The sequence below is a fragment of the Amphiura filiformis genome, chromosome 5 (genome assembly GCF_039555335.1).
Source record: "Amphiura filiformis chromosome 5, Afil_fr2py, whole genome shotgun sequence".
NCBI lineage: Eukaryota > Metazoa > Echinodermata > Ophiuroidea > Amphilepidida > Amphiuridae > Amphiura > Amphiura filiformis.
Window position 1 is genome coordinate 9,733,638 of NC_092632.1, and position 137,352 is coordinate 9,870,989.

General features: G+C 35.4%; 4 protein-coding genes and 1 long non-coding RNA gene across 5 annotated transcripts in view; 2 read left to right on the forward strand and 3 right to left on the reverse strand.

The window, feature by feature from the left end:
* Window positions 1-12,397, forward strand: part of LOC140151804 (uncharacterized) — a 15,376-nt gene extending 2,979 nt beyond the window's left edge. The window contains exon 3 of the long non-coding RNA XR_011858958.1: window positions 11,928-12,397. This is a non-coding gene — a long non-coding RNA (uncharacterized lncRNA). The remainder of the gene's footprint in view (window positions 1-11,927) is intronic.
* A 7,476-nt stretch (window positions 12,398-19,873) lies between these two features.
* Window positions 19,874-74,557, forward strand: LOC140151993 (autophagy-related protein 2 homolog A-like). Its single transcript, XM_072174295.1, has 42 exons — window positions 19,874-20,134; window positions 31,537-31,708; window positions 32,880-33,047; window positions 37,000-37,102; window positions 37,854-38,262; window positions 39,863-39,959; window positions 41,076-41,273; window positions 42,084-42,215; window positions 42,765-42,878; window positions 43,184-43,496; window positions 45,549-45,738; window positions 46,223-46,321; window positions 46,634-46,822; window positions 49,007-49,113; window positions 51,778-51,941; window positions 52,569-52,671; window positions 53,604-53,775; window positions 54,512-54,654; window positions 55,200-55,357; window positions 58,763-58,935; window positions 59,278-59,428; window positions 60,490-60,689; window positions 60,978-61,058; window positions 61,771-61,970; window positions 62,436-62,506; window positions 62,750-62,817; window positions 63,238-63,402; window positions 63,981-64,170; window positions 64,504-64,811; window positions 65,179-65,394; window positions 66,277-66,329; window positions 67,367-67,496; window positions 67,798-67,965; window positions 68,149-68,250; window positions 68,508-68,580; window positions 68,930-69,218; window positions 69,632-69,701; window positions 71,104-71,186; window positions 71,432-71,553; window positions 72,187-72,341; window positions 73,120-73,272; window positions 73,660-74,557. Exons 1-42 carry the CDS (start codon window positions 19,967-19,969, stop codon window positions 73,888-73,890), a joined length of 6,651 nt encoding a protein of 2,216 aa, XP_072030396.1. The 5' UTR covers window positions 19,874-19,966; the 3' UTR covers window positions 73,891-74,557.
* A 4,773-nt stretch (window positions 74,558-79,330) lies between these two features.
* On the reverse strand, window positions 79,331-79,900 carry LOC140151994 (uncharacterized). The gene has a single exon (XM_072174296.1). It carries the CDS (start codon window positions 79,898-79,900, stop codon window positions 79,331-79,333), a length of 570 nt encoding a protein of 189 aa, XP_072030397.1.
* An 89-nt stretch (window positions 79,901-79,989) lies between these two features.
* Window positions 79,990-81,317, reverse strand: LOC140151995 (uncharacterized). Its single transcript, XM_072174297.1, has 2 exons — window positions 81,092-81,317; window positions 79,990-80,966 (listed from the first exon to the last, which is right to left on the reverse strand). The coding sequence occupies exons 1-2, from the start codon at window positions 81,315-81,317 to the stop codon at window positions 79,990-79,992; spliced, it is 1,203 nt and encodes a 400-aa protein (XP_072030398.1).
* Window positions 81,318-83,872: 2,555 nt separating this feature from the next.
* Window positions 83,873-121,133, reverse strand: LOC140152589 (ribosome quality control complex subunit NEMF-like). The gene is given in 36 exon segments (XM_072174985.1): window positions 83,873-84,089; window positions 85,736-85,815; window positions 86,912-86,955; window positions 87,459-87,565; window positions 89,047-89,094; window positions 89,431-89,516; window positions 89,951-90,179; window positions 90,825-90,902; window positions 91,497-91,538; window positions 91,776-91,998; window positions 92,723-92,751; window positions 93,523-93,667; window positions 93,956-94,151; window positions 95,491-95,584; window positions 96,258-96,316; window positions 96,820-96,877; window positions 97,138-97,250; window positions 97,744-97,806; window positions 98,275-98,378; window positions 101,649-101,737; window positions 102,434-102,497; window positions 103,023-103,169; window positions 110,950-111,110; window positions 111,476-111,504; window positions 111,507-111,522; window positions 112,067-112,144; window positions 112,456-112,518; window positions 113,461-113,536; window positions 114,231-114,301; window positions 114,802-114,875; window positions 115,377-115,466; window positions 115,881-115,948; window positions 116,512-116,657; window positions 117,397-117,625; window positions 118,174-118,242; window positions 120,962-121,133. Coding segments are annotated over 36 exon segments (3,408 nt in total). The 5' UTR covers window positions 121,024-121,133; the 3' UTR covers window positions 83,873-84,011.
* Window positions 121,134-137,352: the final 16,219 nt, after the last annotated feature.

Sequence of the window (137,352 nt, forward strand, 5' to 3'; positions counted from 1 at the left end):
GACAATTGAATCAAATTCAGTATACCCAATTAAAAAAAAAAAAAAAAAATAAGCTGGTTGTCAACTTTTACGCAAACTTGCTGGTTGGAACACGGTCTAGTAGGCCAATCAAATTAAGATGAGTAAGGGGTTAACCCATCACTAATTGCAACAGAATCCATTTCATCACCATTCATTTCAAAAAACATTATTATTAAAGAAGTCCCCGAAAATCCAAGTAGTGGAACAGTACCTAATTTGCATAAATCCAAAATGGCTGCTTATACAGGGGTGGAATTTCAAAGTTGATCAAATCCTGTTACTTGCTGTTAAAGTAAATTCACACCAAACCTCAATCCTTTGTGCATCCTTTTAAGGTTGGTCTGAACCCTGGAATTATGGAAACTTTTGGGCCTCATAACAGGGCTGTCAACTTTTTGGAATTGCTTGGCGTGAGACAGAGACGCACCGGGATTTGGCGACTCTCATGTTCATTTTGACCCATGATTATTTGAGCCTAGTACACTACCCAACAAACACACTTTTACAAAAAACGTTAAAATGTCCGGTTTTATAAAGGGTATAAAATCGTTTAAATAACACTCAAAACATTTTTGAAAACTTGATGCAAACATTCTAAACAAAATACTATTTTAAAGTGTCGTATTTCAGTTTCATATATCATGATATGCCTACATATTGAGGTTGTATATTCCATTATCAAGTTATGTTAGGTTCATTAATGTTTTTTTTCTAATGATTTAGTAATGTCCACATCTCACTTTGTATTACATTTTCATGTCATAATTTGTATTATTATATATTATATCATATTATATTATATTATATTATATTATATTATATTATATTATATTATATTATATTATATTGTATTATATATTATATTATATTATATTATATTATATATTATATTATATTATATATTATATTATATTATATTATATTATATTATCTTAATACTAATTACGGCGTGTCCGTCCGTCCGTCCTCTGTCCGCGCGCTATCGCGTTCGCGTCTGCGCGTTTCGCGTTCACGCGGTGCACTATCGCGTGCTCGCAGTGCGCTATCGCGGAGTATCAACGGGAGTGTGCGCGGAGTACAGTGCGCGCATCGGAAAAACATTACAGTGTGACTAACAGGTGCATCTCATCGGACCAATAATTATAGGCCTTTATTTTCAACATATATTTCAATACCGAACACGTGCACACACCAAACACGTGCTTATAGGCCTATTTCAGCAGAACATGACTATTTCCGGAAGGCATATGAACCGTTTTTGCGTTCACGTTTCTCGCCATTGATTAAGTTGGGTCTTGATCATTGAGAGACGCATTTCATAGTTTAAAAAATCAGGGCAGGTATATGGGTTTGGGTAATTAGAAATAGGCCGATCACGAGAAGCGCCCGACCCGAGAACCGCGAAATCTATAGTATTATATAGTATACAAATATTGACTGCTATGAGGGGCACAGTTAAAATTATAGGCCCGAGGTGATGTCAAAACCATGACTATGCCCGAAGCGAAGCTGAGGGCATAGTCATGGTTTTGACATCACCGAGGGCCTATAATTTTAAACTGTGCCCTGAATATTAAGCAGTCAATATTTGTTTTATATACCGAATAATATAGATTCTTCTCATTTGATTGGTTAAAAGATTTCCTGACTGACAAGGCCTACAAGCTTTGTAACTGCATAGGCCTTAGGCTTAAATGCACACAGTGCATGCAAGAACAAGGGTGCAGAATTTGGACCGATATCTACCGATTTCATATCTAAAACAACCCTACCGTTTCTGTGCTAACATCACACACTGCCGAGTCTCCAGGTCGTAGTAATTTGTCTAAAAAGTGACATTTGGCAGGTATAAATCCTTGACATGTAACAGAATGTAAACAATCACTGCAGTCACGGCGGCCGGTGAAAGATCGTTGTCAAGGAGAGGTCAAATTCATTGCGAACTGTGACCGCGATAGTCTCAACACTCGTAATCAACGCCGGCCGTATAGTGGGTGCGCAATGTATACGAGCGATCTGTGTATTCGGGGTTGCGAATATCCAATTATTTTCCGGGCATAGAATCAACTGTGCCCGGGGCACAGTTGTTGTATGACGTCATCTTGATAGAAAAAGGGGGCACAGCTATTTTAATGACTCCACTTTTAACCAATCAGATGAGAGGAATCTATATATGAGGTATATAATATTATATAGTACTAGATTTCGCGGTTCTCGGGTCGGGCGCTTCTCGTGATAGGCCTATTTCTAATTACCCAAACCCGTTACCCATATACCTGCCCTGACTTTTTAAACTACTTAGAAATGCGTCTCTCAATGATCAAGACCCAACTTGACACAACTTAATCAACTCTGTTTGTTTTATAGGTGCGATGCTTATTTCGGTAGTTCGGTAGGCCTACCCATAATCTGGACACCCATCATTCGCCTCTTCCAAGCCCTGCCCTGTTACCATATTTTGAGAAACCGAAATAAGTATCTGGACGTGGATATAGGCCGTTACTAAAGTAATGAAATCAATCGCGAGGAACGTGAATGCAAAAACGGTTATAGGCCTTGGTCCGATGAGATGCACCTGTTAGTCACACTGTAATGCTTTTCCGATGCGCGCACTGTACTCCGCGCACACTCCCGTTGATACTCCGCGATAGCGAACCGCGGACACGCGATAGTGCACCGCGTGAACGTGAACCGCGCGGACGCGAACGCGATAGCGCGCGGACAGAGGGACGGACGGACACGCCGTAATTAGTATTAAGATTATAATTATTCTTATTATATGTCTATTATAGCATATGGAGGATAAAGTGGTCGGTGGTCACAATCAAGAAAGTGTGACGTGATTCAGTATGCAAATTTTATATAAACAATAGCAACAATCATTCATTCTGTTAACACTAGAGGTAGTGTAAATGGCGATTTATATGTTCCAAAGTGCAATACAAATTATGGTAAAAGCTCTTTCCAATACAAAGGTAGCTTATTATGGAATGCTATTTCGAAAGATATTCGTCAAGTCAACTCACTAATGCAATTCAAAAAGAAACTCAAAGAAGACCTGAAATTGTAACACAACTAATTCTGCAGCTCATACATGTCAAATGTTTTTAAATACTTCGTGTTTCTCTTTCAATTATTGTTAATTACAAAAACTTGGTTTTCATGCTGTATATAATATTTATATAAGGTATTTTAATGCTGTGTTATGTTTATGTAAGCTCAATTTCTTATGGTTTTTAATAATGTATATTCTACGTGTATTTAATGCTTTTATATGTTTGTCTCAGGGCCCTACTGAAAATCAACATTGTAATATTTGTTGAGTAGGTTACCCTGCTTAAATATGGTTAATAAATAAATAAATAAATAAACAATAGGAGGATATAATTCGATTATCAATAATATATATTGTTTGGTTCATATCTACTGATATAAGAGCTTTTAACTATAGAGTATCATGCATGATTTGAAGTGGTCGGAAACCAGGAAATTTGATCAACTTGACCAAGGTAATCAGCTCATATGCAAATGCCGCACTTTATTATGCATAAACAATAGCAACAATAGCGGGGGTATAATTCTATTATCAATAATATTCAATAATATTGTTTGGTTCATATCTACTGAAATAAGAACTTATGACTAAATAATAGAGGATAATTATTTGAAGTGGTCGGAATCCAGGAAGTATGATCAACTTGACCAATGTGATCGGCTCATATGCAAATGTCCTATTGTACACGCAAACAATGGGAACAATTGGGGGATATAATTCTATGTTATTCACTATACTACTTGATACTATACTACTGCTAAAATATAATATTTGTTTGCTTAAAATTGTATTATGGTAAATTAAGATGGGTTCTTTGTTTATTTATTTATGTTTATGTGTATATTCGTTGTTTTGATTAAATTATAATTATTTGTTAATTAAAAGGTGGTACATCGTTATCAGTCCTCGGCTTTGTGATGTACCTACCTTCATCAAATCTTGTTAATACACAATAATTGTATATAATAATGCTATAATGTTTGTATGAGATTGATGAAAATAAAGATTGATTGATTGATGAAGATAATTAGGCCTATATGATATGATAATATGCAAAATATAGGATAGGCTTTTACGACATCTAATTATTAAAATATGCACTGCATACATAATAATACTGGAACTAAAATTTGCAACTCGCTTTGCTACGTTGCTTCCGATCTGATGCCTGATGAAATCCGAAGTTTTCGGACGCAACACGAGCAAAGTGAGTTGCAAATTTTATAGTTCCAGTATGGCAGTATTAGATTGAATTTATAAAATAATGATTTACAATCTTATAAAGATTATAAGATTTAATGAATGAAGGAGTGAATGAATGAATTGTTGAATGAATGAATCTGAGACGAATATATGAATGAATGTATTGTTGAACGAGCGGATGGATGAATGAATGAATGAACTTATAGGCCTATATGAATGATAGACTATCACCACACCACCACCCCAAAAAATCCAAACACCCCCCCCCCACACACACACCACCACCACCACCAAACACTAACAACATTATAAACAGCAATGATAAAATATAATGTATAATTATCATCGCACAAAACAGTAGTTTCGAGGATTCGAATAGTGCAACCAGCATTACGATTTTCAACAAGCGTTTCAAAGCGACTGGATTGATAGACTACCGTGGTTACTTTTACAAAAATAGGGAAGTCACCATGTCTACTTTTACCAAAATGACAAAGTCGCCATGGGTGTAAAATAATGTAAAGTGAGCTCAAACTCTATTTTTCTGAATTCTGCGCTCAAAATCAAAAGCTATAAATTAGGCCCTATACATTGAAGATATAGTTGATGAACGTGGGGTCTGCAGGTATACAAGTGTGGGGTGTGTGGGTTTTTGTTGTTAGTGTGAATACGCCGCATTACATGCTTACTCCAAAAAAGTTGAGACCATTGTATACCGTACCACCAGAAACCCTCATCGGTGCTATCTACTGTAGATAGCAAGCTACACAATCTTACATGTGCTATCTCAGTAGAGATGGTATTAATTATGTATCATGCTGTGTTCCATATACACCTATCCGACTTCGCCATTACTGCGGTGTCCCCGATGTAAAACTGCGGTGTCCCGAGGTCGGGGGTTCCATCCATTATTTATTGTGTGCTATACAGAATTGTACCCGGGAATTGTACACAACAGTGATATTCAATACACAATCATGAGTATTGAATTACGAATTAAATCTCCCGCTCTGGTACATCTGTGTTGCCGTCAATAGAGGGCCAAATACAGTAAACGCTTCTCGGATTGGTGTATAGGCGTATATAGAAAATTATAATATATACGAGTGTGTATAATTATGCCCTTATAGTCCCAGTATCTACAGCATGCAGTTCAATTGCGGTACCTCTTCAGGTTCGTATATAATTTATAGGTCTTTTGGTGCCAAGTTGATCGCTAATCTTAAGGGGCACTTCGTATAATCAACATCATCATCCCCCATCATCATCTTGCTCCAAGGTCATAAGATGGTTGAGCCAGTTTTAATTATGTATGACATGGTATGTACTATCATGCTTTTTAATATAGAAAATTAGGCTATAATATGCGAGTGTATAGGCCCTAGACCCAGCAGTGTTCACGTCACAGCATGCATTTTAAGTGTTCAATTGCGGTATAGGCCTACCACTCTAGTCTAAGTTCACTATATGATTTATAGGTCTTTTGGTGTCAAGTTAATAGCCAATCTTAAAGGAGCACTTCGTAATCACTGGCATCACCCCCCCCCCCCACCCGTCCTGCTCCACAAAACTTATAATATTATACCATCAGAAATCTGGGAGTCATAGTTTTGTGCATGGGCTCGTTTAGCATAGTCATGACAATACTTTGAGTACAACTTTGTAAACAAGCGATCTGCTAGACACTAGGCATACAGTCATGATAATACGATGCTATCAACTGCATGCGGTATGATAATATTAATCATTAGGCCTACAAAGCGGTTTAATAGCCATATTTGGCGGTTCTCGGCCGGGCGCGATTACCTGGCTGATGGTGACTGTACCCAATATGACAGTTTTTACTAATTTGACCTCAGAGACCCCTGGTGACCCCAAAATGACCTTCCAGAAATTTGGCTCTAAATGTTGACTGTAGGGCCTACCCGGCACCAAGTTCCATGCCCATACGACAGTTTTTATTAATTTGACCTCAGATGACCCCTGGGTGACCTTCCAAAAAATGAGCTTTAAATGTTGACTGTAGTATACCGGGTACCTACCAAGTTTCGTATCCACAGGACACTTTTAGTAATTTGACCTGAGATGACCACTGGGAGGTGGCCCGGGGTCAGATGACTTAGTGAACATAAACTTCTTCTTGCCAGTACAGAACTACGACTTAACGAACATAAACTTCTTCTTGCCAGGACAGAACTACACCACCCAAAAAATCTAAATGATTTGATCATAAGGCTCTTCGTATTCAGAATGCAATTTGGTGTGTCTGATGGCTCCACAAAAACACCATACAAACGTTGTTGTCCAATTAGCTCCAATTCCTTAAGCCTATTTCAATATTATATAGGCCATATATATGGCCCTACTTTATACTGAGTCGGTTTATACTTTTTTATTATCTTGTCATTGTCATGCTCATGATATATCACGCATCTTACGTAGGCCTATAATATTAGGCGTATTATAGCACTAACCGATTCGTCACGAAGACAAAGCATGAGGGTAATTATAATTAAGTATAGGCCTATCATTTATATTGTGTGCAATGTAAACGAGAGGAGGATAAAATTCGATTGTAAATATAATATATATTGTTCGCTTCATATCTACTCAAATAAGAGTAGGCCTATATCCCTTTCAAGTTGAAAAATGTTGCCAATATTAACACATTAAGTCCCTTCAGTTTATACATGAATTAACTTAACAATTTTTGTCAATTATGTGTTACTATATATCTTCAGGCCCGGCTTATCTACGGCCCTGCTTCAGACAATTTTTTTAATAACACATTATTTTCTTGAATGTTGAAGACTATAATGAGCAACCAGTATTAATACGATTTTAATACGTTTTAAGCGACTGGGTCAATAGACTACCGTGTCTACTTTTACAAAAATGACAAAGTCACCACGGCGTAAAATAAAATGGACTTGTTATACCGCCCTCATACACGTGATCACTCTCGTGGCGACTTAGCTATTTCTGTAGGAGTTTCCATGGCGTCTTTGCCATTTCTGTTCTATATTCCGTGGAAGCTTTTATGGAGACTATGTCATTTTAGTTAAATTTACTACCTGAATATAGGCCTACCTAAAATTATGGGAGCACGGTGGTACACTGACTCATAATTGAAAGGTTGCAGGTTTGAGTCCCGGTGATGCCATCTTGGTGTGCGCTTGATTAAGGCACTTTATACCGTTTACTCCTCTCTACTCAGGTGTTTAAAATGGGTACCGGCATTCTTAAATGCTGTGAAGGTAACAGATTCGCTGTAGAGGAGGTGTAGCGATCCCCCTATAGCAACATTACACTTTTTCCTTTTCACCAGGCCCAAGTACAGGTGAATAAAAATGGGAAAAAAACATTACAGGAGTCTCCTTTACCTTTACCTTTTGTTACCTAAAATGTTAATCCAATAATTGAGGCCAAATAAAAATAAACACGTGTTTGTCGTCCGGATTTGTAAAAATTAGGAGGATGAGGGGCTTTTTATTTTTTATTGGAAAGGATGCTAAATACCTGTATTTAGCACCATATTGTGGGTATTTGACATACAGATATCTGAGAAGAAAGGAGGAGGCCCTTTTTATTTTATTGTTTTGAGAGGTAGGCCCCTGTAGAGATCTCAAAACTCTTCTTAAATGATGTATTATGCATTTACAAAGCCGTAAAATAAGTCTGAACTTCTGAAACATCTTTTGCAAAAAGTTATAACTGAAAGTTTACAAATTGAAAAGAAATGTGAAAAATCTTCAAAAAAGGAGGAGGGCGCGGACGAGAAACATTTTTCTTTTGTATTCGGCCTTAAAATTAGGGCAATCATTTAAACCCCAAGATAGTGATGTCGACATGATCATAGTGTTTCACAAGGGTGGGGTGGGGGGGGGGGGTAACATTTGTTTTAGAAACGGCCTGGGCAGGAAAATATTTGTTAGAGTACATTCCATACACCGGTATAAAATCAGGGCAATCGTTTAGCCCCAAAAGTGATGTGGACATGAGCATAGTGTTTAGAGGGGCCCCAAGTGTGGGGGTGTGTGTGTGTGTGGGGGGGGGGTGAAATGGATATATAAATTTCTGTCAGAGGTTGCCAGGGAGCGAGGGGGCAAGGGAATATTGTTATTATTAAGCCTACATGTACATTACATAACCCGCATTATTTAACTTGTCAAATGTTGGACATGTACACAATAGGCCTATTAAACATGATAAAAATAACTGTTTGCACATAACGGGAGGGTCACATATAATGTGCGGTCGCAACTTTCAAAATGGGGGCCTGGGAATTGAGGGAATATCCTGAAAAAAGTTCGTTGGGGGAAGAATATCAAGTCTAAAAATGTGCAGGTAACATTTATGACATAATCATTATAATCACCGTTTACCATAACCAGTAGGGAAAGGGAGAAATGGGAAGCAATGTATTAACCTGCATGTGCGTTCAGTCCCAGAAGACATGAAACGCGTTAGGATATAGGATAGGATAGGAAAAGGATAGGATAGGAGGCTTTATTTCACCACGGAGGCTTAAATCAACAAAGTTGTTCTTCCTTGGGGCCCTGGAAGATTTCATTCATAAATGTAAGGTTTTTTTTGACACTGGACACGTTTGCAATTCTTTAGAGAAGACTAATGTGAACACCTGAGACGTGTTCATTATAAGATAAAGTTGAATTCACATGACACATGTGTAATAGGTCTAAGTGTATTAAAAAATTGCAGGACATCAGTGTTCAAACTACAAGAACACGAATATTCAAAAGTCATAGGACAACCCAGCAAACACAAAAACGTTTTAAAAACGTGTTAAAAAAGTTATATTTTGGCTTTTGGTTTAGGTGAAAACGTTTTAATAACATTAAAATGTCGGGTTATTAAAGGTCATGATAACGTTTTAAAACGTTTTGTATGAAAACCACACTACAACAATATTTTTTAATGTTTGCAAAAAATGTTATTGTAAACTATTATATTTGCCAAATATTGTGTCAATACTTAAATAACATGATGTTAAAATATTGGAAACCAGCAAACACAGAAATGTTCTTAAAATGTTTTTTCCAAAACCTTTTAATAACATTTAAATGTTGGGTTATAAAAAGGTCATGAGAACGTTTGTAAAACGTTATTGAAAATATTTTGGGCAAACATTTTTCGCAAAATATGTTTAAAACGTTAAAATAACATTCTGTGTAGAATGTTTTGTATCAAGTTTTCAAGAATGTTTTTGGAATGTTATTAAAACGTTTTTATACCCTTTATATAACGCGACATTTAAACGTTTTCTGTAAAACATTTATGTTTGCTGAGCAGTAGATTATCAAAAAATGTTTTTTAAGGTTATGAAAACGTTTTATACTCTTAATTTACCCTTTATATAACCTGACATTTAAACGTTTTTTGACAACCTTTTATAACCTTTTGCGAATGATGTCGAAAACGTTTTGTGTTTGCTGGGAAATCACTTGTGTCAAGAGTTCCTAGACTTTAACAATGTATAAGGATAAGAAAAGTATTACATTAAACAACAAATCTGACACAAGTCGAGTCAAAATTATGGTATTTATGTGGCTATAGACGGTACATGCAAAAAATGAAACTAGAAATAAAATCTAAGTTATTATTTATTTCGAATCTATAGTTTTGATAGGCATTCTAATTGACTGATAAAATTTAGTTGGATCTGAAACGCATAAACATGAAGTTATCATAAAATCGGATTGTTATTCTCACAATTTTATAAGATTATATTTGCAAATATTGAACAGATTAGCTGGATTTAATAACCATGGGAAAATAATATTGCATGACATACCGTGAATGGACGCAAAAACTGGTAGTAAAAAGGCACTTTTGAAACTCCAAAACTGGATATTTTTTGATAATAAAAGAAGCCGCATACGTGAATTGGCGATAAGATAATCAATAATAAAAGAAGTAGCTTGAAATTTCTAGAGTGATTATTAGTACAAAAAAGACTCCGATGTACAACTGCAATGGTTGTTGACGCGATAGATCAAAGGAGGTATTAAAAGACATGATAATAAAATGCGGGCTATTGTTTCGTGAAATAATAACATTGATGGAATAAGTAGATAGCGATTAAGAACGCCCCTTCCCTTATATAGAAAACATGTTCGTGACTGCTCTTCATATTTCATAAGAAGATACCACTTAAGTTAAAATCATTCGATATTCATTCATTCGAAGGAGACAATCACATCGACACACATTATACGTCAAAATGGAACTCAACATGGAAGCACACGAAGTAGATAGGATAGCTGATGATTTATTAAGGTTTGGAGAAATTGAAGAGGTAGCCGCAAGGAGATATGATATGACCCAACTGTTCGACGGGGATGTGTTTTTTCCAATTAACCAATGGCCATCATCATACTATACGCTATTCATGAATACGCCGCTTCGTGACATAGACTGTTTTAGATTGTTTTTATTTTTTGTGGGCAATGGCTGTAGCCCACATTTGATTACCGAGTGGTTGCTGTCTTCACTATTTTGGTCGACGGACAGAAATGCTTTCATAAAAAGAGCAAACCAAATCAAACATATGATAAGGAACATAGACGACAGGACAAGTGATTGGTTTTACTTTGATATTGAGCATCATAGATTATTGTTTCTCAATGGAAACAGGAAATAAGAAGAAAAAAGGAATAAATTGTAATTGATTATAGCACTATGAAACATTAATATGGAGATCAAAAAGATAATTGATGCATGGTATTGATTATCGTAATTGTTGGCTCAATTTATTTAACCTGGTGAAATAATTGTAAAAGCACAAGTGCACAATTGTAAAATATAGGAATTAAAATAAATTTAAGGTCAAACATGGGTAGGCTCATAATATGTTGTGAATGATGAAACAGAAAGTTTTAACTTAGAACATAGAATCAATTGGAAGGATTAAGCATAATATTTACGAGTGTAAAAATGTGGTGCTGGACGATTATTGAATACTTTGAAATGATGTATATTGTGCACGTAGAAAAGTTTCAGATAAATCTAATGCGGCAATCCATTGCAGGAGTCCACGAATTGCGTAAAATTGAAACAGTGTGTATATCATGTGAAGGAAAAATAAGGAATCATATTCTAGTTGTTTACCTTCAGCGAGTGAAAACATGAATACTAGTTTATTATCGGGTTATAATAATAGGCATTAAATTGAACACAAAGCGTTCGCAAAGGTGATCTCGCGCCGTGTTTCCTTGGATTTAGCATGTGAAAGTAACGTACAAAAGTGAAAGGTTTCATTTAGTTTCTTATAATCCCAGCTCTTTGCTCCATTGTACGTGTAAAGCAGACACATATGTTGTGTGTATTTAACCAGAGAAGATATGATTTAATCAGTTGAGCTGTTTTCAATGAGTGTTATCTTGGTTTAATAGCTTTTACTGGGGTTTAAGTCCTGCAAAGGTCGAATTGAATTCTACTGTAGACATGACTGTATCATGGTTAATGATTTATCAAGGAGTGTAATACCATGTTAATGATGTTATTGTTAATCAAACAGGTATGAAAAAGAATATATGGGGAACCATTTGGTTTAAAGAGCTATTCTTGTTTGAGTCTGACTGCATAACATTAATTTTGATGATCGAATTTGTGTATCCAATTACAGGTATTACCAGGATCATAAAGTGGACAAATTCGCCTAAACACACCTGATGCGGAGCATGGGACGACATCTACGCTGCAAATAATGTTGGTCAAAAATGAAAAACTGTTTGGTCTTTATAAATTCGCCTAAACACACCTGATGCGGAGCATGGGACGACATCTACACGGCAAATAATGTTGGTCAAAAAAGGAAAAACTGTTTGGTCTTTATACAACACATGAAACAGGTGGTCAAAATTTGACCAACAAGAGTTGTACAAAAATTATGACCAACAGTTGGTTAACAAAAACTTGCTTAAATATTGGCCAACAATATAGGGCCTAGTTGGGTAAATATTTTGTAGCAATTGTTCAAAGTTTGATCAAAATGTTGAGCATTTTACACGGTATTGGTTCATATGTTGGTTTATTTTTGGCATAACTGTTAAGCAAAATAGTTGACCAACATAGTTGGGTAAATAATTTGCAAAAATTGTTGGGCAATATTTGATAAAACTGTTGTGACAAATAACTAATTAAGTTGATTGTACCATCGAGATAAAGGATGATTGTACCAATTGTTGGACAAAATTTGATTAAACCGTTGGACATTTTACACATTTTTTACCAATTGTTCAAAATTTGATGAAACTGTTGAGCATTTTACACGGTATTGGTTAATATGTTGGTTTATTTTTAGCATAACTGTTAAGCAAAATAGTTGACCAACATAACGTCAATGTGTGAAAAATAACCGGCCAATATTAAAAGTACTCTCAAAAACTCCTAGCAAATATATGTCTCTAACATGACATAAAATTACAGCTAGGTTATATGATCAGAAAGTTGGTAGTTTGGTAAAATAGTGAGTGAGGGCAAGGCATAGCTAGACAACTCCCGTGTTAATTGAATGCAAATTTGACAGAAAATTTTTGTAAACGGACCGCTCACTTCTGAAGAATGCCACACGAAAACGGTACAATCATCATCATCATCACTTTCTACATTTTTTCTAAACAATATACTGTTGTAATAAGATTTTTTTCTTAAAATGCATGTATGTAACTATAATTATTGTTTAGAGCGTGTTGAAATAACACATCACGATTGGTTAGAATGATTTGTACAAAGTTTACAAAAAATGTTTTTGTAATGTTATAAGAACGTAAAACATTGTAATAACATTTCAATGTCGCATTATATAAAGGTCGTGAAAACATTATAAAAACGTAATTGTAAATACTTGGACAAACATTGTTTTCAAAATAACATCCTGTTGAGAATGATTTGTAACAAGTTTTCAAAAATGTTTTTGGAATGTACCAAGTTTTCAATAATGTTGGACAAACATTTTCTTCAAAATATTTTTGCAAACTCCAAACATTTTCTTCAAAATATTTTTGCAAACTCCAAAATAACATTCAGTTTAGAATGATTTGTACCAAGTTTTCAATAATGTTTTAGGAATGTTATAAAAACGTTTTTACATGTATACCAATGATATAACTCGCATTTATCTATTTTCTGTCAAACATTGTTGCTTGTTGTGCAGTAATTACAGTAGCGTAGCCAGGGGGGCCAAACTGCCCCCCCGATAAAATGAAAGAAAGAAGGGTCCCTGACCAAAGGGCAAAGGGGAAAAAAGGGTAAGGTGCCCATTTGTCATCAAAACTCAGCCCGATCATGGGCCAAAATAGTGTCAAATACAAAAAAATTTTGGACATTGTCACAATAAAGCAATTTTCGTATCGATAACGGGCAAAAATAGCGTCAAATGCAATTTTTTTTGCGCGATACGCCCGCATATGACCCCAATAAAGCCTTTTGGAAGTTCCAAAACATGTATACAGTCTCTCTAAAAACAAAAATTTCATGTTGCAACTGCAATTTTTTTTCAACTGTGCCATTTAATTTTTGTTGCCCCCCCCTGACCAAGAAAGCTGGCTACGCCCCTGAATAATTACCATCATCAAAAGTTATGAAATGTTAAAAACCCCTAGCAAATATATTTCTCTAACATGACATAAAATTACAGCTAGGTTATATGATCAGAAAGTTGTTAGTTTGGTAAAATAGTGAGTGAGGGCAAGGCATAGCTAGACAACTCCCGTGTTAATTGAATGCAAATTTGACAGAAAATGTTTGTAAAAGGACCGCTCACTTCTGAAGAATGCCACACGAAAACGGTACAATCATCATCATCATCATCACTTTCTACATTTTTTCTAAACAATATACTGTTGTAGTAAGATGTTTTTCTTAAAATGCATGTATTTAAATATAATTATTGTTTAGAGCGTGATGAAATAAAACATCACGATTGGTTAGAATGATTTGTACAAAGTTTTTGTAATGGTATAAGAACGTAAAACATTGTAATAACATTTCAATGTCGCATTATATAAAGGTCGTGAAAACATTATAAAAACGTAATTGTAAATACTTGGACAAACATTGTTTGCAAAATATTTTTTCAACTCCAAAATAACATCCTGTTGAGAATGACTTGTACCAAGTTTTCAAAAATGTTTTTGGAATGTTATAAAAACGTTTTTACATGTATAGCAATGATATAACTCGCATTTATCTATTTTCTGTCAAACATTGTTGCTTGTTGTGCAGTAATTACAGTAGCGTAGCCAGGGGGGAGGGACCCCAATGAAGCCTTTTTTGGAAGTTCCAAAACATGTACAGTCTCTCTAAAAACAAAAATTTTATGTTGCAACTGCAATTTTTTGTCAACTGTGGCATTGAATTTTGTTGCCCCCCCCCCCCCCTGACCAAGAAAGCTGGCTACGCCCCTGATTAATTACCATCATCAAAAGTTATGAAATGTTATGAAAACGTTTTATACCATTAATGAACGCATTATAGAACCCCACATTAAACGTTTTCTGACAACCTTTTATAACCTTTTGCAAAGGATGTTGAAAACGTTTATGGTTTGCTGGCTAAGGTATTACTGTGTTCAATGACTATGTTTTAGCAGTAGACCTTACAAAAATGTATATGCCTGGTATTGGATGCCCTGAAACTTTGTCCAAGTGTTTATAATATGTTCTAATGTATTATAGAGTGAAGCCGCCCTCAAATTTGCATATTTGCATAATTAATGAGCTAATTTGCATAAATGCTACTTAATTATGGAAATATGCAAATTAGGGATTTAATAAACTTTTTCAAACGATGTTGAAAACGTGTTTTGTTTGCAAATTAGGGGGTGGCTTCACTATATAATACATTAAAACATATTAGAAACTCTTTGACCAAGTTTCAGGGCAAATTTATGCAAAATAAAAGTACCCCGAACATTTATGCATGCATTTTTAGCAAAATATTGGCAAAAATTATATGTTATAAGCTTCTCCAGTCATTCTAGCTTATTGACTTGATTGATTAATGATAAAAACAATACGATACAAAGAAAATATAAATTGATGTATTTTGAAAACCGTAGGCCTATGTCCGATTGATTCCAAAGAAAGACATATTGATCAGTGTACTTTGGTCTACTCAATTAATCTGTTTAGAGCACTTTTATAATGCCTGAATAACCACCTTAAACAGCTCAAGACAAAAAATGTTAGGCAGTATATATATTAATTTCTTCATGTATTAATTTGTAAGTATTTAGTGGTGGAGGGTTTTATGTAATGTTATTCTTGTATTTTGTACAGAGCGCAGTAAACATACGAACATATTTAAGGAAGCCCCATCATGCACTGTAAAAGTGTTATCAGTAGAGTTTCAACTGCCACTATATTTTTCAAATCCCATTGAACTCTGTGCAAAAGATGTTGTTTAAGAATTGCCCGTGTGTCATTATTACTTGGTCGATTTCAGATGTAAAGTGATGTATGCACGAAGGATAAATCACACCTTCTGTAGATAAGATAACATATAAAATGTGAAATCGACCAACTTTTTGAAGGTGTTTTTATTGTAATATATCTGTCCAAATTCAAATTTAACCATGCACGTGTACGTGTGTATGCAGTGGGCGGGCAGTGGTGTCATGTTCACCCCACAGCTATGCTAACCGCAAGACTTGCTGGGAAGTGCTTAAATCATCCTCTGGTACCAGCCGTGGGGCGTGCAATACAGCCTCCCCGTTTTGGGCCCGTGCTCCATAGCCAAAATTATCAAAAAAGTATCATTATCACCTTCAAAACATGCGGAATCTTCAATTACATGCTTATGAAGCTTGCATATTTTCAAAAGAAAACACAGTTAACATGAATGACACATAGCCATGCTTACCATTATCAACTCTATTGTACACCTGTCTGTATTTCTTAATAAGGCAAACAAATTCGTGTACATTCTAATCTTGTTATAACTGTATGACTACAAGCATCTCACTTATATTTGTATACAATTTTGTAAGTATATTTTGTTATTACTATCAATAAACCATCAAGAATTAAACAATAATTGTGTATATCTCTGTCTTTGAGTCACATTTGTATACCATATCCAACTTGGACCTCGGGGACAGGGGGGCACTCAACTTTGGAAGTGACGGGTATGTGCCTACCGGAGTGGCGAAGTAGGGGCCTATCGGGTACAAATCTTTATTTTTAAAACTAAAGGGGTCATTGGGTACAAACAAAATAAAAAAAGGGGGTCATCGAATATAAGATTTAAAGAAAGGGTCATCGGGTAGAAAATTGTGAGAAAATGTAGCGAAATGTTGAAACTTTCGGCATAATTTTGGGCAAATGAAGCAAAATTGGACAGTTTCGGCATTTTTTAGTTGCATTTTGATATGCTATTTAATATAGAAAAAAGGGGGTTATGGGTAGCCGCAACCAAAGACAGGGTAGCTGCAACTAAAAAAAAAAAGGGGGGGGGGGTCATGGGGTATGGATTGTAAAGTCCATTTTATCACGTTAAAATTGGGAAAATAGTAGAATCCAAATTATATGACTTTGGTCTTGTTGCGATGCATTGCACTATTACATATTTTCTTATACCAACAAACAGCAAAATACATAAAAATTAATGAGACTGATTGAGACTCTTTTATGGTTTTACAACTCAATTAAAATTTGATACGATTGATTCGAAATATACTAAAAAAATAAGGTCTCTCGTCCCAACGCGCAGTCGGGCTTTCTTGTTAGAACGAGCCATTCCCTCATACATTATGTTTAGTCGTGCTTTGTGTTTAAGAAAGGAACACTGCGAGTTCTCAACTATGAGGTCTATACCTACACGCAAGTGTGTCCATTAATTACGGAACACTGCGAATTCTCATCTATGTCCACGCCGACTGCGCCAACATAAAACCAAGACCTATAAGCCCTCTATATATCGAATTCAGAACTACCGTCTGCGCCGACTGCGCCAACATAAAACCAAGACCTACACGCAAGTGTGTCTATGTCCTGCGCCAACATAAAACCAAGAATAAGCCCTCTATTGAATTCAGAACTACGTCTGCGCCAACTGCGCCAACATAAAACCAAGAATTGCGTGCATATCCTATTTGGACATGGACGCACTTGGTTAATGGCCCATGGTGTGGAACCTTGGACGTACTCAAATAATGACTTTTCAACTGCGTCTACACCGACCAACACCGTCGGGCTGTTTTCAACCAACACGCCCTCTCTGTCTGAAATTATTTGTCCAAATACCAGAATCCAAAAAGCCATGTCGTGACTGTAGGGGGATTATTTGTCCAACTACTAGATAGATGGCGCTTCGTTGAAGACACTGCGTCTACGCCGACCAACACCGTCGGGCTGTTTTCAACCAACACGCCCTCTCTGTCTGAAATTATTTGTCCAAATACCAGAATCCAAAAAGCCATGTCGTGACTCTAGGGGGATTATTTGTGCAACTACTAGATAGATGGCGCTTCGTTGAAGACATTTGTCCAAGAACCAAAATGTAAAAGAAATTATGATGTGACTATAGGGGATTATTTGTCAAAATACAAGAAAATATCAAATTGAGGGGGCTATTCCCTTCGAAGCAGCTCAGGGCTGTGCCCATGGTGTGGTGGGTATTGTGTAGTTATGCCGTGTTTTCTATGGGTAACTTACGTTACTAAGGGAAGCATATACGTTACCATTAGATTGAAAAGAGTAGGCCTACTGCTCTTTTGTTGACAGTGCAAAAACTAATCGTTTTGGCCATAGGCGTAGATCGGGGGGGGATGGGGATAAATCCCCCAATATTTTGTTAGGGGGATGCTCCATACAATCATCCCCCACTGTTGATGCCTGTATGTGGGTTTCTGACCAAATTAACCTTATATTTGGCCATGTTAGTCCCAAAAGTGCACATTTTTGTGCGCTTCGCGCGAATTTATTCCACCTTTGCAGATACTTTATCAATTTAGTTTCATAATGGCAAACTTTTTCGCGAGTTTCGGGCGCATTTGTACAGTAAACTTATTCTGTCGCCAAAAAGTGCTGGATTTACTATACTTCAAGAAAAATTTCCAACCATCCCCCCCAATGTCAAAAAGAAATCTACGCCACTGGTTTTGGCATAAAACAATGCACAGTCGCCTTTAAGTTCAAAAAGAGATTTTTGTTAAAGGGGAATTGAATGCCTCAAAAAGAGTTGAAAAAGAATTGAAAATTCAGATGAAACTTACAATTAGGATACTTTCACTGAACCTATTTTTTGTAATGCCCAAGTATACTTATAATGCATGGTAGCGTTATAAGAAAACAATACATATATTAGACTTTATTTCAACACGGAAAGCCCAAATCAACAAAAGTTGTTCTTCCTTGGGGCCGTGCATTACACGGGTAATCGGACGCGGTTTTAGTAAATTTTAATAGTTTTTAACAAAAAAATTAATGTTAACATATGGTTTTGTCACGTAGGTTACATTTTAATTTCAAAATGCCCGACAAGTATGTTGGAAATGCGTTAATGAAATAATCATTAATAAAGTTGATAGTACACTTTTGACCCGCGGCTATAATTTGCTCCATCTGTCCACATAGAAGTGCAAAGTAAATAGACCTCGGAAATTGGAGGTATGAGAATAAACATTTCAGTGCAATGCATAAATGCTTCTTTGGCGCACCAACTGCTGCACGATTTGTACTATCGGTACCGTAAAATGGGGTAACTTTGGGCACTTTTAACAGTTTTTAAACCACTGCTTCCAAACAAAACCAGTTCTATTTATAATTATATCTTTTTTATGATATTAGGGTTCCCTCCTACCTTGAAGTTGAAATTTTTTTAAAAATAATTTTGTTACTGCCCTAGGGGTTAAAAATAGCCTGACCAAAATTACCCCGCATTTTGGGGCAACTTTGGTCATAGTATTACATTCCATGAAGATGAAGGAAAAAAAATCAAAAAAATTGATCTTCGCTGTCAAGATGGGCAAGTTATTATTTTTTGTGACATTTAACCCCTTGAAAAATTAATCAAGCACACATCCATGCTCATAAATATCGATTTTTATTTTTTCTGAAAAAAATGTAAAAAAATGCTCATTTTTGGTCAAAAATTCTGATTTTTTTCGTAAATTTCCAGGAAATTGGACATGAGCGACTATTATTTCTTCCAAATACATTTCTTAACAAACTGACACCAAACATGACTAAAAACAATATTGCTGTATGAAAATATGATAAATTAAAAAAAAGTTACCCCGCTGACCGAAGTTACCCCATTTCACGGTATGTTACATTTACTCCCCCCCCCACCTTAACTGCACCACCACCACCACCGCCCTCTTAATTTCACCCTGGCTTATAGTTTTCCCCATTTTACTTTCCAAATATCCCAGCTTATTCATATTAATTGTTGTATAAACTGTTGAATAAAATTCCTCATAAATCGGAGTATGTTCCTTTAATTTTCTCGTGAGTGAGCCCTCATTTTTCTGATTTTTGCAAACGTTTTAAATACCTTATCAATATTCATAACCTTGTGATGACGTAGCATATTGTTTTGATTTTGCTAAAATTCAAGATGGCCGCCTCCTGCGAATGGTGTAATTTTCTAAGAAGTGACATAATTTTGCAAATATTTTACTTTATTTAGAATAAAACGTGGTGTGTTTAGAATCCAACCATGCCTTGGTGTTTCCCGTGGCCAGATTACATTAAAAAGAAAGCCTGCAGGTATCTTTTGCAGCACTATGTGGGAAATTTTCTCGAGGAGAAATTGACTCTCGATCAGCTGAGTGTAGATTTGTACAGTGGGACTGGAACAGTCAAAGATGTGAAATTGGACGTTTGGGTATGTAGTATTTTTATAAAAGATTATCATGCTGACGGTTTAAATTAGGTATAAATGGCGAAATCAAATGGGTCATCAAACCATATTTCATATATCAAATTCAACTTTAATTTGATAAAAACTATAAATAAAATAAAGCCCTGAAAGAAAGCCAAACTGAATTTTTTGTTTATATAGCACTTTCCATCATGCATGCATGTCCATAAACATACCAAAGTTACATCTTCAGTGGTCCTGTCAAAGATTGACTTTCATCTAAAACATTCAGCCAACATTTTTTTATTTTGATGATTCAATTGCAAAACAAAATGGCATAGTTTCATGATAGAGCAGCTTTTCAATACATTTATTTGTAATATGGAACTGCTATTAAAATCCCTCTAAAATTCAATATTTACAGGTTCATTCATAGAATTGAGGGCATGATCGATTGTTTAACAATGATCATGCCCTAAATTCTATGAATAAACCCTGTTCATACATTCCCAAACATTCAGTGATTGTTTTTCATCGAATAATAACAAAATATAAGAAGTAAGATTCTTTTTTAAGATGCGTTTTTTCTATACCAAAATCGTCACGCTGAAATAGCCGGGCATGAACGTTGTGTATGCCCGGCTCTTGCACAAATGTATGCACATGAATATCTCATGTATCTCAAATGAATATCTCAAATGTACCGGTATATAATATCTCATCACAAAAATAAATTATATTTGGGTCAAGTGTATGTCTACTTGTATTAGGGGTGTCTACAAAAATGTAGGCCTACGTTTAAACGTTTCACGTGTAACTGCCCGTTAAATGTATACGTCGAACAACTGAATACAAGCACAACGTATGGGCCAATATATTTTTGTAAACATTTTAGGCCTATAACAAAATGTATATTTCGTACAAATTGTACAACTATAGTTTCTACCTATGACCTATAAAAGTTACCTGTTATCAAAGTGAACGCAAAAAAATGGTCATCGCAAGTATCTTTGATGCTGAAAACTAAGGATATTCACGCAGGGACAGGCCAAAAACCTTACCTCGATCGTAAAATCCAGCCGATGCATGTCATAAATAATTCATTATTCCATTGTGTAAATGTCACTGATTGTGTCCATATATTGTTATTGCACCTGCGATCTCGCGCGAGAGCAGTTGTCAACCTTAATTTATACTCGATCGCTGGATCACCATGTGAATTCGCCTCTCGAAAACCTCTACGAGGTTGTTGCATCGAGCACGCTGACTGGCTTAGCAATTATCAAAGTAGTTTTGTAAACCAATCAGGTTAGACGTACTTTACTGGTGAGTCACATTAATTAATACCGTAAAAGGCCGTCGCGTTCATTGATTGGCTTACGATTTCAAAGAATGGCTTTTGCAACCAATCAATACGGGTTATATGGCGCCCGTCGGAAATTTTGCATCGTCCACGATGATGTCATGCCCCAGGGCCACGAGGCTGTGATTTAATGGAGCACATTCACAGCGCATTTGACAGATAAAAATGAAATTGGCAATTCTGAGCAACGGGATTCCATGAAATGGACGATTATGTAAGTTATTCTACAGGATCGGTAATAATTAACAGCTGGTCTGCTGTATTTGAAGTGCATATTGAAGTTTGTAAGTTTGTGACTTCGTATGTTATGTGCAATTGATATTATAGGGAGCTTAAATTGGCAGGCTCTCATGCAATGTATCCGTCTCTTCCGAACATATATGGACGTTCAGGGCAAGTCATACTGAAGTATGACTTGCCCAGTACTAAATTTTGGCCAAGTTCTTAAATCAAATCTATGCTTTTCTCTGGCATTTAAGAACAAATAATAAAAAATATCAGTTGATAATTAACATTCCACACTTAGAATTTTAAGAAATTGACATAGATGATAGAAATTACTGGTACATTGGGCATATACAAATGGGGATGATTTTTCTTATTTCTAAATTCAAGTACTAGCCCCTCCCCGGTTATAAGCCCACCCCATTTTTGAAGTGAAATCTGCCATCTAGGGGGGTGGGCTTATACCCAAGTTATAATAGATCATATTTTTCTCATTACCATCCTGAAATTTGACCCTCCAAATCGATGTATTTCCGACAAAATTGTGAAAAAAAAACCCAATTTGTGGTTACCTATTTAGCACTTCCCACGCTGTCACTCAGTGCATTGTGGTATAGGTCCAAGAATTTCACTATATACCTTCGCTGTTTGCAATATCAGGACCACAATGCAATTTGTGTGTACCAAAAAAATATTCTCATTTTTTACATGGATGCATAGCTGGGACGATATTTGACATTGCACATGTACTTATTGTACGTAAGGTAATCTATATTCGAAACCAATAGGATTACCCCTACATTGTAGCTCTTAAGGGATCTAGAATGAGCGTTTATGGCATTTCGACAGTATTTTTTGTGGGACATGAGAGCACCTCAGACGTATCGAATTGCATTCTGAATATGAAGCATGTCTTTCTGATATCAAATAATTTTCATTTTTTAAATTCACGATATAATACAAATTTTATGACAAATTATTAAAATTTGATATTTTCAAATTTTGATATATAACAGTCCTCGAAATAAATTTTTATAAATCTAATGATATGTTCTTAAAGTGTATGTAGCTGGGAGGAAAAGCCAACGATCAATTGAAAATTTTGAACTTTTATTTTGAAGATATGGATTTTTTCCCAAAAAGACCTATTTTTTTTTTTGGTGTTTTGGGAAAAAATCCATATCTTCAATCTGAAAGGTCAAAATTTTCAATTGATCGTAAACTTTTTCATCCCACCTACATACACTTTAAGTATAAATCATCAGATTGATAAAGTTTACTTCAAGTACTGTTAAATATAAAAAATATCAATTTTTAATGATTTGCCATAAAAAATGTGTATTACATTGCTAATTTCAAAAATCTAAATTATTTGATATCAGAAGGACATTCTTCAGTATTCAGAATGCAATTCGATATGTCTGATGTGCTCAAATGTTGCACAATAAATACTGTCCAAACATTCATACCCCTTCCCTTAAGGGTTTGGTACATGTAAGAATGAACTGTTTACCAACCTATAGTGTTGCAATTAAACATGACAACAGATAAACACAAATCCCAACCGGCACACAACCCAACTTGAAAAAAAAAGCAAGGGAATGTGCCGGCATGGGAATCAATCGAACCCACGACCTTCCGAAACCTAACATTTCTAGGTTATGTATGAATTTGAGATACACATGTGCACAGTCGCTGTGCTTATATTATGGTTTGGATTTACTGCCTAATTTGGAATGGACATTACATATTTGAGTGGAATTCTTATTCTTGAACAGCTTGTGAATTTCTGTGGGAAGGGTTTCAGAAAAGATGGCTAACTCCCTGGAAATGAGGCCTGTGATTGGTTCCAGCATGTGACCCCCTCACATTTGGCTATGCCTATTTATTGCCCTAGAATGGCCTGAAAACAGAGGGAAAGCCATAATTGTTTTTGCACAATTATGTGTATGCTACACATAAAAATGTTAGTGAGTTTTCAAGTGAAATTCCTATGGAAACAGAGGAAAAGAATGTTTCCTGTTATTTGTACAAATGTAATATTTTTAAAACATCAGAGCATAATTAAGGCTCTAAATAAGTATCAATCTGTCCTAGTGCATTGAAAGAATTAGTTTTTTTTGCCTTCACAATATACATAGATGAGATAAAGTGCTGGTGATGCTATGCGTGTAAACAATAACAAGCGCCTAAATGCTAAAGTGCAACAACCTTGGTTTGACAGCGAGTGTAAAACTTGAAGGCCAAAAGATCATGGCTCTGCGTCTTTTCAGAAATTCTGCATGAGTTGATCACTTGAATTTGTACATTATTTGCAAGAAATCGTTTAAACAGATGTGTAAAATAAAGAAATATCAGTACCAAAAGGCTCTTAGAAATAAACTTATTAATGATTGCAAAGATCAAAAATCATTTTGGGCTGTTGTGAAATATCTGAGAAAGGACGCCCGTACTGAGCCGTGTATTTCTATGCAAAGATGGTATGATTATTTTAAAAGTGTATTTCAATGTAATATTGATATGAACATGTTCTCATTTGATGATAACGTAACTGAATTATTTAAAGATATTGATGTTTCTGCACAAGGTCTTAATTGTGATATATTAAATAACGATATAACAGAGGATGAGGTTAAGTATATGGTTGGTAGTTTGAAAAGTAATAAAGCATGCGGTATTGATGGTATTCCCTCTGAGTTTTTAAACATTCTATTGATGCTACTTTTCCTGTCATAACCAGATTATTTAATTCAATCTTATCTTCTGGCTATTTTCCAAAAGCATGGTCAACAGGTATGATTATTCCATTGCACAAAAAGGGCCTACATCTGATCCAGGAAATTACAGAGGTATATCTTTGTTAAATGTATTTAGTAAGATATTTACAGGTATTTTAAACAAAAGGTTAACTGAATGGTGTGATGTAAACAATAAAATCCCGAGTGTCAAGCAGGTTTTAAGTAAAGGATATTCCACCATTGATAATTGTTTTGTGCTTCACAGTATTATTCAAAAGTGTTTCAGTAAAAAACGGGGTAAATGTTACTGCTTATTTGTTGATTTTTCAAAAGCTTTTGATTCTGTTCCAAGAGATAAACTTTTCTTCAAACTTTTTTCTATTGGTATTCGTGGAAATTTTTTAAATATAATCAAAAGCATGTTTAAGATGGTCTGTGCGTGCGTAAAGTCATGTAATTGTATTAGTAAAATGTTTGTTAGTCCTGTGGGTGTTCGACAAGGTTGTATGTGTAGCCCATTACAATTTTCTATTTTTATTTCATTGTTGAAAGATATAGTTTTCCAGTATAGAGGTAAAGGAGTTAAACTGTCTGCTGATGAAGAAATTAAAATTCTCATGTTCGCCGATGATGTTGTTTTATTGTCAGATGATCCCAGTGGGTTGAGACAACACATATACATGTATGCACTTTCAACATTTTGTAAAGAGTGGGGAATGTCTGTAAATATGGATAAGACAAAGGTTATTGTTTTTCGCAAAGGAGGCGTTTGAGGCGTGATGAAAAATGGTTTTGAATGGTAATGAGATTGAATGTGTTAGTTCATATAAGTATCTTGGTATAACCTTTTCCACAGGTAATTCATGGCGTAAAGCAACTTCAATTTTAGCCCAGCAAGGTGAGAAAACACTTGCTGCAATCAGAGGATTTCATATAAAGTTGGTGGTCTGCCTTTTATTCCTTATTTTAAGATAATTGATTCGTCTTTATTGCCCGTTCTTCTTTATGGATCAGAATTATGGGGCTACAAGTCTTACATGTATACGCATCTCGAGAGGGTTCATGTAAAGGCTTGTAAGAAATATCTGGGTGTCGGCAGCAAGACAACAACTGTTGCTGTTTTAGGAGAATGTGGCAGATTTCCACTCTTTGTAATGAATGCCTACCGTTGTATTAATTATTGGTGTAAACTATTATGTATGTCAAATCACCGTTACCCATACAAATGTTACAAAATGTTGTATGCACTTGATAACCAGGGTCATATTACTTGGGTTACTCAAATTAAAAATTTACTTTTTAATTATGGGTTTGGTATTGTCTGGATTACTCAAGATATTGGTTCTGTTGAAAACTTTTTAATATCCTTTTCCACCAGGTTAAGAGACACAGCCAGGCAAGAGTGGTTCGCCGATGTTTGCACACTTGATAAATTATGTACATACCGAGAATTCAAAACTCTCCTTAATCCTGAAATATATTTGTTTTCTGTTGAAATTTCATCTCATAGAAAAGCCCTTCGCCGGTTGAGGTGTTCGAGTCACTCATTATTTATTGAGACGGGTAGAATTCAAAATATTGATAGAGAATGTCGCATTTGTGTCCTTTGTGAAACAGGGGATATCGAGGACTAATTCCATTTTGTTCTCATTTGCAATTTTTTCACCAGCTTGCGTTTAAGATACCTGCCTGTTTGGGTTTTGACTCGTCCAACTCGTCAAAAGTTTTATTCTTTAATAAATACTCAAGATTCGAACACTTTGGCAAGCTTAGCTGCATTTGTTTATCATGCATTCAGTCTAAGAAATAGTGTAGTTAAAACTTAATCATGTTAATGGTAATACTTTACATGTAAAAATTATTCATCAGTATACTGTTTTTCTCATACAAGTTATATAATTATTTAAAATAATTTGTGGTGTTGTTTGTGTATTTGTGATGCTTTATAATGCAAAATATTTTGTAATACTATGGGCCAAAGGCCTGATTGTATTTAATAAAATTGAACTTGAACTTGAACTTGAGATAACCCATATATATTTTGCTTGAACATCAACAAGGAATAAATACTTATAAATTTTAAGGGGGTACTACACCCCTGTCCAATTTTGTGCCTATTTTTGCATTTTTCTCAAAACTTATAGCGCATTAGTGACAAGTAAGATATGTATATTTTAGGGGCAAGGACTACAACTACTGCACTGAAAATTTAGCAACTCAAGGCAATTGATTTATTGATCAAATATTGGTTTTCCCTCATTTTTGACTGTAACTCCACAACTGTTGTCTGTGCTGAAATAAAATTTCCAGTGCAGTAGTTGTAGTCCTTGCCCCTATAATATACGATCCTGTGTAATATACTGGGGTACCCAAAAAGGTGGTTTTGTTACATTTTGATGTGCAGCTTGGATTTCAAAACACTGTCTCTTGAGTATTCCTTCACTTAGAAGATTCAATTAGGTTTTAAATTGAGGCTAATTTATTCTATATTACTCATGTTTTTAACCTGTTTTAAAATTTTCTTATGACGTTTGGTATGAAATGTGCCAAGGGTGGTTGAGGATTAGGAGGAGGGATTTGTATCGTAAATTTGATCTAAAACCCCCATTAAAAATTTGAATCTAGTAAAAAAATGTCTAAATGAACTCCAAGACATCCAAACCAAGTAAATAAATACAGAAGGTTATTTTAAAGACACATACTTGCTCAGAATGATTGTAAATGTGGAAAAAAGAGGTGGGGTTAAATCCCGCCTACTTTGTGATTGTTTTTGCCCGCACTCTCTCATTTTTTAATCGATTTCCATACAAAAGGTGTCAAAATGCTCAGGAGGATGAACCACTTCAAATGAGACGTGTAGGTAAAATGTTTGAAATATTTCATTTTTTTACTATGTAACACAAAGGTACCCCAGGTTGTGACACAGGACCATACATATCTTACTTGTCACCCAGAGCCTGCTTGTCACCAATGCGCTATAAGTTTTGAGAAAAATTCAAAAATAGACACAAAATTTTGCAGGGGTGTAGTACCCCCTTAAGTCATCTGGATCCTCTTAGTAATGATACTAAGTTGTGCTTAGCGTACATTTCAGCTCAATACTAAAACTGTCTTTCATTTTAGCGCAAATTATATCATGCTGATTATTGTTTTTAAAACCTTCCCAAAGTAAATGTTTGCATCACAAACTTGGCCCTGTCTTATCATACCTTCACAGCTACATTATTAGTGACCAGATCAGTTGACCAACCTTCTCACTTCTCAATTGTCCATAAATGGGAATGTTGAAATTTTGTGATTGTGCTACATTTTTAGCAGAGTTCTTCTTTGGCACTTTTTTTGCCAACATTAGTGTGTGTACTGGTGTGTTTACACTTGAGTATCTCGTTTGGTGTATCAAAAACAGCAAAAATGGGAAAAAAGAGTACCTTAATTTTAAGCCGTGGGGATAATTAGGTCAAATACTCAACATTACCAATAGTGAATATACCGAGGGCACAGTGGCACAGCAGTACAGGCTCTACCTCGCAATCGGAGGGTTGTGAGTTCGAGCCCCGGCAGTGCCATCGTGTTGTGCACTTGGGCAAGGTGTTTTACCTCAATTGCCTCTCTCTACCCAGGGGTGAAATGGGGAGCTGTTAGGAATAATGTCCATTGAGCGCCGCCCAAAGGTATGAGCATGCCTTGGGCATTGTATGGCAGCTAACATATTCAACATTTATTTATTTATTTATAAAATGAATATTCAAATAAATATTGTACGTTTCTAAATGAATGAATAAATAATGAATTATAAGGGGTGGTGCAATAATTATGTGTACCCTGGGGGGTGTGAATTATAGGGGGGGCAAAGATTTTTTGGCAGGCCAGAAGGGGGGAAGCATTTTTTTGGCAGGTCAAAAGGGGGGGGGTCAATTTTTGCAGACCATTTTGAGAATTCACCCCCCAGGGTACACATAATTATTGCACCACCCTAAATGTAAATGATGTGATACGGTAACTGATTTATCAAATAATTTGAAATAATAAAATTTGATACTAGAAATAAAAATTTAAGTGAACAAATGAATGAATAAATGAATGCATTTGTGAATGAATGAATACATGTACGGTAAATGAATGAATGAATGAATGAATAAGCTATATAATGAAATAATATGTAAGTTGTAACATTAAATAATTTGAAATGAATGTGGTGAAATAACAGTTAAATTTAACAAATGATGATTATAAAGAAATTTAACAAATGATGATTATAAAGAAATGGTGAAATGAAAGTTATTTTGGGCTATGGCCCTGAAATAACATGGATATTTACCATAGATGTTGAAGAATAGAAAATATGGGTGATATTTCACCTGTAATAACAAGCAGATAGACCAATCTGATTACCAAGAGTATACTGGGAATGTGTTTGAACTCACCATAAAATGATACCAGAACAATCATGAGTTGCTGTGATGCTTCCTTACATGTATGTTGCAGACGACTGATGAGCTAGCTGTTTTAAATGTTAATGTTTCATGAAGCAAGAAAATGTTACAAAAGCTCTCCATTTATTTTTTTAGAAGGATGTTATTTTCACAAATTTATTTTTAATTCAGGAAACTAATGTTTTCATAATATGTGTTTCCTTTATATACTTAATAGGACCCAGTGGCAATTAATACCTACATATTATCACATGTATATTATTATTGCCACATGTACTTGTATGTGAATTTTTTCGGTATGTTAAATATTCTCTGCCACAAAATTGTAATAACATAATAAATGTAATACACCCAAATAATTTATACCAATTAAATTTCACCCTTGATTCATTGGCAAAAGCTAAGATTGAGTAACCAAAATGCATATGTCATTTATGAAGTTAATCTATGTAGTACATATTGATGTAAAACTTTTCCATTTAAAATAAAGTGTTTTAAATTTATTTTTAACAATTCACTAAAATAAAAAAAATAAAAATTTGTTGCAACACAACAGAGTTGTCAAAATAATGTAATCAAGGTAAAAGAACAATACAGTGATTTGGTGAACCTTGAAAACATTGCAGGTTTCTTTGTCCTCTATTAAATTTCATAAGATGCATTGTGTTGCTCTGATTTGAGGAAAGTAATAAAACAGACTTTACAACTGCTGATGACACTGAATGGTTCATTTACTTCATTACCATTTTGTTAGAAAGTACAATGTACCAACATTTTGATTTCATATTGTGAAAGCAATATATTCTGTACATTGTCCCATACAATGTTATATAAGCTAATCAAATAACATTTTTTGCTTGACAAAACCAGTAAGGTTTTACTTCCTAATATTTCTTCCAACTCATCGGAGGATTTCATCAGATCTGAACATCTGATTCACTTTCCCGGGAAACTGACTTCTAGTTGTGTGTAGTCTCTTTTCCAGAAGTGGGTCATATATGTAACTTAGGAAATAAGTGTCTTCCTCTGTATTCATGGTCTTCCTCTCCCTCTTTCTGATCTTATTTTGCTGATGTTTTCAAAAAAAGCCCCCTCATACACACACCAAAACAACTTAAAAGTAAAACAACCCAGTTAGTTCAAATTGAAACCTTGAATAGCAGCCTAACATATGAAAGGATATTTTGAAGAAGAAAAGTCAATATTACCTACCATTTATGTCATATGGATGATGTTCCAAGAGAAGATACAGTACCCGTACAGTATTTCCCACAATTCATTCACACTAGTACTGGTGTAGTAGTATTTCCACGTCTTACGTCAAACAGTAGGTACAGACCTATAGGGTGATATCAAGTCAACTCTCTGTCTCTGAACTCAACACCTTACACTTGTTGCCCGCCAGCCAGAAGTTGATCATGATCTCTGTGAAAGTGATAAGTTTGAGGTCACTGTCACTTGCTAACTTTTATGCCAAGAAAAAGTGCTGTTTAGTGATGTAAAATATTCAGTTCATACTGTTTATAAATGCTGCACTGCATAATTTTAAGAGACAAGGGCAAATTAGACCCCAGACCCATGTCCCCACCCCCAATTATACAAAATAGAGAAAGACCAAATTTTATCTCCCTGTAGACACTGTTCGAAAGCCCCGTCCTGATGCCCTCTAGAAAAATGAAAAAGTTTGGTGTAAACTATGAATAATATTGTAATGGCCCTGTATGTAGTGATGCTCACGTTCATACACACATCCTTTGAATAGTGATGACTTCCCAATTTAATGATCTTGTTCCTGTATTGCATCCATTTCAACTGTAAATTGTAGTGTATCATGTCAAATTGATTTTGTACTTTAGTGGAAACGTCATAATACAGCACACCAAGCTTGACATTATGACATACACACATTTGTACAAGGAATGTCATATTAAAAAAAAGTGAGCCTTATAATTCCCACTTGTGATTGTTAAGATAAGATTAGAACAGTACCAAAATGAATGATCAAAGCTAAAGCAATTCTACAAATTTATCTGATTTAATCATTATTGTCAAAGTGTTTCTTGATCCAGCACCAAGAGGAAATAATTTCAAATTGTGCTTGAATAAGTATTCCTATCTATTGTAGGTGTATTGTTGGGGTTTCCGTATTTGAATGCTTTTGTTTGGTGTGTTTTACCATATCCCTGGTTTTACATGTGTTACTGAAGATCATATTGTCCCATTTCATGTAATTTCTCCACTTTCCATCATAGCAAAGTTGGCACAAGCCATACACTTATCATGTCAATTGGCTTTTTCATTTGAAATCTGCGAACCCTCTATAGTCACCCACACACAGGGGGAATAGATTTCAAATGGAGTTGCCCATTCATGTAACCCAATTTGAAATTCACACTCCCTGTGTGGAAGATTAAGGGCATATCTTCTATAGGGGTGTATGGATTTCAGCTGGAATAGCCCAATGTGATCAATCTAAATCTAACATGGGAAAGGAGGTCTGTGTCAAGATAATTTATCTCCACCCAGATCCTCACTCACATTTTGATTTTTCAGGCTAGAGAATTTTCATTCATAGTTAATTTAGTCATATTTGCTTGTTTGTGATTTATACTGTTCAATTAAAAAAAGTAAATATTAATGTTTCCTGTTTTTTGTCCATTTCAACAGAACCTGAATGAGGTACTGGAAAGTTTTGGTGCCCCAGTGGAAATTCGTGATGGGTCTGTCAACAGCATATCTGTTGAGATCCCATGGTCCTCGCTGCTCACAGCCAACAGCAAAGTGGAAATCAAAGGCTTGGAAATCACTATACAACCTAAGTATAGATTGGATACACCAGGTAAGCCAGACACTAGTTTGGATACTCTCAATGGAGGTTTGCTTGTCACTTTTTTTTCCTGTTGTTACTATATGCAGTGAGCAGGTAGATTTCTGCAGGCAATTTGTAATTAAAGTCTTATTTTTAGATATAGTAACTTAGAAGTTTATTACAATATGGATGGAAATTCTTCAAATGCAATACTTTGGATAAAGTTTCTCTTTGAGCCCAACTTCATTTCACACAGATCAGAAAACAGGAATATATTCTGAATTAATAACACAATGAAAAATAATAGCAACAATGTTTAATGAGTTAATGATACAATGACAAATGATAGTTTGATGCACTTGAAAAGATTTTGAATTTAAAGTAAGCATATGAGGAATATATATCCAGACATAAAGACAGTCTTCAAATTGTCAATGTTGCAATTGCAAGGACATCAATTTCTATGTGTACATTATTGTATTACTAAAATTGTCAGTAAAATATGCAAAGCCCTCAGAAAATGAGGAAGAAGAACAAAAAAAAAATTTAAATTTGGCCAGTATGTATGATCACATCTGGATTATATTGTTTTGGAGTATTTTACCAAATGCAAAAATGAATGCATTTTTTCAAGTTGTATGAAATTTAAAAAAGATCAAATTTGAATGAAATTAATGACATAGTAGAGGATACCTTTAGGTTTGATTTGATTTGATTTGTTCGGGTTTGACAACTCTGGATAACTCAAGAAAGCTTTTATGAAGCTTATTTCATTTGCATAACCAGGACAGGTTGGGATAGTCAGGGGTGAACACCTTACTCTTCTTGACTTGAAACTTAACATCTTTAACATCCCCTCTGAAGGACAGAAATCTCTCATGGTTCGTTCATAATACCCAAATCTAAATACACTGTGGGGGAGTGGAAATTTTTATTAAATCTATGGATGTTGCCAATTAGATTTTGACTTTTTTTCCAAGTCAATATCCCATCAAGTTTTCCACCGGTGGGAATCGAACTTGGGATGTTATGTACCAGAAGTGAGAAACTCTAACCAGTGAGTCACGCTCACCCTCACCCATATTTTTGCCCCTTTTTTGCACCTGCCAGATTTGTACTAGGGCTTTTTTGATCGATATATTTGATTTGCTGTTGTAAAACATAATTAAGCAAAATATCATTTAAATATCTTCAACACTAGGAGCTGGCACTACTATGGGTGACTCTATGTGGAGTAGTATGAGTATGACGAGTTCCATGCAACTAGCCCAGGAATGCCTCAAACAAGATGCAGAAGAAGAACAAACAGAGGCATCTAATACTACACCATATGAAGGACCAGAACTGCTTGCACAGACTATAGAATCTGGTAAGAAACTTAATTACTTCTACTATGAGCCTCTTAATATCTCAAAAACAGTTTTGATGGAGTTGGGCCCTTCTTCCACTCAGGTATTCAATTGATTACTGCACAAAAGGTTCACTACACAATTTTTTTTTGATTATTTAAACTTTCTTTTAAAAAAAATTCCAGGGAACTTCATTAACAAACTTTCAAATATCATTTATACAAAATTGTGTAGAGGGTTGTGTTGATCCTTTGAATGATTGAGGAGCTTTAATGTGTCATCTTCATAAGAAAAAATTGTAGGTCCCTTGTTTTTTTACTTGTTCTGAGGTTACATGTAGGTAGAATATGGGGAAATCACCTGAATCGGGGGGAAATCACCTGTACATTATATGTCTAGCATTCAAGGAGAAGATACATGGATGAGGCCTGGGAACAGGGTATGGTACTCAGGAATGACAATTAATCAAAGTTAGTATGCTATATTAATAAAAATATGGATACAGCAATATCGTACTCAGTGCAAACTCATGTGGCATGTGATACAGCCCAACAGCTAATAGGAGCTTGCTTCACTCACTAGCTGCTTCATGGAGAGGTGGCATAATTTGTGAATGGGGCTATGTCTAGTGCAATTCATTGTTATCATTGTGCATCCAAACCCTGATCAGTTTTTGCTGTGGGTGAAACGTTTAAACGTGACAACCGGTAAAATGAAATATGTGGAGGAATGAATAGCTAGTGTCCTTGGACAACTTCATCCCAGCAATATGCATGTCAATAGACACTAGGTTTTTAACTACTATTAAATACAAGAATAAATACTATGCTTGAGTAGTCAGTCAGGGTCCTATGATTTCTACTTTATTAAATGATGTTACAACCTAATGTGCAATTTTGTATTCCAGACTCCAGAGGTTCAAAGACCTTATAGTTACTTGGACCATTCTGTAGTCAGTTTTATCTATGAAAAAAGTTGGCAGTTTCAGATTAAGAAGATTTTAATTTGAGGTACAAAGGCGATGAAACTAGTAATAAGGAAACTGTTTGCATGTAGAGCAAATAAACAGTGCAATCAAGAATTCAGAAATGGTTAATTTCATTTTGCTCAGTAAATTCATTTTTGAGTTGGTCATTGGGGTTAATCCTGTCACAAATGCTGCAGGGTTTGTGTGTGATCTACCTGTTACATATATTTCTAAGAAATTAAAATAAAATTTTTCAATGCTTCAGTACACTTGATTTCACAATACTCAACTCTGCAGTACTGGCCCAAACAAAATTAAAGAGTGGCTCCTCACCTCTCATTACTTTATACTATTTATAGCTAGAGTATGTCCTTGATAGATGAATCAGAAGGAGGATGATTATTTGCATGGGAGGTTTATTTATTTTTACATAATTTTGCAATAAAGCCTCAATCAGTATTCTGTAAAACTTCATCAATTTTGTTGTTCTGAATTAGGCATTCTAATAAAATTAACTAGTAGATTTATAGTAAGTGGTGTGTAAAATGTGTACCTGCCAGAAGGGCAGTTCTCAAACCACAATGCTGGGTACAAATTGACATCCGGCAGAGAAACCTAAAGGTGCGTATTGAAGTCAACTTCTCTCGGTGTAAAAAGGTTCATATATTCTATATGTCATATATTTTGTTGCACTTAAGGGAAGGGGTATGAACGTTTGGACAGTATTTATTGTGGGACATTAGAGCACATCAGACATATCGAATTGCATTCTGAATACGAAGAATGTCCTTCTGGTATCAAATAATTTTGATTTTTGAAATTCGCAATGTAATACACATTTTATGGCAAATCATCAAAATTGATATTTTGATATTTAACAGTACTTGAAGTAAACTTTATAAATCTGATGATTTATACTTAAAGTGTATGTAGGTGGGATGAAAAATTTGACCTTTCGTATTGAAGATATGGATTTTTTCCCCAAACACCAAAAAAATAGGTCTTTTTGGGACAAAAATCCATATCTTCACCATAAAAGGTCAACATTTTCAATTGATCGTCGGCTTTTCCTCCCAGCTACATACACTTTTAGAATATATCATTAGATTTATTTCGAGGACTGTTATATATCAAAAATTTGAAAAATATCAAATTTTAATAATTTGTCATAAAATTTGTATTATATCGTGAATTTCAAAAATGAAAATTATTTGATATCAAAAAGACATGCTTCATATTCAGAATGCAATTCGATATGTCTGAGGTGCTCTCATGTCCCACAAAAATACTGTCGAAACGCCATAAACGCTCATTCTAGATCCCTTAAATAATTTTAAAATTGACATCAATTCACCTTTTAGCTGCATGCAACTGTGTTTTTAATAAACCGTGAATAATAATAAACCAAGAATAATAAAAATCAAATCAAGGGAAATGAGTTGGATGTCGCTAATATTAATTTTGAGATAATGGCAAAGAAAGTGTTCAAATTCTTTTGTTTTATATTGTTTTCAGTGATTGATAAATTAACATAACTTCGCAAAGAAAAGTTGTATCAACATGCAGTTTTCAGTGTCTGAAAGCTCTAAATGTCCTCTTTCAACCAGGTATGACCCATTCCCCTTGATCATGTCACATGATACAGCAGGTATTCAAGGCTAAAGCAAGGTCTGGTTGACTTGTTTATTCCTTTACATCCTTGCCCTACAAAACATGCCATGCGTCCTAATTTACCTGGTGGTAAGTTCATTTAGGGTCAGGATCTGGATCTGGATTATGGTTATAAGTGGGCAGTGTTGCCAACTTTGGTGAAATTAAGGTCTAGGTCAAATGTGCGGTGCCAATATGTATTGTTGTTGTGAGAGTGTGAGAATAATGTGGGTCATGTTGGTACATTTATGGATGGACAGGAAATGTAGGTGTGACATGCTGCAGAGAATAAGAAAATTGACTTCTGTAGTATTAATTAAAGTATGAAGTGAGCCTCCTGTCAAAAACCCTGCAACCAACCCAACTTCTATGGTTAGGAACTTATAAGATTAGTGGCCTGATCTACTTAGGCCAAAAAAAAAATGTATGCTTGTTCATAGATCACTTTCTGAAGTTAAGTCGGTTGGTCGGGAAAAGTCTTTTTTTTTTTGTTCTTTTTTTTTTTATCTTTTTTTTTTCAAATACCAAAAGTATAATGTGAAGTACTTCTTTGTGTGAAAAACACTCATTGACTACAGAATTTTAGCAAAGACAAATTCAAAAACCCTACTTTTATTTGACACATGTACATGTCTGGCACTCAGACTTGAAATACTGCATTTTTCAGTTCAACAAGTTTTACTTGTGTAAACACCAATGATGATAATACAAAATATCTGAACCCTCAGCCAGATATGACTGGACAGGGAAACATGCAGGAAATGGTATTTTACAACATGTCTTTTTTATTTTCAGTCTTTCAGATGAAAAGTTTATGACATTTTTTTTTGAAAATTGTAAAAACAAAAAAGTTTTACGGTTGGTTGAACGAGGACAACTGGACAAGCAAACAACTTTTTCTTATTTACCTTATTGGGCATGCGGTCAGTTACTTACCAGTTGGGTGAGATGTAATAATACTTACATTTTTGTACAAAGGGTGGGGGAATAGGCCATCAGCCTCTTAAACTCCAGGAGGACCTTCTTGTGGGTTGTCTTGGGATATCCTTCCCTTCAGAAGATGGTCAGTTTTCCAGCCTTTAATGTTATTCTGACACATGGAATCCATTTGTCTCTCTCAGATAACTAAAGATTAAAGGATTAAAACAGTATTTTGCATCCATATGGAGGCCTGTGAGGTCAAATATGTAAATATTCTTGGATTTTCTTGAAACCTAGTGGAAATGTTAACCTTTGGGTATAACACCATGGCCAGGAGGACCTTGCGGTTATGAATCGCTGTATTTTCCCGAATATTTTCTTCCCAGGATGACATTTGACATTTTGTTCATATGGATTTGTTGTTGTTGTTTCAGTGTTGACAAGGGTTGAGCTTACCCTAATTGATACCCTCATACGCCTAGAGCATGTGCCCCAGGGATCCACTTCTGGTGTGGCACTGGAGGTTCACATAGAAAGGTAACAATACATTGTATATATCATAATTTAACTTTCAGTTTTTATACCTTTTTTTGTTTAATGCCATACAACGTTAAAACCCATTCACTCACTCACTTCATTCAGTTCTTCCTTCATGTAAGTATTTACTATTACACATAATTAACCTATTGTCTTCATTGAGGGATATCAAAACAGCTTTATTCAGTAAGGTTGTATATCCTTCACTTCAATGAAATCTTGACCTGGAGTATTGACAACACCAGGCTAACTCTGTGTAATACCATAGAAGACCATCTTCTCCAGTATTGCATGATGCATGCACCCTTCATTCATTCACTCATTCAGTTCCCTCCCTATATCCCACTCATTGTGGCCCTAAATGTACAGACACCACAGTGGGTGCACAGCGTGCCGTGGTTCGGAGAGTCACATAAAATGGTGGTCCCGTGTACCAGACAAGCAATATCTGGACATGTAAAAGTTGCAAGCCTTTTTGTAAAGAGCAGGGGATCAGCCCGGGCCTGTTGTCTGTCAACCCGTGGCGTGCTTTGAGGGATGATAATCCAGAAAGCGTGGATAAATGCCGTTTTATTATTATTATTATATCATCTCACTAATCTTAATCCTTTTCATTATATTTATTACTGAATCTCTGACTTACTTATTCTATTGCTTGCTTACTTCGTTTGCTCACTATCTCATTTTTTCTCATCTCATTCACTCATTTGAGATGAAAATTTGAGACCATATACTGTCGTCATTTTGATAGGTTGCGGTTCTTTGATGAAGTAGCCAGAGATACACTAATGGATCTTGGCAGTAGTGTAGACAAAGACCATCTACAAAATTTTACTCCAGCTGCTATTGCGCACAAGAATCTCCAAATGATGGGAGTCACTATCCACTGTGAAGAGTTTCCAGAAGAGCAGCGTCTCAGCTCATCCACATCACCAGAATCAGATCGCTGGGGTAAAGAAGGGGGTGCTAATGCCTTTGATGCCATGGCAAGCTCTCCAGATATGCCTCCACAGCATCATGAGGTTGGGGCCAAGACAACTAGGAAATTATCAACAAGGGAAAAACAGGAGCTTTTAGAATCTTGTATCATTGGAGAATGCACGGGCAAACAGGAGATCAAACTGAAAATCAAACAAAATGAACAGATTAGTGGACCAAAGGTAATTATTATGCAATATTTAGCTAGTCTCAACCTTTTCTTGTGAATTGATAAATGTGACACGATCTGGTCCATGGGGGGGGGGGGGGCCAAAGGAGGCATTTTTGAAAATTGAGTTACAGTAATTATTATATTACACATACAATAGGCTGTCATTTACTGAAAACACTAAAGGTCTAGCATACTTGGTTCTAAAGTTCTAAAGTTTTTGATGTCTATTTTCTTATGTATTTTATTGTTTTTTTTACTCCATATTTTACCAAATCTCAGTTTCAAATTTGCCGCCTTTGGCCCCCGTGGACCAGATCGTGTCACAAATGTAGTACGGATAACCCAAGTTCATTATTTTATTATTGATTTTGTACTTATTGCTTTATGTGTGTTTGGAAGTTTGAAAATCATTTTACTATTGCGATAGACGCATTACTTACAGAAACCCTGTATTGAACATCAAGATAGTTAAACATTACATTAACAGAAAAGGGCATGTAGTATGCAAGGAATCTTGTGCAGTAAGATGACATATCCAGGCTAGCATCCAGGGCTGCAAGTTTTATTGAAGCCTTGAAGAGTTAATATTAGCATTAATTGTAACCTGTTCAGATGTTAGAGCTGCAGGGAAAAATCAATCACTGACAAAAGTAGCTTTTCCAACCATAGAGTTTCAAAGAATTATCAGGTCTTTGCAAAGGGTATCAGCTTTAAGACCCCTGAAGCAAATTATGTAAGTAACATATAGTTTTTTGGCAATTTGCTGCAATATTTTGTTTGCGCATCCCTATCTTGTAAGCAATAATGTTCTTTTAAAGTTGTAAATAAGAAAAAGGACTTGAAATAAAGGAGGGGATAGGAAAATGAAAGCAGTACTCATCTTGTCCATATTGTATTATGCAAAGTTTATTGATGAAAATGTTGGTGATAAAAAGAATTCTATTTCAGCAGGTTTCAGCACTCTTTTCCAGGTTTGTTTGACACCAAAGCCGCTTGGTAAGGGTGATCAAATTTTGAGACAGGCTATAAAAGACTGCAATAATTATGCCCCGGCCTGTGCAATAATTAAAAAAATTCCAAACGGCATTCCACAAATGTGTGCCCCCTCCTGCTGGCCTGTAAAACAAATTGCTGCCCTCCCTCTCTACTACCACGTGCCAAATTTTTGATAACCTAATTTGCAAACCATTAAAAAAAAAATTTATAAATGATGTGCCAAGATATGTTTGCCCACCTTCTCGGTGTGCCGAAAAATGCTCCTGCCCTTTTGATGTGCCAAATTTTGGAATCTAATTTGAAAAGTTTTTGTTGTCCAATTTGTATACCGGGGGTCAATGACATGCCAAGAAATGCTTATCCCCTCCTTTCGGTTAAAAAAAAAAAAATCTTGTCTTGTTACTTTCTGGAAAACCACAGGTGTATCAATCTGGAGAACAATTGTGTTCCTTCCTTCCTACCTAAAAAGGCACCACTTAACTACAATATCAATTTTAGCCATATCCATACATGTATATGCTTCTGAGTAATACCAGGCTTAAGTGTTATTAATAGCCTCACTAATTCAGCACCTGGTGAGGATTGTTGGCTAACTTTTATTTCTATTCTTGCAGGCAGAGGTTGAGACATACTTAGGTTCCATCAATCTATTCTTCTCACCAAGACAGGTGCATCTGCTATTAGAACTCATCAATGGTTTCCTCTCCCCAGGTAAGATAGACGCCGTACCAGTCAGTGGATGGATCCAGGGGTTGTAGCTATGTTTAGCTGTAGCTATTCTGAGAATAAGATATATATTGATAGCTGTAGGTGAATCACCTGTGTCTTGTTTTACCTTGCCATTGTACAGAATAAGAATTACAAAATGGTCTTTGAAAGAAATCACACATTGGGTAGTTCGTTAAAAAAATAAATTTAATAATAGGTTGTTTATGATTATAGATTCATATTCTCTTAAAACTACATAGCTAAATAGAAAAGCCATTAGAAAAATAGGTGTAATACATAAAATATTGTTTAATTGCACATTTTCGCATACTATGCGCTGTGCATTCGCATCTTGCAGGATTGATTGATTTTTCTTGAAGGTGGGTACATTGATTATGATATTGGTCAAATTATCCGACATTTTTAGTATTTTGTTTGTTGTAAAAAATAGCAGAAATTGCAGAAATTCTTGTTGTGTTTGAAATAGGTTAATAATACAGATCCCTTGGTGCTTGAGAAATTTGACTCAATAATGCACTTGCTCCGAACGTTGATGCGTCCGATGCACTGCTAACTGTAAGGCTTGTACATTGAATGCACTGAACATTTCAGCATGCATGCAATGGTGAGTCCAATTCTCTCTCAACAAGTGATACACATTTATTAATGGCAATGAGATGGCTTGACAAGAAGGTATTTTAATAATTGATAGGTTGATTTCAAAGTTGCTTTTAATTTTTTGTGATATGGTAAATGTTTGTACTTGTTCTAATTAACCCCAAGATTCATAACAATTAGTGGGTTTTTTTAGCGGGTTCGCCGTCGGACAAGTTTAGAACTGTCAAGCTTTCGTCAGGAGTAGCTCTGACTTCTTCAGGACAAAAGTACCTAAGATTGAGACATGTAGACCGCCCCTTGTCTACTGATGACTCTGAAAAGAGTCGTTCACTGAAGACTGCCCCTTGCCAAGATTCATGACAACCATACAAAGTCACGAGCTGTGTGCCCATCTCCTGTAGCATGGTACTGAGAGTGGTAGGGCCATTTCACCCAATATATATACTATTTCCATATATTGAAAAAGTTATAATTAAATATGCATCAAATTTGAATCCCCAGCTACATCAGACACAGCCAGTGTACGTGGCAAGCAACCTAACAAGCCAATGAAAACTGAGGATTATCAGCGTATCGAGAGCGACTTACAGGAGAGATTCCTACAGCAACAGAAGCAAGAAGACTTGCTTAGGAGACAGTCATGGGGATTACATGGAGATGAAGAAGACATACTAGAGCCTGTCATGGGCGATTCTATAGGTAGGTAATATACTAGAGCCTGTCATGGGCGATTCTATAGGTGGGTAACATACTTTAGCTGCCTTCTGCTACTTGACAATTTTTATTACAGAGGACTCACGTGTGCATGGTTGCCGATCCATGATCATCCTCGCCAGTTTTCCCCAGGGTACTCCGGTTTTCCTCCTGCATTCTAAAATCAGATCTCTTCCTATCCCATCTTATCTGGCTCGCCTTGTTGTTTTATAGCATGCATTTAATTTGAAGGCACATTGTGAACCATTGATGTATATAAGTTACTTGTTATAAATCCCTGTATTTTTATTTCTTTTTATTACATGACCAAGATACAAGAGCATAGGAAGTAGCTTTTGAGATTAATGCAAAGTGATTGGTTTTAGCTGATAAACTGTTTCAATTGTATTGTAAGCATTTTGGCAGGTTTCTGACATATTTCTGGTTTGAAATTGATATCATTTTATACAAGGCTGCCTCAAAATGTAAATATTAAAAATGAAAATCTCTCTTTCTAGTTTCCATTAGAATGCAATAGCTGTCAGTTATGGTTTTTACTATTAATATTATTTTAGCTTTTATTTGAGGAATATTGTATGGTTTGATAGTCACTGATGCAGATCTTCTGCATGCGCACATTTAATTTGACTTATCAAAAGGATGTACCAGTCAGAATTAGCACTTCTAAAATTGACAGTGATTTAATTCAGGGGAAAACCAAGTAAAATGCAGTGTGCACTCATTGACATGGTTACATACAACATTTGACATTAGAGGCGATGATTGAGTACAATGATGTTGTTTTTGTGATTTCAGATGATTCGGATTTGTTCTTTTCCATGACTGGTAGTATGATGTCAATGTCAGCACCAAGTCACTATGCAGATGATATGGAGTCATCTATTAGTAGCAGTATAAGTGATTGCTCTACAGACACAAGTCGCACAGGTATAACCAATGGTGTAGATGTGGGTCTATTTTAATAGCTGTCTTAAATCTTAGAATAAAATGAGGATCAATCCATAGAAATACTTGGGAATACTGCAGTACTGGATACACTAATGTAATGCAAATACTTGATAGTGTAGCTAGTTATCATAGACAATATGTAAACCGTAGTATTGTATTTTAATTTTAAAAAGTGATATAATATAAATGAATCACAGCAGGTGAGAGTATAAATGGGTGAAGTCTTTTAGTTGTGTTACAATTTTGAGAAGAAGACCATAACCCAACAAAGTTTTCTTTTGAGTGGAAAATTACAAAAATTGCAACCATACATTGAATGGAAATACACATATTTATATTGTCCCTTTGAAAACTGGTTCCTTGTTAAATAAACTGCACACATTTAAAACCAGCATTCAACACATTTAAAAAATAATGTTTTAGTACAATTTGTTTTGCAGTTTGAGAGAGCCCCTTACAAAAATGTCTCCAAAGGCTTCTATGCTGAAACCTGTTACAGCTCATGTAATTGTATGAATTGCATTTCAGGAAGCAGTATGAGTAGATTGGGATATGGAACTCCATATTACAGAGGTGTAAACAGCTCTCCATTTGCCAGCACTATACCTAAAGGTGCTGCCAAGAAGAGCAAGTCAAAAAGAGGTAAGACAAGAGGCAGGTTGTCCGTTCACTAACTTATCTTTTCACAAATATGATCAAACTAACTAGAAAAAAAGTTTAAAAAATTGTACGCCTCATATACTTTATTGATCTAGGATGTCACCACATAAGTAACAATTTATTTTATTAACAAAGTCATCATTTCTATATAAATTTTCTTTTCAAGTCCAAAAATTATTTTGGTAGTCACTCATCAATATATGGATTCCTGTCTGGAATTCTTGTGGTGTGGTGTTCCTAGAGATGTTTTTTTGAATCATCAATTTTATTTTTATTTTGATCATCAGCTCTTTCAGATCATTTGGATGACCCTACAGCAGAAGTGACTCGATACAAAGTTCGCTTCAGTAGTATGTCTGTTACTATCCTCCATGAGGATCCACCACACATGCCTATAGCGGCTGGTTCTACTCCAGGTGACAGCAATGGTGATTTCGCACCATCAACAAGAATAGCACCACCTGGTAAGACAGCTAGTCAGATGTTGCAAGAGAGAGCAGATAATTTCTTTTTGGTGCTTGGAAGACAAGGATATGGTATGAAGAACCAGGGTGAATGGAAGGATAGATTTGCTAGAGCATGCCCATATGATCATTTGAGGTAAGCTGAGGATTGGTTTTTATTCCATTCTCTGTGTGAGAGCAATAATTTAACAAGTATGTATTGCTTGCAACACAAAGTTATAATGTTACTCAATACTCAGACTTAACTGATACAACAAGGTCAAGATGTGACATTAAGTTTGAAGTATTGTTAGTTGTTATTTCATATGACTAGTCCAATAAAATATCCACTTACTTGCAGACGTTTCGGAAACTCAGTTTCTTTTTCCGATGCTATTGTTGTAATGATGATCTGCATACAGCTGATGTTGACTGCTGCTTAACAACTGAGTTGCCAGTTGATTTTTTGTCAGTTATCAGATCATCAAAAAATTGACACAGAATAATTTTGTTGTATTGCCTCTCGTCTCTGTTCATGGTGTTGCCCCGCTTTCTGATGGTGATTGCTTCTTTGATCCATCTTTTATATCTATTGCTCTCTTTGCCCACAATCTTAGCCTCATCCCAGTCGATTACATGATTGTTTTCAACCACATGATCTGTAATAGCTGACTTATGAATAACAGACTGTGATTATAACAATAGCATCGAAAAAGGAAACTGACAGTTTCCTAAACGTCTGCAAGTAAGTGGATATTTTATTGGGCTAGTCGTATGAAATCACAACTAACAATAATTATTCTACTATGAACAAAGTCCTGATGAATTTGTTCAAGAACATAAGTTTGTAGTAGTTTGTTGGTAGATTGGTCATTATACCTGGCAAAAAACACACAGTGATTTCAGAATTTTCTGTGATGATATGTACCACAGTTTGCACCACAAACACTAGTATCCATTTCTCAAAATTCAGTTTATACTAATACTCTGCTTTTCAGTTACAATTTAAATGTCATTAAATTGTATAAAATGCACAAATTTAAGTCATATAAAGAGTGTTTGCATCTTGAGTCACACATGTGGACCTATCTGAAAACATACAGTGACCTGAACACCTAAAATGCCAATAGAGGCATTACATGTGACCCACAATCATGACCGAATGTTCAAGTCTGTCCAGCAGAAGCATACCAAGATTTCTAACATACACATCAGATACCATTATATTCCACAGAATTTCACCATGGCAGTAGTGGACAAATTTGAATCTATGTTTGAAGTAAAACGATAATAGCATGCATGGTCTAGTATAGCTGAATACTTGGTGACAAAAAATGATGTAGTAACATTTGGAACATGGCAGGCATATTTTCATTGCAGTGCACTGACATAATGATTAAGTTGCTTTCAGTATAGTTGTATCCCAGTACACTACATTGTATGCATGTCGCATTCAAACTTGCATAAATATAGGAGAAACGATTGCATTTTTATACCATTTTTCACCATTATGTGGCAGTGATGTCAGTGCGCATTTCATTGGGTGTAGCCTCAAATCGCTAGTGCACGTGCAGAGTGCTGGTGCACATATGCTTACACACGCCACATAGATGCGCAAGCAAAACAGCTGCTTTGTCGCGTTGACATCATCACTACATTAGGGTGAAAATGGTATAATTAAGAAATAAAGGGTAATGTATTATCCTTTACACCCAAATAATGTGTCCGAGGCAGTTTAAGCGTAAATAATGGGTGAGGCGCAGCCGAACCCATTATTTAAACGCTTTTTACTGCCGAGGACATTATTATGCGATGTAAAGGATAATGCTGCACCTTTATTTCTATTCTATTACCAGAAAATAGTGCGATTTAAAGAGAAAATATCATTTTTGGCACAAATATTTTAAGTTGTTTACTTCAAGGTGGAGCGGACGCTGGCGTAAGTGACAGCGCGTTTGGCGGAAATATTGCACGCAGTAACCAAAGCGTAATGCTGTGCATAGAATGTGTTATGGCGCTTGACCCATTATTGCAGAATAATGGGCTCTCATGTGACGCGTTTTAACGAATCACAGTGCGCGATTTTGAATAATGGGTCGTGGAGGTAATAGAATAAAGTACATCTCTTGTGGTTAGCTTTGCATATACTATTTAAAGTTTTCTTTTTTGTCAAGATAATATATTAACAAAATGGTTTTGTTTCTCATAGATTTGTTGCAGCGCCTGTAACTTACGAGTGTGAGAAAAAATACAATGCTATTGTATCCTATGTGAGCCTTGATGTATCCATGGGCACTGTGGAGCTTCTTGAGTGTCTATTTGAAAGGCATAACTCAGAACTGTTAATGTCTGTAGCTGGTACACCAGATCCAAGGCCTCCAACTCCTAATCACATAGAGGTAGGTGAAGCTAATGATAAATGTACAGTGTATACACCCAGGCCACCAAGTGGGGAAGAATGCTTTGAAATGACAAAGGCTTGAGCACAAAGGACTTGTTCTCAGTAGTCCCCACTAATTTTGAGACTTGGCATAATTCAGAGCTATTAATTATTCATGTCTGCAGCTAGTATACCTTACACAAAGCCTCCTAAAACAAGCCTCATAGTGGTGAGCTCCATTGCTGAGTTTACTTAAAACTTGACTAAATGATGAGTAGTTCAAAGAACAAGAATCAAGTTAGTCTGCTGTTATGGGTAAGGGTAATAATTCTAGTCCTTGTTTGACAGTAATTACCCATGCGCACACACCACTATCAAACAAGGGCGCTGGGTAAAATCCCTTACACAGAGGACGTAACCTACACTATGCGAAAGTGTACATACTGAGTTAAACTCTATCAGTAATTCATTGACTATTTGAGTAATTTGTGTATCCCAAACAGATCCTATCCTTTGCAGAGGAAAGAAGTGGTAATGTGAGTGATACACTCAAGTCCTGTATCCATGTCAGACTCAAACATATGGAGAAAAATCTATCCCAGGTGAGAATTGATACACATTATTGGGATATATCAATAGGTTTTCATGTGTAGTTTACCTATTGTATATTTATTGTGCATGAATATGATTGTCATCAGTGTTCCTGGTGAGGCTTGAAGGCATTCAATCAATTTATTTTTATTTTTTTATCCATACACCATGCAACAATTTAAAATGATCAGTAATGAAAATAGCAAAAATTATATTATTATATACAATTTATTTTTATGAAAAACGTTAACAAGCATGATGATGGATGAGGACACTGCTAAATTGTTTATAATTGAGCTGCATTGTCTTTGTTCTTCTTGTAGGGTGGTCATCATCGCAATCTACAGAGTAAGCCCAAGACAGAGTTGACTGTTGAGTTGGGAGCATTACGATGTGAAGTGGATATATCTATTGTGGATAGACTGTATACTCTATTACATCCACAACCTGTGGGACAGTATAGAGACAGTACTAATGGCAGATATACAAGTCTTTCTGCTCATGGAGGCATGGTAAGTTCAATCCAACCCAGGGGTTTACATTAATAATAACACATTGTTTGCTCTATTTAGATTAATCGTGGAAAACTAATGTTCGTTTCTTGGGAAGATTTTGAGTTTGATATTTTCCTCATGTTTTGTCTTATGATGACCCTACATATATTTCAATGGTTTTAGAAATCTCACTCACATGTCACATGGATCATTTTGTCATTAGTTGCCTTAAGACCCATTATAGTTTTCAGCGGTCTGCCAATTTGGCACAGTTTATAGCGTATACGAAAGTGTGCTTCTGATTGGCTAATTGAATCACGTCATCATCACATCGGCACCTCATTCGCTGGTCAAGCTGTGTAGCAACGCGTGACCTAGTTCTTTTTACCCGATAATCAGACAGAGCAGACGAACACCGCTGAAGTAAATTGTTGAATGGTATAGTAGGCCTTCTATACCTCTTATCAGGGTTGTAACTTATATAATTACACTATTATTTTATCTACTATCAGAATGATCTGACAAAAACACAATTTTCACAGAAAACAGTCCAGATCCCATCACAGATCACTATATACCTACAGATTTGAGTAGCATCTAAGAGCTGATCAAAAATCATTGGATCCGATAATTTTCACATAAGATGATGTTTTGTCAAAATAAAATAAACATGTTGCTTTCATTTGGAAATTTCATATTAAATAATGGATTTATCACATTGTTAAACCAAAATAAGAACATTTTACTACCCACAGAATCTTCAAATGTGTCTTTAGTGCATTATGAACTGATTAAGGGATGTGGTCATGAAGGGACTCAACTGATTTTGTTATCTACTAAAAACCGATATGTTCTGTCACTTCAGTAAAAAAAGCAGTATCCACTTGATTTTTAAAAATGAAAATCTAGATTTTGAAGGAAATTTGAGCATAAACAATATTTTAGTCCTGTCATTTGAAACTTATCCTCCCCATCAATATTATCAGCTCCTACAATATGTCTACAATGATGTAGGATCGTCTATGGCCTGATAGACGACACCCAAAATCATGTGATAGTCCAAAAGGTTTTGTGTTTACAAGCTTGTCCACACCCACTGAATAAGAAGATGAAATAAAAGATGTAATAACAAAACCTGTACTTTTATAAATTGCCGTTGACTTGGGCAATTCCATTTAAATTCCACACACCCCCTGTGGAAGATGTCACTGCCATCTCAATTCCAGTTGGAAATTTTGCAAAAATGTAATGTTAATGCTCTGCGTGCTATCCATGCGCTTCAATGGAAAAAGTTAAAGTTTTGAAATATTTTCTCAAAATATCAAGAGCTATCTTAAGAACTACTGAATCAATACTAGGCTTGTTTGTACTCATTTTAATGCATTTTTCATGCCAATTCCAAATATGGTCATGAAAATTTACAATTCTGAAATTTTTGAATTTTTTTTAAACTTGTCGTCTGCAGTCGACACCCGTGTGAAGAGAGTTAAATTCCAGTTGAATATTTTGCATAATTTGGTCTAAAATTGCTAATTTTTTTGTCTAAAATATTCCACATCTTTGCCACTGTGTTGTAGATGAAAATGTTTTGATCTGCAATAATTTAAACTAATGAATTTGGTTGGAATGTTAAAATCTTCCACAAGGGGGTGTGTTTTTGAATGTAATAGCCCTTTGATTTTCAAACTTAACAGTGAACGTGACTAAGACAAGGGATTGGAATGTCCTGGGGACTTCTGGTTATTTTTCTGTATGCTTGACCTGTAACTCAACTCTAATAGTTTTTAACTTTAGATATATTACTTTGTTCAGAATTATTAAATACTATATTTTGATGATGCTGATTTTTCATTTTTTTGGCATAAAACTGTGGTGATTCAAGCAGTTTTGGTAGAAAATAATATTAAAATAAAAAAACATATAAGAGAAATTGTTCTGGAATGGTTTATATCATTTATTGAAGTTGTCATTTGTAGTCAATTTTGGCAGAGTTAGATATATTACTTTTCTCAAGATGAAAAACAGACAGAAATAGGCAAGAATTGTAATTTTCATATACAGGTCCAAACCATCTTTACCAATACTTTTTAAAATTGGTAAAATTTACTTAATAAAGATTGTTGATTATACAGAATATTGTAACGGAACAAGTATTTGGTTATGCTAGGTTTAATTAATTCATGTGTTTAATGTTAATTTCAGCAGAACAAGCAAGCATTGTTTGCAGAGACACTAGAAGAATCCTCTTCAGTCACCAATCACCTGCTGTCTATCTCAGTATCATGTGCTAAAGCTCACATTGCATTCAGGTAAGTTAACTAATGCTGCTCATCCGCTAGCCACCTTGAGATTAGAATTAGGGATAGATTTTAGGGTTAGGAATTTTGGAGTATGACTGGAGATGGTGACTAATTAATCTTCCAAAGTTGCTTCAGAGTATGATATGATATTTGTTGTACATTGAGACTAGTAATGACCAACTGAATTTGGCAAATGAATTAGATTATTTTTTTACTAAGCTACAATAAATGATCCAGCTGATAGGTTTCAATGCAATAACCTCGATTTCTGGCGTCCCATAAATTTGTGATTGACTCTGTATCGCATCATGTGGTGGACAGGTGGAGATTTAGGGTATACTGGTAAGATCCAAGCTACTGCGATATCCATCATTTGTAGTTAGTGGCTTGAGTATAGATTAGCCGCAACATGGTTAACATAACAATTAGTGGGGTTTTAAGCAAGTTCGCATGGTTAACATAGTTGGATCCTTTAGCTTCATAACACAAAAGTTGATGTCTGAAAATACAGCTAAAAAAGTGGCGTGATAAATATGAATAGAAATTAACCAACAAAAATAAGTGAATCACCTAAGTTTTTGTATGACTTGTCGTTGTTTCAAGCATCTGTCTGTAATATTTATTGCAAAAGTGATCAATGTCAAATTCAGCAGAAAAACAGCAGTTGCATTTGTAGGGAAGAGAGGAAAATGTGAAATATTTTGAAGTGAAGCTATTGTTGTATATCTGTATTACTGTGAGATAAGTATGTAAAGTGCCATTAGTCAAAACTGTGGAAACTGTCATTCACCTTGTACATTTGTCTTGTTGCTTGTGTAAATAATGAACACAAAAGAAAAGGAACTGAGTTTGAAAACATTTGTAATGAACTGCAGAAAGAGTAAGGCAAAGGTGAAACGTGAAGTAATTCTCAGCCAGGAATGTTAGTTGTAGCTACATGGACCGTTCATGAAATACAAAGTGGAAATTGTACACAATCAATAAAATTGTATAAATTAAAGTTAAATACTTGTTTGTTAAGTCAATGAGGTTTTACTTTTGATCAATTAAGTTAACTGATTATGAGCAAAAGTAGCAAGCAATAATAATTATAACAACAACAATAATAGCAAACAAACAAAAAAACAACAAAATTTTATTTCAATATACATACATACTGACACTTTTACTTGGACATTCCCTACCATAATCTGTTTGGATGAGCAGGTGTAACATAAATGAAAACTAAGATAGTAAATAAGTCATTTCTAACATCTGCAGGTACAAAGTAAAAAAAAAATATTGAAATAATAATCAGTTTCAAATCATACTTATTTACCGGTCTTACAGTGACATGGCAAAATGATGACCACCCAACCATGTTTAAATTTAGAACAAAGGAGCTGGGAAGTTGTGATGACAAAAGCATTGGGTGTAATTTGTGTTGTTGAACTTAGTGGGTTCACTGGATTTAGGGCACAGGCATGGCAATTGAAGGTCATGTGGTACATAGGAAGGACAAGGTTTTTTTATTCCAATTATACAAGCAGTATCAAAATGATGGCTGCCCAGCAGTTTTGATGTTTATTGAAAACCTGCTTCTTCCAAATTCAACATTGGTTCTCTTGAAATGACTTGTATTTATAGTTTTATGACATTTCATATCAATTAGCATTCATCTACAAATTACTAGGTGGATGTTTGTTGTATTGTGTCTTGTTCATAATCACTGGAACTGGCTGGGTACTGTTTATATGATTTATTTATTGCAAAATATTTCTGATTAATATTTAGAGTTTATTTAATTTTGCTGTTAATTTGCTATCTGTTTGTTATTTCTAATTTAAGTTTACTTACCATCAACTAATATGTACCTTTTGGCCCAGTGATCATAAAGATAAATGCCTTCTTTCTACATGTATAGTAAGAATTTCAAATGAATGTACACAGTGTGTTATTGTAGATTCATGCACAATTACATGTGTCCACTACGTTCAGTAACCTCACTGTGGGCATAATGTCATTTTGAAATTATTACTGTATCACCTTGTTTCCCATACTACAGATTTGTCAGACTTTTAAGTTATGTCATATGATTGAGTTTCTCCACGCAAGATAAATTAAGCCCTGTAATTAATAGAATTGGAGAATACCTGGCTTATCTATATTTAAACCAAACGGTAGAAACAACAGTGTAATGACCTTGACTTTAATTTGTTCATTCTATTCATTGCATTGTTCACATTTGTGTACATAACTTCATATGGCATGACTCAATAATAGGAATGGTTTCATTCATGCGTAATGATAATGGATGCTTGCGTGTGTGTGGGTGGATGTTTGTGGGTGTTTGCTGTAAATTGTGGGTGTTCATATGAAAAACACCTCCAAGCGTGAACGCACATGGAGCTGCAGATAGTCTTCAGTTGCAAACTTATGCAATAGACTAGAAGCACTTTAAGATTTGGAAATTTCTTTTCCCCTTATGGAAACCAAAGGTTTTTGTGTCAAAAGCAAAACAGAACATAAATATTATAAAAAAACACCCAACAACAACAACTGTTTCTTATGGTTATAAATTGTTCTATATAGAACAATTGTCCTGTGTAGGATATCAAATTTGTAATTTATCTTTTATTATTGCCGTGATTTTGGATTCCAAACCATAGATACCATTGCTTGCTATAATTGCAGATTTCCAATACCAGATTTACGAGAGATGAATAATATAGCATGGTGGAAGAGGTCATTGAGAGATGAAGTCTTGTATCTAGAACTACAAGAAATGTATTTCAAAACCAGACTGGGTGAAGAGTCTACACACCAGACAATGCTACTAGAATGCAAGGAAATACACTGTGAGTACATTAGTGAAATTAAAGCCATAAGATTTCCATCCAATTTTAATTTTGTTATTCTTTACTCAAAATTCTGAATAATATTAGTAATAACTGTGTCAGGCAAGAATTCTATCCATTTTAAGCCGAAATAACAAGCAATGAAATAATTCAGCCATGCGCAAGTTTGACTAATCTTTCTAATTTAAAAAGATGTTGCATGATTTTATTAAAATCCTCATATTTTATCACAAGTACAGCACCTAAGGCCTTGATTTTTGCAGGGTATGTTAGCTCATAAAAGTACATTACAAACGTGTGAAAATCAGAATTTTGGAAGAAAAAAAATGATGATGTCCTCCTCAGCAAATGTTGCAATGTTGCATTTGAAGCAAATAAAATCTCTTGAAACAATCAGACATTAGTGTCACTTCCCTATTTCAATATAAGTTTTTAAAGAAGTAATAGTCCAAAATAGCTGTGGAGATTACACTGCTTGCTGGTTTTGGTCTTCAATGTGGAAAACACTATGGAATATTTACACTAGATTACAACAAAAATATAGACACTTATCATAAGTCAGTGCAGGACAGTTTATATCATTGTATTAAATACAAGATTTTGTTATTTTGTTACTGAATTCTGCAGGTTCTCTTCAGATGAGCCCACAAGAACTTCCTGTATCCTTTATTAGAATCAACCCTGGACAAGGAGAAGGCATGGGAGAAAGTGGCAGGTTTTACTGGCCAAGGTAATGTTATGTTTTCTTCTTCTCTCAAATTATTATGTTTCTCCTGACCTGGGGTGTGTTTCACAAAATATTTAATACATTGTAATATAAGTAACTGGTTGTTAAGTTACGAGTACTTTGACGCTTCATAACTTTGTGTGATTTGTTCCTGCAGTAAATCCCTTTTACTATGAGGTGGAAGTTATGATACAATCTGATGTACGATTGATTTTGAGACTTACGATGTGTTATAAGTGTTAGTAAAACACACCTTTGTTCTTCGCACAAGAGTTCTTTAAAATAAATAAAACAAATTAAAACAAATTACTACCTATTCCAGCTTCAATGACACCTCTGTCACTTTCAAAGAGGTATTAGACTTGATGAGACAGGTGCTGTGTCCAATTCTCAAGGCTGTATTGATTGCAGCTTTATTTGCTCCATTGCATTCACACACACACACACACCCCCACACCCACACCCACCCCCACACACACCCCCTCCCTCCCCCACACACACAAACCTCCTCTGACAATGAATGGAATTTGTTCAACCTGACATCACATTGTTTGGCTGTAGCTGGAACATAAGATAAATAATTTGAAAAAAAGAATTTCCAAGCCCATCATTACCTTTGTGTTGACTTTGAATATATCATTAGATTTATAAAATATACTTTGAGGACTGTTATATATCAAAAATGTGAAAAATATCCAATTTTAATAATTTGTCATGAAATTTGTATTATATCGTGAATTTCAAAAAATTAAAATTATTTGATATCAGAAAGACATTCTTCGTATTCAGAATGCAATTCGATATGTCCGATGTGCTCTCATGTCCCACAAAAAATACTGTCGAAATGCTCAAAACGCTCATTCCAGATCCCTTAAGACTTCGAATGATAAAACTTACTTATCATTAATATTTTTCTTTTGCCTTTGTTAATATAGGTTAGTTGTAAAACTCTTCCCAGCCAAACAAACATCTGTATTAGAAGAGGAATCTGAGATGGGTGACTCCATGCTTCCTACTCCTCAAAACTCATGGGAGGAAATATGCAAATTTGACGAGATGGAACCATCACCGTTTTCATCTAAGAAAGTCATGTATGAAAGTGAACAGGTGAGAAATACTGTCAAAGTGGTAATTTTCTTGTGTGTTATTTTTTGGGATTTACTAATTTCACTTGTTTTTAAATGGATGATTTTGAGTTACTGTATAGACCTATGCATAGAAGAATATATTCACAAATTTATATTTCTGCAGTAACTGTGTTAAGAAGTAGGGCTTGAATTTGTCAATTGATATTACATAAGGCAAGTTGTGATATGGCTGTTACTTGCCTGCCTGGCTGGCCTGCTCAAATATTAAAACCTTGCAAGTAAAATGTCACCTAAGGCGACGGAAAAATACCATATTCTGTCGGCGGACAGACTTGCCAAGTAGAGCCTGTAATTAAGGATTTTTTTCTTAGAAGAAGCTAAACAACCCTAAAAAGCACAGAAAGCTTGACAAATTTGTAAATATTTTGCAAGCATAGTTTGAAAATTTTCTGAATGTTTTTTCAATAAATTTCATTCAAAATCAATCCAAACACTTGTTTTTAATTTCATACAGTGAAAAAACAAATCCCCAAAATGTGGAATCTGGGTTGGTCAGGCTGGTAGAACAGTTTTTTGTTGTTGTATAAAGGTACTTATTTAACATGTGAAAAATTCTTGGAAAATGTATGCCAAGTAATAGAAAGGTGTATCAAGTACCATTGCTAGAATATTTTCACTGGAGAAGGATTTTCAAAAAAATGTACCAAGATGTATCCATACTTATTATACAAGTGATTTATGCTTTCTATTTTTAGATGGTAATGCCAGGAGATGCAGGTGAGATGAAGGAATTCATGCAGCATTGTATAACTGATGCAAGAGTTACATTGGACATCAATATACCCAGAGTCAATATATTACTCCCTAGTAAAGAGTTCATGGAAACACTGTACAACAGGTAAAACTATTAGACATCAATATACATAGGATTTATGTGCAAGAGTAACATTAGATATCAAGGTGCCTTGAATCAATATATAACTCCCTTTACTTTGGTTCACTTCATGTGAATGTTTTTTTGCAGTTGAGCTGCAAATGTACTGACAAATTTCCCTTGTACATGTGCGTGCATGCTCTGTGCAATTGACTTTATGCACCTACATCACTACCGAACTTAGGCAAATCAAAGTTTAGTAAAGATTTATGGAAACGCTGTATAATATGTTGTAAAAGATACATTAGACATCAATGTTCTTAGAATCAATATATGACTCCCCAGTAAAGAGTTCATGGAATCACTGAGTTCAACAAATTTAATTTAAATTTACTTGAAGTATTTGGCAGAGAAATTTCATTGTCTTACCATTATTTACCAAATCTTCCGATACAAATGCAATTTAGAATATGATGATCCTTAGCATGTAGGCCCTACTTAAAATAGATAATATGTTTTGAAAGTGAGTTCATCAACCTTTAAAATTGCATATTTATTATTAATTTCAGGTTTGGTAATGATCTGTTACTATGGGAACCAGCTGCTCCCACACCACGAGACCATGCTGATAGCTTCATGTCATATGGGTTACCAGGAGGCCTGGACATGACACAGATTATTGGTGCTAATGATAAGTTTACTATGTGTAGATCTGCTGCAGCATTTGGTAAGCCATTAGTATTTTGTTAGTGTGATTTATGAATGCATCAATACCAGTATCCTTTGCCTTAACTGTCTGTTCTGTGCAGAAACATACTCTGCTTATATGTGACAACTAGATTCAGGTATGTCATTCCAACCAGGTTTACTTCATTATAAGCACATATTAAAAGATGTACAGATAGTACCCCAACAGGCAATATGCAATAAGAATTCTCTCATATTCACGAGAGCTGATCATTCTATCGCTTAAGATTGTTAAAATGTGCGTTTATGTGACTGTACTTTAAAAATTATGCTGTAACAGGTGCAGAGTAGACATTCTCATCGTGCACACTTCATTGAAGGACTGGCCCTTATTAACAGATGATGCAAGACTTTGCTAGTTGGTGCACCATCTTTTTGATATTAATCTATTATTATAAGCCTATGTATGCATGCTAGTCTAGGAGAGAAAGAAGCAGAATTGGGCGCATCCAGATATTTTTGGCCCACCCCCTAAAGAAGACATGGGAAAATCTTAATCTTTTTAAGATCTGACCTCGTAAACAATGAGGTCAGATCATATAGCCAGCAGTAGTGCATAGAGTATCATGCCCACGGATTTCATCACAGATCTTACCTTAGCACGCTGGTAAGCAGCGTTTGAGATGGTGTTAATCGATAGTCGATAACCGATAATCAATCAGCTATGAATATTTAATTGGATTCTAAAAATAATGATCACGGACTCTCATGTTCAAATGCGCAGGTGTGGGTTTGGGGGTGTATACCCCCTCGCATGTTGATGCTCAATAATTGCTGAGGATTTGACTTTTTACCCTAAAGAAGACATGGGAAAACGCATAAACTTATTGGGAATCCCATGTCTTCTTTAGGGTAGGTGCCGTTAATTTCTGGAATAGCCCACGGTCTGCCCCCCCCCCCCCAAGTTCATAATCAGAAGCTGTTCCCACCACGCTAGTAGATGCCACTGTAAAGTAGTGCTAGAGTTGGTGCGGTGGGGGAGAATATATAATTACAGATAGTCGATAACCGATAATCAATGATCAATCAGTTATAAACGTTCAGTAAACCCAAACACGCAAATGATGATCAAGGAATCGCTAAGGATGATTTGTTTCTGGGTAGGGGGGGGGGGGGGTGGGTGAGGCGGAATCGATAGTCGATAATTGATTATTGACTATCGATTATCGATGATTAATTATCCATAATCAATCATTAGTTTATCCATATTCATTGTTGAAAATGTATAGGCCTCCGCAACCGACAAAACTAGGAATCGCTAAGGATGATCTCCTTCTGGGCATGGGGGGGTGAGGGGAATTGATATTTGATTATTGATTATCGATTATCGATAATCAATTATCATTTATCGATAATCAATCATTAATTTATCCATATTCATTGTTGAAAAATGTATAGGCCTCCGCAACCGACAAAACTAGGAATCGCTAAGGATGATCTCCTTCTGGGCATGGGGGGGGTGAGGGGAATTGATAATCGATAATTGATTATTGATTATCGATTATCGATAACCAATTATCATTTATCGATAATCAATCATTAATTTATCCATATTCATTGTTGAAAAATGTATAGGCCTCCGCAACCGACAAAACTAGGAATTGCTAAGGATGATCTCCTGGGGGGTGAGGGGAATTGATAATCGATAATTGATTATCGATAATCGATAATCAATAATCAATTATCGATTATTGATAATCAATAATTAGTTTATCCATATTCAATGTTTGAAAATGTATAGGCCTACACAAACGCCAAAACGGGATATCTGCATTAATTTGAAAAATGATTTTCTCCAAAGTGCTATAAAAGCACACTCTTTGATCATTTCTATGCACATCGTATCTCTTGCAACCTGAAGGAACGAAATTTGTTTCCGTTTTGAATTTCAACAACTTAAAAATGACATTTTTCGTAAAATGAGGCTCAAATATTTTGTTCTGAATTGGAAAATCTCTCTTGGTATAAAATGAAAACTATTACGGATTTTGATGGTAAATTTCAAACTTTTTATATCAATCATCATATCCGTAAGCACGTGGTACTGTATTTTGAAAGCCATCCGAGTTTCCATTTTGACAAACGGATAACAGCAAAAATAGTTTTAACATTGTCATCTATGGAAGAAAAATCACAAAACTGCCTTTTTCTCAAGAAAAAATTGGGACTCGAAAATAAATTTTCTTCAAAATCGTTTTATAAGATCTTTATATATGCTTAATAACTTAAAAAAAAAAAAAAAAAACGAAAACAAATTCTAAGCTGATACTTCATGTAAATGATTTCCCGAACCCAAACCCTAACCCTAATGCTACTCATAACCCTAATCCTAACCCTGACCCTAATTTCGTGTACAAGTAGGCCTACATGATAAAGAAATAAACAAACTATATTGGAATATTGGACACTAAGACAATAATAGCCTCATACGCCCAACTCCGCCTGCTGCTTTCACTTCACTCTTTAATCCCTGTTATGGAACTGTGACAGAAGATTGATATACAGCCTCTCAGAGCGTCCGAACTTTTGTGTCACGTGACCCTGCCTTATATGGGCGCATCCAGATATTTTTGGCCCACCCCTAAAGAAGACATGGGAAAATCTTAATCTTTTTAAGATCTGACCTCGTAAACAATGAGGTCAGATCATATAGCCAGCAGTAGTGCATAGAGTATCATGCCTCACGGATTTCATCACAGTCTTACCTTAGCACGCTGGTAAGCAGCGTTTGAGATGGTGTTAATCGATAGTCGATAACCGATAATCAATGATCAATCAGCTATGAATATTTAATTGGATTCTAAAAATAATGATCACGGACTCTCATGTTCAAATGCGTGTGTGTGGGTTTGGGGGGTGTATACCCCTCGCATGTTGATGCTCATAATTGCTGAGGACTTTTTACCCTAAAGAAGACATGGGAAAACATAAACTTATTGGGAATCCCATGTCTTCTTTAGGGTAGGTGCCGTTAATTTCTGGAATAGCCCATTAGAGCAATCAAAGATGTGCACACAAATGAAGTTAATCTTGTGTCAAGAGAAAGTAGTTCCTTTATCAAATCTCAATTGCCACAGAGATATTCACAGTTACTTGCAGTTAACAAGTCTAGGATGTACATTTATAGTGCGTGTATCTTCATTTTTTTTCAAACTTCTTAAGCTGCGCCAAAATTGGGAGCAGTAGGTTAAGTATGACTTGGTGTCACTCAATTGCCAGTTTCAGAATGGCTAAGGATCTAGTTACCAAATCTTGGCTTCTAAATATCATTGCCTTTGTTTCTTGCATTTATTAAGTCCCAGGCTTTAAGATACCAAGTGTTACCAGAATACAGAGTAGCATACAATAATCTACTGGTTAATATCATGCAATGCTACTTTTACAGATTCCGATTCTGATGAGGATGATGATAGTGGGCGATTCTTAACAGTAGATGAGAAAGAGGGTATACAATGGAGAAAACGAAACTCACAACAAAAAGCATCCAACCAGCAGCACTTACTAGCATTAACACTCAACATTAACCATGGCAAGCTGACTGTATGGGGAGCTGTAAAGGTCAGTCAATAGCACATTTCACAACTTGCCCAAACTCTCTATAACTGTTCATAGGATTTAGAGGTGTATGGTGGTTTTTTTATGGGGGGGGGGCATTGAAAATATTTTTTTGCTGCAAGAACCACAATGTTACGAAAGAAATCTTTACCATTTAAATGTTGTGCTCTCTTGATTATAATTGCAATTGCAGTAGCAATTGAATTCATGTTGCCCTTTGTTCTGCAGTTTAGAGTCAATATTTTAAGTTAGGGCTCAGTTGGCCAAGTAGACTGAATTGTCTTGCAATTACTTACAAGATATATAATTGTAACAAGTTGTTTGTTTTTCATCTTATTTTTGCAGGGAACGGATGGTGCCATTAGTCCTTGTACACATGGAGAAACTATGTTAGAATTGGAAGATGGTCAACTGTTTACTGTAGCCAAATATAAAGGCGATGCCAACCTGAGTCACTTATGTATGCAAGCCAACAGATTTGCCATCTATCATTGTGGTAAGCATAGTAGCATTTCATAAGGGACAGTATGTAATTCAATGTTTTTATGCCTCCAATGAAGGTATTTTGTTTCCTGGTAAAAAATTGTTGTTGTTTTGGGGTTTCTTGGGTGGGGGGGGGGAATAGGCAGTCAAGTTAGCTTAATCGATAAGGCGTCCTACTATGGTGCAAGAGGTCGCGGGTTTGAACCCAGTGGTGGTTTAGTACGCTCTCGTGGAAAATTGAGTTAGCATGAAATTCCCCCGGACAAGGAACTTACTGCTAATTTCCTCATTGTAACCCATACGAAACTCGGGAGCTGATCCTGATTGCGATGGTCATTTGTGGAATGTCTAGGGTGTGTGCTCTTGAAGCTTCAAAGTCCCGGTGTTGTTGTTGAATGGTTTATGGAATGATGTGGGGTTGTAGGGGTCAGCGACAACCTGTAAAGTGTGCTGAGGTTTGTGGATCAACGTCTAGGTGTTGTGTCTGTGCGTAGTGCACTATAAATCACTGTGCTTTTTTATTAAATTAAAAGGGCATTTCGTGATCCACATCATCATCCCCCCCACTTTTCTCCAAAAAAAGTTGAGATTTTTATATGGCTACATAATGTTTATGTACATAATATTTCTTGCAGATTAATTCGTTTAGCAAAGATATCGTGAAATTTGAATTTCGTTCTGGTATACCAGAACGAAATTACAACACATTGTCTATGGAACAGTGTAATGCACATAATCATGCATAACTCGTAAACACAAAATCGAAATCAGCTGAAAATTTGGGAATAAGCTTTTTTCGAGGATGCTAGGATCACGAAATACTCCTTTCAATAAATTATTCTGCAATTAAAATATCCCTTGGTAAAATAATGCTCATCGCAGTGATGGTAATGTAGTTGGTGCTTTGCATTGAGAGTGGTAAAATGTCTAGTTTTGTGCTGCAACATGGACCTGTCATCAAATTATTACACAGAAAGTTAACCCCAATGTTATTAATAAGTTCAAAAGATGTGGCTGCTGTGAGATGCTTTGTTCATGATGTGACCTCCCGTTGACTCGTATTTTAATTTCCAGGTGAAGTGGACACACCCTTGAGACCAGATCCAATCCCTCCTGCTAATTGGAAACATGCTGATTATCTGCAGTGTTGTGTGTATCTATCTGATGAGGGGGTACCTACCAAGTGTAATGATATCATAGGCAAAGGAGAAGACAGCCAAAAGATGTTTGCATTAGCTATGAGGATGCTGTTTGATCCACAGAAGAATGTCAAGGTCAGTTGTAAGGGGGAACTTCATGGCCTGTTAGTAATTGTCATAGAACATCCTTTAAGTTTTCTTCAAGAGTTGTAGAAGTGACTCTACATGACCATGAGAAGAAGATGTTTGTAGCTCCTTTGAGGGAATGAGAGTGATCCCTAAAATGGCAAGACTTGTATTTAGCAAAAGTGAGATTTGTAAGCCTTTTGTGGGACATGTACTAGTGAAATTTCAGTGGATATGATAATTATTTAAGACCCATTTATGATGAAATATTGTGTTCTTCTGTGTGTTGCTATACAGACCATGGAGTGTGCACTTGGTATCCGAGGGACAACAATACAACATTACTCCTGCAAATCAGAGCACAGCTGGATGGTTCAGGTAAGGGTACAATGGACTCAGTTTAACCAGTAATTGATCAAGTTTGATACAATAAAACATGCCATCTAAGTAGGAGAGTGAAAAATATGAAACTTCAAACTTAGAGCTGAATGTGATAAGAATGGGAACTAACACCTACATGGTCTAATCGTACATTTATGATGGATCAGTGGCAAGAGCACAAAGCTGGGTTACATCAAACCCAAGATAATTGATACCATTTTCCTTTGCCATCACAAGAAAATTAAAAGTGATGTAGATGAGATACATATTTTCTTTCTCCCACTTATGGTTGTATTATTCAATTTATGAAGTAGGACAGATTCAGTTGTTTGTATTCAAGGATTCTTGTATCTTTCTTTTTTATATTGACATTGGCTATACCATTTGAAAACCACCCCCCCCATGAAGAAGAAGCCAACAAGTTTCATCCAAAAACAGTAGAAAAGGAGTGGAAGATATGGAAACTCTTAAAAATAATTCCCCCAAATAGGTCCAAATCCAACTAGATTTTTCATCATTTTCCGGTTTTCAACTGGATTTTAACGTAAAATGTACAAAAATTTGCTTCTGATTTGATTACTGAGTGTGGATTTCAAATGGAATAGCTCATTGTCATAACCTTTGACCTTCCTTGAACCTTGACATTGTGTGATTACGTTTTGAAAATATTTAACAATATATGTGTTGGTTGTGCTTTTCTTCTTCACAGCTAGGAGACTTCTTTGATGTCCTAGATGAGCCTATATTGGGTTATGATATGCCTAGGGTTGTCACTGAGCTACATGCTCATTTCTGGGGCTGTGGAATAGACTACAGGCCATTGTACTTGCCACTTAGGACATTTGTTGCCGTGGAAACACTCAGTATTTCTAGTAATTTGGTGTATGAATCCAAAGAGTCACTACTGAGGTGAGGAATTATATTATTAATAGATTTCTGCACTAAAATTATGTTGTCTTCAGGCTGTAGGACAATTAAAAAAAATAGTTGGATCAGAAATCTGTTTGCAGCTATTTGAAATTAGATCTGCATTGTAGTCTTAAACAGTTCGACAGTTTTAGGCATTTGTGCCGTAGTTAGAAAAATGACAAATTTGGCCACAAGGTGGCAGAAAAATCATTTGTGTGTGCATATGTGTGTGGGATGGGGGACAAAACAGATATGCAAAATATATTTTTACATATTCGTTACTGATCTTAGTGTTAGTTGTAATTTATTATTTGTTTTGATAAATTGTTTTTTCTATATTTTCTTTCTTTCTTAAAATATGTTTTTCATGCAAGGTGAATAGTGGCTTTGTGATGAAATAAGAGATGCCAACATTGGCTTGTGATGTAACAATTTTACAGTTATTTCTACAACTCATTTTCACAGGTTTCTCATAGACGATGCTGCCTTATATCTGTCAGACAAGTGCAATGAGAAGAATGTAGATCTACGCAGAAGTAAGTGAAATAGTCTAAATGATGTAAATTAATGATGTAAATTTATGTAAATACAAGATTAAACTGCTACATTTTGTACATGCGATCAAGGGAAATCAATTGTATGTTGAGTTTATCCAATTTTTGCTTAGGAATTCTTCAAGAAATGCATAAGTTCAACCGTTGATGTGTGTTTCACTCATTTGTGCTGTCTAATGGTCAACTTGTTAAATTAATTCATAACTTCCCTGTGTTTCTTTACAGATTATGTGTGTGTTTTGGATGTAGGCCTTCTAGAGTTGGCATTACGGCTTAGTACAGATAAGAATAAGGTAACTTTTTTAGCTTTACAGCATATACACTTAAAAGTTAAGACATTGTAAGTTATAGTATATTAATGTTTCATCTACATATGTGCTTAAAACATTGTTGATTAGCATGGTAAGGAACATTTAAATAGTCATTGACAGGAAGGAAACTTGAAGTTGATACATCCACTTGTCTTCAATAACTTTGTCATAAAGCTCTGAAATAATATACAGATTGGCACAAAATGAGATAAATTTATTAAATGAACCAGGCTATGGTAAATGATGATTCATTTCAAAGTATATGGAATTGGTATGACACAGTATTGGAACGTGTAGAATATAATCTTTCCCTAGATAAATTGTGCTCTTGTTTACTGACTTGGAGTACTAAGTAGTTGCAAATTACATCACTTGAAAAACATTATGTGTTTTTTTATGAAGAATCCCAAGCTAGACCTGAAGGTAACCAACAATGTAGTTCACATCCGCACATGTGCTGATGCTTGCAGCGCCCTCACAAAGCTGATTCTGTATCTCGCAAATGATGGGGACATGAAGGGACCACCAGAATATGTAGATGAGCAACCAGAAGAAGTCGTATCTCAAGTAAGTCATTAGTTTCGTCGTATCATGTTAAGGCTGTGTTTCATTCAAGTTTCTTGTTTGATGTTAGGCAAATTGGTAACATAAATAATATTGGTGGTAAATATTTGGTTGGCAGAATACATTGTGATAAATTGTGATGCCAATGCTTGAAGAAATTGTTATCCCAGATGAAATAGGTGTGTTTCCTTTCTATGACACTGGATACACAAACTTACTACTTGCTAGTTCACTGAGTTGTGAAGAGTTTGATACATTTTTGCTTCATTATATTATTTGCTAGCTACTCAATGCCCACCCAGTGGTGGTGCTACATTGTAGGATGGTATGGGTATGTGCCGCCAGTGAGGTCATTCTTTTCAGGCACCTTTGATTTTGTGCTCGTAATGCTCCTGTTTTCAGCCCCTCCATTTTGTAATTTGGCAAAGTTTCAGCTCTAAAGGCGCCATTTTGTTTTCGTTTGTTTGTTTTATTGTTTTTGGGTTTTTTGGGGGGGGGATTTAGTTCTCAAGAATTACTTTTGAAAACCTAAAAACAACCTTTGCGACTCAACATAATCTGTTGTTTCTATCACTATACAGCATCAGCAGCAGCATGTGACAGAACCAGTGAGTATGAGCAAACCAATTGTGAAGACACCTGCCACAGTCAAACCAAGTCCTGATAGTCCTGTAAGAACTGGCCATATGGAGCAAATGAATCTATTGATGGAAGAAGCAATGAAAGAACTCAACCATAATGACTCGCCTACTGATGATGGTATTGGTGAAGGTTGGTAAACAACATTTCATTTTGTTGTTTTTTGTGTTTTTGTGTCTAGTACTGAACTGAAGTTGAAGGATTGCTGTCTTAGGCGTGAGCTTGCCTTCCTCTGCTAATCCACCCATCCTACCTGACCTTTGGGCATCATCTGCTCTTATTTATCTTACATGATTTCTGGGATTCACTTACATTGTGTGATGATGCAACATTCCTTGATGATGATGCATGAGGTTAGGTGAAAGCACTCCTAGTACTGTAAAAGTTTAAATTGCTTACAATTTTACAAAATACTGCTATTATAGTAGAAGTTAAACGTTTATTTTCTTACTTATTTAATTTCAGGTCCAGTGTTACATCTTCCATGTACCTTGAAACATTCCCCCAACTCTGAAGTCTTCTTATTCCCTGATGAAGATGTAGAGGATGCATTCCAGGATCTGGATTCTGGTCTGTCCACTCAGCATCACCAGCAGCCACCTGCCAAATCAATGCAGCAACAAGCCTCCCAGCCACCCGCATTCCCTAATATGGTAACACAGCACTTTGATAGTGCAGGTGTAGGAATTGGTGAGGATGAGCAAAGTGATGGGTCAGATTTGTTTGATGATGATGATTTCTGTGTACTAGATGATCCAGGAATGGGAGTTATGGTAAGAATTACTAGCCTTCAACCTATTTTATTATGCACCCACCCAGTAAGTGACCACATTTGTTTCTTACATTTCATTCAATGAGGGAGTTACTTGTGCAAAGGGGAATATGTATCTTGTGGCAGCTGACCCTGATTGTAGTTTAACTCGGGTTGCACTTTTAGCAAAGGCAAAAATAAAGCAGTGCGATGTTGTTATTAATATTTTAGACTGCTCTAAAATTGGTGATCATATAGGCGTTGAACCCATGACCTGTGATCTCATGACCAGTGTATTACTAAATGAGCTAACACACAACTGTGATACGTTTTCCCTCAAACAAGTCTAGAACCATATGGAATTGATGCATTGTTGACTTTATCTCCAGCCTCGAGATGGACAACCAGAAGTTAAGAGCCTAGATGAGACACCTATTCAAATCAAGGAGGACCATTTCAACAAGCCTCTAGGTCGTGGGGACCAGCTAAATGCGCCAGTAGATTTCCCTACCCCAGTGATGAGGTATACACTGCAGGAGATGACACTAGTATGGCATATGTATGGAGGAAATGATCTGGGACCAGCAAAGAAGGTTAAAAACCTGGTATGTAATAGATGATGAGAGAAAGTAAAAATTATGTGGGAAATTGATTATAAGAAATGTTTTTTAACACAAGTCTCCAATATGGTGGTCAGTGAATTTTCTAAACTTGTAAACCTCTTTCCAAGCTTCTAGTAGTCAAGTTAGCTCAATCGTTAAGGCATTCGACTATGGTGCGGGAGGTGGCAGGTTCGAACCCTGGTGGTGCCTAGTACGCTCTTGTGGAAAAATTGAGTCCACTTGAAATTTCCCTGGACAAGGAACTCACTGCTAATTTGTCTTGTTGTAACCCGTACGAAACTCGGGGAGCTGATCCTGGTTGCGATGGTTATTTGTGGAATGTCTAGGGTGTGCGCTCTTGAAGAAGCAAAATCCCTGAATTGTTGTTTAATGGTTTATGGATGATGTAGGGCCGTAGTGGTCAGCGACAACCTGTAAAGTATGCTGAGGCTTGTGAATCAACGTCTAGGTGTTGTGACTGTGGGTAACGCATTATAAATCACTACGCTTTTTTTTTGGATGAGAAGATGACAGAGGGCAGGTGTTGAAATGAAGACCTATAGATCATAACATCACTGCTTGTTCACATCTGACTCATTAGCCCAGTTTGTAGAGCACCTGAGGTTATCTGATTGTTTGATTTTTATGAAACTTAGTATTGAAATTTGAATACATAATGCAATTATTTCTAGGTAGTTGTAAGTTCATCAGTGGTCATTTGAGGTCAAATAAGTAAATATTGTTTGATTTTCATGAAACTTTGCCTTACAATGTTCCAGTTGATCGCAAAAGCAGGCGAGACTCATGGTTCAAGAACCACCTTGTTGTCTAAAATTTTGACTACGTTTTTTAATGTTGCTATATGTATTATTCCTTTTTACAGAGTCAAGAACGTCCAGTCCAGCCCATGTGACAGTTGGAACGCCAGAGAGAAAAAGGTAAAACATTTTCTGCTTTGTCAAGATATAAAGGCAAAGTAGATGTGAAGAACTAATCTCAGAGTTCATGTGCAGGGGTGTGTGTGACAGGGTTGCATGGTTGTATATCCCCTCAAATGAGGACCGGTGTGTGTGTATATCTGTAAGTGCCCGCAAATGAAGACATTCATATGATATTTTATTCAAAACTTTGAACCCACCACACTGACAACATGCACAGTTCCCTAATCAATGGAAGAGGTCACAAATACACAGTGCTACACATTCAAACAGCTGGCAACTTATGGGCAATCTTCAGGGCTTGTTCTTTAAAATCTTGATTCACATAAGAGCAATAGGGCTATTAGTAAAGTGGTCATATAACCTCAAGCATGTCAAAGGACTAGTTCCTAAACTGTGGCAATAAATACTGTAATAGGGCCGTGACATTCTCATTTACTCCCTGTACAAGTGGGGAAGTCACTTCATTTGCTTTATAGATAAGTGGGGAGTTTTAGCCTAAAATGTATGTATGTGTGCAGACGTGTACAATGCTTGTGTATTGCTCTAAAAGTAAGACTGATTTGCCCATACATTTTGGTCCCCACACATATGTGGGGCTTATGTTATCATCTAAATGGTTGTTTGCCTGGTTGTTTGTTTGGCTGTCCGGTTCTTTGTTTGTTTGTTTGTCTGTCCGGGCAGAAGCAAATTCATTAATCCACTGTACATCTCCAACGCAATAACCGATCAACTTCAAACTTTGTATGGTGAGAGGATATGGTTGCCTGATGTGCTGTACATTTATATGTTTTAAGGCAGAAATACCTTTTCCATCAACTTTTGTTTCAATAGGGAAAATATTAGACCCACAGGCCTGTTCACGAGATCTGCGACTGATATCGCTTTGTGCAAATGAGTGTCTTATCCTGTAATATAATAGAACTCAAAATCCTTGACTGTAGTCATCTCATCTAAAAACAAGTCCAATCTTACTCTGGTTGGCCTTGTCAAGAGGCCCCACACTACATAAACTATGTCTTCTTCCTCTATTCTAGTGATTCACAAAGTAGTCCGTCCAAGAAGAAGATGCAACATCGCACCGTCAACCCAAACCTGCTCAGTTTTCAAGAGAGAGGAGGTCCAGGCAGAGAACATAATGTACTTATGGAATTGCAGTTAAACAAAGTAAGGACTTAACAAAATGAACCTATTTCTTATTACCTAATCCAAGGTTCATTATGTTACAAGTACTTTTGACATGATTAGATGACTGTTTGAAGTGGCATTGAAATTAATTAATTTTACAGTATACATGGATGATGTATAAATTTATTTATATTGTATTATAGATTTATTTCTTAGGTAAATTTTAGGCAAATTGTCAGAAATTTCGGCAACATAACTCTTTTTATTTGTGGTTGACATCAAGTATGTGTAGAGGCTTTGCAGATATGTCATCTTTGACACACAATTTGTTTTACTGTAGGTTCGTTTCAGACATGAAGTCTACCCAGATGATAAAGAACAAGCCTCAAGGCAGATTCTAGTCATCAGTGACATTGAGATCCGGGATCGACTAGCACAGTCTCAGATCAACAAATTCCTGTATCTCTATTCATCAGAAGCACGGCCAAAAAGAACTCATGCAAATATGGTAAGCTCTAATTTTGTGACACGTTTTTGTTAATAATGACTTTTTTACTTTTATGTCTCTGTGTGTTCCTTTTCATTCTTTCAGTTTTCATTTTGTTTTGGTGAGATATCTGAGACCTGCATATAATATTGATTTATTTATGGTGTGAAGTAAGATTTTGACTCTTTGTATTGTTTTTATCAGGTGCTGGTGAAAGCTTTGCATATACGACCGGATCCTAATCTGTCAGCGGAGGAGTGTTGTCTACGAATTTCATTACAGCCTATTAGGCTTAATATTGATCAGGTAAGTAATGAAGGATTGAGTGATTGATTAGGGATGATCATAAATCTTTCACCAGAGATGTGTATGAGTTACATTATGACTTTAAATAGATAATATTTAGGTAATAGCAGGGAGTAGTTTCAGTCACATCAGTGTCTGTAAAATCTAAAGACATTTGAGGATGAAAATTTGTGAGATGCCCTTACACCTGTGACATTCAGGAGTCAGTAATTTATGATTTTTTTTCATTTTTCTGTTTTTTCCCATACAATCTACAGGATGCCTTGTTTTTCCTACGTGATTTCTTCACAGAGGTTTCATTAGAAGCAACTACAATGCCTACTTATCCAGGTAAGAACTTAAAAGATAGATTTATAAAAAAACACAATTTGATCGTATCTACTTGGATTGGAAATCCGAAGATTTATCTAAATATGAAGAGCATTCTGACTTTGAAGCTTTTATGTGAATCTTGGCTGTTTATCTTAGGATCAGATTATTCATTGAATCAAGTGAGGAGAGAAAGAATTACTTCAATAATATGGCCTGACACCTGAATGCAGCATTTTGTGTTAAAGAAAAGTCAAGTTAGTGAGAGTGACTTAGTTTATTGTGGTCATTGCAGGATATGAAGATGTAAATCAGATCTAAAAAAGTTCAATTAAATACAACTGACCATATTTATCTGAATTGTTTACAGAGGTGAGAAGAGACAGTCTTCCTCCGTCCAGAGGATCCAGCAGTGGCCAACCATCTTTATCTTCCCAACATAGCTCCATAGCAACAACTCAAACTTCCTTAGCAACTCAAAACTCTTTACAATTTGAAGAAGACAGTACCACGTTATCATCACCATTAATAGACTTTGGTCCTACAAGTACACGTACATTACTAGCTGATAGCAATATACAGCATAGTACTAGTCCCAGTGTGCAATCTACTGATAGTTCAATCAGTATAGTTGCAGCTGCTCCACCAGTGTTTTTCAGGTGAGACACTTTTATAACTTTTGTTTGCTTTCATTTGCTGACCTTTGGTTTTGTGTAGTTGAATAGTTTTGTAGACCTTCCAATTGTTCAATCCTCAATCTGAGAACAATCTTGTGAACAAAACCAGAAATTACCTCAACATAATCACTTTCAAAGCACTACCTTTATCTGACACAGTTTTATATTTTTTTACTGTTTTTTTGTGTCATTTTGATACTTTTTATTTTAGTGTTTACTTTTTGTGTATGTTTTTTCTATTTTTTCCTCACAATATTCCTTTTTCTTTTAAAAATCTTTATCAATTTTGTGCAAGACACTGTACAAATATTGATAGTATTGAAAGAGTCCAGTGAGTAACCTTATTTACAGCTACATATATTTATAAAATCTGCATGTTTATTTTTGCCTTGCAGATCGTTTGTCTTCTCACCAGAAGTTCCAATCAAATTGGATTATGAAGGAAAAAGAGTAGATATGGAGCAGGTGAGAGAAATTATGTGTTTTATCAGTTCAGTTCAGTTTTATTTTATCCAAAATACAAACATCATACTAGTATACAACATAAATAATTAATAGATATGTAAGATATATGGTCAGAGTTTACATGAGAAAATACATACCATCGATGAGATGATGGATAGACACTGCTTAATGATAAAATAATAACAATATGAAATTAAGCACCATGCTACCGGTACATACAGGTGCCAAATTATCTCAAGAATAACCTCCTAATTAGGACCCTTCCCTATAATTAGCAGTTTTTAGCATTCCTTGTTGAATTTTGTAACTTCAGTCCGGATTTATTGATTTGATTTATTACAATACAATGCAGAAAGAGAATCTCAAATAGAAAACTAATTTTAAAGAGTTTTCTTACCTTACAACCACATTAAAACTATCATATTCAAAGTACATAAAAATACAATTAAATAAAAGTAAATGGCATATTGCACAAGCAAAATCACACATTCAATTTAAATAAAATCATTCCTGCTGCTTGTACTATATATTTTATATTCATTATGGTTTGCTTTTTAGAGTATCTCTTGTATAAAGGGAGAGCGTGGGCGCAATGGTTAGGGTACTTGCCTTTAGTGCATGAGGTCCCGGTTCGATTCAGCGGTGGCGATTTGCTGGGATATTGACTTGGAAAAAAAAGTCTGAAATTAGTTGGCAACTTCTGTAGATTAAATTCAGACTTCCACTCTCCCCATGGTTCATTTAGAATTGGGTAAATGAATCATGAAAGTACTCCAAATCCTTCGGAGGGGACGTTAAGCCGTCGGTCCCTGTACAGAGAGCCATACCTGTACATGTATCTCGCAGCCAGTTTCGAAAAGAGTAGGGTGTTAACCCCTGACTGTTCCCAACCCATCCCGGTGTTCAAATGGACCCCAATGGAAATAAGCTTCAATAGAGGCTTTCTTGGGTTATCCAGGGTTGTCAAAACCCAAACAAATCAAATCAAAATAACATGTTCATAATGTTGGCATGTTTCTTTTTATGTTTGTAAATATTTGATTATTATGTTTATCTCCTGAGTGACCAGTATTTTTGTATTGAAGGAATTACCTGAATAAATAACTAACTGTGTATTTCTGATATCAATACCTATGTATGGACTGTATGATGCCAACTTGGTTAATATATACAACCAATAACATTATTTTTGTAAATTAAATCTAATACTGGAACTAAAATTTGCAACTCACTTTGCTATGTTACGTCCGATAACTTCGGACTTCATCAGGCATCTGATTGATGATGTTGTAATGACGTCAGGTGTTGTGACGTCAGACAGCGTCATAATGTTTTGAACTTCTGGATGAATAATCAACACCAAGATACAACCAATAACCTTCTCATGTATGTTTGTATCCAGGGCACACTGATTGGTCTACTAATAGGTCTAGGACAGCTCAATAAGTCAGAACTGACTCTAAAAAGATTACTTAACAGGCATGGGTAAGTGTGGGATCATCTTATCTTTTTATCTGTCTGAGATTGTCATGACATGTAAAAATGTGGTTTCTTGAATATAAAAAATGTGTGTTTATAACCATATCAAAAAATCAATTTGGCTGACATGTGCTCACTTCGCTGATCAAGTTGCATATTCCTTTCAAGTAAATATGGGTTTTTTTTCTGCCATGTTAATGTGATACCAGTAATTTTCTTTTCTTTGTTTTATCTTTTCTTATTTTTTGCAGCTTACTTGGAGTAGATAAGTTACTTGTGTATGCTGTGAATGAGTGGGCACAGGATATCAAGAGTAGACAGCTACCAGGCATTCTGGGTGGGGTTGGACCTATGCATTCATTTGTACAGCTGGGTGAGTCACAGTTTTGAATATTATTACCATATATGCAAATTACAAAGAAAGAGGAATGAACAGTAACATATAGGCTACTGCATACTATGTAAATAAAATGCATTTACCTTTTTTTTTTTAAAACAGTCATTTCAAAATGTGCATTTGTACTGGTGCCATTCAGTCACAAACTTGTTGACAGAATATGAGAATTGCCAAAGTAGTTAATGTATTTGAAAGTTTTATACCATTTTGCACATAGTTATTAGGTAGTAGTGAGTTCAGTACAACCTCTTATCCGCCATGATGGGACCAAGCATTGGCCAGATAAGTGAAAAATCTGGATAAGTGAATTATATGTAATTCTACATTAAATGTATGATGTGCAATTGGGACAACAGAAGATTACACTGTATGGGGGTAATAACTCTGAAGGGTGGTTTGAGTGCCTTTTGAATGTCTTTCTCACAGCTTCAGAGCATGAAATGAAGGTATAAATACATTTAAAACCGGTTTTGCTTAGAAGATTACACGGCCTTCAGATAAGGGAGCTTGTACTGTATATCAACTATTTTCAAGTTTTACTCGGCAAACATACATACACATTCATTTTAACACTTTATTAAGAATTAATTTTGTGTGAATTGATTTCAGTTCAAGGTATGGTTGACTTATTCCGGCTGCCTATTGAACAATATCAGAAGGATGGTAGATTGATGAGGGGTATTCAACGAGGGGCTAATTCATTTGGCACATCTACAGCAATGGCTTGTGTAGAACTCACTAACAGGGCTGTCAGAATGCTACAGGTAAGCTACAACCTATACTTGAGCAAATTGTGCATTTGTAACCACATCCAAATGGGATGCAAGTTTGATACCCTGCATTCTAACCGGGAACCCCTCCGGAGACCATACCTGTTTTATAAATATGTGTAATGGTCAGCAAATAATGGAAATAAAAAATGAGAGTGCATCCCCTATTGGTGATCAAAAAATATGTCCCGGGTTGATAGGTTAAATGTCATAAACATTGTGTATAATTTGTGTAACATCATCACTTAACTGGTGAGAGTTGGGAGTTAATGTCCGTGTTTGCATAGTCCCAAACAGCGTCCCATTTGAGGGTTAATTTCACGTCGAGGTGTGTTTGTTGGCATGGTTTGTACCTTGTAGATCAAAATTGTGGGGCAATATCATCAGTAGATGTTCAGGTATTATAGATGAGAGTTTGATTGCAGATGACAGTTTGATTAACCCTAACACCAGTAAAAACCACAAAATACCACAATGAAAAATTCTGATCATGCATGCATCCCAGGGTCTGCGATGACGCAATCACCCTAAGTGTGATATGCTCACGGAATTGCTGGCGGCAGCAATAACCCGATCCAGCTACCGGTCCGCGATCGTGTGCTTGGCATGCGGGGGGTCAAAGGTTCGAATCCCGGGGGTGCCAAGTCAAATTATTCTTCTTCTTGAAAAATTCGGATCTTCTTTGACTTCCGATATCAAAAAGCATGGGTCAGTGTTAAGGTTAACAGAATTGATCCTGGTCATTATTTATATTGTATCTTTATCAACCCAGACTGCTGCAGAGACAGCCTATGACATAGTATCTCCAGGTCCGAGTGTTAATCAACGAGCTATCACATATGGGCCATTTGGTCAGCAGAGACTAGCTAGACAACCTACAGACTTCAGAGAAGGCATGGCTAATGCTATCACGGTTGTCAGAGAGGTAAGGGACAATTAAAATAACAAAACATTAACAACAAAATCAATAAGAAGTTTACTAAAACATGGAATAAGGTCTTATTATTGTAACTAAATTATTTGTCTCAAAGTCTACACACATGTTAAGAAATTCATGCGCGTTATACTTACCTGAAAAGGTAATAAAAAAGTCTCATATACACCAATATTTGTTGCCAATGTACATCACAAGAAAGATGTAATATTTTATCTAATTAGATATCAGAGGTGGAGTTTTTATATTTAATTTTAAGTTTAATTCCATCATATGCTGTGCCTAATGATGACAACCTTGATGAACAATGGGCTACATGTAACATGATCCGTTCAATTTCTGCAGATTGCAATAACATGGTTTTTGCTCCTTTCCTAGGGACTTGGTGACACTGCTAATGCTATTGTGCAAGTAGCTGTAGAAGAACATGAACACAAAGGAGTATCAGGAGCAGTGGGTGGTATCCTGAGGCAAATCCCACCAAGCGTTATCAAACCACTCATCCTAGCAACAGAAGCGACCTCTAGTGTGCTGGGTGGGATGCGTAATCAGATGTTACCTGATGCAAGGAAGGAGGATGCTGACAAATGGAGATCAGAAAAAACATGAAATTTGAATTAAATGTTTGGACTTCTTATACTACGAACCCAATGAAGCTGTTTTGTTTGTTTGAACGACATTTCCATCACTTGTCATGGTATTAATACAAATAATGTACTACTACCTGTAACTTATCGTAGTATAAGAAATGTGACCTGAAGTGGTTTCACTGCTTTTAAATGAATGCCCATGAATGCAGAACACTGAGAGTTTTGGAGAAGTGTATGTGATTGTAAAGAAATGATATGACAATATGATTTGTAATATTTGCAAAATGTTGCTTATTGGTTGATTGGTGATTTACAACATGGCTATCTTTACATCTTGTACTGTGAAATACTTGCTACCTTTTTTAATCAATACAAACGCTGACTGTTTAGGAGCAAAACTTCTCTTCAAATTAAAATCAAATGCCTTTAATGTACTGTATTACAAACTGAACAGTAATTTTATGAACTGCTACACTCTTGACAAAAGAGCAATTAAAAGGCGCATCAAAATCTTTGTTTTTACAGTGTATGAAATTCTGTCGTCAGTACCTTGAAATGTTTATGTTTTATTATATATGAATGATATGAAGGTGTTAGAAATTGTGTGGAAAGTTGTAGCATTTTGTTTCTTTGGATCAAGTGAGTGAGAAAATGTTTAGATGCCTATTGTGAAAGGAAAATAAAATGAGAACCGGTACAAGTGGTGCAATATAATATGATATAATGTGCTAATATGAAAAAGAACATGGGGTATTCCAATTGAAATCAGTACACTCCTTATGGAAGACATGACCATAATCTTCCACCTGAATGTGTGACTCCATTTGAAATCTTAACAGGTTGTGTGGGAGACAAAGGTCATGACTGCCATAGAGATGCATGGATTTCAAATGGAATAGTCCATTGAGATAAGATTTGTGCAATTATGGGATATGGGTATGTGTGGTAGGTGGTGGATCAGAAGAAAGATATTTCTACTGCTCAATGGGCATGTTAATGTGGTAGGTGGTGACTTATGAATCAGGTGGAAGATATTACTATTGCTGAATGGGCATGTTATTGTGGTAGGTGGTACCTTAAAGGGTGCGGGAAAGACTCCGGAAATAGGCTGTTGAAATTGAGATTAATACTGCAGAATGGGCATGTTAATTATGTGGACTAAAAGTCATGTATATGTTGTCTTTATCATAATAATTAAAAGATGTATTAATGTCTTGCATTTTAAGTACTGAAAGAAAGATACCCTTGCAGTTATTGCATGGATATATCAATATACCTCAATGAACATGCATTGATTCATTTAAGTAATACGCTGTTTTAAAACCATGAATAATTACTTTGGAACTGCCAAATATTCTGAATCAATATTGCAATTTTGTTGCATTCCTCAGAAAATGTCTCTCAAGATATACATACAGTGTATGTGCAAGCTCCAAAACAACTGATCCTGGTGGAATATACATGTAGTACCCCAGGAGTGTCATTTGCTTGTGTGTGCCACAGCTTTTAATATGTCAGAAAGCTTTTAATTATACTCACAAAAATTGAAGGATTAGTCTGATTTGCATTATTTATCATGGTGCATAATGTATTTCGGCACTTATAGTGCAAGTGAAAGGACATTCATCTGATTTACAGTATTAATGTTGTTTAAAAAATGCTAAGGAATTAGCCTGATCCATCAATTTTTTGTTTTGAGTAATGTATGTTTATAGTACTGGAAGTCTATAAAATATTCCTACTGTGTGATCATCTTCATCTTTGTTATGTGATGACAGATCAAAGTACTTCATGTAGAGCCACAGTAACCATATCATATATGTATCTTTAATAAAGCAATATAATATGCACACACAAGAACATGCATGTAGATTATCTGAACTGTGCTTGTAGCACTGAATTGTAGCAAGGTATCAGCAGTAATATTAATAACTATAATACTAAAGCTGCCTCCTCAATGCAAATGTAATCCAGTTATTCCAACATACATGTAAGATTGATGTTATTTGGAGTGTATAATGGGTTATTCCAGGTGAAATCCATACATCCCGTATGGAAGACATGATCTTAAGGGGGGGGGGTGTAGATTTCAAGTCGCCCATTCAGGTAACCCCATTTCTGGAGGTTAAGGTCATTTCTTCCATAGAGGATGTATGGATTTCAACTGGATTAGCCCAATACGAGATGTGTATTTTATTCCAAAATGATTAGCAAAATGATAGTTATTATGGCCTTTTGCATAATAATATGTTTATATGAAGGTTGGCATGAAATTAAAATACCAATTGCTATGGTTTGAAAGTATGGAAGTATTCAAATGTTTAGTTAAATTCTTGGAAACAGATGCTGTTGTTAATTGTAGTCCCCTCCCTAAATGTTTGTGTCTTCACAGCTTTGTCAGTACCAATTTCTTCCTGAGTGTGGGCATTAACCTTTACCGGTTTGTGAAGTTGTTTGTGGACTGTGTTATGTTACATGCCCGAATAAACCCTTGCCATCAATGTTAAATTACAAGTATATTACTCATGTAGATAGTAAAATGTGTTAACGGATGTTTTTCTTTATTAATTTTACACATTTAAGGTAATTTGGATGGTTTGATGTGTACTGTTCTTATCTGAATTGGGTTCAAACCCTCCAAATGACCTTAAAGTGAATACATGATGTGACATTATCCTTTAATACTCAAGAAAACATGTGCCAAAGGTTAGTTAGAATGCTGCAATAGTTGTATGTATATGTGTGATTTAACTGTATCTTTCATGTTCAAACTATGTTGTACAGTTAAGTTTATAGATCAGGGCATCTTTGTTTTGTTGTCTCAATTAATTACAAGCATCTTGTATTTCAATCAATTGATTTCTTGTTTCATTAATAAAAATGTGGTTCATATTTATCTATTTAATGGACCACATGCAGCAGCCTGGTTACGTTATTTAGAATTTGGTAACTTGACAAATCAAGGATACAGTATGGGATGGAGGGTTCTAAACAGAAAAGAATATTGGCGAGTAAAAGAGTATGCCTGTGGTAGAAATATATTCCGAAGGAGAATTACATTTCAATTCTCAAACTTAGAGTTGTTGGTTCTGAATTCTCCCCATACAATTAGTATCAACAGAAAATAAGCAAAACTGAAGTTTTAAAACTGGTCAGCAACACTAACATTTTTGATCCGTCAAACCATTCTCCTTCATCAGCGGTATGTAATGCTGTTGACCGATGACCATGACTGACCGATGAAACTCTTCTTCCTCCGGACTTTGGTGGTGTCATTATACAGGAGAATAGTTTCTCTGAAATATCTAGATAAATAATGCGATGTTTTTACCAGTTTAAGTTTCCTTTTGATATCTACTACCAACACACGTAAATCGCTTCATTCATGTGATTTTCTGTAGATATAATTCCGGATTTGTTTGTGAAAATGATAGCTCCTGTTTCAATGTCCGAGTGGCAAGTCATAAAAAGTTGTATATTTATTTCCCCTTTTCATAATTGATACCATTTACAGATGTAAGTTGGGAGCTGTTTGAATTCAACTAGTGTTTGCTGTTGTAATTGTATGCAAGAGGAAAAGTGTCATGTTTGACCAGAAACATGGCACAATGCTACTTTCTGAGATAAATCTGCAAAGATCACATAATCGGCATGAAAGTGTGTGCATCTTTTTGTGCTATGTATAATTTGAAGATATGGTACAATTGTCTACAGTTCTTTAGTGTCATATTGTCAATGCAGTTTGTGAGGAATAAAGCACTGAATTTGTGCAGTTACATGTAAAACACAAAACTATTCCAGAAATTTGACATTTTATTAAGTACCCGTTGTGAATACAGCATACATATAAACTGTCCAAATAGCAATTTTTGTGTGACAAGTCTACTCTAATATTTTGTCCATCTCATCAGAGGATTTCATCGGATCTTAGTATCTGTTTTAAAATATATACCATGCTTGATTGTTTTCACCTGTTTCAAATTCAAAGGTTTCATTTTATTATTTTTTGCAAGTATAAATATTGGCATACCATGTTATTTTATCAGTGCCTGCCAGTAAAATTATGCAAATAAGTTAATGTGTGTATTGTGCTTACTGCATGGCAGGCATGCAGACATTTCTGTATATATTTAATGTATTATATATAGACAGTATTGTAAATTATAATGATTTGTAAACAACAGACAAGTAAAATTTACTCAAGTGCTAACAAGTTTGAATTGATTATTGCATTTTTATTTCCAGTACCTTCTCTTTTAAAATTATACAAATTTTCATACGGTGAAATATGGACTGTTCCATTCAACGATGCTTTTGCCGAGTTGAATGGAACAGTTCATATTTCACCGAATGAAAACATTGAATATTGAGCGAATAAAAACATTATAACTCATATGTATACAAATTCCTTTTCTTCCACTTAATTTTTTTAAACACCAGGAAAACCGTAGTTGCCGTGAGCGCTATACGTTTGTCAGCGTTGCCATGCTAGGTGTGTGTGAGTGCATTTAAAAATGAACTATTATAGTCTTTTTGCTAAAAATAGCAAAAATAATCAATAGTAATTGGACAATGAAAATGACAACAATCTGTGCACGAGTTATATTAATGACATTTTGCAAATTTTCTCCTGCAGAAAATTAAAAATGTTGCAATTGATTTGAAAAAAATAATAGGTAGAATGTCAGAGAATAAACTATATAGTATATAAACTAATAAAATACATGAAACAGCATATAAATTATGTTATAACAGCATGATTTATTACTTGGAGTTTCATGCCTAAAACGGCGATCATCAGATAAATAATTACTAGAGTTCTCATAACAAATCCAGGTACTCACAATTAGTAGTGACGTTTCGCAACCTTACTGGCTGGTTGCTTCTTCTTGACTGAGCTGTATCCAATGCTAGCACTTGCTGTCTTAGCTGTAGTGTTGCCAGTTGATTTTTCTTGGATAAGCTGATTGTAAGCATGACTGAGAAAATAAGCTGCGCCCCCCTCATTGTTCATAGCTTTCGTTCGCCTCCTGATCCAGATTGACTCTCTTATCCATCTTGGGAACTTATCGCTTTCTCGATGAAGAATTTTGGCCCCCTCCCAGTCTATGATGTGGTTGTGCTCTGCGACGTGATCTGAAATGGCAGACTTGTGTTGTTCTGAAACCGATGATAACCGGCGGCTCTGGTACACGTCCTTTGGCTGATTTTATCTGATTCTTTCTGATGTTCTTTCATTCTTGTTCCAAACTGTCTTCCTGTTTCCCCAACATAAGTGTGGGTGCAGTTGCGACAAGGAATTTCATACACACACCCTGATGTTTCACTTATGTCCCTTTTATCTTTAGGGTGAACTAACATGTTCCTCAGTGTGGTGTGTGGCTTCACTGCTGCAGAGACACTGTGTTTCTTCAGGATCCGCTGAACTTTCTCTGAGACACCCTGCACATATGGTATAACTACCATACCCGAGATTTTGTATCGTCCGAGTTCTTCTTAGGTTTGGACTTAACGGTTTTGTTGGTTCGCTGCTGTTTGACTCGCTCAAACGACCAGTCTGGATAACCACATTTGCTGAGTGCCTGCTTGATGTGTTCCTCCTCTTTATCTCTGTCTTCTTGCTCGGTAACAATGCGATCTGCTCTGTCCAAAAGGGTTCTGATGACCCCTAGCTTATGATGAAGTGGGTGATGGGATTGAAAATTGAGGTATTGATCGGTGTGTGTTTTCTTTCTGTACACCAACAGTTTGACCGATCCATCTGCTTTTCTTATGATAAGAGTATCTAAAAATGGAATCTTCCCCTCTTCCTCTGTTTCATAAGTGAACTTTATATTTCCTGTGCTATCAACCTGATTTAGATGGTCTGTGAGCTTGTCTGCACTTCCTTTATGGATGATCTCCAAAATGTCATCTACGTATCGTTTCCAAAGGCTAGGCTGGCATTCAATGGGAGCGGTGGCAATGGCTGATTGTTCAAGAAATTCCATAAAGAAATTGGCCACTATTGGAGACACAGGGCTTCCCATCGCTGCTCCAAAAAGTTGCTTGTATATTTGCCCTTTGAAAGTGAAATACGTCGTTGTTAAAATGAATTTCAAGAGTTCCATGATGTCATCTACGCTGAGAAGTGTCCGCTTTTTAAAGTCTTGTCACCTGCAAGTCGGTCTTTGATGACTTCAAGTGCTTTGTCTATGGGCGTGTTTGTAAATAATGAAACTACATCGTGCGAGATGAACATGTTGTCTTCCTCAATCATGACTTCTGACAGATCTTCCGCCAGCTGAGCAGAATTGTTCACATGATGTTCAGTGTTTCCTATCAGTGGTCCTAAAATATCTGCTAATGATCTAGATGTGGCATACCCTATGGACCCGGTATAGTCCACGATGGGTCTTAAGGGAGTTCCTGGCTTGTGGATTTTTGGGGTACAATAAATCCGTGGAATACTTTCAGAAGTCGGATAAAGGTACTGATAGTCTGTCTGCGTGATCTTGTTTTCTTGTTTAAGTCTGGTGAGGATACGCACAAGTTCAGATTTGTATTTAGCAGTGGGATCTTTGTTTAGTTTTGCATAGGTCTTATCATCATCCAACATTGCGTGCACTTTACTTTCATAGTCAGATTTATCCATGACCACACTGCATCTGCCTTTGTCACTAGGAAGGATGAGTATTGACTTCTCAGCTTTGAGGTCTCGGAGTGCCTGTTGCTCATCTTTGCTGAGGTTACTTTTGGGTAGCTTAGAGGACTTGAGACTGCCTACAACTTCAGCTCTGAGTTGGGCAGCTTCTGGTTTAGGTAAGCGTGTGCATGCTCTCTCTGTAGCTTCGATAAAATCATCCACAGGGATATGCGATGGAGTAGGAGCAAAATTCAGCCCCTTTGCCAGAATACTGGTTTGAGCTGTACTAAGTTTGTACTTGGGTAGGTTGATGACCCATTTCTTGAGATGAGATCCACCCAAGTCCACATCTTCAGCTGTGTTGTGATGGGAAGTAGTAGTGGCACTTAATTGGGATTTTTCTGCCAACCTCTCTAGTTTCTTTATCTGTCTGCATTTAGCAGCTTTGAATGTTTTCTCACTTGATTTCTCTACATGTGTTTTGACATGTTGTTGAATATTAGAAGGTAACAATGACTCAATATTATTCACACTTTCTTGCTTATCTGATTTGAGCTGATTGATTTTATTGTTGATGACGCTTGGATTCTTTCACGGAGCAAATCCTTTTGAGCCTTGTTGATTATGTCCCTGGCTTTTGTAGTATTGATTGGACACCTAAGTTTCAGACTGGGAGGTATGAGGCCTTCATCCTTACATCTCAAGGAAAACACAAGATGATTCTTATGGCGAGCTAGCTTATTTTCAATGTTCTCATAGTCACGTATTTTCTTCACTGTGCTTTGTCCATATAGTTGTCTTACATCATTGAAGAGATTCATCAGGATTGTCTATATAAATTATTACTAGAGTTCTCATAACAAATCCAGGTACTCACAATTAGTAGTGACGTTTACAACCTTACTGGCTGGAAAAATCAACTTGACTACAGCTGTACAGCAAGTGCTAGCACTTGATACAGCTGTCAAGAAGTTGCAACCAGTTGGTTTTTCTTGGATAAGCTGATTGTGAGCTACCTGGATTTGTTATGAGAACTCTAGTAATAATTTATATAGACAATCCTGATGAATCTCTTCAATGATCAGATAAATAGTTGAACACTGAACTGTAACTCCAAAACAAATAAATTCACAGCGTTGAAAGCATACACATCTTCACTAGGAAAGCATGACAGCTCGCATGTTTAAAAACGAATGACACAGTATATACGCACGCATGTTTAGCGAAAAACGCGATTGGCGCAGCAACTACGCATGCAATGGAGTGCGTAATTATTTCTTTTCATACACGCACACACACAATTTTGAAATGCGAAAAACAAATGCACGCATGTTTAGCGAAAAGCGCAATAGGCGCAGCATATACGCATGTAATGAAATGCGCAAATTATTTCTAATTATTTTTTTAAATTATTTTTAATTATTTCTAATTATTTTAAAATTATTTAATTATTTCTAAATTATTTCATTAAATCATGCTGTTATAACATGATTACGCTGTTTTATGTATTTTATTACACGCTCTACTATCTAATAGTATCGAGCACTATCTTCAGCTGTTTTGATTAACTATATATTATAGTATATAAACTATATAGTAAGGGATAGTACCATATTTACTCATATTAAACACCCCCCATAAATTTTCCAGCAATCCTGCAATTTCCATGCTATTGTTCACACGGTCCACACACAATCGGTAATTGCCATGATTGCCCCCTATTTCGAAAATGTCACGCCCTGGAACGTTTAAGGGAAGGTGTATGAACGTTTGGACAGTATTTATTGTGGGACATTAGAGCACATCAGACATATTGAATTGCATTCTGAATACGAAATATCAAATAATTTTGATTTTTTGAAATTCGCAATGTAATACCCATTTTATGGCAAATCAGTAAAATTGATATTTTGATATTTAACAGTACTTGAAGTAAACTTTATAAATCTGATGATTTATACTTAAAGTGTATGTAGGTGGGATGAAAAGCCGACGATCAATTGAAAATTTTGACCTTTCAGTATTGAAGATATGGATTTTTTCCCAAAACACCAAAAAAAAAAAAAAAGGTCTTTTTGGGAAAGAAATCCATATCTTCAATATAAAAGGTCAAAATTATCAATTGATCATTGGCTTTTCCTCCCAGCTACATACACTTTAAGAATATATCATTAGATTTATAAAATTTATTTCAAGGACTGTTATATATCAAAAAAAAATTTGAAAAATATCAAATTTTAATAATTTGTCATAAAATTTGTACTATATCGTAAATTTCAAAAATGAAAATTATTTGATATCAGAAAGACATGCTTCAGTATTCAGAATGCAATTCGACACGTCTGAGGTGCTCTCATGTCCCTAAAAAATACTGTCGAAATGCCATATACGCTCATTCTAGATCCCTTAAGGAATAGTGAAAATGTAATTTTTTCCCAAAAAAGGCATAAAATTTATAGGTGTTTTTGGGAAAAAATGTATATCTTCATTACTAAAGGTTAACATTTTCAAATGATGGATGGCTTTTCCTCCCAGCTACATACACTTAAGTTCATATTAGATTGATAAAGTTTACTATGAGGACTGTTAAATATCGAAAATATCATTTTTAATTTGCCATAAAAAGAATTTAAATTTGTATTATATCGCAAATTTTAAAAAAATCAAAATTATTTGATATCAGAAGGACATTCCTTATAGTCAGGATTCGATTTGATGTGTCTGATGTGCTCTCATGTTCCACAAAAAAATACTGTGCAAACATTGCTATCCGAACCCTAATAGAGTCAATACGGTATATAATTTGATGTTTTGTGTGCATTTTCCTTTCTGGCACACACATGCAAAAATTACAATTTTTAATTAATTTGAAGGTAATGACTAATTAGGTTGCATACGGTATTTGATGATCTATAATTAACCATGGCTTTTTCCATACTGCCAAAGCCATAGTTAATCGCATAAGTAGGCAGTTGCAAAAGCAGACAAGCCTTGTGGTTTGAGAACCACCTTGTGGAATACACACTCACAGCTCTTATGAAAGGTTCATTAGGCACACATAATTGCAAAATATAAATGATACATGATTTGTAGTAAATCAAAAATAAATAATCTCTCTGATTTCTGATGAAGAGGTCACCATTACAAGAACACATATCAACCATCTTTAGTGGAATACCCCAGCAGTACAATATCTCCACCTGTAGCACTAGGGGTGTCACTAACTTTTATACATCATAGTGTTACAAGTCCCATTTACTTGCAATGTGTATCAATCTCCTTAGTGGAATGGAATTTGCGATCCATCGTAGCTTACAAACGATTTTGAAACTTGTGACGTGTCATAAATGTTAGTGAAAACACACCCCTGGTTAATACTCCACAGATAGAAAAATGCATGCCCATATGAATGTATCAACACATTTTGAATGACATATATGCAAATGTGATAAGGCTGGCATCCTCTATTAGTGAATCTGTTGCTTGGTTCTCACACTATCAGCTAGATACCATCTTCACCTCTTGTGCTTCTTCTGTAAGTTTGGTGCTGATACTTTGACTTTTCCTGGTAGGTTTCTTGATAAATCGTTATCCTGCATATAAAAACAATAAATCAAGCAATACTTAACAAAAAGTCGTCTATCATATCTTTGTATACGGTTTTCTCATAACTGGGGGAATCATGAGCAGTTCATCTATAGAGGCCCTGTATGAAATTATCGATTGGCTCCAAACAAAGGATTTGAGCCGGTGTCCTTCACCGTAGTTATGGCGGAGTGCAGTCCATTCAATCAAATGTTGTCATCAACCTATTTGATCGTAGAGCAGGGTTATGTGTGTGAGACGAACTGTCACGGTAGATTGCAATCATGCTTTTGTTGAATGCATTTGAGTAGTCCGCCATATTTACGGGATGATACGTCACATGCAAGGCCTCTATTGAAAGCCCCTAGCCCACATCACACCGGGGTAATATACAATCACCCATACCACTTAATCAGTATGTGAAGTGGCTTCCACCACTACCCATTTAATATAACAATTGTGCAAAATTGGTACAATATTAGCAATTTCAGTGTTGAAAATCTTGTTTTGCTAGAACCTGTGACTGTAATCTCAACCAATTTTAAAAGAAAACACAAAAATGTGAGTGATGTTTATTACGTATGCATGACTAAATTTTAAAACGGCATTAACACATGAAAAGTAGGCCTACAAACATATCGCTAATTTTCTCAAGTAGATGCAAAATGTGGAGTCATTTTTGTATAATTATGTTATACAAGACTAATTAAAATTTATTAAAAATGTACATAAAAAAGAGGAAACTTGACTTATTGGTTGGAAACATGACCTCTATTTTGCATGTAATGTCTGTGGAAAGCTACTTTATGGTAAAAACTTTTGTATCATGCATTGTTTCCTTAAAAGAATCGGGCGATAAGGTCATCTTAATTAAATCCTGAGTCACAAAGCTGCCATGCACATAGTCCTCTTTGAAAGTCAAGAAATTCATTTTTTTTAAAGGGCGAAAAATACACTCCTATTTGATTTGATTCATTCAGCATTAGGTTTTCAATTTCTCACAAGCTTTAAGATTCAGAATTTAATTAATTTGGTCTAACATCCTGGAGTGGCATACCGTATTGTGCTCCCACATACTATGAGACATGGGAATTTATCTTTCACTTTTGTAGTCCCCTCTTGGGCAGAACATGAAAACATAACAAATCAAGAGTAAAGGTATGTCTGAATTAATATCCAAAAAGTTCCCACGTTTTACTTGGCACATTTAGGAGTTATTTAGGGTTAAAAATATGTTTTTCGTGATTTTTTTCTATTTTTGCCCAAAAATATCAAATATTAAAATAGCTGTAACTTAAAAAATAAACTGAGTAGAAGTTTCATTTCTATTGTAGATGTTACATGTCACATGCATTTCCAACACTGGTGAATAAATATGTCACAGCACAACACTAAAATATAAAAAAATGGCAAAAATCACATTTTAACCCTAAATAACTCCTAAATGTGCCAAGTAAAATGTGGGAACTTTTTGGATATTAATTCAGACATATCTTTACTCTTGATTTGTTGTGTTTTCATGTTCTGCCCAAGAGGGGACTACAAAAGTGGAAAACCAAGGGCCGTAGAGATGCATGCCCTATATCACACAAGCTAATAAAGTTTGTATAATTGCATATTTGATCACATTTTGACTTCATATTTCATATCTTACCTTAACACTTTTAAACAGATCCTTTTCTCTGGATGTAGTTTCTTTTGTGTGCTGGAACATATTGATGGCTGTCTTTGCAGCTGCAAATGATAAAGTCAAAAACAACTTTCAGTTAAGTCAAAAACAACTTTCAGTTAAGTCAAAAACAACTTTCAGTTAAGTCAAAAACAACTTTCAGTTAAAAAACATGCAACAATGTGAAAGGTAAGCAATGCCACTGCAACACATTGTTTTACAATGGGAGACAGTTCACTGATTACAGGTCAAACTGAAACCGGTCAAACATTCATGATCACCCTAATGAAAGTTTGATTTATTCCAATTTTGCCCAGCTTTGAATAATAAAATAGGTATGTTCTGCATGTTTCTTCTTTTAGGATATATAGTTGGTTAGAGGAGTACAACCTGATCAATTGTGTTAATTCTGTGAAATTTTGATAATAGCACAAGCTCCTCAAGTGAGTGCAAACATGCCTAGTAGCAAGTAATTCCCTAGTCCACTGTAGTAGACCATTTTAATTTATCATCCCTCTAATCCCTCTGATCATGGAAAATCCACCAATGACCTGTTCTGATCCAACAGCTAGCTAACCATGGGAAAAATGGTCTACTATATTTAGAATATACAATGAACTATGCACTCTAATACTGGGTATGATACTACCTCCTTAAAAATGCAGCTTTGGTTGTTTATACACGCCCCTGTGGTTTATCATGTTTATGTTACCTGACCCAGATAGAGCTACCCAGTTGGACCATGTGAGTTGAGTGTACAGTGGGTGGGGTTAATGCATAAACATGTTTGCTTACCTATCTGTTATTGGTTAAGATTTACCACCCACATTGATTTTTACTTCATTAACATTCATCTCAGATTGGAGATGAAAGAGGTCGAGTCTATGTGTTAAGTAGGTCACACAGGTCATATTCAACTAGAGCAGTCCCTTTTTCTCTGGGCAGGGCAGTCACTGGGGATGTGTTGTGTTTTATGCATGGAATGGTATGAATTGTTTATCAAAAAGGGAATGCAGAGCAGTCTAGTAATTCCACTGCATTATATACCTTGGGTGTGTCCCTTGTAATAACAACCCATATTTGGGAGGGTGGCATAGTGGGCAGAGCACAGATCTTGAGGTCCCAGAATAAACTCCTATATTACAATTATTTTAACTTTACCTTTTCCTCTCCTGCCTGTACCGGGAGTTAACTTCACCTTGAACCTGAAGAAAAAGACCCATTAAATTGGCATTACAAATGAGATACAAAATGCCTTGCACATAAAATATTCATCATAAAGGCATTGGAAATTAGATACAAAATGCTTTACCCATAAAGTTTCCATAATATAGGCATTACAAATTAGATACAAAATGCTTTACACATAAAGTAGTTCAATGCAAATGCTAATTATCACCAACATAAAATTCTTCCATCTTTTGTTGTTGGTTGTTTGATTCTGGTTTATACCTTTAATGTATTTGAATGTATACAACTAAATATAAAAAGCAAAAGTACACACAAAACAAAAATTGTTCTGGTAGAACATGTCCAAAATTAATTTACAAGTAGTCGTGTGCGCGAGGATAGGTTTCACCACAGTTTGATAAGGTTGTTTTTCATATCATTTTTGACTATAACTGCTTAAGTTTTCATAAAAGATTAGTAGGTGACAGCATAATAAATATATTGTTACATTTATACATAGTAATTTTACAACACTTACTTGTAGTTTTGCATTGTTGGATATGGAGCACACACAGGTAAACCAAATAGTAGAAGGTCTTCCTCATGGGGACACCCACTTAATGCATCTAATATTGATATGCTTTCCTGTTAAATAAGGAATCAGAAGCAAATTAATAAACTTGACTGAAAAATAAACACATTACAATCACAAGAAAGCTACTGCTGTTTTTATTAGTAATGTTGACATTGTATTTATGCTGTTTTGGTCTGGTAATTTACCAATTTGATCCATATAAAAAATGCAAATAAAAAGCACAACTTAACATTGCCAAATACGAGGGTCAGCCAGTATGTTTTAAAGAGTTGACTTGTGACGTCATATGTGGATTGTTTTCATGGCATTTCTCAATGATTACAAAAACACTGTACCTTTGTCTTTCAAACAACACATGTAAAAATTATATCACACACATGATTATGTAACAGCATTAGCATAAAATCAATGGTCTAGAGTCACCTACTGAAATTGAGTCGTTTTTGTTCAGGGAAATAAGAGGCTGAAATGAGGTATTGTTGTATTTTTTACATTTTTTCGGGAATTAAAGTATGAAGAATGCTGCCTTTTGGAACAGTAATAGAACACAAACTACCAGTTAATTAAACCATGTTTGTTGGGCTGTAAAGGTTTTAGTTTATTTAAAATGCGTGGTCAAATATGTCTATTTTTGACAAAAACAAGGCTTTTCTTTCTATAAAAATCTTGATATTGCCAAAAATAGCAAACATGGAAATTTAAGTTTTTTTTGCCAGTTCTGTTGACTAATCTCCAAACATTAAAACGGGAGTCTCCCTAGAAAATATTTGAATCTGTGATTAAAATATAACTGTTATTCTACTATTGTTACATTTATACAAAAAGTAGTGGAACAGAGAGAGAGGCCATCGTTTGAATGAGAATTTTTCTGTTCATTTCAGGCTGAGATCATCCATAAAAAATTATATGAATATTAAAATTAAAATTTTCATAGCATTTTGTAATATTTTACATGGAATTTTGCAATTTTCGTGCATTTCCAGCATGTTGTATCGGTCATCCTACCTACGCATGCGCAGATTGTTGTTTGATTTGCACCAGTTATCATCGCACTGAGTACCAGCTCTCACACGTGACCAGTCATTTTATTTTAATCTGTTTCATTTTGGAGATAATTAATGTTTATGTGATCATTGAGAAATGCCATGAAAACAATCCACATATGACGTCACAAGTCAACTCTTAAAACATACTGACTGACCCTCGTAGGAATACACACCCTATTGAAGACATGACCTTAATTTTCCATACCACACATGGAGTATGAATTTCAAATGGAGTCACCCATTCAAATGGGGTACCTGAATAGGTGACTCCATTTGAAATCTATACTCCCTGTGTGTGAGATTATGGTCATGTCTTCCATAGAGGATGTATGGATATCAAAGGAATAGCCCAAAGACCTGTGGTGGCACTAGTAGCAATTATTTGAAAACTGGGGTGGGGAAAAGCATGGCCCACCTGTCAAAAAAGTGATTTCTGGAAAATCTATAAGTTGTTTAGTTGAAACTGTACATTTATAATTAGTTACCTTCATGAGTTGATTCTGTTCTTCAGACTCTTCTTGGTCAGACCCTTCCTGTAAACAAAACACACAAACTCAATCATATTGCAATGGATATGACAACAAAATATTGAAGAGTCACACATGTTTGCTCTGAGATGGTGTTTAAATTAAGAAAGAGGTTTACATCTGATAAACCTGAAGTATATTGTCTATGACAGTTTAGTTTCTCTCTTTGACTATCAAAACAACAAATATTAAAGCACACTTCAATTTTGATATCATCCACTCTTTTAAAAGGACCAGTACCTTGTCATATCATCCCTCACTCTAGGTTTAAATATTTGTTTAAATTCTAAGATCTAAAAGGATTGCCTAATTATGCACAAAGAGAGTCAAGCAAACCTGTACCTGTTCCTCTGCATCAGTGGGGTCCTGTTTCTTGTTTTTCCATGTGTGTTTCATGACAACAGGTTGTATAATGTCTCCAGATTCAACTGAATAATGAATAGAATGACATGATGTTAATAGGCTTGTGGCAAATTGTGTGAATTACAGAAGGAACATTATAATAGAATATAATTTCACTGGGCAAAGTTTTAAATCATGTCGGCTCATTCAAATTGCTGGCATACACATTTGTGCATTTAAAAGAAGTAAATGAAGTATAACAATTCAAAATGACTGGAGACCTGAATGCTACTATCCAATGCAGCACACAGGATAGGGCTCAAAGGCATCTTAACAGCATTGGGATATTCCAGTTGAAATCCATAGGAGATATATGGATTTCAACTGGAATAGCCCATTTCTTATCTACTGCATGTGAAAAGAAATCTACACTAGATGCAGGTTCATGGTGGTGTGAAGCATGCATTCATCCATGTTTACCAGTGATATACACCCCCACACACAAATCCATCCCACTTACCTTCATCTTTGACTTGTAATTCTCCCATTCCCTCCACTATGTTATCATCTTTCATGATGACCTTTACATCTGGCTTCTGACCTTTGAACCCTGCCCCCTTCTGCTTGCCACTCTGGGGTCTTTGTTTTTGATGCTGTAGTCTCTGTTGATACTGCTTCTCTTGTTTCTCTTGTTGTTTTTGCTTTTTACCTTTTTTACCCTTCTTGGTTTCTTTGGGGCCACCAGCTGACTGCAATTTAAATGAACACATCATCATCAGTGACAATACCATAGGAAACATGTGTTTTAGCCCTCACTTTCCCCAATCAAAATAAAAAATCAGACATTTTCACTGTGGGGAAAAACCCTAATGTCAGGCAAATTATAGACCTAAGTATATTAACTTCACCCACTCCGAGACAAAATCATGGTGCCGCCACTGTATATCATCATAACCTCTTATAATCAGCGTCAGAGATAAAAATACTAGTTTGTGTCTGACGTCACCTGTCATTCAAACTCAGAAACAATTTGTTTACAAATTGTCATGATAATTAAAATTTCTGAACAAGGCTGTAAAACAGCATGCCATATGGTTAATTTTGCACCTTCACACATACAAACTGTCTCAAAAGTTACATAGTACATTTTTCATCAAAGTTTCTTTGGTACTTTTTGCCAATGTAGCACATGCATTGGGTAAGTATGAAAGTGGACTTCTGATTGGCTAATTGATCATGTTGTGAAACATTTAGCACTTCATTTGCTGAACAAGGCGTGTAGCATCACATGATACTATCTCTTTACATTATAACGAGGCACCCACCTACACGAGTGCTGAAGAAACTTGCAAAGAACTGTAGATTTACTATTGGTAAACTTGCTAATAACTTACAGCCAGCAATTCCATTTTCAGCCTTCTTTCCTCCTCATCTTGATCTTTGTATTTTTGCTTGATCTTCTTTTGTTTGTGCTGCAAAGGGAAATCCATGTGTACAATGTTAGTGTTGTTTCTAAATGCACAACTTCATGACTTGTCCTTACATGACAACTTGGACATAAAATAAACATTGTTACTAATTGTTACTTTATTTGATATAGAATATATAGAGAAAGTGTAACATCTCATTGGTCAATGTACCTTTTCAGCAGCTGATTGGAAATCTTTGGAAATAAGTTCAAAAAGATGTCGCATGTGGTAAACAAAACACCACAACCAATCACACACTGGCAACAGTGGGTTTGATGTACATGTGATGTGGTATGATAGCTCACACCAATTATATACCCAGTTGCTCTATTTATCGCAGCATACTAAATGCGGTGTCTGCTGCGTGGTTGAATTTGTTCAAATTTGGCAGAAATTGATTAGTCGAATATGTTTTTATGGTCGCGCATGGTCTGCATTTTCCATAAAAATTCTCCTGAAAAGGTCTACTGAACCAACAGCTAAGTGTGATACTTTCCCTATCACTGCCTTTTATGGCAAATAAAATTTGTGTCATAAATTTTTATAGTTGGGCTTCATAACAACTTTCAATGTCAGAGTTACTATTATGCCTCCTACCTTTTGACCTCTTTTTAGTACGACTGATTCTTGAGGTACAGGCTGAAAAGAAACAAAAGATATTTCAATTACTGCAATTAAACAATACAAGTGCAACCCACTCAGTGTATATGCAAAGACCTGTATACAACTTGTCTAGTAGTATCACGTTTCAGTTCTGCAATTTAAGTCAACTTGAACTGGGGTTTCATCTCCTACCAACATGCTACAGAGTCACATAAAACCTGTTTAATGTCATGTGACCCAATGTCATCCTGATACAATTTTACACCAACTCACTTTGCTTTTTGAGTTGCTTGTTTCCTCTTCATCATCTTCCTCCCTGGTTTCTTCCTCCTCTCTGGTTTCTTCCTTCCCTTGTAATCTTTGTACAGCTTCATCATTATCACCATCAGTAGTCTCCTCCACATCTTGAGTTGCCATGCCAACCTCATCATCATCTTCGTCTTCATTAGCTTGATTATTTGGTTCTACTTGTCTTTGCCTTTTCTTCTTTAAGTCTCTATAACATTGATGGTGATAAGAAAAATGTAACACTGTTAAATGGGCACTTAGTGATCCACAGCCTCATCTCTACAACTTACTCCAAAAATGTTGAGATTTTTATAACATCAGAAACAAGGACTACATCGTGATTGTGTGCATAAGCTTTAGTGCAGATTTGGTTGTTTGACAAAGATATGATCCAATTTGTATTTGGGGCTGTCAACAACTGAAAATTACAACAGTGTGGCCTACATGTATGGGGCTTTGAAATACATGTAATTATGTGTAACTCACAAATTCAATGTCCAAATCAACTGAAAGCTTTTTACTTGAATATCTATTGTGCCATACCCTAAGAAGAGGATTCTAAAATCACAAAAGACCCTTTAATATGTTTTAGGATTTCTATTATGTTACTCTGAATTTGACAGGCCTAATCTGACTTCAAGCAAAATGACAATGTAATACAAAATCTATTAATAAGAATCCCAGCCAGTAAGAGGATTTACAACCAAAGCATTTTAGATGAAATTTTAGAATAGAGGTTGCTAACCCAACCATAATCCGAACACTAGTTAACTATATTCACTTACACCTAACCTCAGCCTAACCCTAAAACCTAACCTTCATCCAAATAATTTGGGGCATGGCAGTTCTATTCTTAAGTCTTTCGTCATTTTATTTAGCAAAGCATAAATCCTTCCACAAAAGACAAGTAAAGAGAAGAAAATAATTCTTACCTTCTCTGCTTGGCAGATAATTTGGGTTTCTGTAAAATGAAGAAAAAAAAAACATATTAATTAGTCCACGCAATCTGAAAGTGCTGCTAAATTTACCCCCTTTTTGTTTGATACAGCAGAAAAATGTTTTTTTTTATGTAAGACAAAAAAAGGTTCAATACAAGAGGAAATCAAATTTCAAAATACAGTAAATTCTATTCAATACTTAACATGAATGGATGGACAACAGTATACAGTATTTCTTTGTAAGGAAGTGATTAATAAACATGATTCTTGTGTCCCCAATTTTGGAAGTTGAATACAACCTATTATCCTAATAGTTGACAAGAATTCTGTAATCTCATTGGTCAAACACCACTTGGATCACCACTTAAAAATCCGTATTACCTTAGTACTCCTCATTAATATACAGGCAGGTAATATTTCCCATATTACCTACGTAATCCTAACATGCGCGAGTGTGCGTAACATAACTAAACCATGTGCAAACTTCACGCACGGTATGGCTACACCGTGGGTTGTGCTGTTATTAAAAAGCCAAGAAAGAAATTGGTCTACTTTTTTGTATTTCAAACTAATTTCATAATGCAAACAAGTCGGAAGGTAATAGAATCGAATAGAATTCATGTTAACTAAAGGATAAAATTCTCACAAAATACGGGAAAATATCTACGGTCTGGTGTACGGCACCAGACCGTAGACATTTTCCTGTATTTCGTGAACAAACAGGGGGTAACTAATAATGCCCCCTAACCTTTCCCATAACTCTACATTTCTTGCAACCCTCTTTCAATACTTACTTGCTCTTTTTGTTGTCCCAAGACAATTGGTTGGTCATCACCTAGAAACACTTTCACTTGCTGGTTTTCTGCTGCATCACCCTCAGCTGAATGCTGGCTGCTGCTACTAAGTTGACTGGAGCCACGGGAACGCTGAGGTTCATACCTTAAAGAAATAGATAATGTATCATCCAGTAAGGATAAATAGGGTATGATCTGACCTAATCTGGACTATGGTAATTTTGAAAATCAAGTTATTATGTCTATGATCATTCTATGAATTTGTTCAAATTGTTTTTAAAGATACTACCCTCAAAGAAAGGCTTATATCAGACATACACAGAGCATGCTAGCCTATCAAATCCAATCAGCAGCAGTGTCCTAATACAATATTGTAAAAACATAATGCATCATGAACAATGTATTTTAATAAATTTTCTGCAACATAACTCACTTATCTCCATGTATGTGTTGCAATTGTATAGTAGTATCAGGAAACAGACTTTCTTCTTCATCACTAGTACTCTTTTCACCTCCTTCTATATTCTCTTCTTTGAGTTCTTGAGGGCTGCTTTCACCTGACGCATCTTCTTTCATTGTAGTACTGGTGCCAGTATCTTCTTCAATATCTTCAACAATTACATCCATTTCTGGATCTGCAATGACATAACATTAAGATTAGTAAATTATGCATTCCATATAATGTGACCATCCAGCACAACTGAGCCCTGAAGTCGCCAATCATCATTTTTGAGATATTCAACCAAAATATTCTGCTTGAAATTAGCTTTAAAATTATGTATATCATGTCTATAGTACTTGACATTTAAGTAGTGAAAAATCAATAAAACAGTTTCCTATTGTTTATTGTTAAGTTCAATGGAGCATATCTCAATAGTGGCACTGGCGACATCCGGGCTCAGTTGTGGTGGATGGTCACATATGTGAAATGATCAAGGGGAATGAGTCTCATGTCGACCCTGATCATTGATAGGGGACTTCATGACCCACAGCTGCATCACCCAACATACTCGTAAAAAGATGAAATTTTTATGCCATCAGCAACCTAGGACTACATCATCATTGTGTGCGTAAGCTTTCTTGCAGATTCATTCATTTGACAAAGACATCATGAAATACCCCTTTAACAAGCAAATTGTGACGCAGTGACAAAATGTATTCAGTAAATTACAAATATTTTTCTTACTTTGTTTTTCCTCCTCCTCACTATCACTATCAGGTGGCAAGGATATTTCCTCATCTACCGAACCATCAACCTGAAAAATAAAAATATTTAAAAAAAGTAAACAAAATTTTTACAACATATTTTGGTGAGCCAATGTGTCTTGCAATATGAGACTTGAGACTACAGCTGCACTTCAAAAGCTTACAAGCTTAAAAGCCTAAGAGCTGAGACGATTTAATTATATTCATCTCAGCTAAGAGCAAAGGCACTATCAGTGCTATGCTGTGTCTGAAAATGTAACAAAGTCATCAAAAATAAATTTTTGCAAGTATAGATCTGCTATCCTGGGAAGTGATGAGATAAAATCAGACTTATATGGATAAAATATGACATGCAAGTCAATATTGGAAATGTTTGTATATACGGACACTTTCTTGTTCTTGAAAAATATAATTAATGAGAATCCAAGTAACTTATCCTTGGCCTAAATATTTATAAAAAAAACATTTTCTTTTAAAATTCCCCCTAATAAATGCCCCATCACTATTCCATAAATGCTGAAAATGCCACACAATACCCATTTTGAAACATGTGATTCCCAATTTCACGATATCCATTTGTGGGTCCATTGTTAACAACTGTGTTTACAGTATTTCCTCATTTTTTGTGGAGCACCGCAGCAATGTCAGTCAGTACTAGCAATGTTTTAATGGGAATTATCATTGTACAAAAAACTTCAATTAATGCCCCTCTTTTAGACTTTTGCAGGGATCAATCACTAATTGTATTTGTAAGAGTGCTACTCACAGTAGAGCTATCAGGCACAGATAACTCATCCTCCTCAGATGTCCTCACTTTACGTTCATCTTTATGCCTCCATACCGAAGATTCATCCAACTTGATCAAACAGAAAGAAATAAAAAGTAGCAAATTAGGTTAAATGGAAAATGAAATAGGTTAAATGGCAAATGAAATAGGTTCCAGGGATACAATTTGAGGGGGAATAAATTCTTGCAGAATCTTGTGTAGAGAACTGTGAGAATCCATGGTGATTCTTGGAAGCTTCTAAAGTCTACAGAGTAATCAAATTTGCAACAATACAAACTTGGGAATCTTGCACCTGATATAGGGGTAGTTCATTGGTAGATCTCCAGCGCGGTCATATTCGGAGTCTAATTTCACCCTTCTTAAGATGAGCACTCCTGGTGTAGTTCTCTCTTGGAAGATGACAAAATTGGAAAAAAATCACCTTGTTGCAGTCTAACTTATAAACAAACAAAATCAGCTTGTACTTAAGCCTATGAATAACAGTGCTTAAGCTACACTTGCAAGTGCCACACGGTTGCAACAGTCCACCCGGGGTGATGTAAGGCAGCAGGCCGGACTAGTGTATAGCTATGAAAAGTGTCTTTGAGGAATAGTCATTGGTAAAACATCAACACTGTCACCATCGAAGCCTATTTTCACAGTATAGTGTGCACTGGGGTCTCTGGACTTAGGACCAGACTTTGGCGGGTTAGCTGTGCATAACTGGTGTTACTCTTTTATCAGCAAAGTTATTGATCCTTACCTTGAATAAGAATCCAAAGCCCATGACTAGTTGAGTAGGGGGCAAGTAATTCTTTTTACCTGTAATTTAGTGAAATCAAAAACAAAAAACAATTTTAAGAAGAACATTAAAGTATAGTCAAATAACATATCCAAAGTTTTGACCTCAGTAAATGATGCACTTTGGCAGTTGAGAAAGATCCCCACCATATAGGCACACATGCGTGATGCTTTTGTAGCTGAACCAATAAAATCAGACCATCCTTTTTGCACAATATTATATCATGTTGGTTCAAAGTGTTGCAGGAATAAAGAAATGGACACATACAGGCCATGTAACCATCATGTTTACCTTATGTCTTTAACAGTATCACAATGCAAGTTTCATTTGATTCCGATTGGTCTGGAATCTAAAAGCTTTTCAATTGTGTTTCATCTATAGAATATGGTTCAATCTGCAGTGAGCATGAAGAAACTCAACAGACCATAAGGTTTGACATTTGATTCTTGTCTGACAGCAAACCTGTATGATGAATGCCTGTCATAAAAGCCTATCAAGCAATAAGACATATGATTACACACACCTCTTATCATGAAGCTTCCTGTTGACAGGTACTCTCCTGTGGGTGCTGTCTTGGAAACCTGAAATCAAGAAAATATTGATATACACAATGGACAAATTCAAAAATACAATCTGAAATATTGCCTATAATGTTAGGTAAAAAACAAACAGATAATATCCTTTACAAACTGTTCTAATATAGATAAGAGCATTGCGTTTGACTCTAAACTTGCAGCTACCTCTTTATGACAAACCTACTAAACATGGGTGATATATTTGGCACTGTAAGCCACAATTCCACACAAAGCTATCATAATTGATATGTTTACTTTAGCTTTACCTGGTTATGGTTGACCCACCAAGCACTGGTGATGACTTTGGCATCCCATGCCACACTGTAACACACTGCCATGGTCCCAGCTTCATTCAAGGTTTTTGGTGGTACAGGGTTACCTATCATGGTAAAAATTTAAATAACAACATTAACTTTGCTTTGAATGTAAAGCACTCTTGAATTTCAAATACTGCTGAATTGATTTCCATTGATGTATATCTACCAAAGTTAATTGGCATGCATGTTGTGCACATATACACTAGCTTCCGGAGAAAAAACATGACCTCTCTTGCTCTGATCGCTGTGCATGCCCTGTTAATGAACGACATAGGCCAGGCTTTTTTGTTCCCTTCATGAGGGCCCCTCTGCACATAACGAAGCTTTGACACCTAATAGGCCAATCAGATTACTGGCCTGTTGTTACGATTGTGGGATGATTTAATCACCCCATCACTCAGAACCCCATATCCATGTTTATGATGTGTACACACACCACAAGTAAGAGAGGTCTGTTCTTCTCTGAAAGCAAGTGTAGTCAGGTTCATGGTTTGATAGAACCACTTCAACATCAATATTTACATTGATGAATTTTAGGAAATGTAAGTCAGTTACCTGTTGGATTTTTGATGATTACGCTACTGGCTCCATGTAAATCAGCATGGACATATACATCCCCTGTGTAGGAAAAACAAAATTTTAACAATGCTTTATAATGTAATTCGTGAAAACAAAAAAGGATGTTTAAAGTGAATTGGTCCAGATGTGCTTAGAAGTGACAGGATAATACAGGATTAACATTCATACTACTTGCTTGTTATTTTATATCTGTATGTAAAGTACAACTGCTGTTCAAGAATTGGCTTCAGGATCAGATGAATCACCCACCCCCAGAAGTCTGATCAACAGTCAGTTGATGAAAGTTCAACAATGCAATACATTCCAAAAAGCAAACCTGTTCAAATAACTTATTTGTTTGGTTCCATTGACGACATTTGATTCATAAATAATGTTCATGTAGTCTGGACACAAAAAGTGAGTTTCAAAGTCTACTTACTCAAGGCCCTAGACAGAATATGAAATGCTATGTCATTTCAACACTTTGAAAGATAAAATTAAAAATACTATAATTTGTCTTACAATTACCTTGTGTGAGATACTTCTTGACAACAAGTTCATTCTGCTGTTGATCTCTGCCTGCAATAATTAGGTAATTCTCTGAACTGATGCACCAGAAAAACTTCTCAAACCTACAACAGAAACAAGCCATGTTAGAACAGTGAAATACAAAGAAAATCAAAGCTAATCTTAAACATACAGGTATCACTGAAATGATGTAAAAAGCCTTTCAAAAACAATTGTTGTGCTCTGCAAGAAGCTTTGTCATATCTTAGACCATTACACAAATATCTAGCTAGTTGTGTTGAATTAGTCTGTCATTTTGATTCTGTATCAGTATTCATGACTTTCCTCATCTGCAAAGATATCCATAATAAGAATAAATACGTCTACATTTACTTAAGGGCGTACTACACCCATATATTGGTTTGATTGGTCTAAAAAAACATTTTTTCATTTATAGCTAGGCGATATATGCACGGATCATGTGAAATTAAAAAATTATGAAAAAACATCGTTTTTCACCTATTTGTCTTAAAAGTTGATTGGTTGATAAGGACGCTTATTCATCCCTTTTAAGGGATTTTTATTTAGCGAGAGTACGTAGTCAATCTTCATAGGGATGGGCGATACCAGCTTTTGGTACCCATTGTCGAACTAGAGCAGTCAGGGGGTTTGAGTCGAATTTGTAGAAAAAATAAAACAAAATGAAAAAAAAATGGCATGAGGAGCGCGCTTATGACATGAGGGGTTGTCTGAGGAGGTGTTCCCCCTCAGAAAAAAAAAAAAAAAAAACGTGTGCAAAATGAAGATCTAATTGAAGCGATTTGGTGGACAATTTTGGCACTATTATGCCAAGGCCTATATACTAGTGTAAAATTTTAGTTTGGCGGCCGAAAATTTGTGAGAGCCTTTCGTGGACAAGTTTCGAATTCCCTATTATCGTAGGCCTATGAATTGTTTTAAACATAAATCGGTAAAGCAAGCGAAAATGGCCACTTGTATATCGATTAAGCAGGGGAGTGAAGACTAAATTGAAGTGATTTGGTGGACCATTTTGGTACTAGTGTGTAAAATTTTAGTTTGAAAAAAGCCGCAAATTTGTAAAATGATGGTCCATGAAACCTTCCTTGGACAAGTTTTCCTGTAAGCCTATACCATAAATTGGGCTTAAATTTGCAAATGTTGGAAGAAGAGCGAAAATGATCATATGTTTATCCACTACATGCAGGGGAGTCTGAGGGGATGTTCCCCCTGAGAAGTTTGAAAAATTTGCAAAATGAAGGTCGAATTGAAGCCATTGATTGCATTGTTTTTACACTACTATTTGAATCAATTGCTTTAAACAGAAAAAAGGGCCCGAAATCAATTTGCAAAACTTGAGATTCAAGTGGCAATTACTAAAGCATGCATAAATCGATGAAGTCGTTATGGAGTCCGTCTTAATTTTTGACTTTGGTGGCAAAATGTGAGGGGCCCTGCATATCGGCGGACCCGCAGTAATTTTCACGTGCTTTTAGGACGAGGACCCGCCTTCAAGCAATGCCTAGTCGCAGGCCTCTATATGACCTACTTCCAATCGTCCCGACTGTGCGGTTATTTACACATGGGCCTACTCAATTACGTGCAATTTAGTTTCTCTCCTCCTTTCCTCCATTTCTCTTCTCTTTTCTCCTTTCTTCCCTTCTCTTCTCTTTATTTATTTATTGGGGGGCGTCAGCCACCTGAATCCAGCGCCTTAATTGAGTCCATGTGTAGGCCTATGTTGGGGATTGGAGGGGGGTAGGCCTACTGAGGCCTACCACATTTAATAACGAACTTACTTACTCTTTGTGGGATTTCGAATCGCAACCATTAATTAATGAAACAAAGCTTATTTTTGACTCAGAGTTTAAATTTAAGATGCTAGCGAAGTCAATAACTTTGCACATTCTTGGGTTCCTTTGTTTCCACTCTTGTTAAAAGAAGACATAAAACCTGATGATCAGCTGACTCTTTCTGTTGACAATTTAAGTTTAAAACATTATTAACACAATTTTTGTGTTGAAATTAATTGTAAACATTAAACAAAACCAATACATTGGCTATAGTTTCAAATCTTTCATAACATATAACCGTGGTGTTTGTAAAATATTTTGTAAAAGATTTGCAATTAGGCCTACTTTGATTGGATTCGAACATTGCAACTTTACAATGCTCAAGAACACGAAAACTTCGGGTGTGTGAAACATTGTTAAAAATTGTATGAAATGAGGATTCCTAGTTTCTTTACACTTTTAAATGTGAATGATAGGAGGTCTGTAGGCTAAAGGGGGGCCCCGAAAAAATTTTGTGATGAATTTTTTTGCTTCAGCCCCGCCCCCAGCAAGTGTTTGTGAGCGGTCGACGGTCCCTATAGGCCTACCACACACAATTTATTCGCTACCTGAATTCGCTAATAGAGAATGAAAGATTTTTTATTTAATATTTGTTTTCAATTTTCGAATAATTATTTTTGTTTTCAATAGGCCTACGTTCCATAAAAATAAAAGTATTGTATCGAAATTGAACGATACCAAAATGGTATCGAATCGCCCACCGCTAGAAAAACCAAATCATGGCGTCTATACAAAAATGTATGCGGAAGTCTTTCGACAAGCGAATACAGTGAGTTTCATGGATTTATACTGGATATATAATGGATTTTCTTAAAGTGGAATGATTTCAGCATGCGGTACAGGTAAGTGACGTAACTGTTAATACACGTGAACTAGTAGGGTGTCCCATTTAGCTGTTATCATTGTGAACATACCGATTCACATTACAAATGCATTATAAATCATGTTTTGTAAGCTTCCGTATGTCCTCAGAAAACTGAGCAAAAATTCACCTAATTCGGAAAACCAAGGCATTTACTGTTCTTTAATTTCAACCTTATCAAACCTGAAACAAATATGCTGCCTTGCGAACACAAATTTTGCATATCATTGTCAACTAAAAGGGGGGAAATAAGTTTAATTTCATTGATAACATGAAATTGATGCATATTAATGTTTTCAAAGCTGTGCATAATTAATTAATTTCCCCAAAAAATAATTTTTATACTTTTAGCGTTTGTCACAAATGCTTAACAAGTGTGAGTGATTGGATTAACGGTATCAATTCTGAAATTCTAAAGAAACTCGATTTTGTGAATCGAGGTCTATGTACCTCTTCCGAGCTTCTACCTTTAAAAGCATGTAAGCTACATTGATACCGATGCCACCAATAGAACGAGAAGATTTGCCCCTTCATTTTGCATACCACTTTGACCAATTTTTTTTTCTCATTTCTCCACAAAATGCAGAAAACCCGCAAAAAAATCCAATGGGTGTAGTACCCCCTTAATGTACAACTATAGTATGATTATATCTTCTGCTTACCAGTAAGTTTTTCTTGATTTGTTGATACTTGCAACTGTAGCAACGTCTTTCAAAGCCTGCTTTGTCTTACGTTCAGCTGACTTGATTGCCTGACAGACAAGAATAACATATTGTTTGGGTTATTAACACACAGACTGATTCTTGGCGATGCATCCTATATCCAATTTACTCAATTTGTGCTTCTTCATTTCCTCTTCTGACTACAAACATGTTTACCTGTACACCATGGTGATCCTCTTCCCTACATGCCTATACCTATCCAATACCACCCATCAGTTGCCTATCAGGAACACCTAAGTTACAACTATGTTTATATCATAACAGCCATTCACCATGGGACCTTATGCGTCCATGGGTGCATCATAGGTATAATAGAGGCCTTGCATGTGACGTATCATCCCGTAAATATGGCGGACTACTCAAATGCATTCAACAAAAGCATGATTGCAATCTACCGTAACAGTTCGTCTCACACACATAACCCTGCACTACGATCAAATAGGTTGATGACAAGATTTGATTAAATGGACTGCACTCCGCCATAACTATGGTGAAGGACACCGGCTCAAATCCTTTGTTTGGAGCCAATCGATAATTTCATGCAGGGCCTCTATTGTTTGCAGTCCCAAAGAAAAGATTCTGGCTGTGTATACCGGAATTGGATTCTCCTTGTTGGCTTTACAAAGACCTTATGTACCCAAGCATAGTTACTTGCAATCAACAAAGGTATCATTTTAAACCTTACATTCCTACAATAAAGTTAAGTGAGTTACATTAATACTTACCTTTTCAGATGACTGTACAGTTCTTTCTTGTTTGTGCTTGGAGTGTTTCTTGAAATCATAATGTCTGTAACAAGATTAATAGAAAAGTATAAAATGCACTTAATTTGTTACAAGGGCATTTCATGATGAACAACCTCACCCCTCCCCACTTTTCTAAAAAAAAGTTGAGATTTTTATACCACTGGAAACCTCTGGCTATATAATGTTTATGTACAAAATATTTCTTGCAGATTAATTCATTTAGTAAAAATATCCCAAAATTTGATTTATATTCTGGTGTACCAGAACGCAACTCAACACATTGAACTATGGAGCAGTGTAATACACATAATCACGCAGAACTCGCCAAAACAAAACCGGAACCAACTGAAATTTTCAGAAGAAAATTTTTTCGTGAATATCTATTGAAAGATGTCATAAAAATAGGATGCCTGGATCACAAAATACTCCTTTAATATGCATGTAATACATTTATTTTAAAATTCCATTTGTTTGTTTACGTTTTTTGTTGGATGAAATTGGGACACAATAATAGTTGTTACATCATAAGATATAATTAGATCATAAATATGACAGCACCAATACTTACTTTCTGGCATTAGCATAAGCAGACAGGCCCAAGTCAATGTCCACCTTGATAGGGTGTACCTTAGTTTTCTTCTTATCTTTTCCCTTTGTTTTCTCTTCCTCCATTTCCTCCTCCTCCTCATCATCATCATAATCAAAATATGGGCCTCTGTTGAAGATAGCAGATAAGATGCAAGGGTAAAAACTGGCATTTTTGTTTTAAAACTACGAAAATTTAGGTTTTAGTATGACACCGATATTCATAAAGAGTGAAATGGCATATCAATGTGGAGCATTATTCAGTTAGAAACTTACAGCTGGTAAAAAGGGGACACTTCTAAAACTGTGAAATACATAACAAGGATTAAGTCTGAGGCCAATCAATGGCAGATGGCTTGTTTTCCATTCAGAATATGTGCTTAGTTGAAGTTCAAAGAAAGAGGGTGCTTGTGTGTGTGTGTGTGGGGGGGGGGTGCATTTGTATGTAAAGACCTGCATGTGGACACACACCTGAAAATACAATGAAAACTGTGGACACAGACCAACCATGGACATTGATATTTTCTTACATCCACAGTTCCTGTCCCCTAAAAATAAATGTATAAGACTATGTCTCATTTGCCAGTGTAGGGTCTGGTCTCGATTGATTTGTAAAATGTGGATCCACTGTTTGGTACTTAGCTTCAGGCAATGGAGGTCCTCATTAGATTGTAACAAGTTAAAGGTCCACTGTTGTCAAAATGGGTTCTTCAATCAATCAATCAGATTTATTTTATTTCCATCAAAAATTACAACAAAATACAATAATTATAAAAAGTACAACACGATGGAGGAGGTACAACGATAAGCGAAGCCTGTAAATGCTGCACCCCTGTATAATTAAATTACACAAATTAAAACAGAACAAAAACAAAACGAGGATCTGTAGCCAAACAATTTAAAGACAAATATAATGAATCAATCAATTTAAATATAATATTGTACTATAATCATGAGTATTTAACATTTACATATGGTCATTTTCACGGTAAAGGGTGTAACTTTGGATTTTTAACATTTTAATCCGTAGTGTTCTAATAAAGCCACAGAATTCCATGATTTTTGGCCACATAAGTCATCTAGTTAGCAGCTACCTTGGGTAGCATAATCAGCTTTGGGAGTTACTGCGTTCAGTTTTAGCAGGCTTAAATGTACTTAATATTGCCATTTTGAAAAACTATAAAAAACAGTAACATTTTTGTAAAACCCTGTGTTTTCTTCAGTTAGTTCATGGATAATTTTTCTTATCCTGAAAGTACAGTCATATGGTCAGTAAACACTGCCACATTAGAATTAATTGTGAACAGCCCTGTATTTTTGAGAACCGGACTTCGATATTTGTCGTTTCGGAGGCTTCATTTTCCGTTAACAATTGTTAACAAACTTTGTGGGTGTAGCTTTGGTTCATAATTCTTGGTTATTTCTTCACTTCTTCTTGATTCATAACAGTTGTTATCTTAACTTGAAATGGGTAACAAAAATTAGTCGATTTGCAAGCTTTTAAAATTTTTATAAAATCTTGACTTCAAAGAGCCATTTTTCCGTTAACTTTTTGAAGCCTCCGAAACAAACTGTTCAGCAAGCTTGTGCAAATATAAATAAAAGAGCTCATCCAATCTATTTATCAAAATGTAGCAAAGTAGATCCTCAAGTCACATGTTTTTAAATCGTGGAGATATATATCACCGTTTGAAAATGGGACCCAATACAAACTTTCCGTTAACAATTGAAGCCTCCGAAACAAATGAAGCCTCCGAAACAACAATAAGATTAATTATCATCTATGCATATCTAAATTGGTGTGTTTCATACTGATATCTGCATTGTAATTATTACTTGATGTGCAGAATGTCATAAATTAAAAAAAATTTTGACATTATGGTTTTTGTTTGAAAAATATACTGATACCCAAAAAAGACTGTTTCGGAGGCTTCACATGCAAAAAACACCATACTTAACAAATGGGTGAAAAAATTAACATGTGATAAATCTACAATATCTGCCGCATAGAATCATTGATTCAATATACACAAGAAAATAACAGCTTAGATGATCCCAACACTGTTGTTTAAAAAAAAACTACTTCTGCAATGTTTAACAATTGTAAACATGAAGCCAAAAAAAAAAAAAAAAATGACTTGCTGTGATAATTTAATTTTTGTCACAACTGAAATTCAATACTTAGAAGCAAAGCATGAAAATTGGTAATTGTGATATCTTTTACCCATTTTTTCATGCCAACTTGTACTGGTTAGCCAAATATTTTACTTTTATGATCACCTGTGTTGTTAACTGAAGCCTCCGAAACACAAATCGCTTGAATTGCCAATTCTAAAAATAACTCCAATTTCTGTGAAACTTGGCTGGGAGGTTCCTTTCATCAAGTAGTATTTGTACATGAAGTTAGACATTCAAATTATTTTAGGAACCCAATTAAAACTTAAAAAATATGTTTAAGGTTTGGAAATTTCCATTGTAAATGACACTTGATGTTAAAAATTTTCAAAACTGCAATTACAAACATAGCAAAACATGGTATAAAATTTAACTTATATCTGTTGACTTACTTTGGAATGGGATTTCACATGTATTCCAGCTTTCATGTCATAATTTTCTGAGGTTATGTAAAATACATTTTTCTTAGATTTTAACCAAAATGTTATGGAAATGTCAATTTTTTATTAGAAATCAAAAGGTTTAAGCCTTGAAACATTATTTTACTGGAATTTAAGTTGCTTCTATGCATGATTTCAGTAAACAGAAACATATTTAAGTGGTTTGAAATTTTGACCCAAAAAATCAAAAGTTACACCCTTTACTGTGAAAATGACCATATAGCAAATTACAAACGCTGATATAAAGCATAAAAGCAATGATAAACAACTTTGAGATGACATATTAAGTGGAGGCAATGATTTAACAGAATGATTAACAGAAATATTACACTATAATAATGAAGCAAAACATACTTGGATCTACTTGTCATTCAGGAAGGCATGTACTCCTCTCTTAAAGAGAGAAATGTTGGTAGCCTGTCTAATCTCATAAGGTATTTGATTCCAAATTTTTGGACCATTTGAGACAACAGTACTTGTTTTGTGCAGTTGGTAATTATGCTTATTTCTAGTATTATAACTGTGAATATCCTTAAGACTCTTAAACATAGCATCAAATGATTTTGGTAACATACCTTGGGTATACTTATACATAAAAATAGACAACTCTTTCTTGTACATATCAAATATATCAAGAACATTGTATTTATCAAAAAGTGGTCTTGAATGGCTTAAATACGGACTATGAGATATTATTCTTAAAGCTCTTTTTTGTAGCTTAAATAATTTGTTCAGATATGCCTTGTTTGCATTTCCCCAAAGTAAAATACCGTAATTAAAATAGGGTACAACTAGTGAACAGTAAAGGTTGTACAAAGTTTGTTCGGGTAAATAATGCTTCACCTTGTTCAAAACGCCAATATTTCGAGAAGACACATTACAAATATTAACAATCTGTTTCTTCCAAGAAAGATTTTCATCAATAGTTAGACCCAGGAATTTGGCTTCTTTAACACGAGTCAGTTTACAACCATCTAAAGATATTACAATATTATTGTCATTGATTTCCTTGGTTTTGGACACAGTACCTAAAAACATGAGATTTGTCTTTTTTGCATTGAGTGAAAGTTTGTTAGCTTTGAACCAGTTAATTACCTCCCTCAGCTCATTATTAATTACATTACAGAGTTCATTAATATTTTCATGTGAGTAGAAAACAGTAGTATCATCAGCGAATAAAATAAATGATAGTAATTCAGATGTGTGTGGCGATGTCATTCATATAGATGATGAAAAGCAGAGGACCCAATATTGATCCTTGTGGAACGCATACATAAAATCGGTTCATAAGATGAGACTTCTGAATTGTATGACACATATTGTTTTCTCTCAGAAAGGTAATTTGAAAACCATTGAGATGTTACTCCTCTAAAACCATAGTGTTCCAGTTTGCTTATCAAAATATTATGATTTATGGTGTCAAATGCTTTTGACAGGTCCATAAAAATACCAGCTGTGTGTTTCTTTTCACTACTTGCATTTTCAATGTCACATACAAAATCCAAAACTGCCATATATGTGGAATGGTTGCTTCTAAAGCCATACTGCTTATCATACAAAACATTGAACTTATTTAAAAAATCAATACATCTATTATACACAATCCGTTCAAGCAATTTAGAAAAACATGGTAACACTGAAACTGGTCTGTAGTTACCAAACATTTCAGGGTTGTCTTTTTTGTATATTGGAACTACCTTTGCCATTTTTAAATCATCTGGCACAACACCTGTGTTTAAAGAGATATTTAAAATCCTTTGCAGTGGATATGCAATTTCATTCGCAACTCTTTTAACAATATCAGATCCTATACCATCGTGACCTGGACTTTTTCTACTACCCAAAGTTGCAATAATTTTCAGAATTTCTTCTTCAGTGGTTGGTTTGAAGAAACATGTAGAACTATTTGGATTTTTTAGATAATCACAAAAATCTTTACCAGTATGGCTTATACTTTGTGCTAGTTTGGGTCCAATATTTGAAAAATACTCATTGAACTTATCAGCAATTATCTTAGGATTTGTTATTGTTTCCCATTACTTACAAATTTTTGAGACATGTTACGCCTTTTACTTCTCAGTATATTGTTGAGAATCTTCCAAGTATTTCTCATACTGTACCTTTCTCTTCCAAGCAATGAAGAAAAATAATGACGCTTTGCCAGTCGGAGTAAAGATGTTAGCTTACTACGATATGATTTATATTTTTAGAAATGTTTTCCTCAGTTGGTTTTTTGATTTTTTTCTTGTACAATATATTCTTTCTACGAATCGATTTTACCAACCCTTTAGTTATCCAAGGACATCTAGGGTCATGTTTCTTGGCCCTCTTGTTGGGTTTACATTTTGGAATACACTCATCATAAAGTAGCATAAATTTTTCAATGAACTTATTATATGACATATTTACATCATCAGATGAACAAATAAAATCCCAGTCTACGTTTTTTCAGCTCATTTTGAAATTTTTGTACATTTTGCTCAGTTTTATACCGTGTGTTAAAATTACAGGTACCTTGAAGATTATCAATCTTTCTGTACAAATTTAAATTTGTAGATAGAAAGATTGGAAAGTGATCGGTTATATCTGTTACCATGATTCCAGATGTTTGACATGTATAACAATTGGTAAAAATGTTATCAATAAGAGTAGCTGTTTTTGTGGTAATTCTTGTAGGCTTTGTAATACATGGATATAAGGAATAAGATGACATAGTATTTAGAAATTCAGCAGTAGGTACATGAACATCTTCATTTAACAAATTAATGTTAAAATCACCCATCAAGTATACAAGTTTATTTTCTTTATTAATAATCGACAGAACTCCATCTATATACTTATTGAATTCATGTATCCCTTGATCAGGAGGTTTATATACAACACCAATAACAATGTTTTGCAATCCTGTTCTTTCTATTTCTAGAAAGAGACTTTCAACATATTCAGGATGTTCAATACCATCCAAGTCATCACGGAGTTTATAATGTATGTTGTTCTTCATATAGAGGCAAACGCCACCACCGCCTTTTATTCTTTCTGTTTGCAAATTCAAGATTATAACCGCTAACATTAAAATAATCATGTGGCTTTTCTTTTAACCATGTTTCCACCAATCCTATAACATGAAAGTCAATATCAATAGTACACATGTAATCTCTAAACGAATCAAAGTTCTTATCCAGACTCCTAATGTTAAAATTAAGGAGTGACAAATTTTCAGAAGATTAGTTAGTAACCTCTCTTAACTTAGTATCAGTATAATAATTAGTGTGACTGTTAAATTGCCCTGTATTCATATCATCCTGGTATTTTGTTGGATCAATAGCCAAGTGTTCATATTTATCAACATTAAATTCACGTGGAGTATCATCAATATCAAAATACTTGTACAATTCTAATAAGAAATTTTCATCATCAATGAAGTGGTTAAATGGTAAATTCATTGTATCATTGCATTTTACACAAAACCAATAATGATTGTCATTTTTCATGAATTCTTTTCTGCTCAGACTGCTACATGATTTATGCACAAAACATTTACAAGTGCTACATTTCAGTTTTCTGTGATTTTTCTTAACACGCTTTTGGCATACAGAACAAGGGCTACATTCAGACATCAAAACACAAAATAATATATATATATAAAATTACAATTTAAAACAAACAAACAAATTTTTTGCACTCAAATAAATTTGAGGTCAACATTAAGTATGGCCCACATGCCACAAACAATATTTGGGTGAAAAGTACTGTACAACAATGAAACGTCAGTCAGGCATTATCAGAATTACTTAAAGAACCACATGTATTACTAGGTACATGTATATCACAGATTACTAGAAAAAAGAAAGATACACCCAGTATAATAGTACCTGTCAATAATTTTCGCAAACAAAACAACAACAACAACAAAAAGATTTTCCCTTTAACCATTTTCAGGCTTAAAACATAACCAAGCTGTTGAATAGGGAAAACTGTTAACATGGTAAAAATGGTACTGGTTGGGGGTGTACATATTGTAAGTAAACCATTATCTTGATCAGTTAATAACATAAGGTGTCAAAACCAACATCTTCTATAGTTAATGAGAGACACAAACTGTAGTAACATTCTATTGACACAGTTTCGAATTACATCATCATCATCAACATCTTGTTCAACACCACCAGGGTCTTTAATACCTTTTACTAGAGTTGTTACCAACAAATGTTTAACATCAAACAATAATTTCTGTAGACACTCTTTTGTCATCAACATCAGCCTCAAAAATTATACCATTTTCACTAGTCAACATTAGGCATTGGCAACACAAATGGTTTTTGATATTACAACTACTAATATTTCATAGTACCAATTCTATTAGAGTCAATAACAACATGATTTTCATGTTAAACAACACCACTTTGCAACAATTTTATTGCAGCTAGTACAGCATAGAAATCATTACCAGCAATTGGTTTGTGTTTAAAACCACAAGATATAATAAAGAACATTTTTAATATAAAGTCATTACCAACAATAATGTTTTGTGTTGAATACCACCAGTATTACTAACACTATTTTGTATTAGTAAATACCAACATCAGTATCATATTATAGCATCACCAGTAAATTCACAACACTTTACATTCAGTACCAGCATCAAGTTCAAAACCACCTAAATTTTTATTATAACATTTCATTCAAGTCATTACCAACTGATTCGTGTTGTATACCACTAGTATTACTAACACAATTTTTTAAAACACCAACATGTTTCATGTCATTTATATCAACAGCATATCAACAACATATTTTCGTTCAGTACCATCGTTAAGTTTCATGTTCAGTAGAACATTTTTAATTCTAGTCATTACCAACAATTGTTTTGTATTTAATACCATCATTATACTAGAGTCAATACCAGCATTAAATACATGTTAACATCACCAGTACATCTGCAACATTTTTCATTTATTTTATTATTTCAGTCATTATCAATATCCAGTTCAAAAACCACTAGTTTTTCATTCAACTAATCTATAATATATACCAACAAGGGTGTCATGATCAACATCATCAAACTTTATTTGCATCAAATCATAGACCCTGTTGTCTATGATCAAAATAATACACACATAAAAACATTGAATCACATAGGTAGTTTAGTAGGACTACTGTCCCGTAACTACATGATAAAGACAATAATCACAATAATATAGTATAATTATTTGACATGTTTTTGTTGCAGGTCTTTACAAGGGTATGTTGGGGTGTGTGTGAGTGGGGGGTGTCTGTGTGATGTATATACCATACCTTAATGCCATTGTGATGTGGTTACTATCCAATTTCAATGTCTTTATTGCTGATGCTACAGGATCTCCTTGCTTCTGTGCTTCTCTGATAATGTTATCAATCTCACTCCAGTCTATCTGGTTTGCGATGGCACTACGTACTACTCGGATGGCTTGGTCAACCTGATTATTAAAGATTATAAGAATAAACGAAAAATGTAGACAAGGTATAAAAACTTATTTACAATGATATTGGGATCAAAGCTATTTTATTCTAATACTATTTGATTTGTAAATATCAATATGTGAAACTGTAAACACATTTACCTTAAAAATAGATGGATTATGTAAATGTGACTTTAGCTTTTCAGGTAACAACATGCCAACATTAGCTTGCCACCAGTTTCATTTGCTAATCAGGACCAAACTTTTGAATTGTGCACACTTGCCCTCTACAAGTGCAAATGGATTCTGACAGCATGGCATGGATTTACGAAGCAATGTGATGTTTCTGTTTGTAATGGTCTATTACTGTGAATTGCACTTACCAGATCAAGATTGATTTCAATCAGCTCAGCTTTCTTTTATCCAGTTCCTGAAAATCAATGTAAACAATGTATTATTCAGTCAATATGAATCTAACAAATAATTATTTATATGAATTGCAATTTTAAAAACATTTGCGGGGTGATTTTCCCAAGGTGTATGTGTGCAATAAAATCAAATTGACCACTAGCCCACTATATTGTATTCAAATATCCTCAATCTATTCCATATGTTAAAAAATATGCATTTTTATCTGGAATTTTTATGTCAACAATCAAAGTTAAGGTTAGCACCTATTTTAAACTGTTGCGATTTGGTAGTTCACAGCACCTTGCGAATGGTAGTGAGCTTTCTTGAGTTATATTGTAAAGAGGGCTGAAACAGCAACACTTTTGTAAAACGTACATAACTCATTAGCAACAATAAATCAAGCAAGTTTTCAAATTATATGATTTGTAGAATGAACTTTTGCAAAACATCAAAGTGTTATTTTTCAATAATATATTGATTTAGATAATGAAAATCAATTTATTTTTACCTCGTCTACCTTTAACGTTTTTGTAATCAGATAGTGATTGGCACACATTAATTACCTGAGCTTTCTGTAGCGAATCCAGTCTCTTCTCGTGATCTTTCTTGACATTTTCCAGTTTCTTTAATGCATCTTTCTCCTAAACAAAGCAAAAAAGTGAAAAATGATTAAAATAAAACAAATAATGTGATGTGCAAAAAATTAATAATGTAATTTAATTCTATGTAATTTAATTATTGATGTAATTTAATTCTACAGTGAAGAATCTACACCCCATATTCAAAATTTAGCACACAATTTCAACAACGCCACAGTATGTAAGAAACACAAGATAGAAGTAACATCACAACCATTTTCACAGATTTATCAGCAAAACTAGTATTCATCATCATCAGCCATTACACAATTTCTAATCTCATCATATTTTCTATGATTTAAATTGCATCTCACCTGTTGTATAACTTTCAAGTCTAGTTTCTGGCTCTCCATCTTGGAATAAAACTCATCCACTGCCTATTATAAAAAATAATATTTCATCAAATTAGTTTCCTTTTGAAGAAGTTACTCCTTGAGTTTAAACAATATTCCATTTCAGTATTTGTAAGTTAAAGTTAGTTGGAACAGAGAGAGAAGCTTGGATGAACTGACATTTAAAATGGATTAAAAGTTTGTTTTGTTGGAGAGCAAGGCTCAGAAGTATTCAATTGCACAAATATGGTGAAATGAAATTGCTACTACTTGATTCGAAACAATTATATTTAAAAGAACACATATTTGGTTCACAAGCAATTATGCAAGATTTTCAGTACTTGCATGTAAACTTAGCTCAAAAAGAAACTTATATTTTTCACAAGGTCATATCTTGAAATCCTGTCCATCAAATTGAACCACAATTACACACAGATTTACTTCAATACTCTACTCTTAACACATGTCAATAACCAAGCAGTTATCCAACTGACACAACAGCAAAATGCACTGACATGGGACAGCTTCCTGGACCACATTCACAGCCCAGCCCTGTTTCATGAAAAAAGTGCATGAAAAGCAGAAAGCAGCACCGTTTTATCATCTGTGCAAGGATCTTGTTTGCATTCTCACAGATTTTTTGTCCTGGGTGCCAAATGTTGGGCTGTGAAAGTGAAGGAAGTCCAGGAAGCTGTCCCATGACAGTGCATTTTGCTGTTGTGTCAGTTGGACAACTGCTTGGTTACTGACATGTGTTTTGAGTAGAGTATTAAGGTAATCCTGTGTGTAATTTTGGTTCATTTTGATTGACAGTATTTTAAGATATGACCTTGTGATTCACAAGTTGTAAAAATTATAAGTTTCTTTTTGAGCTCAGTTTATTTGGATCAAAACAAATAATACAGGACTTATAATATTTGATATACAGATTGTCAAACATGTCACCCTTTCCTTGTTTTAAATCTGTATTGACTGAATCTGGTTTACCTGATTGAATGAGTCAAACTCCTTGTATGGACTTCCTTCATGCTGTTTGTACAGATATGGATGATATTCTGCATATCTAGAAAGATTGAAATGGCAAAACGATATATATTAATTCCAAAGAAATTTACCACAATAAATTGAAAATTGAATAAATTACCCTTTATACAGTCAAGTATGTCTTTAAGATTGTTCAAAGATTGCTCTGTCAAGTTCTAGACATTTACAGGTTTTGAGTATCTCTTTGTCTCACATATTTTCCCAGTGAGTAATAGCTTTTTATTCATATCAAAATCACACTTTGTATATATATGATGTTAAATTTAATCCTTTCGTACCCTGGTAAAGTCAAGAGTGGAAAATTGGTACATTTAAATTTTAGTGCCTTAATATTGAGATACTATTGTATTCTTGCCACATGAACTTGAAAATGCCTGCTTATGAAAAAGTCAATTTAGCACTTAGGCTAACTATCTAATTTTCGATAATGAGAGCCAACTTGGGTATGCACAGATATTTGCATCGAGCGTATTATGCAAAGACCACACGCTTACGTCTAAAACACATTTCGAGAATTGACCAATCACAGTCTTTGGTCGGGCGATTGTGTTGTTCTACGAAAAGTATGCTGATGCAACAGTATGCAGAAGACACATTCTCTCAAGATTGAGAATTAGATATTTTGCCTATTGTGACCTTTGTATCCTTCCCCTGAAGCCTTGAGAATGATAACAAGAATCAACATATATTTCTCTGAAGAAATAGTTACTTACGTGAGAAACTCAGAGTCAGGATTGTCTTCTGAGGCTGTTGGTTTCTTTTCTCTTTTCTGTATGATGTAACCCTGTAGCAAATGTATATGAATCAAATTTTTAAAGGGTATGTAGTTTCATGAAATAGACGCACTTGTAGAAATACATTGAGTAAAATCATGTTTGACAAAACCAATTTTTTACTTACATCTTTATCTTATGCCTCCTTTAATGGAGGCTTAATTACAAGCACATCCCACAGGATTGGAGCAGATTGTTTCTTATGATCAAGCCTCTGATGTGGGAGATTATACAGAAATGCATGTGGCCTCAAGTGACTTTGCAGGAATATGCAGGAAAATCGCATGAATTAGGGCTATAAAGCCTCAAAACGGGCTAAAAATAAATAAAAGTGTTGAAATTTGAAGTAACAAAAAGGATTTTGCAGGAAACATTACATCCCTGGATATATAAGCAAAAAATTTATTTTGCCTAAAATAATTTTATTCAAGGTATATGTCCAGTCAAAGATTATTGAATATCTAAGTATTCAATTATAAATAGAAAAATTCAGTGATACTATGACACTAACCTTGGTTTTGTTTTGAGCTGATTGTTCCATGTAATCTTCTGCTTGTCTCAAAGCTGCCAATAATGCTGGCAGATCTGAAAATGGATTGATGGTATAACATTTATTTGGTGACTTGCTTGTTTTAACCGTTATATCATACACATCATTACAATATCATTTACTACATAATTTGTATTGTAAATACCTGCTGGTTCGACGCAAGAGTTCAGAATTATAAGTTCAGTCTCTATGTATTGTTTAGGTCAACAAGTTTCTACCTTGTTATCCAGGGCTTCTGGCAGGATACAATGAAATGAAAATCAAAATGTATGCCAATGACTTTTAACTTTTCTACATTTTCAAACCATGCATTAAAGGTCTACATTTTGCTTTAAAAAGAAACCAAAAAGAATAACTTGTTTCTGTAAAAGAAAGAAAACACAAAATCAATTCTTGTTGCTTGATTGCATTTTTGGTTGAAATGCAAACATGAATGGGCAACTCCATTTGAAATCTACACCCCCTGTGTGGGAAACTTTAAAGTCATGTTTTCAGTAGTGGGTGTATGGATTTCAATTGGAATTTCCAGATAGTACCTTGGTTTATGTCAAATCCTTGTCCAATCTTGGAGTTGTCTGGAAACCCTTGACTCAAGAGACAATGGTCTATAAGAGCTGGACCAAAAACTGAATAGAAATACAAGGCATTAAAATACATTGGTCAATAGGATATGGACCAAACACTAAATAGAAAGTAATCATACATTATACAGGTATGGCTATGTTTTTATTACAGCACTTTTTACTAGTTTTTTGCATAAACTTATTTGTATACACACAAGTAATGGAATCATGGTAAAAAAGTATGAATTTTTATATTTCTAAGTTTAACATCTTTCTTTTAAGATCAGTTCAATAGATATTGTTCATTCACATAAACTTCAAACAACTTTGAGTTTGTAATTAAGGAACACTACAAAAAAACAAAGAAAAAGTCTATTTGTCAGTGAATTGAATTAAATACATTTTTGGTCCTTTTAGACTACAGATTTGATTTCAAAATATATGTACCTAGATTGAATTGAGTGCTAAAATACTTACCAAAATGAGGATTCAAGAACTTCCTAAGAAATTCACCTTGCTTGGCAGATACCATCATTTCTCGTAATCTGTGAATACCAACATACATACATGATTGGTGACTCTACATCCACTATTCGTAGATACTACTGCATATTTATAGATTCTACTAAAAATAATTTGAATCCCAATACAAACAACTTCAAAATGCTACAAAGGCTATATGATAATGTTTGAGCTTACTTTGCTATAGGCATATAACGAGTTATAGCTCAGAAAAGTGTTGTATATAGATAATCTGGTTAATTATGTATATATTTAATGTTATTTAATGTCTACATGTATAGGGCCTACTTCGGGCCAGGGAAATGTTTGGACCCGTTTTCAATTTTGGACTTGTATCAATGTACATGTATTTATGTTTTGTTTTGCTTGTTTTTGAATCACCTTTTGTAACTTTGTAGACTAAATGTAGAACGCACCGTCTTAAACGTGTGCCGCTGATGTAAAAGCGTATGTTCTAATAAATATCTATCTATCTATCTAATGCAATTTTACAATTTGTACAGAAAAAAAAATCTTTTTCTAAGGCAAATTTTGCATAAAAAGGCTTTCTTGCTTCTTAATGCATATGCCTTGTAAGGAATCTTACTTTTCCATCTCAGGTAATGGCTCTGGCTTCTTTGCAGCATCAAATGGGAATGTTTCTCTGACAGCAAACCTGACATCATCTCCTTCCTTTCTGGTACGCAGTAGATTCAGAATGATAAACTCATAGTCAGTCAGATAGACATTGCCCTGGTAACAAAACAAATTTCACAAACTTAGTAGCCGATTACCCAACCTGTGCATCATTATATATGGGTCTAAAATGCTACATGACATGTGTGTAACAAAGGGACTTGGTTGAAAACAGTATTTCTTTATGCAAATAAATGTCAACAAAATTTCGACTGCATTACTTTGTTAAAAGGTCTACATAATATATACTCCTTATATGCAGCAAAGTTAAGCCAATCATAATTATGCTTTAAGTCTGTCCCACCAAAGTCATGTATTGGAGTTTTTATGTCAGCATTAATTAAAATCCTAGGTAATCTATTATGCAGTATCTGAAGAGCATTGGATAAATGAGCACTACAATTTGACCAAACAGTACTGCAATAATCAAAGTGTGCCAATCTTAGATTAGTAATACACAAATTGGAATTTTCCATACCTGTGCCCTCTAAGCGTACTCGATTTCAGCTGATGCTGGTACAGCGTACAGACCTGGCGACATCGCTTTATCTTATGCGCGAAGTTTCTTTTGTGTACGCTTGCGCTGTTTGCGCTATTTTTGAGTTTGCTCACGCGGTACCTGACTTAGCGTCGATCCCCTGAGGCAACATGCCATGTTTCTGCGGTATGGTGCCAATAATAGCACATTGGCAAGCATCCATGACATAAGTTCATATAACTTCATAGCATGCACTTTATATTGAAATCTGAACTCCTTTTTGTTCAATAATATGTGTATCATTTCACATTCACCTACCCTGTCATAGAGCTCAATAATGAGATGATACGCTGCTTCATCTGATCCAAACTGGAGATCAATAACTCTGTCCATACCAAGTTGTTTGATTCCCACCAATCGGCGACCCCGTAGGTGCTTCCGTAGCTTCATACTAAACCCAGATGGCATAGGATTCTTGGGCCATTCATATGATGTACTGTGAATGCGATTACCTGACTCCAATAAAAGTGTTTCTTTCTTGTCAGTTCTGAATCAAAACACAAATTGCTTTTATCAAATTTGCATACAAATTTGGTCAACTATTGTGACTCTTCAAAATCAGTCACAAAATTGAAAATCAAGTTACAATGTATGATTTTATCTAAAATAAGCTTGTCTTCAGCACAATCTCGAAACCATGCATACTAATCAGTGAACAAGTTTTGTGAAGTTATAAGATCAGTGCAAATATGGTAAAACAAAAGTGAGGTGGCCATCAAGATCTTGGGTGGGTTGTAAGTAAATTTACACACAAAGGGTCTTGTTTTATAAGTATGTTTTGCTTAAAAATGTATTAACAATTTTTTAAACCACATCTACATTAGAACCACATTTTAGGGTTCCAGGCCTCAGATTGAGTATAGAATCAGAGTGGAAATACAAAATTACAGCATGTGCAGTGATGCAAGCACCGACAAATATGAAACTTATGTATAATATTAGATCAAATCTGGCTAAATAGTGGTGGCTACATTTTTGCCAGTTGAATGAACAGACACTGGGAAGAAATGTCCATAATATCCATTTTGAACTTACTCTTGAAGTCTGATGAGATACGTCTTGTTGTTGATGTCGTAAACATTGTTAACACGAAGGCCAAGTAATCTGAAAAAACAAATAAAAATTAAAATGCTCATTATAATTAAACTTATCATAATTTGGCTGAATACCTGAATAGAACTTTCTGTTCTCTATTATTTATTCACATTTGTTTATTTAAAGGCCAATTCAGTAATTCGCTAAACCTAAACACCCTAAAATTCATCAAAATTCTGATTTTAGTATTTTCTGAAAAGGCATCTATGTGCTACTGAAGTGGAAATATATGGCAAACGTGAAATTAATCTGATAAACAAAGAAAAACTTGGATATCAAAATGAAGATGGAAACAATACCCATGGATTACTTTTATTTGGTTTTTTACTTATTGCATGACAAGGCTGTAGAATTTGGTATGGTACTGTGAAGATAACAATTTACACTGTTATAATATTTTGCAGTAAACCTTTGACAAGCGTGTATTACCTTGATGTTGCAAAGTTGGCGCTAACAAGGCGTAGGGCCTACAGCGCCAAGTTCATTGATAAATTCCCACTTGGCAACAGCAGATCGCCTCTGGGTGTACCTACGCTTAAAATACGCTCTTGTTTACTGAAAAATATTATAGAACATGGTTCTTTATTTTATGCAATAGATGATAATAATGGACATAATTGTTGATCATTTGGTGATGCAATAAGACAAAATAATAGGCCTCAATATAGGTTTTCTTTTATTTTAAATTGATAGAAAAGTAACTAAGTAGAGGACGCTCTGTAAGATTTTAACTTGTGCTGTGGCCATTGTGAAACACATGGACATAAAACTGCACGGTACACTTTTACAAAACATTGAATGCTTAACTATCCGGGAACTATACTATAGTAGAAATTTCATTTGAATGAAAACAGCTGCCAACCATTGTACACGAATCGATCCTAGTACGTACTGTGATATAATGAAAATACTATAATAACAGGGCGGTCAACTCTCACGCATTGGGCGTGAGTCTCACACATTGGGTCACTTTCTCACGGTCTCACGCCAAGGGCCTAGGTATTTAATCTCACGCCTAGGTAGTAAATCTCACGCAAAAAGCTGGAAAATGAGTAAAATCTCACGCATCGTCAAAATAATTTGTTAAACCCGTACCCCCCCACCCGCTTTTCACATTCTCGAGCACCGTGGCTCAAATAATCATGGGTCAAACTGAACATTGTAGTCGGTAAATCCCTGTACGCCTCATGTCTCACGGCAAGCAATTCCAAAAAGTTGACAGCCCTGTATAATAACCATGCAATCACAAATGAGTTGGCATGGTTGGATTCACTTCCGCATCACACACACAAGGGCACTCAATGTCATTACACAGTTTGTTGTTTTAGAACTTCAGAGCGTAATCTTGTCACAACGGCGCAGGACACAGAGCGCGGTACACATAAAATGGCTGTTTCCAAGAACATGGATGCTCCAAATCTTATACAACTTTAAAAAATGGATTCTTTGGCACCAATAACATGACAATTTTCAGACACCACCCCCCGACTCCCCTGTCACTCACAAATAAGTTTTTTGGCCGGCACCTTCTCATTTTTTGGCCGATTTCAGTGAAAAAAGGTGTCAAAATGCTCAGGAGATCACCCTGCATCAAATAAGCTTGAGCCCTAAGGAATCTGACACATCATGGTTGTATAACCCAGTACCGTTACTATACAAATTAAGTAGGTATGCCAGGCAAACCTTAGTTAACACATTTGCTAGTCAGTCAAATTCGCCGACAATGTCAATGCATATTTACATAGAAATTTAAAACAACTGGCCGAAGAAGGAAACCTACATAAATATGTTTTCTATACTTCACTTGACCCAAATATATGATTTTTTATGTTGATAAGTCAATCCGCAATCGCACATGGAATTTTAGAGGGATTTTGATAGCAGTTCCATTATAAAAAGCTGCTATCATAATGAGACTAAGATCTAGAAACACCCCGAAATGCCGTTTGGGGAATTTTGCTAGCTGAATCTTTTTTTTGATGAAAGTCAATCTTTGACAAGATGTAACTTTGCTACGGAAAGTGCTATGAAAAAAAGGTTTTCAGTTTTGGCTTTGTTTACTCAAGGGCTTTAATTTGATATATAAAATGATGCAATTTGATGGCAAATTTGAATTCACCTAGCATACTTAAATTAAGTAATACTACTTGGCCAAACTTTTAACACTGTCATGACTGTCCTGTGAACGCCAGTGGCTCCGCGAATATAGCGTGGTACAGAAGAAAGTATACACGCGCCTTACACTGCGTACACGCTTAGTACACTACATGGACGCAACGCGCATGTTCCAGTTTGACCAAGAATTACTTAATTTGATTATAGTTCAGTCTATTTAAAGGAGTATTTCGTGATCCTAGCATCCTCTATTTATGTCATTTTTCATTAGATATCCACGAAAAAAACCTATTCCCAAAATTTCAGTTGATTCAGATTTTGCGTTCGCGAGTTATGCATGATTATGTGTATTACACTGCTCCATAGCATAGACAATGTGTTGTAATTTCGTTCTGGTGCACCAGAACGAAATTCAAATTTCACGATATCTTTGCTAAACGAATTAATCTGCAAGAAATATTCTGTACATAAACATTATGTAGCCAGAGGTTTCCAGTGATATAAAAATCTCAACTTTTTTTGAGATTTGTGGGGGGGATGAGGCTGTGGATCACGAAAGCCCCTTTAAATAAAATAAATTTAACTTGTAAGCTTACTTAACGTCTTAACTTACCGAGATCCCAGTTCAGAAATAGATGCACGGAGATCTATGGTTGTATATCGTGTTTTCGGCATCCTTGTTGGTGTGATCAACTAACGAATTATTGAATATAATTGCTGATAATCAGTTAATTATTCAATGAATCACACTTCAAGTTCAACAAACTTGAAAAACAGATGGTCCGTATGAATAATAAACGATAGTCACTGCAGTATGTTGGAAGATTTTTGTTAGATGACATAGCCCATACTCAGGTGAGCGCGATAAATTTCCTTTAAAATGGATATCACGGCTGACAACAGTCCCCGTGGATAGCCCCCCCCCCACACACACACAATTTTTCATCATTAAATGCGAGCTGCAAACTGGAGTCTAGTGACATAAAATGGGGTCTCCGGAATAAAAAAATGGGTGGCGACTCTTTTGGCGAAAAAAAAACTTGCACAGAACACCCGTAGGGGAAAGTGGGGTAATGCCGGACTGTGGGGAATCCCGGACACATCTATTGCAGCTAAACGGAGAAGGGTGGCACTATTATACTACCTTGGGGTATTAGCTACCTCAAAGTGTACCTCACGTGTACTATTACCAGCGCTTTGGGTCTTGTCTTTCTTTGTGAAAATTACGAAAAAACAGAAATTGTCATTTTTGACTTTTTATCTGAAAAGTGATTTATAAGCTGGGTGACAGTTAATGCGACAAAGGACACAGATAAAGTATGGATGAAAATTATGTTTGATACTGGATTGTTAGCTGGATGTAGGCCTATGAATTTTGGTTTATTAAAAATGGATTAGTAGAACAAGCACTGAAAAATTAAGTCAGGACCGTGAGGGGTAATCCCGGACACACATGCATTCTCTATACAGATGGGGTAATGCCGGACACTTGCTATTTCGAAAATATAGACAACAATGACAGCCCCATAGTTGTATGCTTGAGGTAACAGAAGTACCTAATACATTCTAGGGATTATCATCCTTCTCCACTTTCCCTCTTAGCAGCAATCATTGTGTCCGGGATTACCCCGTGTCCGGCATTACCCCATCATTTTTTACCATTTTGTTTTTTAATTATAACTTATTAACTATAGATGTTGAGTTATTAAAAACTGGTAACTACTTAGAACATTACTCCTACTTTGCATTGATATGATTTTCACTGATGAACTTTATTTAATCTTGTACCTGTGAAGCCTTAACGAAAGGTGCCCGGGATTACCCCACTTTCCCCTACTCGGGGGACTGGGGCACCGCTACGGTAGGCCTATAGGGTCTATACCTGGTATAATCCATCGCGTGAAAGAATACATGGATTTACGGTGGTTTTGAAAAACAAAACAGGATCTGCGATTAGGCCGGTCTCAAAACACCAATTTCAAGAAGGGGTGTTTTTAAAGCCACTAACATCTGCAAGCAGGAATTGTTCATAATTTCATGTTCTTTTTTTTTTTCAGGGGGGCAAGAATTCTGACTGCATGGGTGTATACTAGTAACTGTATTTGCACCTTGGCTTGGGACAGATTTTGATTATCCCAAGTGTTTGCTAATATAATTTACATTGGTATTATATCATGTGGTTCATAGTGTATGCTTGTAGCCAGTAGCATTACAGCCCGGGGGGGGGTCACTCCCATTGTGCATTGTGGCCTGTACACCATCCTCGATAATCAACTTTTGAAAAGCAACAAGGATTTAACCCTTGGCTAAAACAATACCCTAAACAGGGATGTTATTCCTTGCATCAAATGTCATACCCTAAATTTCATTTCCGCGTATTTTTTAGCAATTGCAATTTTGCTACCCTTTTTTCCAATATTTCATGTTTTTGACACCCTAAACGCGTTACGCGCGTATCGTGCTTACCCACGAAAAACTACCCTTTTTACGCATTTTCATTATCGCGGATGGTGTACAGGCCACAATGGGAGTGACCCCCGGGATTACAGCCCTTTTAAATGCCCCCCCTATCAAAAAAGGAGAAGACAAATTGGAGAAAAAGAGAAGAGAAACGCCTGTGTGCATATGATTCTGATGAAATTAATCTCATATTTCAGCGTTTAAAAAAAGCAAATTTAGGTGTGTTTAGGGCAAATTTGTTCCAATTTAAACCTATTCAACTATTTAAGCTTCAATTATGTTATATTAAAATGTTTCATGATCCTTTCTTAGGTCATCTAAAAATTTGCGCCCCCTAGTTGATGAAGTTTTGTATACGCACTTGGTAGATATTAAATTATTGATGATTTTAATCATGATATGCACCTTGTGCTAGCCACTCAAGGGCGAGGTCCAAGGAGGCACTACTATGATTCCAAATGTATACCACTTGTCATAAAGAAAATAAAAAGAATTGTTTGACCTATCAGTGGCATTCTGTTGCCAATTATGTGCAAAAAGGGCAAAGATCAATAATTAGCTCGAATCAGGGTCAAAACCTAAATATTGTGCAATGTTGTTCAGCCCTGGTGTTAATCCAAGTGAAGTGCACTGCCTCTAGTGTGCTACACACAATACACAAAATAGGCCATGGTCATCAGGGTTCAATGGGTATCCCTTTTGCTCTGATATCCTAGGTTACAAACTATCCTAGATGTAGCAAACTATTCTTTATTTGAATTTGGAATAAAAAACCCAAATTATACATCATTTTTATGAACTTTTATTGGACCACTAGAGAGTAGAAATTGATCTTTGACCTTTATGCTTGAGAATGATATGTTGCATGCTGGCCAAATTATACTTTTTCTGAAAGCTTTGCAACTATAATATAGGAATATATTTATGTGATTAAAAAAGAAAAGATTTGAGCAAGTTTGACAATTAACCCCTGTATGAACTTTACAGAGCCACAATCTATGTCTACATGAGCACATTGCACATTTACTACTCCCTATTCCACGAAATACAACACTCATTTTTTTTGGATTAAAAAAATATTATGTTTTACCAAATGAAACGTACCTAAATCCTAATCCTTTGGTTAGTTCTAACTGGCACTGAAAGTCAATTTTTTGTATTTTAGGAAACCTAGAGCAAAAAACATGCATTTTAGAGCATTTTTCTTATGCTTTGACAATCAAGCCTAAAGACTCGCACAAAGACTATTTCAAGTTATGCATTCCAATTTTTGAAACACACATTTTCTAATCTTTTTCAATTTTTCACAACCAATTTTCAAAAATAACATAAAATAATAAAATTATGAGCCAACTCTTAGTACTCAAGATTTTGAATGCTTAGACTGTGCCAAGTCTTGGAAAGGCGTCTAACCCTTTCATCTATTATGAAAGGGTTAGGATTTAGTCAAAGATAACATTTTTTAATTCCTAAAAATTAGTGCTGTACTTATCTGGAATCAGGAGCAACACTTTTCCTATTTAATATTTGAAGTCGGGTTATGCAGTGACGCCAGGAATTTTTTTTTTTTTGGGGGGGGGGCAAAATCAACAAATTTTGTGCAGAATTGCCGTAAAACGTGGAATTTTTCGTAATTTGGGTTTTTACGGGGGGCAAGACTTACCTTACCGGTACTTTTTCTTACTGTTTGGCTAGATGGAAAAGAGTGACAATTCCTTGTAATACTTCGTTTGCTCACAATTTTGTGATACCGGATAGATAGATAGATAGATAGATAGATAAAAGACCCCATGTTTAGTCAAGGAAAATCATCACAATTGAACAACATCCCACAAATGAAATTGCATAAACTTTGTCAAGTTGTACAAAGTTCTTTGGACTGAGCTGGGTTCCTAAATCGCCTATAGACTCTACATACAGCATGACTGTATTCACACAAATAAAGCCAAATTATTAGATATCAGAATCTTGTTTAATTTCAATAACATTTTATTGTTCATAACACAAACAATTTTACTCTCCTGAAAGTAATACAACTCACAATAAAGGTGTGCAATTGATAAAAATAACTTGCACATCTTCTTTTCCTCATACAAACTTTTTTGTTGTTGAAAATTCGTTGTTATTCTCTTTAATGCTTTTCTTCCCATACTATGAATTCATTGTTCTTATGTAAATGCTACTTCCTTCATACATTAAATTTGGAACTTTTGCTTATAAACCAAAACCAGTGTATCAGTGTACAATATAATGAATATAGAATGGTTACAGCCCGCTAGTCCGAAGGCCCGCCAGTCCGAAGGTTCGCTAGTCCGAAGGTTCGCTAGTCCGAAGGTCCACTAGTCCGAAGGTTCTCTATTCCGAATTCTAAATACGGTCCGCTAGTCCGAATTAGGTTCGCTAGTCCGAATTATATATAAGGTTCGCTAGTCCGAATTTAAAATCATGTCCGCTAATTGAATTTGATTTAGGGTTAAGCTAGTCGAATTATGAATAAGGTTCGCTAGTCCGAATTTTAAATAAGGTCCGCTAGTCCGAATTTAAGAAAGAAAGAAAGAAAGGAAAGAAGGAAGAAAGAAAGAAAGAAAGAAAGAAAGAAAGAAAGAAAGAAAGAAAGAAAGAAAGAAAGAAAGAAAGAAAGAAAGAAAGAAAGAAAGAAAGAAAGAAAGAAAGAAAGAAAGAAAGAAAGAAAGAAAGAAAGAAAGAAAGAATTAAAGGAAAAAGGATTTATAGAGAAAGACTTAATCAATGAAGAAATAAAATAAATAGAAAAGTTTGTATTTTAGACATTCATAATAGGCCTAGCTCTCGTTGTTGTTTTGAATTATTTCCATTACCATTGAGGCGATGGTGTATATTTGATTGCAATTTCATTCAATCTGCAAAACCTACATCAGTAATTTTTAAAAGGAATAAATATTCAAATACTTTAGAAAAACAGCATCTATACCATGTAGGCCTATACTTTTTGTGTCTTTAGAACATAAATATACAGTTTTCATCGATTTGGAAACTTATTGGGTTACTTGCATTGTTTCCTTTCTGAAAATGTATACTTTTATGTACTTGCCATCATGCATTACTTTTAAAGAAACAATGCAAAACATGAACAATGTTGTGAACCTGTGTGCACCTACTCAGGTAACACGCTATATTTGATCAAACACCTCCAATACATTTTGAGACCGGTATATGGTGGCGCTGATCAGGTTCTTTAAAGAAAATTCGGACTAGCGGACCTTATTTAGAATTCGGACTAGCTGGCCTTATTTATCATTCGGACTAGCGAACCTTATATAAAATTCGGACTAGCGGACCTTATTTAAAATTCGGACTAGAGCACCTTTTTTTGATTCGGATTAGCGAACCTGATTAACAATTCGGACTAGCGAACCTTTTAATTAATTCGGACTAGCGAACCTTCGAACAAGCGAACCTTCGGACAAGCGAACCTTTTTTTCGGACTAGCGAACCTTTTTGCAAATTCGGACTAGCGACCGTCACATCCTCCATTGAAATACGTGTTCGGACTAGCGAACCTTCGGACTAGCGAACCTTCGGACTAGCGGTCCTTCGGACTAGCGGGTACTCGCCTATAGAATATGCTCAGGTACAAAATGTTTAATTTTTGTCAATGACTCCTATACCCTTAGACATATTTTTGGCAATGTTATCAACATGACTTTTCCATGTCAGGTTCTCGTCAACTGTTACTCAGAAATTTTGTATTTTTAACTCTTTCCAAATTTGTATTATCCAATACAATATTGTTACTATCATTACAATACATGTTTTACAATTTGTACCAAGTAGCATATAATTGGTCTTGCTTCCATTTACAGACAGCTTATTTGCTTTGAACTAATTATTGACCTCTTCTAATGAGATCAAATGTCTGCACACAAAACAAATTCTAGAACAGAGCAGAGGTAGTATTTATGATATCATTAACATACAATATGAATAGTAATGGGCCTAAAATCGAACCTTGAGGTACATCAGATAAAATCTTTGTATAACTAGATTTACATGAATTGTAATATGTGATGTGATCAAGCAAAATCAGTCGGAACTTGCAAATATCAAATTTTCAGTTTCTTATAGGATAGTAAAACGCATTTACAAAGCTGGATTTTGCCAAAAACTGTATTGAAATTGAACAACCAGTTCTAAAGATATGAGCAATTAAAGAGTTTCCAAAACAAGAGGAAACAAAAAGAAAATACTTCCTTTGTTTGGCTATATCTCAAAATCAATATCTCTGAGTTCGGACTGATTTTGCTTGATCGCATCACATATACATACTGTTTCAATTTGTATCAAAAATCTGCAAACCAAATTGATACATTTCCCCAACCCATAATACTCTAAACTTGTACAACAAAAATGCAGTGATCAATTGTGTCAAAGGCTTTAGACAAATCTAAAAATATTCCTGCTGTAGTTTCATTATTTTCAACAGAAGTACTGATTTAATCAACTAATTTCAGAATTGCAAAATACTTAAAGGAGGATTTTGTGATCCTAGCATCCTCTTTTTATGACATTTTTCAGTAGATATTCACGAAAAAAGCTTATTCCCAAAATTTCAGTTGATTCCGATTTTGCGTTCGCGAGTTATGCATGATTATGTGTATTACGCTGCTCCATAGGCCACTGTGTGTAATTTCGTTCTGGTGCACCAGAACGAAATTCAAATTTGACAATATTTTTGCTAAACGAAATAATCTGCAAGAAATTTTTGGTACATAAACATTATGTAGTCAGAGGTTTCCAGTGGTATAAAAATCTCAACTTTTTTTGAAAAAAGTGGGGATGAGGCTGTGGATCACGAAATGCCCCTTTAAGAAGGATTTTGCATGTTATTGCATTTCTATTGATTTACTGTAAAAGTGCACATTTCTCACCATGAATTGTTCATGCTTTGCCAATTGTGAAAATTATTACATACAATGTAATATTAGTACCAACGGTCAGAGGTTTTCTGATCATTTTAAGCTGAAATTATGAGGTAAAATCACTTATGGGGGAATTGGTAAATAAAACCAGGGATCGGGATCCCCGGCTTTATTCAAAAACCCTTAAATTAGATTGCAATTAAAGCATTTTAAGCTTAGTTTTTCACAGTATTTAAGTACACCCTTGGGTACTACAATCATTCAAAAAATAGAAATTCAAAAGGAATTCAGGGCATCATTGTGAGAAAGTCACACATTATTGCTTTAAATGATTAAACATATTAAGTTCCCTAACGACCTATGGAGGCCGGTCGAGTGCAGATCCGTCGGAACATGGTTTTCAATACGGAATAAATGCTAACCTCATCGTAACATCATCCAAGCAGCAAAGTTTACTTCCCATTGAAAAGGCGTTATCCGACGGATCTGCAGTAGACTATTCTGTATGATACACAAAGTCTATTTGCATGATACCCGAATGTAAGTTCATACGTGCTGGTAATAAACAATTTCCAAAAGTTTAAACTGACTTTCAGGTGTTAGCAAAGGATGATAGAGAGTACCCCCGTTTAGTGCGGGAGGCCCTCCAGATCAAGAAGAAATCGCCAGAACTAAATCGCGATCAAGGACTGGAATTGCCAACCTTATACAACACCCTCATTAGACCAAAAGTTGCCAATGATCAACAAAAGGGCAAGTCCATCACAACATCTTAGGACTTCTTCTGATGAAGATGTGTGTCACACATCGAAAATTCAAGGTTAGTGAATTTTTGTGCTGAAAGTCAGTTTAAACTTTTGGAAATTATTTGCATGATATTTTGTGGCAGTTGCTTGGAATGCAAAAAGTGTGTTAACAAATAAAATACACACAACCCCCCCCCCCCACACACACACACACAAACCTCTACATCTACTGTATTACTTTCTATTACTGTAAGTTACCATTTATCCATTGAATTAAAGAAGGGTGTCAGTGATTTGTATTTGTAATATGCATAAATATCATCATGCCTGGAAAAAGCATAATCCAGGAAGTTCCTTCTAGAAAATTATGTAAGGCAATTTGTTTCCCTTTAAAGGAATATGTAAGAAATTGTGGTCAAAAGAAATCATGAACACCATAAACATGTTCTTTAATATACTTTGTATCATCAATAATATGAAACATGTTAATGAGTGGCTAAACTACCCCAAAATAAGACACATATGTACATCCCTTTACCAACATTTCATCATTTTATTTTACTCTGTTTCAACATTAATGAGTGCATTTTAAGAATAATGACAAAAATGTGTTTTTCGTGATGCAATGACATGCGAATGCATGATTATTTATTGCATTACTATTTTTAAAATGGCTTTGTTATGAAAACTTTGTGTAATTTGGTTGTTTTTGCCAGTTTATTATACTGCTTATCTAAGGAGGCGGTCCATTCCAATATTAGTGGACGCGGCCTCATTTTCAGATTTCAAACAAAGCGTTGAACACAATACCATCTTGTCAAAATATTTATTAAGTAAAGATGGTTTAATGTTCAATATATTCTCTTTAAGGTCGGGTCCAGGACTTGTTAATACCATCTTTATTGGTTATGTCCACACAGTTTGAATGCAAGTAGCAGGTTATGTCCATGTGTGTAGACTTGATCCCCCTCAGGTTACATCTGTGCCTTTTACACATGTTTTACCATATTAATATTAATTTACTATAGAACTTGCATAGAGGGTTAAAAAAAACCCTGATAGATGAAATGCACTATTCATGATTTTGTGAATTTAATAACCCCCCTTTTAGATCTAGGGTCCTCATTTGATATTTCCACCTCTGTTACATAACTTTATCAATGATTGAAGTTGCCGTTTTTCTGGACTACAAACTTCAAAAAAATAATCTACCTAACTTTACTTACATAACTATAACTTATACTGTACTTTGTTCACCTAGTATTAGGAAACATTAGTTCACACTGTTAATGCGAGCATCAATTTAATTCCAACTTAGACTCGCAATAATTCCCAAAGTGCGCACCAGTCTCAAAAACACAAATTGCACTTTGTGTAGGTTCTGCTTCCAATGCAATTATGCTATTCTATATCAATCTTGCCTATGATATCACAAGCTGAACTAAGATCAGCAAATGATTATGATTTGAACTGATGAAATACATGCTGATGTTCAATAAAAGCAGTATGAGCCCTCATCATTAATCTTTAAATTTCAATATATTTAAATTTGAAAAAGCATCAAGGTTTGTTCACAGCATCCATCATCTCCTCCATGGAATAATTCACTCATATCATCTTTCCACAAGCATTCTCCTGATGGACTTGGCATGTTGGAAATGTGCATAAAATAAAATATTACCTGATAACTGGTAAACAATCGGTTGGCCTTTTCATATCAACCCATATCAATCTTCCATCACATGGGTGTTTAACAGTCAGTTGGCCTTTCAAATTGATATCAACCTGCTATCACATAGGTGATGGGTGGTAAACAATCAGTTGGCCTTTCATTCATATCAACCTGCTATCACATGGGTGATGGGTGTTAAACAGTCAGTTGGCCTTTCATTCATATCAACCTACTATCACATTGGTGATGGGTGGTAAACAGTCAGTTGACCTTTCATTTAGATCAACCTGCTATCACATGGGTGAAGGGTGGTAAACAGTCAAGTGGCCTTTCGTTCATATCAACCTGCTATCACACTGGTGATGGTAGCCCGAAACATCATGGCCCTGTTCCTTCCTCACTAGGGCCATGAATGCCCTACGTACGTAAAAACGGGGCACCGTGAACTCACGTCGCGGTGATGACGTCACACTGACGGCATCTGTTTATAGGAAGAATTCAAAACACGGCGACGATAACAGTCACAAGCTATCACCATGATCACATGGGTGATGGGTGGTAAACAGTCAAGTGGCCTTTCACATTTATATCAACCTGCTACCACATGGGTGATGGGTGTTAAACAGTCAGTTGGCCTTTCATTCATATCAACCTGCTATCACATGGGTGATGGTAGCCCGAAACATCATGGCCCTGTTCCTTCCTCACTAGGGCCATGAATGCCCTACGTACGTAAAAACGGGGCACCGTGAACTCACATCGCGGTGATGACGTCACACTGACGGCATCTGTTTATAGGAAGAATTCAAAACACGGCGACGATAACAGTCACAAGCTATCACCATGATCACATGGGTGATGGGTGGTAAACAGTCAAGTGGCCTTTCACATTTATATCAACCTGCTACCACATGGGTGATGGGTGTTAAACAGTTAGTTGGCCTTTCATTCATATCAACCTGCTATCACATGGGTGATGGGTGTTAAACAGTCAGTTGGCCTTTCATTCATATCAACCTGCTATCACATGGGTGATGGGTGTTAAACAGTCAGTTGGCCTTTCATTCATATCAACCTGCTATCACATGGGTGAAGGGTGGTAAACAATCAAGTGGCCTTTCACATTTATATCAACCTGCTATCACATGGGTGATGGGTGGTAAACAGTTTGTTGGCCTTTCATTCATATCAACCTGCTATCACATGGGTGAAGGGTGGTAAACAGTCAAGTGGCCTTTCATTCATATCAACCTGCTATCACATGGGTGATGGGTGTTAAACAGTCAGTTGGCCTTTCATTCATATCAACCTGCGATCACATGGGTGATTTTTCAATTCATGTTGTTTGTTAAACCAAACCTTGCCGACTTCACACTTGATTTCATTCATCAAACTCCCACTAACACTAATATCAACAGTTTCAAAGGAAATATTGGTAACCAGTACAGGCTTGATTTCGTTAACACACCACATGCAATATTTATAATCATAGCCACATGAGTTGCCAGACTCTGCTTGCTGTAGAACTTCTTGTTACACCACTGGCATTGATATGGTCTCCACTGGTCTACATGACTCATCTCATGTATGGACACATCTTTAATAAGTAGCTCATATAACAGAATTGGCATGTTAGTTCTTGTCATTTTATTTGCGCATGTTTTCCTTGGTTACCCTTCCATACCTCCGACACAAGGTTTTTTGTCCATTGATGGTGGCTTAGCTGGTGATTGGCAAAACTACTTTCAGAAAGAAAAGGTGAATTACACACCTGACACTTATATCTAGTACAGGAAGTTTGTGACACTTGACCTATATCAGCAAGGCAAGTAATGTCAGAGGGAATCAAATGGCCAGTCATTTCATGGATGATCAACTTGTTCAGCTCCTTGAATTGTATTTTACAGTTTAATAATGACATTGGAACCCATAATTACAATCTGTTAACAATGTTCTTGAGTGACTTATCAAATTATCATGGCTACTATATCTTCGAGTACAACCTTTACCGCAACCCTAATTGTTACACTGCCATGGGCAATGTTCCAATATATGACTTTTTAAACTTTCTTGAGTCTTCAAATGACTAAAAACATTCTTCAAATTCACACTGATGTTTAAATGTGGTTTTTGCCACCAATTACTTCACAGCACCCTCATTGTGCATCAACAGCTTATGTTGTTTTAACTAGAGCGATAACCGCACCATAGCTGAACCATGTGGCTTCGGCAGTATATTGTGGTAGGCCTATACCACTGTCACCCGGAGTCTGTAATGGCTATAATCTCGAAATGCTACGAAGGTATGACCGCCCGAGTGGTGTTAATGAAAGAGGAAAAGTAAAAAATATAAAATAAACTAGAGCAACTGTGCCCTTTGCAAGGGCACGAGGTAAGTTAGGCGGATGACTGTGACGATCTGATCAAGCAGCAATACTGTCCTGGATAGTATTAATTTTAATCAGACTGTTTCATTAACGCGCTGTGTACTCTAGACATTGTTTCTTTCGCAAAATTTAGTTTTTTTGATATGTTTGTACTTTGTTATGTTTTTTATAAATACAAGGAATAAAAATCCAGATTTGTAAACTCCAACTGTAATATTTTAAGGATTTTATTTCACTATTCCACTCGTGTTTGAAATTGAAAGGAAAGAAAATCTTTGTTGTACCAGCAGGGTACACGCGCGCAACAATGCGTCGTGTTGCGTATCGCGCAATTTGTTAACGCACAAATACGCTACGCATACGCGACGCTTATCTGCATGCGCGGCGCATCTTATGGAAACACCACAGAAGCACTGATTTCACAAAAACCTAGTGGTCAAATGGCTCCTTTTAGCTGATAAAATGTGGGTTTTTCAAGTTCTTTCCCCAATTTAAATATCAAGTTATGAATGGATTTCGCTCAAACTTCTCAAGGGCTGTGGATTTACCCGGTGTTCCCGTAATATAAGGTAGAAAAACAAAAACTGGCGCATTCTCCTGTGAGATTCGATGAAAGTGCATAATATGATCACTTTAAACTTCAACGGCCATTATTTCAATGTTCATTTTCTCAATAAAATGACGATTTAGGTACACGATAACTCAATAAATACAGCATCTATAGATAAGCAAACATGATCATCGTAAAAAGCATGATGGACTCAAGAAACGGTTTTCTGTATTTGTTATATTTTGGTCTATTTCCGATTTTAAGCATCATTTTGTGCAAATATGCGTTTGTGAATTTCAAAAAGTTAAATTTGATGCCTTATATGGTCAATATCTCAAAAACTAAGGCCGATATCAAAAAAATAAAAAAAAACGTTTTTGGAATGGAGCCTCAAAATTGAGCTAAAAACAAAATAAAATATTTTGGAAAGAGTGTATTTTTGTTATGATGTACCGAACAAATATTGCCAAAACTCACTTTTTGTGATTTTCTTCATAATTGTTGTTTTTACCCCAAATCTGTATTTATATTAAGATTTATTGATGTCTTGCCCTTATAAAAATGTATACTTTTATATGTCTTGCGCTAATAATTACAAAGTTATTGCACTTTTACTACATGCATGTCAGAGAGTACACAGCTGCCTTAATTATCGTTTTAATATACCTTGATTGTGGAAAGCTGGCATTTTGAAAACTTGATTTTTGACCTCTGTATGACCCCCTTAATGACCTTAAATGAATTTTAAAATTTTTAAACATGTTAAGAATGTCATAAGGATCATTGCATTTAAATTTCAGCTCAATTGAAGCATTTTGAAAACTTGACCTTTGACCTTAAATGAATCGTAAAATGTTTTTAAAATGTTTAGAATGTCATAAAGATCATTGCATATAAATTATTGCCCCTTAATGACCTTAAATGAATTTTAAAATATTTTCAACATGTTTAGAATGTCGTAAGGATCATTGCGTTAAAATTTCAGCTCAATCGGAGCATTTTGGAAAACTTGACCTTTGACCCCTTTATGACCCCTTAATGACCTTAAATGAATTTCAAAATATTTCTTAAATGTTTAGAATGTCATAAGGATCATTGCATTTAAATTTCAGCTCAATTGGAGCATTTTTGGTTAAAATGACCTTTTTTGACCCCTGTGACCCCTGGATGACCTCTGACGTTTGGAAATATTTTTATTATATTCTTTATGTTTTCCTCTTTCATATGACACCACTCATGGCGTCATACCTTCGTGGCGTTTAGAGATATGTCCATTTCAGACCAAATGGTTAGTGAGTTAGTAAGCTAGTAACTTAGTAAGCTAGTAACATTCACCCATATAGGCTGATACCATTTCATGGTTCAGTAAAAGGACAGCTGAATAAATTCTGTCTTGCAGATCTTGCATATATGTTGGCCAGGTACATTTGAGCCTGCATCTTTATTGGCACTTGTTAGTAATTCTTTGCCTGGCTTGCTAACTTTAGTTTTACTGGTTTTTGCCGTTCGAATGATCCCATGTGTTTGTCTTCTATGTACCTTCAAGCTGCGGGCATCAGTAAAATACATGTTGCATGTTCGACAATAAGCCTGTGTTTTCTTGTCACACATGGTATGACATATATCTGCATATAGTACTGTATGAGACAGATCTTCCCTGCCACATACAGTACATGATTTAAGAAATCGGCTCAGAACCTTTGATACATGAATGAGCAGTGCCCTCTGACTGTTGAACATTTTTGAACACCATTGACAGCAAAATCTTCCTCTGTACTTCATCCACTCTGGATGTGTCAATTTGTGATTAACTAACGCCTGTGAAGATGGAAAAATCAACTTGCAATAACAGCATGTAAGTGAAGTTACCAAAAGCTTTATTTCATGAGTTCCATCTGATTTGACAATAATCTTTCCTCTTGAAGTGTTCAACCATGAAATATGTGAGGTTTCATGAGCAATCCTAGCTTTCTTTGTGTTGCATACCAATTGACAAGTTTTGCATACAAGTTGACTTGAATTGACAGCTGCATTTGAACCCTCATCTTCTTTACTGGACCTTGCTAGTAATTCTCTGTCTGGTATGAAGACTTTAGTTTTATTGATAGTTTCTTCTTGAAATAAGGCAACTGTTTTTGCAACTTGAGGAAAATCTTCACCAGCTATACCAAGATCTAGATGGCCCTTTGACTCTAGCAAAAAAGCATCTGTAGCTCTATCTCTAGCAGATGACTCATGTGAAAGGCTAGGTTCAACCTTAATAACTAAATCTGATGAGTGTCCAGCCTTTGAAACCTGGTCTTGACAAAGTGGTTGTTCAACTTCCTCATTGTCATCACAATCTTTTTCATTTTGCCAATTTGGAATTCCACTCTCAGTTTGTTGCATTTCTGATGAATTCACTTTATCATCATTGACATGATTCTCCTTCGAAGTGTCACATTGCCGTGTCTCAGTCATCTCTATATTAGTATTTTCTTCCTGACCTCCTGTTTGAATGATCCCATGTGTAAACATTTTGTGTACCTCTAAGCAGACAGCATCAGTTAAATACATGTTGCATGTTTGACAACAAGTTTCTGTTGTCACGTCACACTTTGTATGATACAAATCTGCAGATGGAATTGTATTATCTTCCCTATTGCATACAGCACATGGTTTAAGAAATCGACTCAAAACCTTTGATACATGAATGAGCAGGGCCCTCTGACTGTTGAACATTTTTGAACACCAATGACAGCGAAATGTTCCTCCATGCTTCATCCACTCTGGATGAGTCAAATTGTGATTGTCTAATGCTTCTGAAGATGGAAAAATCAACTTACACTTACTGCATTTTTGTGTTGACCTGAGCTGTATTTCACGTTTTCCATCTGATTTGACAATGATCTTTCCACTTGAAGTGTTCAACCATGGGAGATGTGAGGTTTCATGAGCAATCCTAGCTTTCTTTGTCTTGCATATTATTTGACAAGTTCTGCATATACAATCCTTTAGTGCATGATCTATGATCTTTTTGTGCAATTTGAGTATATCTTGAGCAGAAAACACCAAGTTGCACAATGGGCATGTAAATGTTGTACCATCATTTACAAAAACATATTTATGGTAGCACAATTGATGAGTATGATTGTGTTGATCTGCTTCTGCCAAGTTGAAAAAACACTTGTTGCACTTTGTACAGGAATTCAGGAACTGGTTTAATACTTTGGTTGCATGAATCTGCAGATCTGATTCACAGTTGAAAACTTTCGGACACCATATGCACTTGTAACAATAATACAAACCGTTACAATGGCACCTACGCTTATGATTTCCTAGCCTTTGTTCTGTTCCTACTTCTTCATGACAAATATCACATATAACTGGACCATTTAGATCTGCAGTACAAAACCGATTTGTTGTCTCATTAAATGTGATATTGCCAAGGTGCTGAGAGTGGGTAGCTTTATGAGCAATATACATCCTGAATGTAGAGCAAACATGTTCACAATGACTACAGGTGATACTCTTATGTTCTGACACATGATGCTTTTGCATTTCTTTCATATTTGGGAATTTCTTACCACATCCTTTGATGGGACATGTCAGTTGTAATGTACTGTCATTTAAGTTTACATCCAGATTTACATCTTGTTCACAGCCTGAGGAAACATTTTCAACTTTGTTATACTGTTTCAACCGTATCTGTTTAACAAGTTCTACCTGACCGACATCCTCAGTTTCCTGACATATTGTTTCAATTTTCACACCAATCTCCCTGTCATTACGATTTGCAATCCCCACTAGTTCTTGCATTTCATTCTTGATTACTGTTTGCTCATGTTCTGCACTTTCTGTTAGCTCATCAAACTCTTGCATTTCATCCTTGATGATTACTTGCTCATGTCCTGCACTTTCTGTTAGCTCATCAAACTCTTGCATTTCATCCTTGATTACTACTTGCTCATGTCCTGCACTTTCTGGTAGCTCATCAAACTCTTGCATTTCATTCTTGGCGATCACTTGCTCATGTCCTGCACTTTCTGTTAGCTCATCAAACTCATGCATTTCATTCTTGATGACTACTTGCTCATGTCCTGCACTTTCTGTTAGCTCATCAAACTCTTGCATTTCATTCTTGGTGATTACTTGCTCATGACTTGCACTTTCTGTTAGCTCATCAAACTCTTGCATTTCATCCTTGATTACTACTTGCTCATGTCCTGCTCTTTCTGGTAGCTCATCAAACTCTTGCATTTCATCCTTGATGATTACTTGCTCATGTTCTGCACTTTCTGTTAGCTTATCA

Coding starts and splice junctions, on each gene's coding strand:
- LOC140151994 (XM_072174296.1), bottom strand. CDS start 79,900: ATGGGAAGCCCTGTGTCTCCAATAGTGGCCAATTTCTTTATGGAATTT.
- LOC140151993 (XM_072174295.1), top strand. CDS start 19,967: ATGCCTTGGTGTTTCCCGTGGCCAGATTACATTAAAAAGAAAGCCTGC. Junction 46,823..49,006: donor TTTCTGCTCATGGAGGCATG/GTAAGTTCAATC, acceptor TGTTAATTTCAG/CAGAACAAGCAAGCATTGTT. Junction 52,672..53,603: donor GGCAGGTTTTACTGGCCAAG/GTAATGTTATGT, acceptor TTGTTAATATAG/GTTAGTTGTAAAACTCTTCC.
- LOC140151995 (XM_072174297.1), bottom strand. CDS start 81,317: ATGAATCTCTTCAATGATGTAAGACAACTATATGGACAAAGCACAGTG. Junction 80,967..81,091: donor GGCTCAAAAGGATTTGCTCC/GTGAAAGAATCC, acceptor AAACACATGTAG/AGAAATCAAGTGAGAAAACA.